At 37.7% G+C, this 144,179-nt stretch overlaps 6 protein-coding genes and 1 long non-coding RNA gene across 11 annotated transcripts; 5 read left to right on the forward strand and 2 right to left on the reverse strand.

Annotated features, from left to right (window-relative positions):
* Positions 1–7,127: 7,127 nt before the first annotated feature.
* LOC119783291 (Kv channel-interacting protein 2-like) lies at positions 7,128–21,917 on the forward strand. 2 transcript variants are annotated; one of them, XM_038284729.1, is made up of 9 exons: positions 7,128–7,571; positions 18,915–19,013; positions 19,126–19,253; positions 19,417–19,486; positions 19,782–19,852; positions 20,043–20,150; positions 20,237–20,341; positions 21,646–21,708; positions 21,800–21,917. In XM_038284729.1, the coding sequence occupies exons 1-9, from the start codon at positions 7,499–7,501 to the stop codon at positions 21,845–21,847; spliced, it is 765 nt and encodes a 254-aa protein (XP_038140657.1). In that variant the 5' UTR covers positions 7,128–7,498; the 3' UTR covers positions 21,848–21,917. The 2 variants fall into 2 exon arrangements, with proteins under 2 accessions (XP_038140657.1, XP_038140659.1); XM_038284731.1 differs by having other exon boundaries at positions 7,133–7,571; positions 19,129–19,253; positions 21,800–21,872.
* A 4,400-nt stretch (positions 21,918–26,317) lies between these two features.
* Positions 26,318–50,984, reverse strand: jupa (junction plakoglobin a). The gene is made up of 16 exons (XM_038284704.1): positions 50,832–50,984; positions 39,364–39,416; positions 38,318–38,485; positions 37,979–38,232; positions 37,547–37,785; positions 36,124–36,325; positions 35,663–35,807; positions 35,403–35,506; positions 34,974–35,312; positions 34,460–34,612; positions 34,252–34,371; positions 33,625–33,775; positions 30,359–30,480; positions 30,208–30,244; positions 28,833–28,962; positions 26,318–27,193 (listed from the first exon to the last, which is right to left on the reverse strand). Exons 2-15 carry the CDS (start codon positions 39,374–39,376, stop codon positions 28,835–28,837), a joined length of 2,175 nt encoding a protein of 724 aa, XP_038140632.1. The 5' UTR covers positions 39,377–39,416; positions 50,832–50,984; the 3' UTR covers positions 26,318–27,193; positions 28,833–28,834.
* Positions 50,985–59,325: 8,341 nt separating this feature from the next.
* Positions 59,326–80,914, forward strand: LOC119783289. Its single transcript, XR_005280770.1, has 3 exons — positions 59,326–59,474; positions 62,537–62,679; positions 80,743–80,914. It is a non-coding gene; the product is annotated as an uncharacterized LOC119783289 (long non-coding RNA).
* A 13,978-nt stretch (positions 80,915–94,892) lies between these two features.
* si:dkey-28e7.3 (trafficking kinesin-binding protein 1) lies at positions 94,893–110,746 on the forward strand. 2 transcript variants are annotated; one of them, XM_038284721.1, is made up of 15 exons: positions 94,894–95,306; positions 99,484–99,560; positions 99,710–99,826; positions 99,907–100,001; positions 101,921–102,029; positions 102,169–102,247; positions 102,325–102,455; positions 102,639–102,713; positions 102,871–103,082; positions 104,421–104,639; positions 104,727–105,064; positions 106,536–106,724; positions 106,887–106,983; positions 107,187–107,238; positions 109,421–109,560. In XM_038284721.1, the coding sequence occupies exons 1-14, from the start codon at positions 95,111–95,113 to the stop codon at positions 107,218–107,220; spliced, it is 1,968 nt and encodes a 655-aa protein (XP_038140649.1). In that variant the 5' UTR covers positions 94,894–95,110; the 3' UTR covers positions 107,221–107,238; positions 109,421–109,560. The 2 variants fall into 2 exon arrangements, with proteins under 2 accessions (XP_038140648.1, XP_038140649.1); XM_038284720.1 differs by lacking the exon at positions 107,187–107,238 and having other exon boundaries at positions 94,893–95,306; positions 109,421–110,746.
* A 59-nt stretch (positions 110,747–110,805) lies between these two features.
* LOC119783287 (gastrin/cholecystokinin-like peptide) lies at positions 110,806–118,760 on the reverse strand. Of its 3 annotated transcripts, none has more exons than XM_038284727.1 (4): positions 118,341–118,760; positions 111,429–111,535; positions 111,098–111,338; positions 110,806–110,987 (listed from the first exon to the last, which is right to left on the reverse strand). In XM_038284727.1, the coding sequence occupies exons 3-4, from the start codon at positions 111,327–111,329 to the stop codon at positions 110,908–110,910; spliced, it is 312 nt and encodes a 103-aa protein (XP_038140655.1). In that variant the 5' UTR covers positions 111,330–111,338; positions 111,429–111,535; positions 118,341–118,760; the 3' UTR covers positions 110,806–110,907. The 3 variants fall into 3 exon arrangements, with proteins under 3 accessions (XP_038140655.1, XP_038140654.1, XP_038140653.1); XM_038284726.1 differs by having other exon boundaries at positions 111,098–111,331; positions 111,429–111,500; positions 118,341–118,756; XM_038284725.1 differs by having other exon boundaries at positions 111,098–111,331; positions 118,341–118,756.
* LOC119783284 (keratin, type I cytoskeletal 19-like) lies at positions 118,399–124,834 on the forward strand. The gene is made up of 9 exons (XM_038284722.1): positions 118,399–118,747; positions 120,646–120,771; positions 121,589–121,671; positions 121,836–121,992; positions 122,082–122,243; positions 122,324–122,449; positions 124,013–124,242; positions 124,328–124,365; positions 124,465–124,834. Exons 1-9 carry the CDS (start codon positions 118,469–118,471, stop codon positions 124,569–124,571), a joined length of 1,308 nt encoding a protein of 435 aa, XP_038140650.1. The 5' UTR covers positions 118,399–118,468; the 3' UTR covers positions 124,572–124,834.
* A 12,289-nt stretch (positions 124,835–137,123) lies between these two features.
* On the forward strand, positions 137,124–139,098 carry LOC119783285 (keratin, type I cytoskeletal 13-like). The gene is made up of 7 exons (XM_038284723.1): positions 137,124–137,599; positions 137,687–137,769; positions 137,851–138,007; positions 138,109–138,270; positions 138,354–138,479; positions 138,575–138,792; positions 138,883–139,098. Exons 1-7 carry the CDS (start codon positions 137,171–137,173, stop codon positions 138,980–138,982), a joined length of 1,275 nt encoding a protein of 424 aa, XP_038140651.1. The 5' UTR covers positions 137,124–137,170; the 3' UTR covers positions 138,983–139,098.
* The last annotated feature ends 5,081 nt before the right edge of the window (positions 139,099–144,179 follow it).

Here is a 144,179-nt window from a genome sequence, read left to right on the forward strand (position 1 = left end):
TTTATTTTGTTTAATTTTGATGATTACAAATGACAACAAATGAAAATCTCAAATTCATCATATCAGAAAATTAGAATATTACTGAAGACCAATAAAAACAAAGGATTTATAGAAATGTTGGCCAACTGAAAAGTATGAACATGAAAAGTATGAGCATGTACAGCACTCAGTATTTAGTTGGGCCTCCTTTGGCCTGTATTACTGCAGCAATGCGGCGTGGCATGGAGTCGATCAGTCTGTGGCACTGCTCAGGTGTTATGATAGCCCAGGTTGCTCTAATAGTGGCTTTTAGCTCTTCTAAATTGTTGGGTCTGGTGTATTGCATCTTCTTCTTCACAATACCCCATAGATTTTCTATGGGGTTAAGGTCAGGAGAGTTTGCTGGCCAATTAAGAACAGGGATACCATGGTCCTTCAACCAGGTACTGGTAGCTTTGGCACTGTGTGCAGGTGCCAAGTCCTGTTGGAAAATGAAATCTGCATCTCCAAAAAGTTGGTCAGTTGCAGGAAGCATGAAGTGCTCTAAAACTTCCTGATATGTGGCTGCGTTGACCCTGGACCTCAGAAAACACAATGGACCAACACCAGCAGATGACATGGCACCCCAAACCATCACTGACTGTGGAAACTTTACACTGGACTTCAAGCAACGTGGATGAAGTGCCTCTCTTCTTTTCCTCCAGACTCTGGGACTTTGATTTCCAAAGGAAATGCAAAATTTACTTTCATCAGAGAACATGACTTTGGACCACTCACCAGCAGTCCAGTCCTGTTTCTCTTTAGCCCAGGCAAGACGCTTCTGACGCTGTCTGTGGTTCAAGAGTGGCTTGACACAAGGAATGCGACAGCAGAAACCCATGTCTTTCATACGTCTGTGTGTGGTGGTTCTTGAAGCACTCACTCCAGCTGCAGTCCACTCTTTGTGAATCTCCCCCACATTTTTGAATGGGTTTTGTTTCACAATCCTCTCCAGGGTGCGGTTATCTCTCTTGCTTGTACACTTTTTTCGACCACATCTTTTCCTTCCCTTCGCCTCTCTATTAATGTGCTTGGACACTGAGCTCTGTGAACAGCCAGCCTCTTTAGCAATGACCTTTTGTGTCTTGCCCTCCTTGTGCAAGGTGTCGATGGTCGTCTTTTGGACAACTGTCAAGTCAGCAGTCTTCCCCATGATTGTGTAGCCTATAGAACTAGACTGAAAGACCATTTAAAGGCTTTTGCAGGTGGTTTGAGTTAATTAGCTGATTAGAGTGTGGCACCAGGGGCCATCAATTTTGAACCTTTTCACAATATTCTAATTTTCTGATATGATGAATTTGAGATTTTCATTTGTTGTCATTTGTAATCATCAAAATTAAACAAAATAAACATCTGAAATATATGAGTTTGTATGTAATGTATGAATATAATATACAAGTTTCACTTTTTAAATGGAATTACTGAAATCAATCTACTTTTTCATGATATTCTAATTTTATGACCAGCACCTGTATAAGTTGACATGCTGCTTGAACCAGAGACTCTGAATCATGCATTGATGACTGAAAGACACCTTCTGCCTCCATTTATTTGTTTACTAAAGTGTGTTGAATTGATGTTAATGTGGATTTAAAGACATTTCAATTAGTGGAAAGAATGGCAGGGAGGAATATATATATATATATATATATATATATATATATATATATATATATATATATATATATATATATATATATATATATATATATATATAAAAAAGTCTAATCAACCAAAACTTTCTTGACCCCCATGCAGTACTGTACCTCTGTGGACCCCTGAGGAATCACGGACCCCATGTTGAAGACCTCTGTTCTGGACTATAACATCACTTATTACAGCAGTGTATCTTATGTAAAAATGTGAAAGCTCTAAGTTCAGATGTTTTTGGCGATGACGGCAGACAGCCAGGCCTGAGCGTGTTAACCTGCCTCCACATTAACACTGCTGTGTATTCATGATGTTTCATTGGAGCATATCAGCCTTCTCATCAAATATTCATTTAGTGTGAGATTACTTCCTTTGTCTCAACCCAGTCTCTACATCAAACTTCATTCGTTTTTTGTCTCTGTGTTGCAGCATGGAAGGAACAAACTTTACCTGTTTTTGAAACACAGGTTTATGATGTTTACTGCTGTTCACATGTGCAGTCGTACTCAGTTGATCTGTCAGAGGATTATTTTCCAGTGTTTTGTCAGTAGCCTTTCTCGGCTTTGTGTGCAACTTTGAGCATCAGTCAGAGCTCGTTATTGGTTATCTGTCAGCACTGCTTTCCAGTGGTGCTAAACTTCACAGTAAACCCCCTCAGGAGACAAACACCATTAATACTGGTAGATTTACTAATGCTGAGAGCGAGACACATAATGCCTTCAAAAACCTACCTACTGCCTTCTTTTAATTCTTTTCTACCTTTAGCTTCCCTTCTTTTTAATACTTCATATTACAGGCCTTATTTTTCTGCTGTTCCCTTCTCAACATTTCCACTTTATCTGGGTCTTTCTTCTGCAGTTTGTGGATTATTTCTCTCTCCACCATTGGCCCTCTGATAAAGGATAGTAATCCCTCACTCGCCTGTCTGTCCTTAAAAAAGCCCTCTGTTCATCCCGAACAAGCATTCGTTTTTTTTATGTTTTTCCCAGAAAAGGGATTTCTTTTTTTGTTGTTGTTGCATAGTTTTGTTAAACAGATATTTTCAGGCACCTGCAGATTAAATAGTTTAAGAGGTTCACTGCTGGGAGTTGAGGAAAGGATTCTTCAGAAAGCAGGATTTTAAAAACTATAACATTTCTTTTTGTTGCTGTTTTCTTAAAGAAAATTACCTTTTGCATGTTTCTTTTTTAAATTCTTTCTTATTTTGCCTTTACATTTTTAACAACAAATAATCCATGAGGGTTAATAACTCTTGGTGCCCTTCAGTCCAGGTGGCAGTTTGCATAGATATATACATATTTTAAATTACTTTAGTGCACCAATGTCCTGGATTCGATGAAGATAGGAAATCTATTTTTGTTTAATCTTAGATCAAAAGACCTCTTTGCAATAATATATATTTACTCTTTACAGTCATTCTTATGTTCCAAACTCGATTAGTTTAAATTAGAACATGTTTTTTCATTGCACAGTTATAGTGTTCAGAAATTGCAGATAAAGTAGTCGGTAATCATTTCCTAAGAAAAATAACTAGATAAAGCAAAATGTATTAAACAATGAAAGATTTCAACAAACTACCGGTAAGAGATAAATAACTATTTAGGATGACATATCTGTTTATTACAACTGGTCAGTATCTAAAACAAAACATTTGCATTAATGAGGCTTTAGTGCTGCTCTGCTGGAAAATCCTGACATTGTTTAATTTCTAGATTTTTTTCTTCCCCTTCATGAAGTCAGATCTGACTAGAAGGACTAGATGCCTTGGGTTCAGTGTGAAGTGTAACAAGCACACATAAAAAGCACAATAGCATCTGCAGTTATGAACTTATCATTTGATCACAGGTTTCTCAAATTCATTGTTTTCATTTTATAAATGTTCTGTTCCCCAGGGAAATCTACTGATCAAGTATAAACTAAAGAAATTAACATCTAAAGAATAAAACACCTGAAGATCTAAGTTAAAAGATAAGAGGATTGGAATAGTTTGGTGACAACAAAGGAATAAGGAAAGACTTAAAACTGCGTATTTAAATTTCACTGGATTGTGAAGCTAGTAAAGAAACGCTTTATATAAGATTAGATCACATATTACAGGTTTTCAAACTGACGTATAAACTTGTACGTCACATGTTTGCAAATCTGTGCAGCTTGTCAAAAAAAAAAACTTTTTAGAAAGACTTGTAGAGTTTCTGAATTAGGTAAAAACATTACTTTTTAAAGAGACAGACATCTATGTACAAATAATAATAAAAAAAGTTTTTGTTTTAAAACATTCAAATTTACAAAATATTTAAACAAATACTATGTTCAAAATGATTTCTAATCTTTATTGGCTTGGTTAAACGAGTGTTTATCAAAATCCATCCTTTGCAATGAGCTTTGAGGTTGGAAACTTCATTGCTAGGAAAACTAAAACTTTCTCCAGTATGAATAATTTTGAGATTACCTGCATATCATCTCCTACAAACTAACAGTGGCAAGCAACATCTAAGTTAGCAAATCAGACTAGTTCCTAGATTGAAGCTCCAATTTTCGAGACGACCTGAAGGCAGCATAAAGATAACGGAGAAACCAGCAGGAGCTAATGATTGTGGTGCCAACTGCTGCTACCAGTACAGGAAAATATTGGGTTTCTGTCTATTGTATTGATCAAAGAGTAAATGAACATATTTCCAAATACAGTGGAACAGTTCTCTGTGCCGCTTCATTACTGAGAAAAAAAACACCAGAAGTGCTGATAAAAAGTTCATACAGGTGACTCTCACTGCATCTCATTGATGTGGCAGCCATGAAGGACCCTGAGCTCTGAGCTTCTCCACCTCCTTCAGCTTTCCAAGTCAGAATTACTCTTTAATGCTGTCCCTCTGATGGATGCTGAGGCTTATACTAAAGGAGACAAAGGCTGTTCAGAGAACAAAAAAACAGTTAGGGAATTTTCTAGAAACATGAATCCATTCCATCCAGCTTCCTCTGGGAGGATTTTCCTTTAAAGGTTTTCTGAGAATTACTGCAGAATAATACATTTCCCTCCGCAGGAACAGTTTTGTGATTGCACATATATGTAATCCATCCATCTGTTTTCCGTCATGCTTATCCCAAGCGGGGTCAGGAGGGGTGCTGGTGCCTATCTCCAGCTGTCATTGGGCGAAAGGCGGGGTACACCCTGTACAGGTCGCCAGTCTATTGCAGCATATATATGCAATCAAATAAAGAAATAAACTGGAGCTGCTGACAGGCTCATGGTAATCACATAAGAGGATTAACAAAGGTTTATCTTTAGGAAAAAAAGCAGGTGAAATGTTTTAACATGTACCACATGATCTAGTTTGAAAGCTTCATTAGGTCTGTCTGTGGTGATTTCCAAAATTATTTTGCTCTTTTCACTCACCTTATCAACCACCTTAAAAAGAGCTGTTTTCACAAAAGCTTTTAAGCATATAACCGCTAAAGTACGATCGTTCATGGGTTTTGATACATAACTGTAATGATATTACAGTTTAATTATATTATAGGTGGGTTTCAAAATGTTCACACAACAGAATATGAAAAATTGTAAAGTGCATTTTATTCAACACTCCTTGCGTTGATACTGATATATTAAATCCCATTAGTGAGTCCATATATGTATCATTAAATTTAAAATACTATTCATTTTCTATTTAACAAACCAGAAAGAGGACTTCACCTGCCACCACTTTACAGTACATAAGATACTTAAATCTGATAGGAGAGATTTAAGTCATCTTAAATCTCTCTTTTATTTTTTTTTACCATCCACTGTATATATGTGGTTACACTGTATATACATAATGCACTTCATCCTCCATTGTGCACCTTCTGTTTGTTTATAAGAGCCAATCACACAAGTAAATTTCTCCATTATGAGATTAATAAAGTTCTATTTATTAATTCATTTATTTATTAATTCATTCAAATGGCTTTGTGGAGGCCCTATAGCCTTTATTAATAACAAATGTCATGTTTAGGGTTAGTGGACCTTAATGTAAGCAAGGGGAAATAGTCTAGGTTTAAAAGGTACCGGTAAACTACTGAAATAAAAACAATGGAGGTGTTTATTTCTTATAGTTTAACACTGGCTTTGTTAGAACAGGACCTAATGGTAGGAACTGGAAAGAATTGATTGTAGAGAGGCTTAAATCATGGAGAGGTAAATACTGGGACCTGTCAGGGTTTGGTTGAGGTTTTGAGGACCCAAACGCAAAGGCAGGGAGGCAGAGGTGAGTTCTTTATTTAATTGAATATTCACAAGGAACTGAGGCAGGAGTCCAAACGTCCAACATAAAAAAATAAAACAATCCAGAAACATGGAGACATCAGGGAAAACAAGCACAAGGAGCCAGAGAAAGACAGGGAAGGAGGAGGAACCAGCACTAAAGAACTGCACAGGGAGAGTATTTATGGCTGACTGAACAAAGAGAGGACTAACGAGCTGATTGGGAGCAGGTGTGAACAGAGGCTTCTAGAAAGAAGCTAGGGAAAAGGGGAACACAAGAGGGCAACAAAGAAAAATCGAAGAACTCAAGTACATCCAGAAAAACACAACAAAATAGGAATTAAATCAATAAAACTAGAAAATAAAGAAAAACATGAATAAACATGAAACTGAAAACTCAAAGAAAACTTAACTGAACCAAGACTGTGACAGGAGGATGTAGTCTAATATACACACTGCACTGCAGTGGAGTCAAGGCATAGAGACAAGGTTAATAAAACAGCCTTAGAATAGGACTCAGTTACACAACAGGCATGTCAAAGACTAGAATACTGCAGAAAACCAGAGGTGAAAAACAAAGAGAAAATTCAACATATCATGTTTTTTTTTGGTGAAAATCTAGCAGAGAAGCAGCCAAGAAGCACAGTCTAATTAGGAAGAGTAGCAGAGATTAAGAGCTCTGTTTGGAGAATTTGATGATTTAGTTGACCACTTCAGAAATCTAGACGGTATGGAAAAGTGACAAAAAAAAATTAATAAGACATTTCAGTTAATTTGCTGCAAACTATGAGAGGGACAAAAAAGGCTCTGCTCTGGTGATAACTGAACTTAACAGAAGTAATACTGTAAACCAACCTGAACCTACAACCTTCATGGTAATATTTGGTAGTGGCAGCGTCATGCTGAGGGGATGCAGAAAACCTGTTACATGGTTACAGGTTGAATCTTAGAGGAACCTCCAAACTGTTGTTAGAACCCCAATAAAAGAGTTAAATCAAAACACTCCAATGAATAGTCCAGACAAAGCTTAGATATTAGCCAAATTAAGAATTATTATATTCACAGTGGAAGTGAAAAAAAAAAAGATTTAAAACTTTTCAAGATGTGCATCCCAGGTAGACCATCTGACCACTTAACGTAAATTGATTGTATTGTGAATTTAAGGTCGACACTCTTGTAAAATGTCTTTTTAAAGTTTGATTCATTATTTTTGCAGGAGCTCAGTTATTGATCCATACTCTCCTCCTCTCCCTCTTCACCCCTCCTCCTCCTCCCTCCCACTCCGAGTTTCTGGACCAAAGTGAGCACACCACCAGCTCAGAGTCTGCACCGCCTCAACTGTTGTGCTTCGACTCTCAGCAAAGTATCAACTAAAAATCTCTACACAATCCATTCAAGCGTGGAGGAGAGGGCAGACTTGGAGGAAAAAAAAGGTTCACATTTTAAAAGCCATTACTAAGGGAGCGCAGAGCTTTGCGTGAACTTTATGGTCGCCTCCCTGAGTGGCGCGCACAGGCTGATGCTTGGGGACCAGTGATGTCTGCAGAAGCTGCAGCTCCAGCGCGGTGGCTCGGTGAAAAATAAGAGAAAACGATGAAATCCAGGAGTCAGGATCAGAGTCTGTCTGACTCCAGAGAGCTGGACAGATCCTACGACGCGCTGACAGGTGAGGCTACTCTTCATCATCATCTGTTTGCTTCCCTGCCTCCATTAACACCCTTTGAATTAATTTACTAATTTTACTAATTGATTGAACATAAGCACAGCGACCAGGGAGTTGAGTTATATACAGGAAAGACACACTATCTGCTCAAACGATTTAATCTGGGTTCTGCTTAATGTTTCCATCTACAACAAAATATAACTAAATAACTGAATAGAGCATTGATTGATTAATGCAACCCTTAGAGGAGAGCGGATGGGAAGTTTACTGAAAAATATGGCCTCTATCTAATATTATGATACAAAAAAAAACAAAAACAAAAAAAAAAAAAACAAAAACAAGAATTTATTTATTTTTCTTTATCAGGAATTAACTTCCCTCCATATGTTACCACTACTGTATTTTTATCTTACAGAATGAAAAAAAGGTCATGAATATTATTTGAAAAAATAATGACATATATTCCATTTCACATTACCTGAAATAAAAAACATTTCCATGGTTGATCTGCTCTGATTAATTGCCCTGTTTATGCCTAGTCCCTCTGGACAAAGGTTGTATTTAGTCAGTTAGATGTACTTGAGTCACTTTTTAATGAAATTTTTCTTTTATAAGTTGTTGAACTTTACTTTTTTTTATTTACTTAATTTTTTTTGCTGCTAGAGTAAATTCTTTGGCTACTCTGCACTGTGAGTAACTTCACTAAATGAGGAAAAGACTAAAGAAATATGCTCCAGACAGAGAGTTAAAGTTGATTTAATACTGTGTTCATTGTTGTTTGTACTCAGGCTTTGATGCAGTGTTCCATATATAGTCTCTGCTGTGACATTGGAGGTATATAAATATACAGTAAGCTGGGAATACTGTCAACGTAGCTCTGTGTGTGTTTGTTTTTCTTTCATTTGTTTATTTGCAGTTACATTATTTATCTGAATTATTTAGGATTTAAAATACCAGGATTCGTAAGTAACTTTAAATTCTTCTTTCCCTGATAATATCATTTTAAAATCCTTAATCAGATGTTATAATCAGTTGCTCAGCCTCTGAGTATTTTTTTTTTGCCAAATACTTGTTTAAAATTACTTGAGTAATTTTTTGATTGACTAGTTTTTACTATTAAATAGAATATGCTGAGGCATTGCTTATCTTACATGAGTACAGTTTTAGGGGAGTCTACCCACCACTGAATCTGGATATAAGTGTTATTGAAATGTCAGAGTGAAGGGTTATGCTCTGAAGGCTTCAAAGACTAAAATACTTCATGCGGTTGTTTTATCTTTAAACATTAACAGAGTGAGCAGTATAATAAGTTTAAAAATATTAACACCCCCACAACTTTTGACATCTTTCATATCAAAAGCACAATCTTCGTTGTTTTTAATTATGGTTTTATGTGAGAAAAATTCCACATAAGAATCCAAAAAGTTTTCAAAATAAAATCTACTGAGCTTTTATTTTTGCCATTTGTTTATGTTTAATACTGCATAGTCAAAATTTTGTAGAATGACCACTTTGCTTATTTTATAAGAACTCTGACCGGATTCCTTTTTGCTGGAGGGGGAAAAAAAGCCTTTCCACAGTATGATGCTGCCACCACTATGTTTTTACCTTAATAATGAGATGTCCAACACCACAAATATCCCATTGTATAATATAGACTAGAAGGTTCAGCTTTAGTTTTATTTCACCAGAGCACACAGTTCAAGATCCCTGCTGTGTCCCGTTTACAGGCATCCAGTTTACAGACTCCTCTGGAGCTATGAATCTCTTCAGCTCCTCCAGAGTCTGTTTTCTGTTGGTCCATCGCATCAAACCCAGATTAAACATATTAATCTAAGGCATATGATAACATGCTTATATTTTATTGTTATGAGAAGGCTAACAATCCCCCCTTTAGAACTAATAAATGATTTAGGAAAGCTGATACTGATGATGGCCAATACATTCATAGATCTTGAAAGTTGATTAATTCTGTTATTCTTTGATCAATCTAAGAGGACAAATGAAGTCTCAATGTTTGACCTGCTTTATTTTTCTCTCTACATCCTTTAAATGCATCACCAGGTTGAAAGATGCGTTTAATAAGCCACAGAAATACTTCATTTAAATATTTTAATTTTGCCGTAATGTGTACTGCATCCTTGGCAAATGAACGAAACAGATGTTTAAAAAAAAGACGACACCATCTGAAGTAGCTGTCAGCAGGAGACTTTGTAGCCTGAGGAGATTGCTGTGCTTCCTTTTTCTGAGTCCTTGTTTTCTACTGTTTTATTCTCTCCTCTGTGGAGATCACACACAGATTTGTCTATGCTTTGTATAGACCATTTGTCTTTCTTTTGACAGCTCCCAGAAATAGATTTTTCTTCATTTTCATCTGTGAAACAAGCTAAAGTAGCATATAAAAATAACTAAGAAGGCAGCTTTGGTATTAAAACCCTTTAAAGTTTTAGGATCTTTAGAAGCTACTTTAATGAAGGACGATGCTGCATTATCATAGGCAGGGTGGTACATCCATCCAGCTGCAAGTTAACCAAACAGTGAGCAGGTGTGAGGCCTGAGCAGCATTCAGGAAATATAAACAAACATTGTCAAAACAAATTAAGCCTGAGGGTTAAAATATATTCCTGCTAAAACCAAAGCTCAGCTCTTATAGAAAAGTTCATATAAAAGATTTATGATCTGCCCTAAAGTGAGGTTGCTGAAAACCTCCTGTTGTTTAACACAAAACAGACTTTAATTGGACTTTTGCTCAGTTTTTAAAGATGTTTCTATACCTATCCAGGAGTCATTGCCAGTTATGTTGACTCACACCAGAGTCATATTTTAGTTGGAGTGCTGATGTACTGCTGATGTATTTAAGTAGCATGGAGTATCTTCCTCCTAAGCACAAATTGCCTTCCAATTGAAGCCTGTTATGTCGTTGCTGTGACCCGGATGACTGAGAATGTAGACAGAAATACACTAGATACATTAGATATTCTTCAACTCATCAATTCTCTGAATCCAGTCACACATCACAGTGAGTGTGGGTAAAAGGGATGACATGGAAATATGATTTCTATGGATTTGCTTTGATAGGAAATAAGTAATAAATGCTTCTATAGCAAAATCAAGTCTCAAAATCACAAATATTTATCTTCTGTTTCACACTTAAAACATATCCACATTACTATTTAAAGGATATCTAAAAAAAAAAAGACATGTCCCATTGACCATCTACATGTAGAGACAGAGCAGACTGTGCTTCTCAAGCAAGCTTTTTAAGATGCAGCATATCTTCTATAAGTCAGTTGCGTAGGGTGTGATCTCTTCTACCATCGCCTGCTCCAGTAACAGCATCAGAGAATATGTCTTAAAAAAAGCCCCATAAGCAGATGAAGAAGGTCGGCTCTGTTCTAGGATCTCCTCTAGAACCTCTGGAGAGGATTCTTAAAAACACATTCTTGATGAAATGCATACCAATATGCAGGACAGTGAGCATCCTATTCATCAGACTGTTAAACAACATCAACGAGGTGTCTACAGTCAAAGGCTAAGAAACCTCAATTATATTTGTTACAAAAACATCAAATTTCCCTTTGGGATTAATAAAGCATCTTGAATGTAATAGAAAAGTTTTTTTTTTTTTTTTTTTCACCATGGTTTAAACATAAAAATATTTTTTTCCCCCCCAAAAGTGTCGAAATTCAAACAATTAAAGCGAATATTGTTTTGTGAGTTTGGAACTTTCTTCTTTCATCTAATTATCTATTAGAGTTATCAATTTAAGAAGGGTTTATTTCATGGGCATACGCAGAGGTGTTAAAATGTTTATATCAGTATACATTAAACTTTTAATGTTATCATTCCATTTAGAAAGAGCACAATGCTCTGGTGTCATAACTTAAATCCTATTTATTTAAAAGTGTCAGGCTTTGCACACTTTAAAAGAACATATGTCTCTATTTTATGACACAGCTTGCCTTGTTTGGCTCTTGAGGCATGGATACATTATGGCCGAAGGCTGAATTCTCGAATGCCATAGATCAGTGGTTCCCATTACTGGTCTTCAAGCTTCACTGCTCTGTGTGTTTTAGATCTCTCCTCGCTGTCAGACACCTGGCTTATATAAAAGAATGATGAGCAGTCTTCTGCAGCACTTGATAGCTGCTGAGGAGGTCATGTAATCATTTGAATAAGGTGTGCTGCAAAAAAAGAGATTGGTATAGGGGTACTTGAGGAGCAGCTTTGGGATTTACTGCCATAGACCTTTTCATATTATCTCTCTTATATTCCTATTAGAACTACCCAGTCATAATGGGGAATGAACTACAACAGGGGAGTTTTTATGCAAGACAACCAGGTTTTTACATAAACATACCAGCTGTCAGGATCATATATTTATGGTGAGTTAAAGGGACAAATCAGACATCAGGGTCTCTATATGAGCCACACTGAGCTTGTTTGGACAAGTTGACATTTTAAATGATTTCATGGTGCATCTGTTGCACAGACACCACAAAACAAATAGATACAAATAAAAAGAAATACATGTTTTTTATTGCATAGATTTAAAGTCATTAAATTGTTGAATATTATCTTTTAAAAGTTATATACAATTACTCTGCGGCACATTAGTTAATTGTACATTTCATGATGATATTGTACATTTAGCAGTTTAGTGATATAAAGAAATGGTAATATTTTTTTATTTTCTATTTATTAACTTTCAGATATATGAATCTCATTTCTGTATTTCATTTTTTGTCATTTTAACCCTCCATACATGTGGACAGAGAACCCAAAGATGGTACTTATGTAAAATTAGCACTACTCCATCATAGTTTTAGTTAATTAAAAGTAAAAAGTAGCCTTTAAAATACTGAGTAATTGTCCTACTCTCTATCCATGATCATAACAACTGTTTTAATATTCTTTTAGTTATAAAACGTACAAAATCAATAGTTACAGTATGTAAAAATAGGTTAACTTACAGTAAACTGCTCACCTCATTTACACTCAACCTCCAAAAGAAATGGCAGACTCAGAAGATGGAAAATAGCATTTAACCAATAAACCTTGAGAATAAAAAGAAGAAAGTGTGTTTATTAAGTGAAGTTACAGTGGATGGAGTAGCGACAAATTTAACTCAAGTAAGAGTAATGATACTTTATCATATTTTAATCAAGGAAAAGTAAAAATTAGATGTAACTGAGTAAATTTAACTAGTTTTTAGCAGGTTTTGTCTCTTAGTGTTTGTTTTAGCAACCTTCTTTATTTTTGCTGTGTTTCAAAGGTTTAGTAAATAACAATTTTCCTCAGTTGCCCTTGAATCCCTGCTTCACACGCGTTTTATTCCAGTAATCACTAACATATAAGCCTCTTATTCCAGTTGTCCTTATTCTGAAACTCTTACAGTGGGATGTTGCTGCAGAGCATCTGTTAGTCTTTGAGAATATAGTTAGAACTTTGCAGATTGTTCTTCCCTTGTTAGGTGATGATGAAGCAGGTAAACAGCTGCTTTAAATAACAAAAAAAAAACAATCTGCTTAATTTGCAGTGACTACTGAAAGGTGAGAAAATTTTAAATGTGAAGTTTAAATGTAATAAAATCCCTAAATATTCAAAACAGCACTAGAAAACACAGCGTGAATTTGAAAGATGTTCTAAACATTACAAATTTTGTTAAAATACCCATGTGCACTCAAAAAAAGATCTAGAAATAAGTAAAAAATATCTTAAATTAAGTGTATTTACCCTTAATTTGAGTAGGTAAATGAGATAGTTTGCCAATGGAATTGATGTTTTTACTCTAAAAATAAGATAATTATATAATATACACTTGATATAGGACAATGCAATTGTGTTTTCTCATTTTAAGTGTAAATTTTCTTGTTCCATTGGCAAAAGGTCTCCTTTACCTCCTTAATCCAAGAACAAATGCACTTATTTTAAGAAAAAATAACTTACCTAGATTTTGATTTTTTTCTACTGTGCTCCTCAAATGCATTTTTTTTGTAAACCAAAACAATGTTGAAGTGTTCTTTATTTTTTAAGTCTTTTATGAATATCATAGCATCAGTGGAAACACTGTGTTTCCAAAAACACATCAGCTGTGCTGCTTCCATCAACACCCTTGTTTATAGATGTTGGAGATCGGCCTGTTTTCCAGTGTGGTCCCGTTTCTCTGACCGTGACTGGCTGGATGTGCTCTCTTCGTCCTCTGGCATGGGAGCTGCCTTGGAGCTTGTCTGCCTGGCTGTGTGTTTCCTGGACGGGGCCGCCTTTTACAGCTGCTTTTTGTATCTCTGCTTCTGTCTCCTTGAACCCCAGTCGGCCTCGGCAGATGGCCGCTCACACTGAGCCTGGTTCTGCTGGAGGTTTCTTCCTGTTAAAAGGGAGTTTTTCCTCTCCACTGTCGCTACAAGCATGCTTAGTGTGAGGGATTGTATTTGAGTCGATGCAATCAACTGGTTTTCCTTAGATAGAAAACTTTGTATCAATTTGACTGTATGATCTGGTTGAACTGTAAAGTGCCTTGAGATGACATGTGTTGTGAATTTGGCGCTATATAAATAAACTGAATTGAATTGAATTGTTGGATTCTCTCCAGGTACTCCTGCTTTCATCAACTTTCCAAAAACATGACTGCTAGGTTCATTTATCACTAAGTTTCCATGTTATAGACCGGCTAGCTGTCCAGGGTTATCTCTTTCTCAATGACACGTGGAGATAGGTACAAGGCCTCACAAAAGGAGTCTAGACAATATGGATGGAGAAAGGTTGGTACAAAATATTCTGATCTGTTTTAGCTACATTATTTAAAATGGCTGAAAAATTCTTATGCAAAAGAATATGAATGTATGCGAGTTTAAATTTTAGGATCTGGTCATCAGACTATTGAGTGATGTATTAGTGGTATACATACATGGTTAATGTGTGGGATGTATAATATTCCACAAATGATATAAAGTTTGTTGAATTCATTTTTTGTTAAATCAGAAAAAATAGAGGCAGAAATAGCTGCTGTAGATTAATTACTCTGGTAAAATTACAGATAGTGGGAACTGGATAATTATGATGTTCATAAGCATATCATAGGAAAAAAAAATCTCTGAATATTGTATATATGAATAAAGATGAAAGGAGGGTTTATTATACTTCATTTAAATTTTACAACTAAATAGGCTTCAAAAGTCAGTGTGACAAACCATTTGTTAGTATAGGAGATGTAGTGGAGAAATATCTTATAATTTCAGATGCATCCCAATGATTTCAATTTAAAGGGAGTTTGTTTTAGGTGAGGGTGAGTCTGTTTCTGTTTTTTATGCTTCCTCTTCTTGAAAGTCTGTTTATCTTCATTTAATTAAACCATGTTTGTAAGGGAAATGCTTATGCAGACTACACATAAAGTTTTAGATTGCTCTTACAGAAAATACTCCCAAATTCTCCCTGTTAATACCAATCCTCCCTAAAAACCCTTTAAAATTGTGCTAATTACCCATTGATTCATTCATGGGGCTGGACAATTCAAGTGTAAAGAAACAAGAGATATTGGCAACTTAATGATTTATCTATTTGACAGCAGCGTAAGACACATTGTCAGTTTGGTAACTAAATGACAGCAAACTATAATCAGTCGGTAATAAAAATGTAAGGCTAAAACATAGCAACTTTCAATTTAATGTTAAACCACTGTTCAAACATGTAACTCTTCTGTTGGGGCTAAAGGTTTAGGGAAGAAAAATAGATTGTTAGTGGAGTATGCTTAAGAATCTAAATTTAAATACTTTAAAGGATGCCCATTTAAGGTAATGCTAATAAAATCTCTAAGTAGGATAATATCTCTGTATACTTTTACTTACCACTTACCCTTATGTTTTCTTCCATCATCAGTTTGCTGTTTAAAATTTGATGTTTTCTTCCAGATGGCTATACAGCTGCCAAGTTTTATTTTTTCAAAGGAGACATGTTGCCATTTACTGTCAGTGATAACAGGGATAATATAACTTAAAGGTTTCTCTCAGCCTGGGAACTGTTACTGGTTTTACACTAAAGTGTCTCTTTGTTGATGGAAACCAGCTCATTCCAATCAGAGGGACATCAGAAACGGGGAGGTAAACAAAGAAAATGTAGTTTGAGATTTCTAACTAAGATCAGTCACGAACATAATCAATTCGTGCAAAGTTTCTAAAGGTGGGACTTCCTGCTGTTCAGGCCTGTATCACATTATCCCTCTACTGTCAGAGAACTAATTGAAGTTTGCTATTTAAGAAGCCAGTTGTCTTTTATAATACTTGTTTATTAGACATTGATTAATGTGTTTTATTACTAATGAGGTTTGCTGTTGCTGCAATGGAGCTAAACCCTCTCAGCAGTGAAATCCTTTTACAGCCAGAAGCAGATTGATTAACTCAACACCGCCCTCTAGTGACTTAAAACATTTATACATATTTCTAAAGTTTTTTGCTTTTTATTATTTTTTTCAGACTTGTTTTCATATTATTAAATACATGTTTTTATTAAACGCTGTTGGTCTGAGTATAGATTGTTCACATAGGTTAATTTATTATGTATAAAAAGCTATCCAAATCAGCCTGAAACCTCTAGTATTTCCTCCGCTAAATCACAGAGTGACTCGGACATGCCAGGCGACTGCCTTACCCAGAGAATTGAGAAATCCTTTAAACAACATTTCTAAAACCAGAAAAAGAAGGGTCTTTGAGAGTATATATCATGCTCCAATTTAAGAACCCTCAAAGAAAATATATTTTCATTAGGGCAGTGGACCATAATGGTGTATCTCTCTGGTTTACTACATCCACTAACATTATTTAATGTTTTAAAAGGAAAAAAAATCATATAGAGTAATAACTTCTTCCATGACGCTCTTTACTGTACATTACATTGTCAGGTCACAGTTCATATATTTTAGTTCAGAGATTTGTCTAATATGTTGATTGCTAATTAGGGTGGGACAGTTTGTATCACTGTTGCTTTGTAGCAAAGAAACTACTTGGATCGATTCCTGGCCCAGAGTCTTTCTGCAGGGAGTTTGCATGTTCTCCCCATGCATGCGTTTGTTCTCTCCGGGTACTCCGGCATCTTCCCACACTCGAAAAACATGGCTGTTAGGTTAAGTTTTAGCCCTTAGGTGTAGGTATGCATGGTTGTCCCAAAGTTTAGAAAATGGATGGATGTATGGATGTACTGTCAATTGACTTCTCTAATTTGTCTTGAGGGTTGAGTATGTGTTTGTATTTCTCTGTGTTGTCCTGCAATGGACTGATAACCTGTTTAGGATGTATCCCGCCTTTCACCCATTGACAGCTAGAGATAGGCACCAGTCCCAGACAGATGGATGTTCTTAATAAAACCTTTGTTCAGTCTGATTTAAGCTAGAAGATACTGACATGCTATCAACAAACACATGCTGGGATGGTGCCAAAGTTAGTGGTTGAACTAACAAAAACGGCAGAATTGGAGAACAGAGAAGCAGAATAATAAAAGATTGCCCTTATGTCCTCCAGCAGCCCAAGCCTATGACAGCAGAACTATAAAGAAAGCTCAGGATAACCACTCTAAATATAAGCTTTATCTGAAAGGAAAGTTTTAAGCCTAGACTTAAGCTACCTGGGGCCACACATTATTTACACTGTAAAAATTAATAAATAAATACAGAATATATCAGGGGGCAATTTTCTATCCAAAGTAAATAGGGCAGGTAGTCTAACAACACCAAAAGCTTAAAACACTGCCATTATCTTGTCCAGTAAAACATGCCCTGATACACTATATTGCCAAAAGTATTTGCTCACCTGCCTTGACTCACATATGAGCTTAAGTGACATCCCGTTCCTAATCCATAGGGTTCAATATGACGTCGGTCCACCCTTTGCAGCTAGAACAGCTTCAACTCTTCTGGGAAGGCTGTCCACAAGGTTTAGGAGTGTGTTTATGGGAATTTTTGACCATTCTTCCAGAAGCGCATTTGTGAGGTCGCACACTGATGTTGGACGAGAAGGCCTGGCTCTCAGTCTCCGCTCTAATTCATCCCAAAGGTGTTCTATCGGGTTGAGGTCAGGACTCTGTGCAGGCCAGTCAAGTTCATCCACACCAGACTCTGTCATCCATGTCTTTATGGACCTTGCTTTGTGCACTGGTGCACAGTCATGTTGGAAGAGGAAGGGGCCAGCTCCAAACTGTTCCCACAAAGTTGGGAGCATGGAATTGTCCAAAATGTCTTGGTATGCTGAAGCATTCAGAGTTCCTTTCACTGGAACTAAGGGGCCAAGCCCAGCTCCTGAAAAACAACCCCACACCATAATCCCCCCTCCACCAAACTTTACACTTGGCACAATGCAGTCAGACAAGTACCGTTCTCCTGGCAACCGCCAAACCCAGACCCGTCCATCAGATTGCCAGATGGAGAAGCGCGATTCGTCACTCCAGAGAACGCGTCTCCACTGCTCTAGAGTCCAGTGGCGGCGTGCTTTACACCACCGCATCCGACGCTTTGCATTGCACTTGGTGATGTATGGCTTGGATGCAGCTGCTCGACCATGGAAACCCATTCCATGAAGTTCTCTGCGCACTGTTCTTGAGCTAATCTGAAGGCCACATGAAGTTTGGAGGTCTGTAGTGATTGACTCTGCAGAAAGTTGGCGACCTCTTCGCACTATGCGCGTCAGCATCCGCTGACCCCGCTCCGTCAGTTTACGTGGCCTACCACTTCGTGGCTGAGTTGCTGTCGTTCCCAAACACTTCCATTTTCTTATAATACAGCTGACAGTTGACTGTGGAATATTTAGGAGCGAGGAAATTTCACGACTGGATTTGTTGCACAGGTGGCATCCTATCACAGTTCCACGCTGGAATTCACTGAGCTCCTGAGAGCGACCCATTCTTTCACAAATGTTTGTAAAAACAGTCTGCATGCCTAGGTGCTTGAATTTATACACCTGTGGCCATGGAAGTGATTGGAACACCTGATTCCAATAATTTGGATGGGTGAGCAAATACTTTTGGCAATATAGTGTATTTACACAAGAGGAGCATAATCATTCGGCTATATGCAATATATATAAAAAAAATGTCCCCCCTCTGGTCTTGGAAATGATTAATTAAGCTGATACACAACAAGGATTCATTAACTGAATTGTTGAAATAATGAAACTAAATGTCAACAAATCTGCTCGAACTTCAATGTCTTAACATCCCACAATCTACTGCACTGTCCATGTTGGTTGATGCTACACTCATCTTAAAGCTCAGACTCCTGTCACATACCAGTGTACCTAAACGTCCAATCATAGAAGTTCTCCTTTAAACTTGATCATGCTGTGTGTTTCCCTTTGCTGTTTCCAGGTAACCATCTTTCCAAACCCAACAAAAAGACAATCAAGCAACGCTTCCTAAAACTGCTGCCCTGCTATCATTCCAGCTCCACTGCTTCAATCAATCAAAGCAAGTTACACACTCACGTTCTACCTATCAGCTGATTTTTACCCTTTTAAAATTGAGTGATTTCAGTGTTGCTCTCTGTGGAAAACATGTCACCGTGTTTCTGCTCTTTAAGCAGGAAGCATAACTGATGAAGGGGAGCTGTCCACTGTGTGCTACAGACCAGAGGGGCTAGACAGTCTTGTTCAACAGACTAAATTCAGCAAAAAGGAGCTGCAGGTTCTCTACAGAGGATTCAAAAATGTCAGTTTGAAAACACCAGGGAATTATCAATATTTAAAAATGTATCAACAGCAAGTATCCCATTAATACTGCAGTATAGCTGCAGCATTGATTCTCCTATGAACTGTACATGTATGAGCAGATTATAGTGATGTATTACTGACTTATATTTTCCTATCTACAGGAATGCCCCAGTGGTGTTGTTAACGAGGACACATTTAAAAGCATCTACTCCCAGTTCTTCCCACAGGGAGGTCAGCGAGTGTCAACCCTTCATACATTTTTTTTTACTATAACTTTTATGTATTCAGCGTATAAAGAGCCCTCTGTGTAAAGAGAATGGAATAAGAATTTTTTTTTATTTTTGCAGTTTTGAATTAGCGTCATAAGTACTCCTCTGTAGGTGTATGTATGTACACTGACAGACATTATTAGAAGTTTAAATTGAAAATCAAATTAAAAGTGTACTTATGTAGACAGCATGGGATTGTCTTGTAGGTGCAGAAACAAGAGAAATTCAGATTTTTTTTCTTAAATTTTTTTTTCTAGATTCCAGTATGTATGCGCATTTCCTGTTTGAAGCCTTTGACACCCACAACAACGGACTGGTTAGCTTTGAAGTGAGGCATTTATCTTTACTCTCATTCATTTCTGTTTAAATTGACTCCTTAATATATAATCAGTTTTAAAAGAAACATTTGCATCAGATCTTTGACCAATTTTCTCTGTTTCCTGTTTTAATATGATAGACCAGTAAACTGACTTTTAGTCAACTAATTCAAGTTATAAATGTCTGCTTCCTGGATGTAGGATTTTGCAGTAAGTTTGTCCATCATTTTAAGAGGATCAATCACTGACAAACTCAACTGGGCCTTCAATCTGTATGATCTGAACAAGGATGGCTGCATCACCAGAGAAGTACTTGAACACCTCACTTTGCGTGTCACAGATTTAACCCGTTTCAATATGATTTTTTTATTGCTTTCATTCTCCCGTATGTTCAGGAGATGACAGATATAATGCACTCCATCTATAACATGATGGGGAAGAGTACATATCCCAGCATGAGGGACAGCGCTCCAAAGGAGCATGTCGACAGCTTCTTTCAGGTAAAATACTGAAACTATCAAACATACGGTTAAACTAAACATAATACAACCAGCAAAACATCTGTTTAAACAGATTTTTTCCCCTTTTTTAAATCTATATTTACTGCAAAAATGTTGCTGTTCTCAAAGGTTTGATAAGAAAATCCAAACTGACAAACAGTGATACCATAAAACTAGTTATATAACTGAGAGCCCAAATAAATGTGTTTATATTTTATTTTTTTTATTTTGCTTCGTTTAGAATTACTAATTTGTTTGTTTTTGTTTGTTTCATTTTTAGAAAGACATTGTCCTGTTTTGGGTTTCAGTTTTGGGTTTGTTGGATCACATATAATGAGTAGGCTGATCCAATGAAGAGAAAGTGTAGATTTTGTATAGTTGGACTAAAACTGCCATTATGAGTTTAAATCAGGAAGGACTTACAATAACAACACAGGTTAGCTTCAAGGCTCAGAGCGAAGCCATTATTGCACATTCACGAAGCGAGTGGGAAATAACAAGGGAAGAAGCCCTGATTAAAACCTTCCAACTCTTTGGGATAAGAGAGTTGTTCGGGAGAGTCAGGATTTATACCATTTGTGGTGGTAAAATAGTTTAAAATATATAAGGAAAGGTTATATTTTTATGCTAAAACTGAAAATTACATTAAAAAAAATCACGTAATTTCATTAACACTGTAGTGACTATTTCACTGTAGGTTACATACACTGGTGATAGAAATGTATTTAACGGGAAGATAAAAGAAGGAGTGTTAAGCCAATATAAAACATATTTACACAGTTAACATTTTTTTGTCTAATAAATAAATTCTGGTGTAGTGGTTTACATTTTTTATTGAGTATTCTACTCCTCTGGCTGTTGCTAAGGGATAAATACATAAAAATCTTATCTGTTTTGATGACTCCAATGGGCTCATATATTTATTAAGTACTTTCATTACTATCTATCATTAACAAAGGTGTGGTCGAGGGATAATTTTATTAAGGGTGTTTCTAATATGAGTTTGTTTGTAAATGTTTGAACTTTTCTACATAGCAGTAGAGTGGATAAAGGTGTATGTTTTTTTATTTATTTGTACTTTTTATCTCAAACAGTGACAAGGATATCGAAGATAAATATATGTATTTTTCTTTCGGTTGTGGAAGTCCAAAAAACAAAAAAACACATCAGGTCTAGACTATGATATACATTTTAGCAGTAAAGTGAAAAATAAATCTACATATATATTTTTTATATATATTGTGATCATGCTTATTAGAATGACAGAGCTCCTCTTTTTGTGTCTATACATCGTGTTTTCCCAGAAAATGGACAAGAATAAAGATGGAGTGGTCACCATTGAGGAGTTCGTGACTACATGCCAAAAGGTTTGATGTTTACTAACCTTTTTTTTTAACAGAGTCATGGCTGTAGCTAATAAAATAATTCAAACTTGGTCTTTTACTTTCTTCTATCCAGGATGAGAACATCATGCACTCAATGCACTTATTTGATCATGTGATCTGAATACTGAAGGACAGCAGATCAGAGATACCCTTCCTGCTTCAAGCTTCACTGTTAGTAAACCTAACATCACTAAAGTGGAGGTGATGTTTATGAGGGACTCATTCCAAACCTACAATTAAAAAAAAAGAATCAACTGAGCAAAATAATACAAACTCTACCTGTTTTAAATCTGAAAATTATACATTTAATTTATAAGACCCCTTAATATTTTAGCTCTGTTGTTGACTGAACTGTCTACATTGTTTACATTATGCCCCTGCTATAATCCCAGATTTAATCCCTAACCAACTCTAGTTTCAACATATTTACTCTCAGAAATAATAAGAACAAATTTCTGTTGGCACACATTCACATTAGTAAATAACTGAATGTACATACAAACCACTGAACAAAATGTAAATAGTTGCAAATGTTCTCCATGCAGTATTTACGGTGGCTGACAGGTGCACAGACTCAGTAAATTATGAAACGAGCAGCAAAAACTTGTGGGACGCAAACTCCAAGAGAAGCAAACAAAACGAAAAGAGCTGCAAACACAAAGACTGTATAACACAAAGTCTAGAAAACCCCAACTCAAGAAAAAACTAATTCAAGAGAAAACAAACGAAAAATGATACAATCGCTAAAATAGAAGGGAAAAAATGCAATCAACAAAATGCAGAAAACACAAGCAAAAGTGAAATGATTCAATCACAGAAAGAAAATTATGCAATTAACAAAACAGCTGCAAACTTGTTCTAAAAGGAAACCAGAAGTGCTCCAAACCACTAGAGAGAGTTGAACAAGGAACAAACCTTATCGGACCAGACTGTTAGTTAATTTACTTTACATAACTATGCTGTTATTCTCTAATACTGTAAGACTGTGTGTTTGACAATGAAATTAAAGATAACTAACCTCTCTTTTCTTATTCCACTTTTTTTAATGCTGCGTTAAAGCTTAACTTCCTGTTTATACGGAAGGTTTAGACCAATTTGGCTTCTGCTTGCAGCATTTTTCTGTTGCATTTGCTTGTTTTGTGTTTGTGTGACTTTGCACCATACGCGGGTTTGCAGCTCATTTAAATTTTTGTTTCATGTTTTCACCTGTTTAAATTTTTTTTTTGCATTGTTTTTCTTTTGCATGGTTTTTCTTTTGCATTTGTTTTTTGTACTTATGTGTTTTGCAGTCACCATCACGCACATTTTGGCAGCCCGTTTAGTCTATTATTGCGCGTTTGCACCTGTCGGCCACTGTAGTTGTCTGATTGGAGACATCTGTAAGCATGAAATGAAGCAATAATCTCACAGTAATATAATTAACCTCTAACTGTAGATCGTATCTGCATGATGTATATCATCAGCGGCTGAAATGTTCACTGAAACTGTATGTTTTTTAAATCGAGGTGGTTACGTTAACAATGAGGTTGTAGAATAAAACAGAATCTATTCCAAAGTGTATATTTTATTTTCTAAGGTTCTTTGCATTGATTACTTGGTCTTTATAGGCCTGTTTGAGTACCCTTGGTAAATTATTTAAGAGGAACTTAGTTCATGGAAATTGTATTGGGAAATGTGTATGCGTTTCAGAACGAAGGATTGATGTTTGAGACTTACATAATGGCCCTGCAATCCAAGATAGATTTTTTCTACTACATTTTAGTTAAGTTCTTTCTGATTAGCCAAACATCACATTCTAAAGGTTGAGTCTGCCCTCAGAGAGCAGCCTAAAGACGTTAGGATATCAGACCAAGAAAGTCAAACAAGTTGGATATCCATAATTCTAGGTCGGTGTGACGACTCCAATGGATCAAATCCCTCTTAACAAACCACATAGTGGGATTATCTCATCAGAATTTTTGAAGAGCCATCACAATAATCGAGCCGTCTCAGCAGGGGAAGACCGGGGCAAAAATCATCATTACTGTCTTGCTGTATAAACCAGGCCTCAATTTTGTTAAAGGACAATACTTTGGCTTTAAATGTTCGACTTTGAGCTCTCTCCAACTTTCTGGATAAAAGTCTTGCCTTAATCATTTAAATTTTTACAGTAAGAGATTTCATTATATTAAATATTTTTTCAGATATTTTTATGCAATGGTTGTTTCACCAGAAACAACTTCAAGCTGAACATAAACATTCAAGCTATTGGACAAAAATCCCCTGGTGTTCTAATGGCTACCTGTAGCATCCAGCCACCAAACTCCATACCTGCTTTAAAATGCATGTCAGAGAATTCTACGTTGAAGGGAGGGAATATAATCAACAAAATGTATAGATTATTGTATTCCCCATTATAGAAACTATTTATGTTACCATTCTCAAGTGGATTATATTTTTGTTTAATGTATTTATCAACAGTAAAATGTTTAATTCTGCTGCAAGATTTTCAACAAGTAAAATACATTTTTTCCTTAATGGAATTGTCAGACAAGTGTCTTCTTTTTTCTAAATATTTTTCGGAACGCATCGTTGCATGTTCAACTGATTTGATTCGTGCATAAAAGTCACATCTACCTGAAATATATTTTCCTACAATGTATACAAAAAATAAAGGGAATGCTCAAACAATGGATCATAGATCAGAATTAATGAAATATACTAAAGGAATAATTTGTTCTGTACAAATTTGAATGTTCTGACAACAAAATAACACAAAAAGTATCAGTGTAAATAAATTGACTAACTATTGGATGCCTGAATTTGGGGTCACACAAGAAATTAAAGTCGAAAAATACTATAGGCTGAGCCAACTTTGATGTAATGTCCTTAAAACAAGTCAAAATGAGGCTCAGTATTGTGTGTGGCCTCCATGTGCCTGTATGACCTCCCTACAGCACTTGGGAATCCTCCTGATGAGATGATGGATGTTCTGAGGGATCTCTTCCCAGACCTGGACTGAGAGGCTGTTAAGGCTGATTTATACTCAGAAACCAGGTCGACAGACACCGCAGACACTCTGCTGCACCTCTCCGAAACTGTAGGTGACCGCAGACCGGATCACGGACGTTGTTTTAGCAAACTCGCGCACCAAAGCAACACTAATCTTAGTGACCTCCGATCGGCGTAACCGGGTGTCATTACCACCAACGTTAATAAAAATCTTACTGTATTTAACATGATCCTTAATTAGCCAGAAATTTCATATACAATGTGAAGTCAGTCATTATGTTCCCCGGTAAACATTTGACAGTGGTACCTGGTGTCTCTGTGGGTGCATCACTGAGCAGGGAAAATTGGTTAGGAACTTGGATGGGTTGGTGGTGACCAGGGGTCAGAGATCCATGACTACCCCAATCGCCCGGCTGCAACAAGAAGTCACTGCGACACACTGGGCATCCACCAGCTATTGGACAGTCTGTGGTGCAACATGATGTTCCAGATGTACTCAGCTGGATTCAGGTCAGGCCCGTCCATCGCTTCAATGCCCTCAGCTTGGAGGAACTGCTGACACAGTCCAGCCTCATGAGGTCTACCATTGTCCTGCATTAGGAGGAAGCCAGGGCCAACTGCACCAGCATATGGCCGCACCAAGGATCTCATCTCTGTACCTTCTGGCAGTCTCTATTAAAAATGGCACCCCAATTCTTTTAATTTCTTTCTTAATTACATTTACCTACATGTCACTGCCTTATCTGCAATGATATCTCCATTCATCTCTAATTGAAATGGTATCCACAGAAATGTAACAGTAAAACCTTTCATTTAATTTGGTATACTACCTTTGGGATTGCACACTATTCATGGCAAAGCTACCAACATTGGTAGCATTTTGTCTATTATATACATGCAGATCATCATTAAGGCCTCCCATAATAAAGCAAGAAGCATAGGATGCCATTGGGAAGTTGAATACCTCTAGTAACAAACTTTTTGTGCTACATATCCACGTAAAAATGCTGTTTCTTTTCATATTAGTTCTGAGTACAAGTCTTATGTCTAGCCTTAGTCACAGCTGAATTTCCCCATCTATGGGAACATTTATGCATTACTCATGTTGTTGCAAACTTTACACTTTATAAAGAAGCCACATTTTGCAGACAAAACTGAAAAAAACATGCATTTTCTTTTATTACTACCCCAAACGATTAATTATGGATCTAGTGAGAGCATCACACATCATGTTATGGGGAACATGGGCTGGAGAATAATATTAATGGCAATATAATTTTATTCAATAACTTTTTTTACTTTTAAACATATTATTTTCATTTACACTGCAGTATATGATTACAGCATTTTTCACTAACTGATGCTACAGGTTTTGTGTGTTTATTTTTAAATAGAAATACTTCTAAACCATTCTATTAGAGGAATTATAAACACCTGTAATGGTTATGCAAGTTTGTGCAGGGAATTCTTGTGGGTTTCTGAGGCTTTTAATGTGTTTATATTGACATTGTAAATAATATTGTATTTGACCAAATTAAGAAAGATTAAAATGTAAATTTTAGTCATATCTTGGGAAAAAAACAAAAACAAAACATGGAAATTACAGAAGTTTTGATATATTCTTTATTTTTATTAAACAAAATCTCAGTAAAAACTCTTTATGAAATAGAAAGATTTCCCTGTCAGTAGTACGCTGGCAGCTGCGATGCCATCCGGACTCCATCTTCTCTCCAAAAACCCCCGTTGTTGTGATTTTAACCACAGGCTGTGGTCCACAGCTACACATCAGTTTCCTTTTAAACTTCACTTGCAAAACATTAAAGACTGCTAAATTACTGGAGGGTATATGGTGAAGTTATCAAAGTGAACAACTTATAAAAAACATCAGAAAAATAAAAGAAAAATATCTCCAATTCTAGTAAAATCACAACAGCTGATTACATGATGGGCAACGGCTCTGCCTGATTGAATTCTCACCTAAAGAACATGTTAATGTAATCAATATCTGGCTCACAGTGGGAGAATGATGACAGTACAGACTGTGTACCAAGAGAGAAAAAAAAAGAAAGGCCTAAAGCAGTAGTGAGTAGGTGCACTATGCAGGTTTCTCAAATATTCTCTAGTTAATTTTTTAAAATAAAAATAAAGAGGCTACATGATTATGATCACAAAATTAAAATCTCTTTGGCATAGAACACCCACCCAGAAGCATAAACACACGCACTCGCATGCACACATTTCTATAAGGTTTTTAACAAAAACTTAAAAGCTTCCATTATAAAAAAAAAAAAAAAATCATACTTTTTCATATAAAACACAAAGTTGAGCCCTGTTAAAGTTGTGAGTCCCAAACTCTCATTGCATATTTTACAGAAGGTGGAGAGCAGAGGGAGTTATCTCTACCGGTGAATGCAATCTGCCTCGCCACTAAATCCCACTGTAGGTCGTCTGCCTCCACCTCTTCTCGTTCCTCATCCTGTTGGGCAGCAGAAAGAGAAGATGAAGGAGGGTTGATGAACAGTTTCGACACTTTGCACCAATCTGCTCCAGACAGAAGTTTCTTAAAATAAATCTGTTGTATATATCAGTGAGTTCCAACATTTCCATAGAAAGTGAAGGGAACACGGTTAGGATGAGAAAGAGGTCAGCACATTCGACATTGGAATCTCATTCTATACACTGATATTTTACCAACATTGTGAGGCCCTTGTAGATACTACAACACATTAACGAAAATAACCCCAAAACATACCAGTACCCAATACAGGCAATTCAAACTATTTTAATAATTGTCATGACAACATATTTGCCTAGGCCTCAGCTTATAGAAAAAATTGTTTTATCATAATTCAAATTTAAAGCATCACAGCAACCTAGCATTGGGATCAAATTATTTTGTATTGCTCATGCAAAAAGCAGATAAAATATTGGGAAACCAAGCAACTCTAATCAGAAAACCTTTTTGTATTAAATATAATTGTTTCAATTGTATTTAGGTTAGGGCTGCAACTAACATTTTGCAAATCGACTAATCTGTCAATAATTTTTTTGATTCATTGATTAATGATCTGTTTTTTCAAAGGTTCCTAAAAGAAGACTTTTTACGCCAGGCAAAGTTAAAACTTTTCTATATGTTCTGGATAGAACATTAACAGATGAAAAAGTTTTTTTAAACTTAAATGCAAAATGTTTACTAATTTTACAATTTTTATATAATTACTGATCTAAGTGGGTTGGTCTGTCAGCTAAAGGCATGTTTTAGAGTCTCTATGCTCCAGTTAACGATTAATCAATTACTAAATTATTTGACGATTATTTCAATAATCGATTAATGACGACTAATCTGATTAATTGTTTTAGCCTTATTATATTTTTAATCTACTTTAATAAGTCAAAATAAAATCTTATTCCAAAATCTGATAAATTGGGAATCATCCCCATGTAACAGTTTATATGGGGATGATTCTCCATCCCCCATATAAACATTGTTGAATCAGAACTTTGTTAAAAAAGTAGGCCTACTTCATAATAAGCAATACATTTTCAGAACCATTGGTTACAGGCCGTTTCCCAGATTACATCTGATAAACATTGTAGTTTTAATCCAGAAGTTAGAAGCTCTAATGTAAATTAAATTAATCTCAATGACAGATAGCTACTTTCTAGTCAATGAGTCAATGCAATCAGCTGTTCTTTCTTAGAAAACTTTAAACCAATCTGACTGTATGATCTAGTTGAATTGTCTCTGTAAAGCACGAGTGTAAGAAAGCAATTATAAACTAGCGGACTTGATTTAAATCCTTTCATCACAGCTCTGGCTGTAAAAAAATAGGGTGTGTGATCTTTTACCACAGTCTACATTTTCAGTTTTTATTATTTGAAAAATAAAATCTAATGATCAATCCTCCCAAAGCAGATCTAGGTCATAATTTACATAAAGCTTTTTGTATACATATGCCAGAAAAGTACATTTTAGTCATTTTAATCAGAGCACCCTGTTCCACGTTTGTCTCCTTCACTGCTTGCAGCAAACTGCAAAGGGAACTTCTTCTGCCCCTAAACTCAAAAACGTCAGAATCTTTGACTCTTTCTTAAGAGGTCATCACAATACTAACCGTTAATAATGATCAGGGTATCTGTCATATGCCGCGCCACCCTGAAAATCCTCCGACATCATATGTCCATTCATGCTGTCCATTGGCATTTCAGCTGGGTATCCATAGCCCTGGAAACCACCATCTATTTCTGCAGGGGATTACCACATTGAATTTGTTAGTTGTCACAGGCACACTGTTAATCTCATCTCTAAATCAATTTATAGTAGATATAATTTGTTTAGGAAAGAGACTAAAGCAATGGAAAGAAAAGTGTAAGAAGGAGCAGAGTTCAAGAGAAACATGTAGAGTTGTGTCTATTAAATCAGAACTTTGTCTGAATGAACTTGAAAAGTTGTAAGTCTAATGCTACGTTCAGACCGCACTCGATAGAGGCAGCAGAAGCTGCTAGTTTACATGCAAAAAGTAAATTGTTGATATGCATCAAGGCACATTAAATGGTCCTTCAGCATGTTTCGAGCATCAGGAAAGTCTTGACGCATGCATCTTGACGCATCAAAGCAGCACCCCATGAGATTCTGAACACCTGAGGCGAAAGATTTTACTTTTGCCGCTCAATGTGCAACATCAACCAATCATTTGGGAGCTGGCAGGGAGACAGAAACAGCGCTGATGATGTAAGTCATTATGATCACTCCTCTGAAACAGTTTAACATCTAAACTAACTTAAAATGTCAAAACCTGCCGGCAAAATGTCCTTTTATTATTTGGGCGCCTGTAGTTTGGATTATGTCCATGAAAAAAAGCCTTCCAGCCACCACGAACAGTAGCGGAGACCCCAAGACGCGAGCCGACGAGAGGCTGCTGTTGAAGGGAATTTTCAGCGACAGAGCACTGCCAAGGGGGTTTCGTGCTGGTCCGACAGCCAAATAATATTTTAAGGCAGAATTGTAATCTTGATGAACTGACTGCACAAATTATGTTTTGAGGTGGACTTTCTCACTTAAAAACATGTTAAAACTACTTTTTACCCACTGATCAGAGTAAATATATAGCAAAGCCGCTCTCTGCCATTGAACTAGGGAGGAGCAGATGCATCATACGTATCTTTACACACTTTACTGGAGACGCTTCAGGTGCTTCAAAGATGCACCTGAGGCGCGTTGGACCTTAATGTGTTCAAGCATAAAAAATGAAGCAGCAGAAGCTTTTTGCTGCTTCTATCGCATGCGGTTTGAACGTAGGAAAGTCAGAGCCCAGAGAACCTTTGTGCACTTCTATACACAAAGGAAACATTAAGGGGAACAAAAGTTTGAGTGTTTTAGATATCTAGAGAAATAAAAGTGTCCCCTGCCCTAATCACTACAGCAAATTTCCATCAGTGGGCTGACAGGTGCAGTGTTTGTATAGTGCTAACATGTTAGTGAAAACTCACCATCTTGAAAGTTTCCTTCAACGATTGTGTTGTGAGCCTGCCACATCAAAGGCAATGGTCAGTTACAATTTTTTAAGCACAATAAAAAGACAGCTCTCAATATAATAAGGTCTTGGATTGTGAAATTCAGACAGGAGAGGGCGCCACCTACCGTCTCCCAGGCTTCTGGGTCATGTTTGAACAAGGAATGCGTGAGCTCCACAGAGACTCGCTTCTTGTAATCAGGGGTCTTATCCTCAGAGATGCGGAAGAGAACAGCAGCAGCGTAGGTAGCTGGAGAGGAAAGAAAAAAGTTAATGGCCGATGATCCATAAATATAACACTGGAACAAACATCAAGAATGCCTTTGCAAAAGTTTAGAGGGCACCTCATGTCTTAAAGGAACCACTTTGTGGGTGTAATCCACTGATCTATATTTATGCACTGGATTGCTGATTGCCTGAAAAAAGTGAAGTCACTTGCCGCCATCTAGGTACTCCGCACTTTTACAGAGACAAGTCAGAAAATGATCTGTGTGTGAAGCATTTGACTGCAAAAACAAGCAGTTTGCTAGCTGTGGGAAGACTTTTCAAAGGTAATTTCCTAGTTAGTGGATGTACTAACCAAGAGAATCCATATAGACGCCAATGTATCTCATAGTATAGTAAGTAGAGTAACATTAGTCTGGCTATCTCGCACTGACTCAACAATATTGACCGAGTTAGCTATTGACATTTTGTCTAACGTTACAAATAGAAAGAGTAAATGGAAAGTAAAAGTGGATGACGCTGCTGTTTTTGTAGCCTTTGTTGTATTTCTTATTTGAAAAAGCCATGTGCTGAAATATATTGCATGTTATATTAACAAAAGAAAAAAAAAAATCAAAAAATTTTAAAGGCTAATGCACAGACAGCATAAAAGTATATGCCATCATGCATGCATAATTTGCAAATAGGAAAAGACTAAAGCATTAGCAGACATGTAACTGTCTTGATGTAAAATCTTGAAATCATATGTAATATGATGATGTAATATGTATATTACTTGTACATCAATTTAGTACTTTTGGCACATCTGTATTATTATGCTCCATTAACACATTCATTTTGTTGTGATGTCTTCGAATAATAGGTTATATTAAATGATTTTATTGACTTCACAATTACTATGCAATGTGATGTGCCTATTTCTTTAATTATAAGTTCAGTAATCTACTTATGCTTTGAAACAGCAAGTGTGTGTCAAAGTGATGAATTTATCATAAATAAGAACATAATCATTGTTCGATGCTGTAGTACAAATATTGTTTACATTGCGACCGGTCAAACTAGGGATTACCAATATGGCGGCCGGTGGCTTCACTTCTACCCTGTACTACCAACAGGCTATCAGCAATCCAGTGAATAAATAGAGATCAGTGGAGTAATCTCCCTAAATGAAAAGAATAGGCCTGTTAAAACTGAAGCTTGGTTTTTGTATGAAATATAAAAATTAAGGAAATAAAGTTTAAAAGTAAAAGGGGTGGCAAGGCATTAAAGTTGTCAGGCTCTTTATCTTGGTATACTTTGTTCCGTTTTAGTTGCGCCCTTATCTGAGGTTAGCATCTGGAGGTAATTGGTCTGACTTGCAGTAATAGTCTCTAGTCTGGTTAATTTCTCCTCCATCCTGACCACCACCTCTGACTTACTGTGTGGTAATTCAGAGGTCATAACTTCGCCTTTTACCCCACATGGAACTTTCCCAAATGATAAACTTTTAGAGTTGATTAAAATTGAAGTGGTTCTTTATTGCCCCACTATAAAAGATGACCTGCATATAATGCTAAAAAGAAAAATATACCGGTATCTTAAAAGACAAAAAAGAAAAACTATTCTTACTTTACTAGCCCTTTTCATACAAAATAAATGATCAAAGTTCTGCTTCACAGGACATGTAACTTTTGGTTTGATGGGGGGAAAACCCCCAGATAGCCCTTAATGTTTTGAGGGATGTGGACGTAATTAGAGTTTTGAATGAGCTCAGTCACTGCAGTGCCGCAGGGGGACATAATTTGGACATGAGTCATCAACAGAATTTCTGCTCTCCAACAAAAACAGGAATATGAGCGGTTTATCTGATACACAATGCATGTAAACAATCTGGTTTGAATTTAGCCCATTTTAGGATAAGTTCAACAGCATAAATGCTGCTGTGCGAGTAAACAGTCTGCTAAGGAAAGGAAAAACAAAAGTTTAGATTTATATAAAATGATAGATCATTTAACCAGTGCTACAGATTGATAACACTTTCCAGCATTGAATGGAATGTATTTTTATTTAGTGACTAGGCTACCATTATTAATACATCCTGGTAAAGTCTAAGGGCTGAAGTAGAAAATCTCCACACAAGTAGATTTCACTGTATCTGCAGCTGGTTTAGGAACCAATGTTTTTAAAATAAGTTTTCTGTTCATTTCGTATACAGGAGGCAGTCATATTAAGATTCTTGTAAAGGTGCTCTGAACTTTTTAAGTCGGAACCTCAAATTATCATGTTTTTTATTGCACCGTGTTGGGTACCCGTATAAAACGTACGGTACATCTACGGGTAGAAAAAAACCCAAACATATTATGTCACAGGTGCGGTCACAGGTATAAAAGAAAAAAATATGGGTATCAGAGTTAGAGCATGAATGAAACTTATTTATATTTTCTTATTTATTAACTCTACGTCTTAAAAAAAAATCAACTGATTCAAAAATATCCAGATAAAAGTATTTTTTTAAAGCAATAAGGCAAACCTTCTGTGAATTTATAGCTGGATTAGAGTGTGAGGCAATGCTCTTCAATGCCCCTGTTATTATAAATGGCTGTGTACAATTTGTGATCACAGAGACGGGTCACACTTTATTATTTAGGGGTCCATGCGGTCCGGGCCGGGATATATATATATATATATATATATAAATTATTTACAAATAGCATGAATTTAGCTGTTGGAAAGTTATACAAATTAGCTTTGTGAAGAGCAGGTGTAAAGATTCCCCTCAGACCACCAGCTACTAACCTCATGTCTTAGTTTAGCATCTCAACTAGGAAAAGATTAAATGAGCTGAAAACTTACAAGACTCAAAAAAATAAGAAAAAATATTTTTAGACTTATTTCTCAGCAAGTAAATGTTTTTGTATAGTTGAGCAAATAATTACTAACAGTTATGCAAAATCTCTAAAAACAAAAATATCTTAAAGAATAAACTAGAATAACACTAATGGTAGCTTTCTATGTGTCAGTGAAATGTTCAGGAGAAGTAATGCTGGAAATACTAAGTTGAAGCCAGATACCGGGAAACTGCTCTCACAGTAAGTTCTGCACTTCCATAAATTGATTTCCTTTCTCTCCAATTATGATTCATAGCAACATGATGATGGGCTAATTGGACCGGGATATCTAGGCAGCCTACCGATGCCCTCATTGTTGGAGTGAAGTAGCTCCATCAGGGGAGCTGATGCTCCCTCTGCGTCGATCAACTCGGCTGAATTTTTGTCCTGGGACATTTCACACAGAACACCTGCCGCCACACGCTTTATATTGTCCACTGGAGAGTAGAGGAGCTGCAGGAAGAGAGGAGAAATTTAGAGGAGAAGATAAGAGATGGCCATCTATTACATAAGTAAAATAAACAGTAGTCATCTGCCAATATTACCAATATTGGCAGACTGACCCCAAACACTTTAAAAAGTTTCTGCATCTCAATAAAGGCTATTTTGATATGCAGGGTTGAAGAGTAGGGCTGGATCATCCCCTTTAAATGTGTTGCTGTACACTGCCTGTCAGCTAGCCCAATAAATGTCAAAGATAACTAATAATTATAACTACTAATCAATTTGCAACAGGAGAGGAATTATTGCTTTTATATTTGATAAAAACATCAGAATTCTTACTGAGCTATAAAACAGAAATGTAGGAAAACGTGTGCAGCATACAGGTTAAATTAAATTCATTTGTGCAAGAACTACGGTAATGTTTTAACATTAGATGATCATACTGCTAGAATGAGACGTGACCTTGATTATTATTATTTTTTTACCTGAACAAAGAGGGGAATGGTATCTAAGTGAGCAATTTCATCTCTGTTGATGGGATCTCTTGCTAGGATGTGCAAAGCTCCTGTGCAACCCTCCACAATCTCCTCCATCCTCACACCGTCCTGCCATTTAAAACCAAAACATTATTCGTGGAAAAACAAGATTTGGTACATTACATGATAGTGAAAGCCAGAAGCGGCCATTAGGTACCTGGTATGTCTGCTGGTTGGAGGAATCGTGTTTCTGAGCATCCTGGTGGGCCTTAAGCAGCAGGTTAACCAGACGAGGGATGCCTCCTGCATCTCTGATGGGGGCCTGGTTCTCTGGGCACAAGGCCAGGTTACGGATTAAGCCAGCAGAAGCCTGTAGATGGGGGGATTAAAAATCAACTACTGGAAAGACATTTTTAGCAGAAGATATCCATAATTGGTGTGAAAATAAAAGTTAAAAATAGCACTTTTTGGTTCTGTTTTTAATTGAAACATTTCCTTCAGATATGCTCCTTCAGGCTGAGCAGCACTTTGACCTTCTGGATACTCTTGGTTCATCTATTCCAGCATTTACCTTGGAGTTCCTTTACTCCCGTTTTCCTTTCTTTTTTTTTTTCTTTAAACCACTCCACATTAAATCATTTTCTATTTTCCTGGTGGCACCTTCCCTTAACCAACACACTTTGCACCAATTTGAATTTCAGCCTTCTGTCCTTTTAAATCCATATCTCTACCTTGATGATGGGCCAGTAGTAGGGCTGGTTGAGCAGCTTGACGATAGCCGGGATGCCGTAGCTATTCCTCACAGCGTGCTGCGCCAGCTCGGCATGCTGGTGTCGCGAAGTCAGATGCCGCAGAGCGCAAACTGCCGGCTCAGTCACATCCTCCTTCTCTGGAGCACGCAGTATGGCATGGATCAGCGCCTCTACTCCGTTGCTCTGGGTGACCAGAGATTTGTTGTTGCTGTTGTTGCATGTGAGGTTGGACAGGATGCCGGTGGCACAGGTGAGCATGTTGAGGTCCTGTGAGGAGAGGAGCCCCACCAGAAGTTGCAGCAGGTTATCAACTCCTTCCTGGAGAGAAAAAGAAAAATCCACTTCAGATTAGTTGTGTGCCAGATAAAAAAAAAAAAAAAATTGGTTGTTTGAGAAAGGAATTCAGACCTGCTTAGTTGCAGCGTCTGACAGGTTCCTGAGAGTCCACAGGCAGTTCTGTACCAAACGCTGGCTGCCGCCCTGCAGGTGTTTTCCCAAAGCCTGCATTCCACCTGAGGAGACAGAAGAAAACCCCTCAGCTCCCAACAACATCTTATAAACTGAGGCCCTGTGTGTTGGGGCCTCAGTACAGCAAAAAATAAAAATGCACCCCATAACTCCTCTGCTCAGACAGGTGTGTTCTCTCACATACAAAACAAATTACATACCAGCTTCTACAATGGCTGGTTTGTTGCTGGGGCACACAGAGAGGACTTTGAGGACACGGCTGGTGGTCCACAGCAGCTTCTCATAGCTGTTGTTTTTCATGATATCAACAAGACCCTCTGGACCACCATTGGCGAGGATTATTAGCTGTTAATCACAGACACAATGTTAATAATAAATAGACTACCCTAAATTCATTTAATCTTCACCCAGAGGGTATTAACTCAGACATCACAAAGCCATAGCTTCTCCGGGCAGATTACCAATATTTCCGACAGTTTCCCCATTACTCTAATCGTTAACAATATAACTGCACCCATAACATCACCATGCCAGCACCTAAACAGCTCGGTTCACATGCCACACCCAACAAAAACACATCTTCCCACTGCAGTATTTGGCAGCACTCCAAGTATGTGTCTCATCTGCAAGAACACAGAATGTCCCAAAAACAGACACACACCTTGCTCTCCTGGTTGCCGTAGGACAGCAGCTGCAGGCAGTCCGTGGTGATGGCCAGGAACTTGGGGTTCCTCTTCTTTAGCAGTGGGATCATCCTCTGCAGTCCATCAGCCAGACGCACAGCCATTTTGGCTCCCTCCTGGTGCAGCAGCAGGTTGTGAAGTGTGGTGATGGCATAGAAGAGCACAGACTCCATAGGAGAGCTGAACAAGACAAGGAAAAAAAAAAGTGTATGATTACAGAAAAAATTGGCATTATGACTATATCTTTCTAAGTTCTAGTTGACCAAATGTCCTGTAACTATATAATCACAAAGGAATGTCTGTTTAAGTCCTATTAAGACATAATGGAGACAAATTCATTAGCATCACGAGGGAAATTTATCATAGAATTAAGTTCTAGTTCAACCTTTTTACAGGACTTAAATTAGAGCCACCCATATTTTCATCTACATAAAATGTTTATTCATTCATAAAATGAATAAAAAAATATAAGAAAATTGCTTCCACTTATTAATCAGAACAATAATGTGATAGTCTGTTACTGAAATCTGCATGGGACCCAGCAATTCATGGCCTTTTCTGCCCTGGTGCACAAGAGTGAAACTAAAGTTGGTACAGAAAGTTTCTCCCATGATCATTTTTTTTTTTTTATTCTCTATTATCTTAAAAGCATGTATGGTACTGTATAATTCTAGAGAAGTTTTGACATGCAACACTGCTGTGTCATTTACAAAGTTTTAAACATCTGACTCATTGTCTGTGAACAAACGACAACCGATTTTTGTTGGGTCACCGGCTCTGCCAGTTGTCCTTACATAACCTCAGGGTGTGGGAGACTTGTAAAACAAACAACCATCGTCATTCGAGTTGACAACATTGAGAGAACTGAACTACGTTTATTGAAGGGCAGAATAATTTTACTGTAAAGGTTAATCGTGTATGATTCACTTTTAACACCACGTACTGTGAGCCAAACAATCAATGAGACTCATTTAATCGTAGCAAGGTCAGCCAGGCACATCGGGGAAAATACATTATGAAGAGCAAGACATGATATAAAACAAGAAATACTACAGCTGCATGTGTTGAGATGGATATATCCATAGAAAAATTATAAAGCTCTGATTATTCAGGTGATGTGCCGTCAAATTGTTATGGCAGCTTAACCTATGTTAGTGCAGCAGAAAGGGGTTAAAAATCTATTGTTGGAACAAAACATCGTTGGCTTTAACAAAACTTAACAAAATGGAGCACACGAAAGGCTATAGGTGAGTAAATTAAGAAGGTAGCAAATCTTATTTAAAAGTATATTTGCATAAAATCTAGAATATGGCAAACTTTTCATCGTTCCAGAACCAATGACTTAAATACCCAGTGACAGAGCAATAAATTAAGCAGAAGGCGACATTGAGGAGGCGGTACCTGAGCATACGGACAAGAGCGGGGATCCCTCCTGACTTGAAGATGCCCAGCAGACCCTCCCTCTGGTGGGACAGGTTGTGGAGGATACTGGCTGTGGCCTTGGTCGTCTCCATGTCGTTTGTGTTCTGCATGGCCCGGACCACCGCCGCCACAATCTGAGGGGACTGCATGAGGGCACGCCGCGAGGCCTCCTGACGGGTGAGCTGGTTCACAATCTGTGCCGCCTTGCCGACCACCACCTGTCCAAAGGATTGACAGTTAGGGAGGGGGGCGTTTGTATTTTATTATTGAAATGATAGCTAAAATACTTTCATGATAAAAAAAAATGTTATTAAAAAATTCATAATTTCTGCAATTCTTGTGCAACTATATTTTAGCCTAGCTAGTTTGATTTTGCATAAACGTAAGGGTGCATGTCTTCATGTTCATTACCTGATCTTCATCATTGAGAAGTTTAGTAAGCTCTGGGATGGCCCTTGTGGCCAACTCGGCATCATCTTGGTAGTTGATCAGGTGGATGATGGCCTGTTTGAGCATCTGTGATGGCTCGGCCAGCCGCTGCACATTGGTCATCTGGGCTGGGTCTGTCTGGGTCGACAGGATGGTGGTGCCTTCCTCCAGTGTTTCCGGGAACATTGCAGCCCGAACCCGCTGTGTTCTGCTCAGCGTCAACTGGCTTTCCAGGTCTGGAAAGAAGGAAAATGGTGATCAATATAATCATAAAGAGAGACTCATTTACAGAAAACTGGTAAGTTAAATTATTTGCCTCACCAGGCTCCTCCCTGGAGATGGTGGTGGTTTTGACATAGCGTGTGGAAGTTGTGTACTCGCCATCGTCGTCTCTATAGGTGGTGGCTCCAGACTGGATGCCAGAGTCCAGCCCGTACATCGTCTCCTGCCACTCTTGAACCTTTACCCTGCCCCGATCCATCTCACCCACTGACAAGACAAAAAACATAAATGAAGGTCAGAAACAATGACAGTGCATTTCCACATTTTAAGAACCATCTGGTGAAAAATGTGTGTAAAAAATGTACATTTTCTTTCTATTCAAAACTATTATTATAGGCATTAAAGAAATAATCCTTTTTGGACCACAGGATTTTAATCTAAGTGAGTCATTCTGAAATCTTTAGTTTATTCTTTTTAACCTTTTTTTAGCCAGTTAACTTAAGACCAAAAACATAAAATCTGTCAAACTAGCATGTTGGATATTCTTTATTGTCGAAAATATCCACAGTTTATCCTTTTATTGCATTAACCTATATTGAAGTTTAACAAACCTTCCCTTGCAAAATAGATTGTCATTAGTACATACAGCACATTAGAGATAAAGGGTATAAATATTACATCAAGTTATCAAGTTAATTAACTCAATTCTATTGATAAACCGTTTTTTTATCCCATTTACATTTAGTTCTGTGTTGAAATTATTTCTGGCAATGATCCCATTTAATCATCTAGGACCTGGAAATATCGTACATACTGGCATGAGATCAAATATTGACTATAAAATGCTCAGCATTTATATTTTAATCAGCTTTAAATTGGTGAAAGTGATAAATCTCTAAGAGCTGCAGCATGTTGTTGGGCTGTGATGTTGAAAGGTGCTAATTAATTTTGCATATGGAAAAAAAAAAAGGATTAAACACTTCATGTATTGTTAAATAGATGTACAAGTGAGCGAAGGGGGGCGAAATAAAATTCAACATTATGCTTAATTACAGAAACATGCATTGAAAATATAAACATGATCATAACAGTACAAAATGGGATCATTGCAGAGAAATGAATAAAATAGGAGCTGCATCACTTACTTTGCATCGCCATCCTTGTCTCTTGTTATCAAAGGAGCAACGATGGAACAAACCTGAAATATGTAGAGAAATACAGCAATGATTTCCCAGGAATATCCTTAATCCAAATGATAAAACATCTGACTGCGCGCTGATCTTTCACCAATTACTAAACATTCTGGCACGCTCTCTGCCTCCTTGCACAAGCCCTGTCATTTTGCTTTCTCATCTGCCAGCGTGACAGATCCTGAGCTGGACCCTCCTACCCTGCAGCCAGGCACTCTGACCTGAAAACGACAACACAAAGCAGCAGCAGCAGCAGCAGCGAAAGCAGCAGCAGCAGCAGCGGCAGCGTGGTTTCAGGAGGAGGGAGGGCAAAATGGGCGGAGAGACAGCTGCACGTCAGAAATTCTTCATGCCGACCTTTAACCCCAGGTCCCCACCCAAACAGCATGAGAGCAGCCTCCTGGTGAAGTATGACAATCATCAACTCGCTGGTCAAGTTTAGGTTCTGGTGAACCCTGGAGCATTTGCATATACAGTGCGCCATCGCCTCAGCCCACAAAAAACAAAGCACTTAATATCCCATATGTTTGGCTTTAAAATATCTTCATATAATCAACAGCTTGAGTTGTGTAATTTTATGTTTGCATCTCTCCAGGCTGCAAGTTTATGTTGTTTGTTTGCTCTAAACCTCAGAACATCATCTTACTTCCCTGATAATCAACCACCAAACTGCATTAGCAATCATTACTTAAACAAGATACAGCATCTATAGACATGTATGCATTTTGTAATAACATCAATGCACCTGTTTGTAACACATTGCATTAGAATATAGCTTGAGCCCACGATTTATTGATCAATTTTAATATTTTCACTTTGTGCACTAGAATCTCTAGTGCAATGTCTTTATTTTCCAGAGTAAACAGAGACTATTGGGACGTGCATGGAAATGTTTTAGCCACATTTCTGCAGCTCGGATGACATTCACCACAGAAACTCCCTTAAAAACAAATCTGCATTTACAATAGCTGCCTGCCATTGCCTGTGACACATGACTAAAAGGCACAATGCGTACACTGTGCTGCTTTCAAGTGCTTTCAGATGTTTAGCTGTTACAGGACGCTTTGTTAGGCAAATTGCTGGGCCACATTGTGTGCATGTTTCACAAGCACTAAAGATGGACTTGAAGTATACAAAGATTTCAAAGAACAAGACAATAGCTTAAAAAAAATAAAAAGATCCATCCCTGAAGCTGCAGTGGGACCTGCGGTTTTACTGCAGCAATAGGCATTCATGTGAATCATCCATTATTATAACAAATAAAAGAAGCCCTGGCAAAAGTACATAATGTAGAGCTGCTACGTTAGTAGAAAGTGAGCCATCAAAACAAGATCAGGGCAGCAGTGAGTAAAGTACAGGGAATAAAGCCTTTCTTTTTAGCCGAAAATGCACTTTTACCTTCGTCATTGTGATTTTAAATTCAAAATAAATTTGTTCTCTGAATTTAACTAATCAATTAAGTAGCAATGAGCAGCTTTTTGCACCTGGGGTTCTGTTTCTGATGGAACCAGAGTAGTAGTCTTTTTTTTAAACAGGGGATTTTGAAGGTCCAACTCTTAAAACCAATAGACCACCATTGCCCCTTTCTATAGCGCTGTGCCATCATACCATTTAGCAGACTCATTTCTGATATTTTTAACTGGAATTAGAGGGAAAAAAACATCCTATTGTAAACTAAAAGGACGATAAAACCATCTGAAAATATTCTATGCTGTGTGTGTATCAGAGTTAAGCCCCACCTGAGAAAATACTTCATAAAACTACCTATAGATGCAACTATAAATATTTAGAAAGGCTGGACAATTAATTGCTTTTGCACCATAAACGCAATAAAAAAACAACAACTCAATTTTCAAATAGCAGATTTGCAATTTTGGTCTAATTACATTTAACAGAGCAACTACAGACTTTTTCACTCCAGCTCTTCAGGTGGAGGTACAGTTCAAGTTGGTTTGCTGCCACACAAAATAAAAGAGAGAGTTGTAGTTAGCAGATCCATGCATACGAGTGGAAATAAGCAATTTTCCACGCAAAAGTAAAGCCTTGTACTATTGACTCTGGACAAGAAAGCCTTCAAGGCCATGAAAACAATAAATCGACATAATTGTGGTAAATAAAAGGAAAAATCTAAATAATTTTTTGGGGTTTGGAAAAAAAATTTTTTTTGGGAAAATCAATGAGCCCTAATATTTTGGGTGTTTGTCTCTTCCATCAAGAGACTGTATTCATTGCCCTTTCTCATTACTGTAAAATATTAATATTGTAAAGTAGGCCAAGCTCAGTCAAGTCTACAACAGATATCTGCAATCTTTGGTCCCACTAACAGTTTTCCCACCTGTCTTGTGGATCACAGCAGCTTCTCCAGTTTAACCACAGATCTGTTGGCTGCTTCTTTGATCAACGCTTTCCTGGCCGAACCTCTCAGCAAAGCTGGACGGCCATGTTTTGGAAATTGTGTCTTTGTAATTTCAAATGATGAGCTGAAATGCACTTTATTGAATGTACAGAGTTATAAAGCCGCTTTAAACAGCATCTTTCTTGCTGCCCGTCTAGTATTACTGCTGGCTTTGGTTTAAAACTCTTCAACAAACCTTGCATGTATAATTAGATTACATTACACACAGGTGGACAATGTTTCCTAATTAAAAGACCTCACGAAGCAGCTAGCTGCACTGGATTTTATTGAGGGGTAGCGCTGTAGAGGGGATGCACACAAGCATTAAAAATTTTTAACTGCCTTTGACCCTGTGTATCATTTTCCTATCACCCTAATCAGGCCCAATAAAACCGACTGACGTATGTGGTTGTAACTTGAGAAAATAAGTTGGAATTATCTTTTAAGTGCAGCTTATTAACATGAGTCTGAAGTGACTCCAATATATATAACCCCAGCTTATTTATCTCTGTTAACTCCAATATGTTTGCATGTTTCTTTCATTGGTTTTTAAATTGCATTGAACGCGTTTCTCCCAGCTTTAGAAGAAAAATACTTTTACATAAACCTGATAGTCTCGTAATGTCTCAACATGTTTCTTTATCTCCGTTCACCTTCACATGAGCAGCTCTACGAGTTTCAGCTGCAGTGAATCTGGCACTGCCCCTGAGGACTGTCTCTACTTGCAGCTACATGATGCACTGACTCACCAGGTATCTACATACAACTGCTTTTACAGTCAACATCCACCTTCACCTTTCTAACTAATAGGCGCGGCTTTTCGTCGGATATATAAAAAAATAATCATACACCCGTCATCTTCCCTGCATTTTTCAGAGCTGTGTTTAACATCTGAATGTTAAACACCGTTTTGGACAGCGTCTTTTTTTTTTCTTTCCTGAAAAATCAGAGACAGCATTTGTGCTGCTTTGTTGCTCCTGAGGCAGCGGGTTCAGTCAACTGTTACAGTCTAGTGACACGCCCTGCCGATAATCTTGCCAACATACAGGGCTCTGTTTTGTTTTATCTCCTGGCCAATCTCATGTCTCTCGTCTAGGACATTTTGTTTGTTTTTTTCGATAAGAGCTACTCCCTGTATGGTAACCCAATTTCTTTCTTTTTTAATTCCTAAACCATTATGAAAGGTGATAAGACACTTCTATATTAAAATTGTATCAGTTTAAATTAAAAATAATTGTAAAACTGGATGTAAAATCTGTCTATGTCCTCATGCTGCCAAGTTTCGAGTCTTATCAGGCAGTTTCTGGTTAAATGCTTAGTCGTATCTTGAACTTCAGACTGGACTTTACCCTCCTCTGGTTAATAAGTGATGCCTTCATTGTCCTCGCAGTGTATTGCTCTTTACTACTGTCCACCCACACTGACACAGTAACAGTAACACAGGGGCCCAGCTCTGGGAGAAACCAGCATTTCACACCAGGCGCCTCCCACCCATCTTGTTGGGCAACAAGATGACTTCAGGAGGCTTCTTCCACAGAAAGCATTCACAGTAAAACCAGGAATGTGCATCAGTGAAAAGCTGCCAGAGAGCAAGTTGCAACAGACAAAGCAGGCGTGGACACTTTCCAACTGAAACACTAGTGTGACATTCCACGCTAACACCACATACTCGATATGTCAGACTGCAAAGCTTCCACTGCAAACCCTCCTTTATGCTTTTTCCACTGTTTTTCATTTATCCACTTCTGACTAACCAGTCATGTCAAAAAACTGCTGAAACTATCAGATAAGGGGAGGACGTCTCTGGTGTGACAAAAGGGATGAGTAAGGCTGCTGTCATTGGTGACAGTGATGTGAACATACAGTCCTGCCCACATCCACAGGCATCTGAAACAGGGTGTGTCACACAGCAAAAACAGGTTCTCAATAAGGGTGTGGTGGAGGACTGTGTGGGTGAAGGTGAACAAGGAACAGCTACATTTCCTAAATCTCCCACTTGTTTAGGTTCGAAGTTGCTAAACAAGGATGTTTGGAAATGAAAACCATCCCGGCAGATTGTAACTTTGCTGGCTTGAGCTCCTCTTTGTATAAAAGCAGAAATAAATCAGGTCAGGGGAAAAAAGACTCACGGGGCCCTGGGATAAACTCTGCTCATATTCCAATCATATCCAGAGGTTTCAAACAAGCTGCACAGAGTTTGTACTGATCTCCTGTTTAGGTTTAATCCTTTTTGGCAGGCAGGGTGGTAAATAAAACATCTCAGAGATGTTGCTCCTCTCTGGTAGGCTTTAAACACCTGCTTAAGAGCATTAAGAGACCACAAATCTAATAGAGTCAAAGTTTTCGGAAATATGCTTATTCATATTTAGGCCAACAGCCAGATAAGAAAACTGAATTTCATTTGGCTTACTCACAGGCCAGCGGCCAAATAGGCTACCAGAGATCAGCATGTTCATAAAGGAGGAAACAACCTCTTAACAACTCTTTATTACCGCTCCTGTTTTTTTTGGAATTGAGCAGAAGAAATTCAATACATAGTGAAACATGTTTCTTGACAGTTTATATGAACAAACATGACAGTGGGCATTTCCACTATGCTCAACAACATAAAAATATATTTACAAATACCTGACATGGGGTATGTTGTCACTTATCACCCAACATATCCTATAAGATAAGATCAGGCATTTGTTGTTTAAAAAACAAAAATTTGATCCCATCTGGTATTATGTTTGGGTTGACGGGCTAATACAGCAGATTATTCCAGCACACATCTGTAAAGCTTCTTGTACTATCTGAGTCATTGAACTATGCAGCACAGCCCCCCCCCCCCCCCCCCCCCCACACATCATGAAAACCACCTTTGAAGGAAACACATTCTAATACTGTTTTTTTTGTCTCCGTGCCTTAATGCCTACATCCCACAGGGGTTTAAGAGACATCCAGTAACAGCCTCAAATCCTCCTTACTTTTCAATGTAGGTTGTGTCCAATGTAGGGTGTCATTTTCATACGTTAATCCTGGCCATCATTGGAGTCAATTTCAAACACACTATAGGAAGGGTTAAAAGTTCAACATTCTGTTTAAACCATTTTAGTGCCTATTAGAATGGACATGCTTCCTCTGCTTTGGTTATATTTGGTTAGATTTATTAATGTGAAGCCCTTGTTCTGCTACTTTAACCAGATAATGAGCATCTAATGCATATGATTGCAGACACATTGCTGCTATAAACACCAGTTTCCTCATTGTGGGACAATTACGGGATTTTCTATGCTGTTCTATTCTATTCAATATCTGTATTACTTGTTTTTTTTTTTTTTGCTTCAGTGCATTTCTAATTACTTTATAATTTACTGCATCTTTTAAACACACACACACACATACTGATTTTTTTGTTTTACTCCACGATGATACAGCAAGAATAATTCATTCAAATCTTAAAGTGATTAGTAAATGATGAAATATGGTGGAAACTTTAATGATTTTCCCTGCCTTGATCAATTCATGGAGAACCAACTATACCAATTTTGAATTGCTTATAACTCATGGCATCTTTTCTTTATAGATTTGGAAATTAGCTACCTCTTTTGAATAAAACCTAACTCAAGTCCTCAGACCATGAGAGTCCCCCCAGATGGACAACAATAAATGTTCAGGCACTACAAAGGTTGCAAGGGTAAACTAGGTTGCAACATGCTATGACTCAATAAGTGCGGATGTGAGAACAGCTAATGGATTAAATGTAGTGAGCGACAGGAAGTAGCGGTCAACCTTATCTGTTTCACTAAAGCTGGGAGACAGTCTAATCTGAGAAAGGAAGTTTGTTTAGAGAAGCTGGGTTGCTTCTAATTACCATGAAACAGCTGAGAATTTTTGGTAGCTTCTATAAACCCAGATAAAGAGGAAGACAGTTTTGAGGGCATATTTTTTGTATTTTATTGAGTGTCCGTAATATTTAGGGCATAGAAACCAGCCGCTTGCAACATCAGGCTCAACCCCATATAAAGCCTAAAGAGAAAGAATAGGAAACATATGACCGTTTCCTTCTGCAACATGCAAACTGACATGCATTCATCCTAATATGGCGTAAACTGCCCTTCTTCACGTTATCTGGAAATAGGCTAAAAAAAAAAAACTAAAAAAAAAACAGTTGACTGCTGCCAGAGAATAAAAATAAGCAGAACTGCTGAAGGCCCTTGTTCTGTCAGTCCATTCACTGCTGCTACTTTAATGAGTCGAATTAGGCCAGTGGATATAGTACGGTGGCTGTAAACTGGAGCGTAGCTGTTTACTCCCTCTGGGATCTCACTGTGAATCAAAGGAAATGTGAGAGGTCTCGGAGGAGGTGGCTGAGCGCAGGCCAGATTCACATTACACAGACCTAATAACAGAAGAGGGAAAAAGTAAAAAGCAGCATTAAGTGCACATTCTGCACTGGAATAAAGTTGACTAAAAGGAGCAGCGTAGGCAGTTAAAGAAAAAAAAAAAAGTGTCTTCTGCATCAGACAAGGAGAATACCTAAACACTGAATTCATAGCTGATATTTGATTAGATTAGCGTTTTCCAGGCCACTGTTTGATGTTAAAGGAAGGATAGGCCGTCTCATCCCGTGGTGTTTGGCCAATGCTAGGAGGGGAGAAGATGAACTGACAGCACAGAGAGTGTCTGTGTTACTGTGTTTGGGACTGAGAGGAAAAGAGTGGCTACATTGTCACACTGACTCCTGATGTAGTGAAAAGGAAATTACTCAAGAGTTCCCCACTGGGTGCAAACAAAAAGGAGCGAAACACATCACAACTCTGTGTTCACAAGCCAAATTTAGAGGCCAAAGCTCTGTATGGAGAGTTTAATCTTAAACTGAAATACTACGCATCAATGTGTGCCTGAAAGCTGAGGCAATGTGACAGATGATTAATTTTTCAAGTAGGTTCGAGGCACAAGGAAAGAGGAGAGTGCTGTTAAGGACACACAGGCAGAGGCATATAGTGAGCCCAAAAAACAACATCAAGTTATAACAAGCTCAAATACTGAAGAGTGTTCACTCAGTAATTACTTTTGCACTATAAAATCTTTACTAAATAGATGATCAAGTAATGATTAAGAAGTGTTTTACATTTTCAGTGGTACCTTAATAATTAAATGTCTACTTAAATGAGCCTTGTTTACATATATATAAAAATCTATATCCTGTGGCAAAAAAAAAAAAAAAAAATCCCAAACAGAACAAGGCAAGAGTGGGTAAGTAAGTTTATATATATATATATATATATATATATAGGCAAGACATTTATTTTACATCTACAATAATTTACAGATCAATTTGACTGCATGATTGGTTTATGGAGCAAACAATTGTTATTAGTAATTTGATAAAGTAGAAATCAAAACATTTACTCCTCTTCCTCCCCAAGTGTTTAAGTTTAAACATCACTAACTGAGAGGATAGACTTCTGTGTTTTCACACATTATAACTGAGCTTGCCTAAGTTCTGTTATCATTTGCTTTATGTATAATGATGCAAACCAAACCTTATGCTTCCCGTTTTCTCCAACAATAAAAAAAGCAGTGAAAGCAGTATTTTTTTTATGTCTATCTACTAAATGAAGCTTGCTAGTTTATGTCCTTCTTTCAGCCACACCCTAGCTGTCCACACTTTCCTCAGTATGTCACAGAACTGTAATTAAGCGACAGGGATGACGTCTAGGAGCAAAAAAAGACACAGCCTGTCCCTACTAGATCATCCATCTTTGAAAAATCTCTCTTAGAGTTGGAAAGTAAAAGCCTTTCTTCACAGCAGGGTAATGAACAGATCAGCAGCAGTAATGTATCCAGAAGAATAACAGCAGGACTCAGCTATGCTTTCGGTAAGCTGCTGGATTCATACAAGATTGATAGATGGACATTTGGTGAGACCTGAATATAAAAAGACCAAATTGAAAGACTAGGCAAATATTTATACTGCCAGACATATACAAAAGAAAAATTGTTATAGGTTATGTCGTGCAGGCAAACCTTCCAATTACCTTCTCTAATCCAAAGCTACCTAAATTACACTTTATCTGCTAAATACAACTAATAAAACGGTATGAATGAAATAAATCTCTATGAATTTAATTTCATTGGCAAACACGTTTATTTGTTTATTGATCATGATAAATATAAAATATAGTTTGTCATTTTAAAAGCAAATGCTGCCAGCCTATTAAACAATAAAGAATAGGAAAGAAAAAGTATGAGAGTTTTAAATAACAGTAAACTTGAACTGAAAGCTCCACATTTTGGGGAACTTTATGGACATTTTGATATAGTTTAATGAATTTTACATGAAGAAAGTTCAACGTTAAGCACCACTGGATAAAGACAGAGGCAAATCTAAAGAGAGGACAGAAAAAAAAACATAAACCAAAAGGTCGGGATATATGTCATATAGTAATCCCCTTTAAAAAGTATAATGATTGCTAAACTGAGGGACCTCCTGTCCTTTTGCTCTAATGTAGGACAGTATCAGGGTATTAGATGAGGGGGTGGGGGGTGGGATTAGCACCAAGCATCCACAGATTTAGCAGCACAATCTACCACAAGTCACCCACTGTGGGTCTGCTGCCTCTACCCTTTCACCCTCTACCCTGGGGGAGGTCGGGAACAGCTTTCCAAACACGCTGCTGTCTGCTGCTGGACTGTGAGCCAGATTGGTATCAAGCATGAGGACCCTGCCCTATTCAATCTTTGGCACATTAAGCAGCCTATGCAGGAAACGTTCGTTCAAACGCAGCAGGATATCACACAGTCTACTGGCTCTGATCCAGATGCGTTGTAATAATTGCCAACGATTCACACTAGAAATGGGAGAAGTTTAAACCATAAGACAGAATGAAAATGGTAACAAAATTATAAATAGCTTTGTCAGATAAACGGTTGGGAAACATTGGGCTGTGGAATTAAATTGTTTAGTGGATTGATCCTAAAACCTTTTACATCGATATGGGAATTGGTGCTACACAAAGGGTAAAAATAAAAGCATCACTAGCAAGTCTTGGAGATTTTGTATATAGCCTGTATCAATAGTGATGATATCTTAAAATCTTCAAATTTCAATGGCGTAATCCGGCAATGATCTAACTTTCTAACACCACCGCTACTGGCGTCAGCTGTAAGACATGGACTTCCAATTCTGAGGTTGTTGGTTCGAGACCCAACTTAGACTTTAAGGGAGTGGCGGCCTAGTAGTTCAGGCATAGAGCTTTGAATCCTGAGGTTCTGGGTTTGAGACAGACTGCCGCAGACTGCAACTCTGGGTCTCTATGCAAGACCCTTAACCTCACACTGCTCCCCGGGCGCTGCACAATGGCAGCCCACTGTTCCCAAAGGGGATGGGTTAAATGCAGAGGTAATTCTTTTCAGAAGTAAGATCAATAAAGCGCATGATACAAATCCTTTTAAAATAAATTACAATGAGTCATATCTGTAATGTACATACAAAACAAACCAATACAAACCGCTATGTAATAGTTAGGTTTGAAGTGGAAGTAGGTTATTGATGTAACAGGAATGCACAACTGCCTAAAATATGCTTTCTGTTTATTCTACAGAACCCATAATTTATCATCTTCAGCTGAGAATCAGAACGCCAAGGTCCCCGCCCTCGACTGCAACCCATCACACATTGCACCCGACCCCTTTGGCCCCTCCTACAGGTGGTGAGCCCATTGGAAGGGGCATCCATGTTTCCTCTTAGGGTTGTGCCCGGCTTGGCTCCATGGTTAAAAGCCCGATCACTAGGTGCTTGCCCAAGCATGGCTCCAGAGTGGGGCCCCAGGTTAACCGCATCCGGGTGAGGGAACGCTACATCCATTTATTTTGCTCGTCATAAGGGGTCTTTAAGCTGCTCTTTGTCTGGCCCCTCACCTAGGACCTGTCTGCCTTGGGTGATCCTGCTTGGGGGCTTAAAGCCCCCAGACAGAGTAGCTCCTAGGGTCATTGGGACACTCAAACCCCTCCACCATGATAAGGTGGAACCCCAGGGAGGGCCTGGCCCAAGTGGCTGGGGAGAGAGTCATCTGGGCCTCCCTACTGAAACGACCCGACCCCGGACAAGCGGAAAAAGATGGATGGATAATTTTTCCATCTTCTTACACGGATAAAAAAGGTGTTAAAATATAATCTGAAACAACACTGATCAAAATCCCCTTTAAAACGACACATTAAGTCTGTCATTGGAAACCAAAAAAGGCAGTGATAGATGAAGAGGTGGGTTTAGTGTGGTGTCTTCTTTCAAACGTTGTCTAATCCAATAAACTCTCAGCTAGAGGGCCGAGAAGATTACACAATAACGCTCTTGATATCGAACTAGACTTCCTTAAGTTTGACTTTGGAGAAAAAAAGCATTAAAAAAAATCAACTGAACTTTTTCCTACCACCTATCTAACATACCCAGTTATGTTCATCATAACTGACCCTCTGAACTATATTTCCTTACCAGATTATTGCAAGAAAACAAATGAAGCAAATGAACTTCTGCCCCCCCCCCGCAGGGGTAGGGCAGACTGACTCTCACCTGCCACTTATGGACGCGAACAAACAAAAGCGCATGAATTAAGGGACATAGAGATTTAGACGGATGAGGACAAATAAAATGTATATATTCAGTTTTTAGAATCAGCTCTTGGGTATCCAAGGAACTAAAAAAGAAATAAACTACTATCAGCGTCGTTAAATAACCTGTGGTCTAAGTGAGCTCCACAGGACTGGATCGCAGTACTTTGAGGTATGCGGAAATGAACTTCAACTATATAGAAGCTATATTTCTGACCAACAGAGACAGAGTTGTGGTATTACGGTTCAAAAATACACAAAAAATTTTTTTTTGTAAACTAAACCACGGACACACACACAGAAAAAACAGAATGAAGGCTGAATTAAATGCGCACACGCACAAACAAAGAGTGAGACGGAAAAAGACGCACGCTGGGAGCCGCTTGGAGAAAAGAAAACGCGTAAGAAAAAACATATAATTAGTTAGTCTTACCTTTAGGAAACAGAAAAAAAATAAGCTTTTCAGATAATCCCAGCCCGGTGTCCTTCTGCAAATGTTGCTTGACGACAGAGCTCTGAACAAAAAAGTGAGTGAAAGGAGCGTCACCTCAGCCAGGCTCCGCCCTGCTTGGCGCGACCCCACCCAGCGTGGGGTCTGCTTCATGCCCCACCACCACTATGTTATTATTGACAGGGACCATACTCTGTTTCCCAAATAAGCTTTTTACAAGCTGTTTTCTATTCATAGACTTCCAGTAGAAAGACAAGAATAATTTTCCTTTTATTTATTCCACATATATGTTCAGAAAATTATTATTTAGGAGAATTTAACATTTTAAGAGGAAAATATAACCAAGAACAGGTGTAAAACTACGATGTAGCCTATTTATTGTGTCAGAGACCATGAAGACTGAAGACCCTGTCTTTGTTGGGTTTATTCTTCTTTCACCTGCGTGACGCTCGGCCACACCTTGATTACATCACGAAACCAGACAGTTGGATGAGTCACTGCTGCTGCCGGGAACTAACCCCTCACTAACAAACACACACCACCATGCAGCTTCTCCTGATTGTTTTTCTTTATTTTTCAGAAATCACTTTAGGTTTCAGTCTTCATTTGACTAAAAATGACAGAACTGTTTAGAGAAATAAGAGTTCTCATCGTGTTTCTTTCCTGACATGGTGAGGTCTATTGTTTGTGTTAAACAACAAACAAACAACAAAAAGCAAAACTGTTTTCCACACTGGTAAAACCACGTGTTGTCATGTATTCTATTTGTGCAATATATTTTGGTGCTTGTTAAAATAAACAAATGTAAACAGTCAAAGGTCCATGCATCAACCACAGAAAAAACAAAAAGCTTTATTGTCATTTTGTATATACAGAGTGCATTCAAAATGAAATTTCCATGCATATAGCAGTGAAATGAACATTTACATTTATAAAATGCAGCATTGATGTAAATCTAAACAATGTAGGAGAAAAGGAAAACCAGACCAGACACCAAGACCTGGTGCAAAAGTCATTGATATGCATGCATTGATATTGATTTTTGCAAAATGCGGTAGTATATTGAGTTGTGTTCTGTTTAAAAGGATTGAAGTAAATGTATTTAATGGAGGGAAGAGGAGCCCCAATGATCCTTTCTGCTGTTCTCACCACTCTTCACACGTTCCAGGTCTCCAGATCATCCCATATTGTCTGGATACCTAGGTTAAAAATGTGAAAATAGCCTTAAAAGTATTTGTATATTCTTTATTCAAAGCTGTTCACTAAAAGTAGGTCTTATCCATTTATTTTTTATTTTTTGTTACTGTTCCAGTTGTTATAACCGGTTTATTTTTGCTCTATAAATACATGTATTTCACATGATCAAACCAATTTTCATTTCAGGCACAGATAACCAGAGGAAAATGTCATTTTCAAACAGTTCATTTTACTATGCAAGAAGCTTTCCAGGACAACCTGGCCCATTGTCTTGAGTTTCTATTTGTATCTAGGAAAATTGAGTTAGGTTCTATTAACCTCTTTTAGGTCTGATTATCTGGAGAAACAAAAAAATTAATAAAATGATGGCTAAAGCACGGAATGTCCGACAGTATGAGCTACACTAAAGTTTTTAAAGAGCAACAAATTATGCTCTGCTCTAAAAACATTTAAAAGTACAGTAGATGACATGCAGAGTTAGTATCATCTGTCAGTATGAAAAGGGCTTCAAAGCAATTTTGGAAGTTTTTTTAAAACTTTTTTAATCCAAGTGAGACTGATTCAAGGAAACATCAACCTTCGCAGGAGGGATTTACCATTCAAAATTACACCAAGAGCACATCATTAGTCCTCCAACAAGTCACAAAATATTTAATTGGAACATCAAAGCATCCCTTGCCTCATCTTGCTGCATACCTGGTCCATTTGAATGATTCAGCAGAAGAAATAGACAGTGAAAAAAATGCATCAATAAAAGAGGTTTGAGTCCAAAACCCTAACTGACCAAAATAAAAAACGCCCACCATCTGCCTGCTTGACAGCTCACCTGAATTGATTTATCACTCAATTTTGCTATCTAGAAGATAATCCTGAAGGTGAATGTCAAAAGTTTTTAATTTTTAGCTCAACTGCATCAGTGTTATGCAGCCAAACAATGATCAAAAGCACAGTAAGTCCACCTACGTATTGCTCTGAAATAATCAAAGGTTTGACTGGGCCAAATATAAGCCTGGACTTAAATCAAATACAGCTGTGGCATGACATTAAAAAGTATTAAAAATTAAAACCCTGGTGTGCATGGATATAGGAAAGGATTACTTTTTCCTTCCAGTACAATATTAAGTTAGACAATTTTTATAACAAATAAACGTTTAATTTGAATCAGCTCTTTGTAATTATTCAAGTTAACTTTGTTTTATTTTAAAAAATGTCATAAGTTCTGAAACAATGAAGGCAAAAACAAAAGAATCAAACATATACATGGAGACAAAAAAAAAAATAAAAATCACGTACAAGAAGAAATAAATGAAAGCATCACCTCACCAAACACAAGGTCTTAGGAACCAAAATTTAAAGTAATCTAAACCTCCAAATAAATCCAACTTTCTTTTTCAACAATAAGCAAAACACTTTTCAAACTCTCTGAGCTCGTTGTAGCTTATAGACCTTGAGTGCTGTGCTATTTAACAAAATAAATGAAGAGTTTCACTTTAAATGTATGTATTAAAACAAATAAATGCTTTATTCGGTTCCTTGACTTAACTAAAATAAAAATAAGCAAACGGATTTGTTAGAGCTTTCTCCTCCTGCTCCTTGTCCCTCTAAGGTTATTTAGCAGCTGTACCTCCAACAGCCAGTAACAACCTTTTGATGCCTCAGCATTAATAATATAACAAGGCATTTTATAAAAATGCATCAATGAGATCAAACCCTAATTCTAGTTCCCGTTAGATGGCTCTCTTTTTATGCAGGACTGTTGTGTCTTTTGCATTGCTCCACTGGCTCTGTTCATTGATCAGCTGTATAACCAATAGGGGTAGTGATGCACGAATAAGTGGAAGACCTGTTTATTTCAGTTCTAATATTTTTCCAGTGGCATTCCTGCCAAAGGTTAGGAGCTTGTGTTCTACCCTGTCATGTGCAGCTGAATAAAATTCAAGCCGGCTGTTTTTGCACTCTGTTGCATGTATCCGTATGCTCGACATCAAACAGCAAAGGTCAGAATGAGATTAATGCCCTAATTACCCACTGTCTTACAGAGAGGAACTGCATTTATTTGACAGTAATGCGCAGACAAAAGTGCATTATTCAGATGTAGTGTTCATACATATTTTAAAAAAGCAATAACCAGGGAGAGGAGTTTTTAATTGAACGCAGAGGAGGTAAAATACATCAGTGGAGTGTGCAGAGAAGCTTCTCTAACTGCCTGCATGATACACTCATGCTGGATGATAGACGCAGATAGGTCAGGCTGTTCTCTGTGTCCCGCCTCGGGCTGTATCATCCGCGTTCTCTCCTGTGCAGCCATTGTGACAGTCGTCATCTGCGGCTCACCGAATGAAAGGGACAGAGGCAGAGCAGGGACGGGCCAGGCCGGGTCACCACTGGTTATATAGGCCATTATATCTGTCAGAGCGAATGGGTGGACTCTTAAAAATAGCCCCGGGTCTAATTGACACTCTAGTGTTTTGATGTGTTGCTCTGAGGGGTCAGAAGAGTGTAAAGGGAGGTTGAATGATTATTAGACTGTTCACTGAACGGAACAATGGGTTCATGTTGCCATACCGGACCATTTGAATCTATAATTTGTTGGCTTTGACTTTTTGCTTCATCAGATAACTCTGAGTGGTGGACAAAGGGGATACTCCAGCTTGAATGGGACCATTGTTTGAACACAGGCAGCTTCTTTATTTTGAAAATTTGCCAGGAGTTGAAAGAATGGTTACTCTGCTTATAAACTTTGATAAGTGAAGTACTTTTCTACATTTGATGTCAGTAAAGGGGTTATGTCCATACAGCACTTTGTTAATGTCCCTTTTATTTTGCCACGTTTTGTCACATCACAACCAAAACAAAAATTAATATTGGACAGTTTTTAAGTGGAACAAAAATAATGCGTAACTTTCTAGATGTTTTTCTTACAAAGAAAAATCGGACAGTGTAGTATGGCTGTCTCCATCCATCTTCTACCACTTGATGATCAGGGTCATGAGGTGCTGGTGAAATCCTCCCGCAGTCTATGAGTAAAAGGCAGGATACATCATGGACCTGTCACCAGTCCATCACAGGGCAACATATACAATAGAATAAAATACAATAGAAAATCCCTTTATTAAGGTTATTGGGAACAGTGATGGTTATAAAGTCTTACAGCTGCTGGGAGGAAGGATCTGTGATAACACTCCTTGGTGCATTTAGGGTGCAGCAGTCTTTCAGTTAAGGAGCTTTTGAGTTCACCAACAGCCTCATGCATGGGGTGGGAAACATTATCCAAGAGAGATGTTAATTTAGTTAGGATCCTTTTGTTTCCTATCTCCTGCTCTGAGTCCAGAGGGCATCCAATCAGAGATGGCCTCCCTGATCATCTCCTCAGCCACTTTCTCTCAGCTAAAGATTAGCCACTGCTCCAACACACAGCTCTATAGAAGGAGCTGAGACGTACAACCATCCATACAAACACATACAGACACAATCACAACTAAGGGCAATTTAGAGACAGCAGTTAGCCTAATAGTCGTGTTTTTGGACAGTTGGAGGAACCCAGAGTATCTGGTGAACTGAGAGATGGTGCACTGAGAGAGCATGCAAAATCTATGCAGAAAGACCCTACAGTATGTCAAGGATTCAGCCCGGGACTTTCTTTATGCAAGACAGCAGTGCTAGAATCTGTACTGCTGTGCAGCATGGATATTTGTATTTAAAGGGATAGTTCGGTATTTTTGACATGAATCTGTATGGCTTCCCCATCACCAGCCCTCCGCGGCGGAGGGAGACATGGCTGTTGTTGGGCTCGCTGTCTGAATGACGGCGCGCACTGATACGAACAGAGAGAAAATAGGACCAATTGATAACGACGTGTGACTTTTTCCACTACAATGTTTTTGGGATGCGAAAATATCACTCTTTTGAACACATAATGTTTTGGGAAGAGAAAAGTTTTATTTCGCTGTACCTAAAAACCTGCAGGACTACTTTCGGCTTGACCAAAACTGGACGATAACTCTGCTCACAGGACGCTGCCAGGGGTAAGTCAGTGTGATTGCATGCCGCTGGTGATGGGGAAGCCATACAGATTCATGTCAAAAATACCGAACTATCCCTTTAAATACAATCTAGTGTCACTAATTATCATCAGAAATCCTCTAACTTGTGATTAGATTTGACCTATGTTCAGTTTAATCCTACTAAGACTCTAGCTGTTTAGTGAAGGCCTCTGCGTTTTGCTTGAAAACACAAAGAGATGGAAAGACTGCAAATAGGTCAGGGTCTAGAAAACAAACATTCCGCCCCCTCACCAGTTCACAGAAGAAAATCAGCATAATTTATCTTACAGTTCATAATTTCTTCATAATTTCTCAGAATTGTGTCAATATATATATAAAAAACTAAAATGTAAAATTAGTTAGAACATCCTATTTGAGGGTATTACCGCTACCACTCTGTTTTTAGAGGAAAACTGCTTGACCATGGCCCCCCTGGTCCCCCATCTACATCCGCCTCTGCTCTAAAATGATATGCGTGGTTGAAAACTAACATCCTGGGCATAACAACCTGAAGGTGAAACATGGTGGTGGCAGCTCTATGCTGTGGAGATGCTTTCTTCAGGTGGAATAGGAAAATAGAAAGAGGTACTGAACCTCAGTTGAACCTTAATCCTATAAAAAAATATATTACAGGCCACAAAAGACTGAATACCAGGGAGAATGTGGATAAACAATCCTAAATATTCAACTAGAGAATGGTTTGGATCAAAGTACATTCATTTGTCAGAATAGCATAAACCAAAACTCAGCTGAGAACTCCTTAACATCCTACAGGAAGATTTGAATTATCCTCTCTAACCCATCTAACAAAGTTTGAGCTGTGTATTGGCCACTATGGCTCAGTGGGTTTCTGTCCTGTAGTCTGAAAATTGTGGGTTTGATTCCAGTTTCCTTCTCCTAAATGTTGGTGTCGGCTGGTCACTTAATTACAAATCTCAGTCCAATCTGTGTATGGGAGAAGGGTCCGATCCAATTTGGGGACTGTGACACTGGTCAGTTACAAATAATATGCATGTGTAGACAATAAAGGTGTGTTTGCATTCTTTTCCTTCTCCTTTATTTTTGTATTTTTGTCAAATATCACAGTGGTTTGCATGTGTTGCTCCAGGACAGCATGTGGCTTTTCCAGGACCTCCAAAGTGGCTCTCAATACTCAATACTTTGTTCAATTAAACTTTGTTCCCAATTTTCAATGCAGTGAATAAGTAATTTCATTTTTTAAGGTGACAAACATACTCTTCTTCCGTTTTCTACTCAACAAATATTTGTTTTTCTTTTTTATGCATTTTCTTTTTCCAACACAATAAAAATAATGTCTTCTGATCTACTATACAAAACACCGTCCAAAGAACCAGATGAGTTTTGGTCTTTGGAATGGCCATGAAGGTGTTGAAGTTTATTCACTAAAAGCAGAACAAGGGTAAAATGGCTCTTTGGGTTGTAAAAGTGATGAATCCTGCTGTGATAAAAAAAAAAAAAGTAAATTAGGCAGATTGATGGTTGTGTATATAAAGCAACAACATGTGAAAGCTCTAATCACTGGGGACTTTTTTTTGCAAGGCTGTCTGTAGTAAAAAAAAAAGAAACAAAAATATTAAATACTCTCTTTATTAGGGGCTGCTTGTCTTTTCTTGTCTCTATTCATGTCTAGAAAAAAAAACAAAATCATGAATCTCTGTCTCTTTCACTATCGGACAAGATACAGTGATACTATGTCTCTGCTTTACAATGCTGGTCTGTTTCTGCCAGCTCTCTGGTGCTTAGTTTCTTGCCCCACAGGAAATGGCCCCATTGTCCCTGAGAGAGGAAATAGTCCAGAGCAGTCCAGTGGCCCACTGGATGGAGACTGCAGTAAATTATTTATCATGACCAACAAAGAGAAAAGACACACATACACACAGTTTGGAGGTGGATGTCTTCACTAGAACATTTTGACAACAATAAACAGTGGAGCTGTGCTCAAAGACCTGTTTGAGCAAAGGGGTATAAAGAAACAAGTATAACAGGTTTAGGTAACTGCATGTCTGACATGTTAACAAAGAATTAGTTTGTTTCAACACTAGTTTTTAAACACCAACAAAAAAGCTAAATATAGGCTCAGAGTGTTTAAAGCCCACTGTTAAGCACTGAGTCTGCATGTCAGACACTTCACAATTGCTGGCACTTCTGAAAATTATGTTTTAAAAGCATTCAAATAATCTATCTGTCTTGACTTTCCTAATCTCATATTATAAATATTGTTGCAAATGTAAAGCTTTGGAAAGGACTTTAACCTCTCTTATAACCCTCATTGTTGCGGTGTCTAGTCCTCCACCCTTTTTTTTTGTCACATTATGATTTGTTTTAAAATTGTTATTTAGTGTTCTAAACTATAGCTATTTAGGTTTAGGGTGAAATAACTTACGAAAAGCAAAAAAAAAAAAAAAAATAAATAAAAAAAAATTGTTACTTAGAATTTTTTAAATCCTGTACTGTCGTATTATGTGGCAACAAATATAGACATTTTTGCTTTAAATTTTTTACCATAGGTGCCAATAGCTTCAAATACAGATGCTTTTAAATGAGCTTTCCCTATTCAGTATTAAAGTCTTCATTATCTAATGTTAGTCTACATATTAAACACAATGAAGAGCCAATTTTATTTAACAATAATATGCAAAGAATATTTCAGCTCAATCTTTTCAGCTAAAGATGACGCTGTTTTACCAGTAGTTGGCCACTAGAGGGAGACATAGTTCAACACACTGCACTGTAGATGTCCTGCAGGAGGAATTTTTTGTTCGGTCATATCCCGCGTGTTGGCTGTCAAGTAGGTTAAAATAGCGCAGAACATTTGCTGGTGGGACTTTTTATAGCTTGATGCTGATAAAGACAGGGAAGAAGCTAAAATTAACACCCACTCCAGATAATGATTTTAAGCCCATGCAAACGATGTTTTGTATATACATTGTTTTAATAGTTCAACTCCACCACAGAGTCATCTTTTGTTTAATAACTTGTCGAGCAATATTACAATGTTTGTGAATCTGCCTGTAATTTAACTAGCGAGGATGTAGTCTATTCTCAATTTATACCTTCCATGAAACATGTTGAGACCTTAGGTGACAAGACATGTTTATTTTTAAATGTAAATCCTGCAGGGTTAAATGTCTTATTTTGGAAAACGACAATCTGGAAACTTTTATCTTTATCTTTTTTTCCAGAAACCAAGATGAGGGTGGTTTTGAAAAGAAAGGACTTCATTACCCATGATGCTTTTCTTCAGAGGTGACCAAACGGGACGCGGAGCGGACCAAGCTGTGACAGCTGACTGAGCTCCAACAAGTTTACGGTGCAAACTTCATAGGAGAGCGCGACCTTGGACGACAGAAAACCAGGTTATCGCGTGAGTTTTGCATTTTTCTTTTCTTTAGGTGCACAAAACTCTTCAGACACCTCTGCGGTGGAGCAGGTCTGTTTGCATCTAAATCGACCAAACTTAGCCAGCATTGAGAAGAGGAAGGTAGGATGATGATAAGACTGATAAATAGATGAGGCAAATCAAGCTGTCATCTCTCCTTATAGTTTGTGTAAAGACCCTATTTTCAGGGGCGGAGCTAGATGGGGGGCCAGGGATGGCCATGGCCACCCTTAGCCAATCATTTGCCACCCCTACCATTTCCCCCCTCTAATACAGATGGTGGCAGCAGTAATACTCTAAAGTGGAATATTCAAAACATTTTATTTTTTCTTATATTATCTATGCTCATCAAAATCCTAACATTATAGAAGATAAATATGGACTTAATCCACTCTTCAGAACTAGATTTTGTTTTATATGGGGTAAAGAGAAAAGGATGTCTCTGCAAGTCATCTAGTCATCCACAGTCAAGTCGTAGATAATAAAAACGTATTACATAATCAATTAATGTAGATATTAGTACTTGTAAATATCAATTTTATGCAGAATGATTATTGATAAAAGTAGGTAACCTAGAACTCGGACCTGAAAGATTTTTATCCATTATACCTTTTATCTAGAAAGCACGGATGTTTTAATTTTTTTTTATTAGCAAAAGGTTGTAGGAAAGTATAGTTTGTCTTTATTTAGAAAATATGGATGTGCTCATTAATTTTCCTGTTGGAACAGAGTAGATTGACCCTGAGGTTCTGGTACTGATCCACTTTTGGCCACCTCTCAGTGTACATTAGTTATTGCCTGGCCACACTTATAAAAATTTTCTTTCATTGAACGCTACAAAAAAAAAAAAAAAAAAGAGACAGACAAAGCTGGCTTGTTATATTCTAGTTTGCTGCCACTTAAGGCTTGATTTTTATTCCCATCTCTTTAAAATAGTAAAACCTGATGAATATTTTACTAAAAAAAAATAAACACAACACTGTCACGCATTCAGACATGGCGAACTAAACAGAGAGGAGTGGTCGGCATTCAATAAAGTGCTGATAAATTGCACCACTTCAGCAATTCATAACCCTTTTCCCTTACCATGTGATGACATTTAGTCCTCAGTAGACTTATATTTTGTTAATGTATCAAGCTTTAGCAAGTTATTGAAATGACAGAAATAGACAACATGGATCTTTGGGGGTAGAAATGGTTAAATATGCCCCCCAATGATACAGAGTGGCAGTATATGTTGTGGAAAGTTATTTTCAATTTAAACAATGGAAACAACATTTGAAGTTCAACACATTGTGTTTGAGGTTAATTTAATTTTTTATGAATTGTTCAGTTTAATTCATGTTGTTCAAATAAAACCATTTTTTTTCTTAAAGAAAGGAATCCCCCTTCCAACAATTACTGCAGACAATGTTTGCATGGATTTACACCTGATTTTCACACATGCTTAATAAAGTCACCCTCAATATACCTAGAGTACCTAGACTGTGTCATCTTTGATACATCACTTTTTCACTTAATTTTGTTAGTAGTTGAAAATCGTGGGATCATGTGAACTGTTTTTGATTAAAGAACCAATTACTATTGAAATCTACAATGTGTCTGTTAATTGTTTGCATTTTTTTCCCCAAGATGGTGCCAAATAAATAGTTTAGTTTTCAAAAAGCAATGTTTACTTTCACTAGATCAGTTGCACACATCTGATTTTAGCTTCAGTGTCTGCGTGACTCAAGAAGCTCCAAATGCTTCTATGGACACAACCCGCTGAGATCTGAATAGCACCTTTGTGTGGTATCCTCTTTTTAATACCTTATGTATTCAACAGTGTTGACTGAGTTGTCAAATGGAGGTATTGTCAAGAGGCAGAATAGAATGAAATGCTGCGTTTCCAAGTCCAGGTGTGGTTGCTGAATAAAGCTCAAGGTTAAACAGGGCAACGCTCAGAAAGAACACCTAATCAGTTTTAGTCTCTTTTCAGTTTTTTGTTTGCTTGTTATAATCCTCTAGCAGCTTTTCAAATAGACAGTCATCATTTTAAAAGAATATAGTAAAAAAAGAATACTGAAACTGTTAAAATACATTAGGTATAGTAACTTTACTACTTATTTTAGGCATTATGGTGTTGGAAACATTAGAGTAGGTCTATGTAGCAAATAATTAACCAAACTATTGTTGTAATTTCAGACAGGTCAGGAAGGAGACTGATGGTTCAGGGAACAACCACTTCCTACATGTGGATGTCTCTTTATTGGAGGGCTCTCTAGCCACCTATCTATAGATAGATAGATAGATAGATAGATAGATAGATAGATAGATAGATAGATAGATAGAAGAAAGGAGATTAAATAAAGCAAACCAAGATCATAAACGTCATTTTGCTTGCACTTATACATGTTTAGCCACATATAAGCAAACAGCAATGGCATCTATAAGCTCAGATAATTACTGGGCCTTCATAGCAGTGCTATTTTTTTATTTTCTTTTGTTAAATTAGAGTCCAACCAACTCAAAAAACAAAGAAAGTAGATTTCCTTACCCCCTTTTAAATTAATTTATTGCTTTATTCTATAAAGAAAAGATGAACAGCACAAGCTAACGGAGACTGATTCCTCAGCTAAATGCAACTGGTCTGTTTCAGGATAGTGCGTGATTAATCACTGATAACTCTCTGTCAATCAGTGACCAACACTACAGCAGTAATTGGAAACTGACTTGGGCCTTGGCACGGTGATAAAGGTTAAACTACTGGATCGTGTCTAATTTGAATAATGCAGCTTAGGGCAGAGTCTGCCTTTTGCATGAATGCAAATAAAACGTGCACCTGGGGAAGTGGGAAGCTTTGACTTGTTGTATCCTAGTCTCTGACCAGACCCCCGGTCTGCACTTTTTATAAGACGGTTCACTTTGGCCGCTGTGTCTCCGCCTCAAGGCGGGACAAAGCTGCACGCCTTTCCAACACCCTCAGATGTACTTTCTTCTCCTGTGAGGTTCCCATGTCAGCCCCCGCCTCCACCCTCCCTCACTGTTGCTTCCTCTCTTTCTGGCAGGATACACTTGGTGCAGGGAAGGAGCCGGCCGGTAAAGCTACACTCTCTGTAGAAGGTCTTTGTTTTGATGGGAATACGCTGAAAGAGGCTAGATCACTCCAAAACAGCACAGAAAATACAAATATAACTACTTTGGGAGCAGAGTAAGTCATTTTTGTTACTACTGTGTGATCGGCACAAGCAGGTCCAGTGTATACACTTGTCCTCTCTTGTGCCAACACTACAATCACTATGTACTTATTGCACTTAGCAGCAAAAACATTTACCTTATAGCTTTCCTAATCTTAGCAGTTCTAGACTTTAGGGTGTTAAAAACAAATGATTACATGTTACCTATTTTTTTCTCAAATAATTATGGCCTTATGAGGGATTCCACTAGTTGTATGATCAGCACTGTGAGTAATTTTTAAATATTTTAAAATCTGATTACGAAAAACAGGACATGAGAAAAGAAGTATCACATTTCTGTGGTATGATCACCTTAATCTAACGCAGTGTTTTAAGCTAAAGGAAGCTATAGGCATCTTATAACTCTTGTGCTCTGATTTAACAATACGCACATTGTATACTAGTGGATAAATGTAATATTGCATTTTTGTGCTTTAAGTTGCACATTCCGTGTTATTTAGTCAATTTATAGTAGGTCAGCTGTACAGACCAGGATATGTAAGCAAACAGTAAGAATCTAATCACAGCTCAAACTAAAGAAGAATGTTGTGAGTAGAAAGATGAAACTGCCATGTTTTAAACATTGAGAGAACAGCCCTTTGTTAGCAACATAACACTATTTAAATCCTAAATCCTGCTTGCTTTTTCAGCATGAACTTTGGACAGCTGTGATGAAAATTCAGGAGTGAGAAATAAAAGAATATTTAGCCGGTACCTATTGATCTGGCAGTTTGATATGCTCTTTAAAGGTCGGTAACTTTGCTAAGATAAGTTTTATTTTCTTTGCCCTGATCTCATCGATCAGCATTAGGATCCTGTTGATTTCTGATGCGTTAGATAGATAGAAGTTAAATGACCAGATTGTTCGGCCCAAAAACTGAATTGGCTTCATCCTGGTTCGAGTGAACTTTACTTTCAAGAAGTGAACGTCTGGTATTTGGATTTTTAAGACCACTTTCTTTTCACGTGGTGCTGCTGTCCAGAATTAGCTCTGCCAGTTGTCACGGTGACATTCTTGCTCTCAGTAAACTCTTCTGTTGTCTCCTATGCTGTTTTACCTCCGTTAAATGTCTGTTCTTGTTGATATGATTGCTTTTAAGCTAATCATGAAGTCATTAATGTTAAAGCCCCTAAATATTGACAACTGCTAGTGCACATTCTTTTAGAATACACTGTTTTTTATTATTTAATTTCTAAACCTTACGTTTTATGTACAGTGCATCTGTAAAGTTTTCACACATACCTTTCCTCAAAATACTAGTCACAGTACCTCATTATGACAGTATGAAATAAAAATAGTAGATTATTGCAAATTTATTACAAATAAAAGCTGAAGAAATAACATTTACGTAAGTTTTCCCAACCTTTAATTAAAGCTTAATTGATCCATCTTTGGCAGCCCCAGATCTTTTTCAGTATTAGGGCTGTGACCTTTGCACACCTATCTTCAGGGAGTTTCTTTTTTGCTGTGTGTCTCAAGCTTCATTAGGTTGGATAAGCTGCGTTTGTGCACAGCCATTTTCAGAGCTTTCTAGATATCCTAAATCAGATTGAAGTCTTAACTTACAGAGTGGTTCTGGAGCTACTCCTTTAACATCCAGGCTTTGTGATTTAGATCATTGCCCCAAACTGAGGTCCAGTAAACTCTGGAGTAAGTTTACCTCCAGGATGTCTCTATACATAGCTGCATTCATCTCTCTATCCTGAATAGTCTGTCAGTTTCTAAGAAGCATCCCCCTCGCATGATACTGTCACAACGTGTTTCACAGTAGGGATCATATTGGCCTGGTGATGCATGGTGGCTGTTTTCCTTCAAACATGTTGCTGAAATTCACTCTACTTAGTTAAAGCTTTGTCTCATCCATGACTTACCGGTAGACCTTTCTCCACTGATCGTTCAGTTCAATCTGTCGGCCCACTCTAGCAAGAGTGCTACTGTTTCTACACTTCTTCCCTTTATGATGTGATGGAGACATGTAAGCTCATGAGACCTACAGATTAGCAGAAATGTTTATGGATCCCTCTCCAAATTTGTGCCTGAGGATATTCCTGTTTCAGATGTTTAAAGACACTATATGCTTGGTGTTTGGGCTCTGACTTCCCATGTAAACAGTAGGGGGTAATACAGACAAATTAGTGCCTTTTCTATTCATGTCCAATCAACTGAATCTGGACCAAATTTAGCTGTAGAAAAAAAAAAGTTTGTAATTAGAAGAAACAGTCAGCACCTCAGCTCAATTTTAAAAATAAAGGTACCATATCATGCATTATAAGCCTTTCAAACTCACCTGTTGGCAAATATATGTTAAAATATAATACATTTAGAACTACATGGGTATTCATTTGATTTAAACATTTTTTTACGCAGAAAAAAAATGTTCTTCTGTCTCCTTGAACCCCAGTCGGCCTCTGCAGATGGCTGCTCATACTGAGCCTGGTTCTGCTGGATGTTTCTCCCGGTTAAAAGGGAGTTTTCCCTCTCCACTGTCGCTACAAGTATGCTTGGTGTGAGGGATTGCCTACTGATCAACGAGTCAATGCAATCAGCTGGTTTTCATTGGATGGGAAACTTTGAATCAATTTGACTGTATGATCTGGCTGAAATGTAAAGTGCCTTGAGATGACATGTGTTGTGTATTGGCACTCTATAAATGAAATGAATTGAATTAAATTAGATGAAACTACTTAACTGAAATGGGCGGCTACCCCTCTGAGCGACGCCCATTTCATGACCATGCCATATCACAGCAGCCTTGAAGGCAGAACAAAGTCTCAGACCTCTTTTGGCCAGAAAAAGGATTTTTAAAACATACAGATTGGATAAAATAGAAAAGTTGCAGTCAGGTGCAGGAAAGCTGCTTTAAGAGCCTTTTTGTTGTAAATTTTGATTTATGCTCAATATTGAAGCGTGGTCTGCGCTTTGTTGTATTCCATGCCACAACGCAAGAGGGACAATCAGGAACTAGCTGTCTAGATACGGTAGAGGAGGTGAGGAAGTGGTGGCAACTTTGTCCGACAACGGGGGAACATGAGGGTGAAAAAGAGTAGGATCCAGGTGGAAAAAGGGTCCCAGCGTTCTCGCACACCTCGCTCTTCTAGCTGGTCCCACTTCACGAGTTGTTTTCCGCAATTGCAGTCATACAAAAACAAGCCGGCAAGCGGATGTAGATTTGACCAATCAGAGGCCTCTGTCTGCGGTCACCTACAATTTGGGAGAGGTGCAGCAGAATGTCGGCAGAGGGGACGGGGACATCTTTCCGTTCACTGCGACAACTAAGCAGAGGACCTAGTTTCGAAGTATAAATCAGCCTTAAGTATGCTTGTAGCGACAGTGGAGAGGAAAAACTCCCTTTTAACAGGAAGAAACCTCCAGCAGAACTAGGCTCAGTGTGAGCAGCCATCTGGGGTTCAAGGAGACAGAAGCAGAGATACAAAAGGCTGCTGTAAAAAGGCAGCCTCATCCAGGAAACACACAGCCAGGAAGATGACCTCAGAGCCAACTCCCATGCCAGAGGACGAAGAAAGCACATCCAGCCAGTCACAGCCAGAGAAACAGGACTACACCGAAAAACAGTCAGATCTCGAACATTATAAACAAAGGTGTTGATGACAGCAGCACAGCTGATATTTCTCTCTAGGATGGCGTCACAGCCAAACAGGAGCAGATGAGGGAAAGCTACTATGAGAAAAAGCAGAGAGAACATAACGTTAGAGATTTAACTAGCATATTCTGCAGAGAGGAAGAATAGAGATAGAATGATGAAATAGGGGTCCCTATGTCCTCCAGCAGTCTAAGCCTATAGCAGCATAACTATAGAGATAGCTCAGGATAACCTGAGCCACTCTAACTATAAGCTTTATCAAAAAGGAAAGTTTTAAGCCTACCCTTAAAAATAGACAAGGTGTCTGCCTCACAGACTAACACTGGTAGTTGGTTCCACAGGAGAGGAGTCTGCATTACTCAGAGATGCATGAATCACCAAATGATTTTTATTAGAAGTTCAAAGCTCAAACAAGTTGATTTTGCATTATATAGGCCAAAGGCTGTTGACATTATGTAAATGTGATTTCTTAGTTTCGATTTGTTAAGATTATAGTAAGCTTTTTCAAATTTTCATACTGGGGTATCATAGAATCTTGAAGCAACAAATGTATTTACCGGTACTACAGAATAAAGCTGTAAAACTAAATATTTAAAATTTTGCTACACTGAATGCCCTTTGAATGCACTGTAGGCCTTTTTATTATGAAGTTGGCTTTTTGTTTGCAATGCGTTGACAGCCGTGTCTCATTTTAACCAAACATATTTTGTATAATGCAAAAGTCTTCAGAAGGGTGGAAAGGTCTTTAGAAAAACTGAGAAAAGGTCAGTTACCTTTGATTTCAACCTTTTTTGTGGTTGCCATGACCTTGATGACTGAGAATTTACACAGGCAGAATGCTAGAGATCATTCTGTGTATCATTTGAAAAACTTTGTGTTATTGACCTGATGACATCATGGCTATCTTTATTTCCTCTTCCTGTGAGGCTGAAAAAGGCACCAAATCTTAGCTCACACTGCAATATTGTTTATGAGGAAGTCAGTGTGACTGCCAAATGTTTCCTTCTGGAAAACTCATAGGAGGTCTACGCAACTAATGATTAACTAAACGGTTCTCATAATATAAAGGAGGTCACAGAGGATACGGATGTCACAACGGTTTTTTTTCCTAATTGATGATTCCAAATTACTGGCCAGAGTATGCCAGTTTAATTCTGAAACATATTTAAATTAGGCTGGTGTTTATTTTTTATATTTTGAATAGGACACCCATATTTAATAGTAACTGATAAAGGTACAAAATCATTAAACATTTAATAACAGCTTAAAATTTTGCAGCTCAGTTTGAGCTTAGTTTTAATTTTCTTCAACATTTTTTTTTAATAAGTTCAACTAACTATTGTGAAATGAGCTCTTCATCTGTGTGACGTTTACTCTGAGTGTTGAAGGCTTCTTGGCAACACATTGTGTCTCTTGTCAAACAGTATTCTGCACTTTATTGCACTATAAATGTCTTGTGATCAGTCTAATCAGGCTGCAGTGTGGTGATTTTTTTTTGTGGACTTGATACAGCGCTATAGTCGTGACCTAATGCACGTCACCTTATCGGTTTAGTACAACATGTAGCAGCGGAGCTGTTGGCTCTTTTTGTGCTACCAACTGATAAGAGACAAATATTTATTTCAGGATGATGTGAGCTTCTTGGATCATTCATTTAAGTCAAATCAGCATAATGAAATCAGAAAAAACTAAAAAAAAAAAAAAAAAAAATTGATCTTTTGGAAAAGGTGTTATTTTGTGCCTGGTGGAGTTTCTTATCACACCTTTCAGACTTCTATGACAGTGAAACACCCTTAGGTCAACAGAACTCGTTTGGTCAAGGCAAACTGGGTGGAAAGTTGGACATGGTGGAAGTTTTTTTGGATCCCATAGGATTTAAAATAGCCCAAGTTTTAATGCTATAGTTAATTCTGCAAAAGTTTTTATCCTTTTAAAAAAGGAAAAAATACGAAAAACACTAAATGGATAAAAGAGAGACAGATTTTTGTTTGGTATTATTCATTTGTCTGATTTCTAAAAATTACAGTACCGTTAAGAACCATTTACCCCCTTATATTATTTTCTTCTGCTGTTTTGTGCATTATTTCACATTTCCCTAAAGAAATATCCTTTCAGGAAAAGTACATCATATTGAAAATGAAGAATGATGGTCTGGTGCTTCTTTAGGACAAAAATAACTTCCTTTAGATTTAGATACCGTGGGTTTTGCCTTCCACCAAATAATTGTGAAGAAATATCTCGGGCTATGTTTGGGTTAGGCAGCAGGAAAGTGATTCTGAACGCTGTGTTCATGTTTTAGTGTTCGAATGCAAGATGCATTTTTTTATTAAGCAATGAGCTTGTAGTTTTCTGACCTCTGACCACCCTCAGTAGGCAATGTGGGAGAAATGTCTTGCCATAGAACACACCTACTGAGACAGACAAAGCTGGGTTCGAACCGGCGACCCTCCGATTAGAGGATGGACTTCTGCATCCTGCATCGCTGTTGCCCAAATATGTACAAAAATTAAGAATTGTTGCAGATAAATCTGTAATAGAGTAAAATATTATTTGCAAGAGTGATAATAATGTGAAACCAAGAGGGTCCAATATTTAACTCTTCTACAATATCATTTTCTTTGAGTCATACTCATTAACAATTTACAGGAAAACAATGCCTTGAAATACCGTAAAAATTCAAAAAATATCCACTGGACTTGGTTTTCAAGATTTGAAGACGTTTCGCCACCTCTCCAGGAAGCTTTCCCAATTCAAATGTCTGGATCCGCAGTGAGTTTGAGTCTTATATAGACAACGCCTTGTATCGCTTGGAAACATGCAATGGTAACCGATGAATGGGTCGTTAGTTCCATCGTTAGCCTGTAATATCTGAAACTGCCTATGATGATATGATGCCTATGATATCATAGGCAGTTTCAGATATTACAGGCTAACGATGGAACTAACGACCCATTCATCGGTTACCATTTGCATGTTTCCAAGCGATACAAGGCGTTGTCTATATAAGACTCAAACTCACTGCGGATCCAGACATTTGAATTGGGAAAGCTTCCTGGAGAGGTGGCGAAACGTCTTCAAATCTTGAAAACCAAGTCCAGTGGATATTTTTTGAATATTTACGGAATGACTATGACCTGGATGACTGAGAACCTTCATCAGCACAATGCCTTGAAATATTTTTACTGTATATGTTCTAGATCTATATAATATTCTTTATACTTTTCAACATGAATGACATAAAATACTGAACTTTTTCCACAATATTCATATTTTTCTAGATGTACCTGTGTACCTTCCATGAATGCTTCAACCTTTAGATGTGTTAATTTTTCACCACCTCAATCAGATGAGTGGCTCTTTTCCAATCCCCTGCTCAGCTGAGTTAAAAACTGAGGGAATTATCCATTAGATGCAGATGTGTTCAAGGAGAGATATACCTAAAAGTTGCATGAAGGTAGCTCCTGTTCTGGACCAGGACAGTTCTGTCTTCTTGAACTTTTCTGGTGGACCTTTATGGATTGACCTTGAATTTGAAAGCCTAAAAAGATAATTTTCATTTATGAGTTTTTTTGGCACCAGTGGCTCGTTTTTCTGACAGTAGGCTGACAGGAAAGGGGGTATGAGAGAGAGGGAGAGACATGCTGCAAAGGACCACAGGCTGGATTTGAACCCGGGTCGGCCGCATCGAGGACTAAGACCTCCGTACATGGGTTGTGCTCACTAACCACTGCACCACCTGCAAGCCCGTTCTGTTATTTCTTATCTTAAAAAAGGTTTTCCCAGATTACAGCCAAATATTCAGATCTTTGCTCCAACTGAACAGTTTGCATGCCATTAGTTATCTCGGTTCCCGTGTGTGGACCGCTCTCAGCATGGTTTCAAAAGGGTAGTGTACATGGGGCTAAAGTGTATACCTAAGAAGCAGGTGATAAGATCACTTTTTCCTTTTGTTTTTTATTGAAGGCCCCTCTTTCTTTGGGTGTTTTGTAAACCTTCTGTATGCTTTTTACTGACATGACATAAGACTAAGCTTATACGATTAAGCTGGGGCACATCTTAATGTGCCCCATCTTAATCTTTAAGTATTGCATTCAAAGAACATACTAACTAATATGAAAATCTGGAAATATATGATTGGATTTTCTACACTATTTTCTCTAGGTTCACATTCTGTTTGTTTATTGCAAAGCCAAAGAAATACACTAGTTTAGAACTTGGGTCACTTGGACTAATTATTAGCAGTTAACAATTGACCTTTATTAGGCAGCAATGGTGTGAATCCAGGAGGGTTCCTGGAGAGAAGTTTTTTTGGGCTTGTTATGCTGAGATATGCAATTTACGTTAAGTGTAGTGAGCTTCAGTCTGTCAATCTTCTCCCATTTGTGAAGAAAAAAAAAGACCTTTGTTTTAGACATGTTGAGTTGATTTATTAGGTTATGTGAATAAAAGACATGATAAATCTCTTCACTGCTAATGTTAGGATAAATGTTAGCTAACAGTTTCTATATAATACATACATTGGAAGAATTTGTGCTTGAATATATCCGGTGACAATTGTTATTTAATTCAGCATAAGAGTGCTTTGATATGTAAGGAGATGGTAAAATGGCGGGAGGAAACTGCAAGTTCAACTACAGGCCTAAAGCAAATGTTTAATAAAGCCTTGTTATTCAGATGGAAACCTTGCTGCAGCTTTACAACCGCATTTATTTATTTTATGGTAGTTTTTGGAAAAGCACCTCTGATAGGAAGGAAAGATGCTCCTTTGAAAACACTTCATTTGTTCCCTGTACTGTATGATGAATCTGTAAACTGGCTGACTGGAATAACTGTGTGGAGCTTACAGAGATAGACATGCACATCTGTTTAAATACAGCCACTTACATTTGACTTTTTTCTTTTAGTAAAGTGTGGTGTTGTTTGGTTACAGGGTGAAATAAGAGCTAATTCTCTGTCTTGGTTAATGAATAAAAGACTAAAATGTGTCCTTTTTTTCCCAAAAGCTGATTGAAACCCCGTTAAACATTAAATTAATTAAACTTGTCTAGCTTGTGACCCTTTGCAAACAGAGCAATATGTGGCTGTAGCCATTAGTCTGCATTAGCAAAGGAAGGACCATGCACTAGTACATTAAAGACGTGCTTCTTAATTGGCCAAGTTATATAGAGTTTTTCCAAATATAAAGGTTTCAAACTAATTAAACAAAGAGTATGTTGTAGCAGATGTCCCTTTTAATTTTTAACATTCTGCTCTTAAAAAGAGCTTTCATAAAAAGGCTTGCAAGACACTTTTATGTTGGGGAAGAAAAGCAACATTTAAAAGTAACATCTGGACAAACCACTTCTGATACTTCACACTCTGATCTGATTTTATTTTCGGCATAGCAGCTGAAAGGAGGGTCCTTCTATGGAGCACTGACTGGTAGAGGGAGCAGGCCGGGGAGTAAAGCTGTGGGGTTAAGGGTATTTTGCTCAGTGACCCAGAGTGACAGTCTGTGGGAGTGGGTTTTTAACTCACAACCTCAGGATTCCAAGCTCTATGCTCTACCACTACTTTTTTTGGGACTATACTGTCCAGAAACTGTGTATAGAATACCCTGAAGTTCAGAGGTTTTACAATATATGTTCACTAAAGAGGACATGTTTTACTTACTGTGTCTCCTTGATTGACTTTCCTATCAAACCGCGCAGGAGTTCCACCTTGGTCACACCTGCACAGACAGTAGTGGAGTTATCTGCCCAACCTCTTTAACCAGATATAATTGCTATGACCTGTATTTTGATCGGATGCCAAATCAGCGTTAGTTTATCTTTGACTTAAAACGAATGATTCTTTTGGAATCGTTGATTAAAAACTTATTTCCTAGGTTACCTAATAAATAGATTATTTTATTAATTTTAAACATAATAAATTCAAGGATTTGTCAGGAAACTGTGAACATGTTTTGAGTCACCATAGCAACATATCGGCAGTAGCGATTAAAGGTCAAGTGAGTGTGAACATATTTAAAAGAAGAGAAGCTACAGAGAAAATGAAAAAAATGATGGGGCTGGTTGAGAAATTCATATGAAGCCTAATGTAATATTAAAATCAGCTGTACATTTTTACCACTTTCCAATCCACTGGAAATGATTTTTAGATTTAAGATGAATCACCATTTATAGATTTAAGGTGGGACTGGTTGACCTTTCTGTTTCTAAGAGATCCAAGTAAATTGCTTTCCTAGCATGCAGCCTGTGTGTACATTTTCTATGAGAGCAGTGAATAAAAAGTGGTAAAGTAATCTTTTTATCCCTGCCTATTAAAACCACCCCTCCTCAAAATCCTTGAATTCATGCGTCCTCTTTTCCCTCCCCCTCCCGGCTGTGTCTCTTTCCGTGGCCTGTGTGCCTAGTCTCACGTACACACCCTCCTGGAAGGCCATTGTTTGCAGTACCAGTGGAAAGCTCTTTACCTCTGCTGCTCCAGTCCACACTCCAAGGTCAACTGCGAGGTTTTTTTCCTTGCAAATAATGGGTTCTGATCAAATGTGTCTTCAAGCATTGAAACACCATTAGTTGTTGCAACCCTTAATTTTTACTATCATTTTGCAAATAAATAAATGTCACACTAAGCCTCGTTGCGGAATAAACTTTAAAAGTTTCACTGATGGCATTTTAAGTCTGTTTTCTGTTGCCATTTTTTAAGGTTACTTTTTCTTCTCTGCTGCTCCATTATGTTCTGCTTGAAAGATGTCGTAGAGCCGATTACTCCGCTGACTTTTTCTTCTGGCGTCCTGCCTAGAAGGGTTATAAGGCAGATGTTCGGGCACATTTAGTCCTTCCCCTTACCTTAAGACTGACAGTTGAACACATATTTAGCTCTATGTTTATTTAATCATGTAAGTATTTTCTTTATCCATCAATGAAAGCTATCATTGTATTGATGTGAAAAGATCAGAAATTTTCTGTCTTTCAAATTCTGTGGTTCGATTTTGATTAGGATATTTCCTTCTCATGGTCTTTGTGCATTTTCCTAAAAGATTTTGAGAAACCATGCATTCATTTCTAACTACTATGCAGTTACCTACATAAAAATCGGACTAGCTTGGGTTAAATACAAGAGTCTAAATCTATGTGTGGTTTCAGTTGCCAGACCTTTCCTGCGACAGTATTAATGGTGAAGTGTTGGCCTCAAACCAGAACACTCAGCTGATTAAAAAGTATGTACTGAGGAGACCAAGCGTAACAAGCAAAAAGAGACTGCAGGAAAGGCTAATGAGTTAGATTCTACTAAATAAAGCAAATATGCACACAACAAAATTACACCTGTCATGCTGACTTGCATCTGTCTGTGCTAGCACTGTACTGTATGTACCCTGGTAGTCTTGTGGTAGGTGCTTTAATTAGGCCTTTACCCTCGTGCCAGCATGTTTTATTGAGTGCAATAACTGGGTCGAGCTATCAAGTGTCCTTTTGTTACCAGCCTGGGCAGAGCTTCAAGTCTTTATGCAACTTCAGTTAATAAAAGGCATCGTTTTAATAATCACTGAGTTCCCAGCTGTTTAAACTTGGTGAGAACACAGTATTTATCTTTCCAAAAGGTGATCACAGTTTATACATAGGCTATTATGACATATTTACCCCGCATTACAGTTTTGATGTATTATTAGATTTGTAGATATCCAGTTTTAAAAACTGTTACTAAAATAATGTGATAGTGGTAATTATTTTATTTATATTTTATATATATTTATACTTAGATGTATGGGGATTCCAGAAAGTCCCTTAAGGAAATCCTTTCTTAGGTCAGACATGGATGTTGATTAGATGACCTGGCTCAATGTGTCTGCTATAATTCATCCCAAAGGTATTTTGCTTGATTATGACTCAACAATAATCCAGAATCAATATATATCACAATATAATTTTATTCAATAACCCTGAAATGACTTTTAAACACTTTTTTCGTGTTTAAAAGACTATTGATCAGTCTATAGTTACAGCATTTGTCACTAAGTGACGTCCAGGGCACAGATGTTTCAAGCCAACCAGAAAGACCCACTGCACATTGGTTGCTATGTGATAATCTACACTACAGACACCAAGCCTGTGTGCTTAGCAGTGTGTTTACAGAGTTTGAGATACAAAATTGGTGACCTCAAATCGTTTCAGATTTTTAGCATCTGATGAATAGCTGGTGGATGTCATGCAGGTCATAGTCTAGTTTAAAAACAAACCACTGGACTTTGTTTTCCAAGTTTCAAACTTGAAAATCTAGTCCAGTGGTTTGTTTTGGAACTTTTTGGAACATCTGATGAATTAGAAAAAGATTGTTGTCTAAATTTTGTTCCATCTTTACTGCAGTAAAGATAGACTGCTGGAGGTAAGCACTAGCCCCACTTCAAGCCTGAAAGCAGGCACTCATAACTAATGCTCATATTCAAAACGTATTCCTTCTCCTTTAAATATTTTTTTCTGGTCTCAGATCTAATGCTTCTTAAAGAGATATATTCTCCTCTCATTTACCTTGTTCTATTGTGCACAAACCAGCCTCTGCTTGAGTCAGAGATACACTCAGAAACCCGTTGGCTTTGTTTGTGGATTTCTTTCGCTCTCTCTCAGAATGGAGTCGGATCGTTACCTACACAGCTAAAAAATCAAGCAAAAAAGGCTAAGAAGAAAATATTGGATTATTGTGGAGTGTCTCTCTATGAGCCCTGGCCTAAAGTCTTTCCTTAAAAAGCACTGTCTATCCTGTCCCCTATTGTAGACTACATGCTTCACAGTTGAATCTCTAAGTTTTTTGTCCAGATGAACACAAGGTATTTATACACAAACTCCTCTTATTCTCCCATGATGTTTATAAGATTCAAATTGTTAATACTTTTTCTGAAATCTGGAATCATCTCCCTTGTTTTGCTCACAATCTGGATCAGATGATGGTTTTCATACTATTTTACAAAGCAGTTCACAAGCTCTCTGTAACCAATTTCTCACCCAGTGACTGCAGAGTCATCCAAATATTTCTGCAGATGGAAGGTCTTGGCTTGGGCTGCCAAAAGTAGAGGGTATAAATAAATTGTAAGATTACCGCCGATTATGGCGTCCCTGTGCTTGAGTAGACAGTTTCACAAACATCTGTTTGTCAGGTAGTCTTTGATCCAGGCAGATTTTGATGGCTCTACCTGAGTCTTCTGAATTTTATGACAAAGTAAGTCAGGCTGAATCTTGTTAAATGCACTGAAGAAATCAAATAACACGATTCTCACAGTTTTATTAGCCTACTAAATGACAGAGGCTTTGTTGAAGTAGGTGGATGATTGCATCTTCAAATACAACTCAACGGCAATGAGGAAACTCTACGATAGCCTTTAACCTGCTTGTTTGTTTGCTGAGGTGGACCAACAGGAGTTTCTCAAGGACCTTGTTGATATGGAATGTTGGGGCAACAGGTATATTGTCATTGAATTTCATTTGGTACCAGAACGAGGCAAAAAGTTTTTTAAGTCGTGAAATAGTCTCCTGGGTCAGGCTAAGGCTAAAGGATCCCACAGAGCTGATCTTAACAGGCCTTTGGGACTATAGGGCTGACACCATCAGGAACAGGATAACTGTGATTCAGTGTCTCCAATTTCCTCTTTACTTGACTTCTAGAGGCAGACAGGTGAAAGATAGAAGGAGCAGCACCCTCTTCTGATGTGGCTGAGAACAAACTCATAGAAGCAGGAAGGTCCATGGCAGAGGTGGAAGAGAAATGTTTGAGACATATCAAATTCGGAATTATATTCTATCAACCAAAATAGGATAATATGTTGTAATATAGGTTTTGGTCATATGATCCAGCCCAGTGGTTCACAATCCTGGTCCTCAAGCACCTCTGCCCTGCATGTTTTAGATTTCTCCTCACTTCCACAAACCTTACTTACATAAATGACTGAGTAACAGGCTTCTCCAGCAGTTCGAGACTGCTAAGGAGGTCATACAATTAAGCGAATCAGGAGTGCTGCAACAGAGAGACATCTAAAACATGCAGGGCAGTGATACTTGAGGATCAGGGGTCTGTTTCACGAAGCAGGTTTAACAAACTCTAGCCTAATATTGGGAACTCTGAGTTTTCATTTCCACAATGGCTGCTATAAATTAGTTCAATCACCTCTAAGTAGAACCACTCAGAGTTTAGCACATCCGAAACAAGTATGAAAAGACATTATCAGTGGAGCACCGATTCGATGAGTCACCATGACAACAGGAAGTGCCTATTTCACCCCACTGGAAGTAGAGATTTTAATGCAGAAACATGAATAAAGTAAAATATAAAAGGAAAATGTGTTAAAAAGACAGAAACACCACTACAGTTACATCAGAGAGCAATATGGCGAAGGAAAAGATTGTTGCTTGAGTTAATGCGTACATTTATATGAAGTGGACAACGGCAGGCCGTTTTTACATTTATTAAAAGAACTCTCCTCTCTGTTCCATTTTTAGATCACTAAAATAAGAATCTTCCTGATAAAAATCACACTCCTAGACCTAACCATTATAATATATTTTCTAAATTACATTTTTGTAGCAGAAACTGAATTTTAGAAAGTAAGAGAACAAAATTGTACTAGTAAGAATTTTTTTTATATAAGTTTTATATATCTACAAAATATGTCCATTCTGAAATATATCAGCTTGGCTGAGTATGTATTTCTGATATCTGAAACACATTTCTTTATATTTAAAACAGTACAAATGCTGACCATTTATATTATTAGGAATATGGAGATCTGAAATTGGTTTATTGACATCCAGAATGTTTATTCTTGGTGTGGAGAATGTAATTTTTTTAGATTGTCATTTAGACAAAGAATATATATATTTTTTCCAGATATCACAAATACATATTGAATAAAACTAGTACATATCAAAACGGCTTGCCATAGCCTGTTGTGAATAGATCAGTGTATCTATTTAGGTGAAATCTTCTAGCAGCAGGTGAAAACGAAGTCTAAAAACATTGTTCTAATATATAGAACTTGTGCACCATCTCATGAGTCCGTCATGAGCCTATCAGGATCATAGAATGGCTTCAGATTTGGCCAGTAGCCTCATTAGGTTGTTATCATCGAGTGAATCCTAATACTAACCCTAACGTAATTCCTTTTATGCAGTGGAATTATGAATCTATTTATGGGTAATCTGAAAGTGATTTCAGTTGCTCTTCGTGTACTGTAAATATAACTAAATAAAAATAAAATTAGCCGCAATTCACTCGTATTGAACAAATAAAAAACAAGTAATCTCATGCCCTGTCAACTGAGTTGTAGAATTCTCTCCCTATAAATATTAAATTCTCTGTGAAAAAGTGCTGATCATTATTTAATAAGATCCTTGTCAAATGGACATCCAATGTTTGTTTTTAAAATCTAATGTGTCTAGGTACATAGTGAATAATATATATATATATATATATATATATATATATATATATATATATATATATATATATATATATATATATATATATATATATATATATATATATATATATATATATATATATATATATATATATATATATGTATGTGTGTATGCACAAAACTACAACAAACATACTAAATCAGAAAATAAAACGGCGTGATTGGCTGTAAGGAGACTGCCTGGAGACAGAGGACACTGGGTTTACTGAAGAAAACCTGCTATCGACCAGCTTAGCTCTGGGGAAAATGTTACTACGGTGACTGAAACAGAGGTTGAATAAACTCTCTTTGTGAAAAGTCAGAGTTCCCCTGTTTTCAGGTTTAGAAAACTTAACGTTTTTGGTAAACCTGCTTCGTGAAACGTAGCCCAGGTTTGAGAACTGCTCGTCTTAGACCTATTTTTGGTTGAGGTCTTTAAAGACTTCCACACCAAACATGCATTCATTTCTTCATGAACCTTGCTTTGTGCACTGGTTTACAGTTGTGCTGTAACAGGAAGGGGCCTAAATTGTTCCCACAGAGTTGGAAGTTCTGAAAACCTCTCCACAGCATAATTCCTGTCTTCACAGACCTTCACCACCTTCAACTTTTTCTTGTGCTAATCAGAACCCAACATTAACGTTGGGGGTCTGCCGTTAAAGACTCTGCAGAAAACCGTTTACCTACATATTTTTGGTATAATTACTGTTACTTCTAGTCACCTCCATTTTGTTGTATTACCAGTAAAATCTGGCCGTGGAATATTTTGGCAAAGTAATGTAATGACTGGTTAGGTCTGGATTTCATTACATGTAAGGCAAAAGAACACCTGATAATAGTGAATATACTCTAGGAAACATTTATTTTTAAAAAGCTAAAATGACTGTCTTGGCCTTGTTCTTTTATCCTTCAGCCTGGGAGGGCAGATCACTGTGTAAGAAAGGATAGACTCATTCAAAGCCCTGCACAACTAAGGAAAACACCTTCAGTCAGTTCAGCAATATCTTTGGCACCTTATCAAAACGACTTTAAACCTTTTAATTGGGTACATACTGTATTTTTATTCTACTGTATTAAAAAATAAATAAAAAGATCCAAACTCTGCTAAAAACCATACTTAAATGACATAATCCTTTTGAAATGTTTAAGAAAGCAAACATTTGTGTTAAGAACAATCCCTGTTTGCAGAATGATGTTAAAGCCTTGTTTTCAAAGGTATCACTATCTAGGACTCTCAGATGAGATCCTGACTTTGTATTGCCAGCCATAGCTTGAGGGCAGGGATGTGCTTTGTGTGTGATTCACACAGCCAACCACTACTTCTAGCTTTACATTGTGTTTATAGTAATAAAATGCTTTGATGAAAAACCTGATCTCTGTTGCTCCAAGCTGTTGTAACTATGTTTTTGTTACCCTAAAACCCAGACCTCAATGGAGGCATCTCTGTAATAGCAAATCACTGTTTAGTCTAACAAAAAGTTTTAATGTCAGCAGAGGATTGGATCTTTATCTTGATAAAAATCCTTTTTTATATCTCTTGGAAAGATTTAATACCTTATAAAAATTGGATCACATTAGAAATATAGCAGATAAATATTTTTTTTATAGAAAAGAAAGATAACAAATCAATAAATTAATCAATCATCTTAATTTGTCAACTCAACATTAGTTAGAACATACATATAAATCTAAATATCATATTTCTCCTTAGATAACCTGGATAATGAAATGAAAACAGGAGAAAGTGAATATGCCAGGTTATCCACACAAGAAAGACACCAGAGTTCCATAAACTGATGTTTACTGTGGTCTTGTATCTATATATAGAGCATAAACGCAATATTACTTTACTTGCAGCAACTTATACAAAATATACTTTTTTTTTAACCTATAATTTAAGTAACTAAAATAATAAACATACCACTTTGGCCTGCTACTGGACGAACCATAAGCTTGAAAACCATTGTCTTTCTTCTCTGTTGCTCTTGTAGAGTCTGTTTGCATCACTTATTGCCTATCTTGACGAAGAACTGGAAGGGACGTCACCGTATTCTGAAACTTAACTTATCAACTGTTCACCATCATAAGTTACTCAAAACATAAATCTGCTCTTCTTTGATTTCATAGCTAATAAAAACCATAAAATAAAAAGAAAACACAGCACTTAAAAATAAAAGCTTTAAAATGAACTTATTTATGGCATCAAAGGTGCCACAGCTACCTCTAGTGGTGAAAACATGAACTAAAATGACTGCCACTACTGTTACAGTGAATTTAACAATTAAAGCAATACTAGTGGTGGAATAAAGGGGTAGGAATCAGTCAGAAGATAGTGGACAGAGTTCAGCTTCCTGACAACCTGGTCAATAATGCTGCTTAGGAGTGTTTTTGGAGGCTCTGGTACCCTCTCCCTGAGGGTAAGGGGATAATGTAAGGATGGGAGGTCTCACCAGCAATGCTGAAAGATCTGCAGAAGAGGCAGCTGTCAGAAATATACATTATGGAGACCAGAATGGAGCTACTGATCTGTCGTTTTCATTGTAGGGTCATTCAGCAGGTGGCATTGCAAACTCTGTACCACTCAAAGACTGCCCTGTCATTCTCCTTCCCTCTTTATTACAAACTAGTTATTAATTTTTTTCTATCTTTAAACGTGTGACTTATTTTCTATAAACACTAAAGTGAGAAAAAAATATTGTTTCCTACTATTTCATGTGCATCTTCAATATTTGCGGAAATAAAAGTATTTGCTGTTTGTATTGTCCTTGAATAAAAAGAAATGTTAATGTAGAAAGAGAAAAAACTGAATAATTAACTAAGCCATTGTTCTGACTACAGATGTGAAACATACTTTTCCTCTCTTTTGACGAGCTTATTATATGCTGTAAACTAAAGATGCTGTTTATTTTTTCTAAGATAAAGGCTTAGATCTGTATGTATAAAGTGACCCCTAAATCTTTCTAATCATGTGTTCTGTTTTTTTCTCTCTTCTCTTGTACTTTCCTATACAGGTTTTACCTGTAAATTCCCTGAGGCTCAAATGACTTAAATATTTTTATTTGGTCCCTAAGACCCAACGAGTGCCCAGCTGTACGCTCCTGTTCAACCTGAGCCTTCCATACCGAGGCAAGCTGTCCCACCCTGCATCCTCTCCTTCCTCCTCTCCTTCGGCTTGTCATTCTCCTTCCTCCTGGCATCCACAGGTCCATCTGGACTCCCAGTCAGCGCTCTACCCCAATGAGGGGCAGAAGGAGGCACCGGGGGCCCTGGATGAGGACCCCCAGCCTCTCCAGCAGTCTACACCAAAGAATGGTCGAAACTCAGGGCAGCAATCCTATAATGATGCTTCTACTATAACAGGTAGAAAATTACATTTCTAAAAGCTTAACTATTGTACATAAAACAAACAGCATAAAACATTTAAATAAATGAAACTAATGAAAGCAAACAATGAATATCAATCATAAAACCTGGAAAGATGTCTTTGTCTGACAGACTTTGCTCATAAAGCAGCAGTCAGCAGTGCGCCATGAATTTTGGGCCTCATGAAAGACATTGATATTGTTTAAATTTGTACATACATAAAAAAGTTTCATTTAAATTTTTTGAAATGGTAAATAGATGGTTAGTTGAGCATTATGGAGGATCAACTAAGTAGTATTACTAAGTAGTAGTTTACTCAACAATATATGGTATAGTGTTCTTGGAATGCAACTCAGCATTCTTCTTTCTCACAAAGAGTTGAGTTTTTGCCAAAAAATTATATTTAGTTTTTTTATCTGACCACATAATCTTCTTCTAATACTCTTCTGGATCATCCATATGCTCTCTGGCAAACTCCAGACGAGCCGGGCCATGTACCTACATGAGAGGTGGGACACCATTTGGCACCGCAGAAATGGACCCTTGTTACTTTTGTCTCCAGCTCTCTGCAGGTCATTCCTCAGGTCCGTCCATGTAGTTATGGGATTGTGCTCACCGTTCTCATGATTATTTTAATCCCATGGGATGAGCTTGAGGGAGGGAGATTATTAGTCTTACATTATATGTCTTCCCTGTTCTTACAATGTTCCCACAATTGATTTATTCACACCACCCTGCTTGGCTATTGTAGATTAACTCTTCCCAGCATTGTGCAGGTCTACAGATTTATTCCTGGTGTTTTTCACCATCCCTTCGGTCTTTGCCATGGTTAAGTTTGGAGTCTGACTATCTAAGCCCTTGGACAGGTGTCTTTTATACAGAGGATGAGTTTAAACAAGTGCCATTAATACAGGTAGTGAGTATAAGATAGAATAAATTCCTAAAGAAGTTACACAGGTGTGAGGGACAGACATGTTATATACTTATTTTTCACTGTACTTTACAAACCAATTATTTAAAAATCCTACAATGTTAATTCTATAATTGAAGTGTACCTATCATGACAATAAATGACCTCTCTTATCATTTGAAGTAGGACAACTTCCACAATTGTTGGTCGAATAAATACTTTTTTGCCCCAATGCACATGACTCATTCCTAAACCTAAAACAAATCTAAGGTGAAATACATGTAGCGAATGAGTATAGAAAACATCAGAGTACCTAAACATTTAAGCCATATCTTAAGAAACTGAGCATATATTTTGGCTTTATAGTGTTATATTCTTGCCTAAAAAAAAATCTAAAATGTAGTTTTTTGTCTAAGAAAGGATTTTTAAAATTTTTACAACTTTTCTTTTTTCCCTCTTTTTTTGGCAATCACTGCTCTCCGAGTCAGTGAGTCTTGTGACAAGGTGGTCTTTTGAACCGACGCCACACTGCTACCAGCAGCTGCCTTCGTGAAATGCATCCAATTTAAACCATACACAGAGAATTGGCAATTATTGTATTATGGCAATTTGTATAAAAAATCTGTCTATTCAGTAGGGCTATCAGCTGTGTATCCATCTGACTTCTGCACAACACAACTGATGGTCCAAACCCCATTTATAAGGCAAGAAATCCCACTTATTAAACCTGACAGGGGACACCTGTAAAGTGAAAACCATTTCAGGGGACTACCTCCTGAAGCTCATCAAGAGAATACCAAGAGCTTGCAAAGCAGTGATCAAAGCAAAAGGTGGCTACTTTGAATAAGACATATTTTCACTTGTTTCACACTTTTTGGTTAAGTATATAATTCCACATGCGTTTATTCATAGTTTTTATGCCTCAGTGTGAATCTACAATTTTCATAGTCATAAAAATAAGAAAACTCTTTGAATGAGACAGTGTGTCCAAACTTTTGGTCTGTACAGTATGTAATTGAGAAATGTGTGTCAACTATTTTCATGATGGATGTTGTTGACTACGTCAACTAATCATTGCAGCACTACCCATATTCTGGATAGTATCTTTGCGGCCAAATCCTTACTGTTGGTGTACCATTTAATGCTTTCATCACAAATCCTTGGCTTGTTCTTTACCTACTTTTTAAGAACCGATGACATGTTTTGGGGGGGTTGAGTGTCCTAATGTCCAATATATCCATGTGTTAATCATTGAGACACTTTTAATTACCTTTTGCCTTGTGGCATGGTGCTCTGCCATGTTGTAAAATACATAGACTTTAATTAGATTATATCTGGGTCATTGGGAATTACTTTTTGAGGATGTTTTAATTCAGTTCTAATTATGTTTGTTCTTTTGGCTGAACTGTGATTAAGTCTTCTCTGGGATGAGAAGAACATTTCTCTGTCCACACATTGATTGTATCTGTATCTGGACACAGTAAGGAAAAATTGTTGTTAAAGCAGAGGCAAAAGGTTGTAGTGAAAGTGGTCACAATGTGGACCGTAAAAAATGTATAAAAATAACAATAAACTAATAAAATACTGTACTGTACAGTTTTTTTTTAAATATAAAAACTGTGTATCTGGAGATGCATAATCACTATAAAGCTGTGGACATGTTTACATCAGTGGATATGTGAAAATAGCAGCAACACCAGAGATGTACAAACAATGACAGCAGCATGTTATTTAAGTGATTAAGACTTAAAACTGTGCAAAAAATCAGCATGAATGTAACAACTTATTGAGTTTGTTGGGAACAGTGATGGTTATCAAGTCTTACAGCTGCTGGGAGGAAGGATCTGTGATAACGCTCCCTGGTGCATTTAAGGTGCAGCTGTCTGTCACTGAAGGAGCTTTCCAGTTCAGCAACAGCTTCATGTATGGGGTGGGAAACATCCAACAGAGATGTTGTTTTAGTTAGAGTACTTTCATATCTGGACAAAAGATTTTTCCTGAGGTCCCAAAAAGTTAGAAGAAACATTCATCAGAGAAAATCACCATTGAAAAGCACCTGGTCTGCTTTTTAGTGTTTCATCTATATTTGTTAATGATGCTGAAATTAAATTGCAGTAGTGGTCTTTTAAGACCAGTACCGGGGACAGTTATTTTGACATTATTCCAACCGATCTCTGACATTTGCCACCAAGTGATTTATTTATGTAATAATTTTTTAATTGATTCTTAAGGCCGATTTGACTTAAAGCTACAGTGTGTAATAATTACAGGGATATAAAGTCAGAAATGTAATATATTATACATAACTATGTTATTTATCATCATCTACGAGCTCAGCCTCTTAACCTTAATATTTGCGTTGCCTTAGAATTCGTTATTTATAATTACATAGGAGCGGGTCTAGCAGCCATGGAGGCAGACATCTTTGCGCTACGGCAGCGCAGAGCCAACAAACTAGCGATTGCGAGATCGCCCATTACGCTCGAAAGTAACTACGGCAAGTTGAGAGAGATGAACTGAGACGGTACTGAACAATAGATGGCAGTATTATGCCTGAGAATACTATCTGTAAAATGATCTATGTAAACAAACCTCATCACTTGAGAAGGTAGGTGATGCGGACGTCGTGGAAGACATTTTGTCCCATAATGCTCGCCGTACTGTTGGGGGGGAGAAGCGGTGGGGGGGAGATGTTCATGTTGCTGCGGTCTGCAGTCTGACCGCTAGATGTCGCTAAAAATTACACACTGTAGCTTTAAACCACAACTGGAGTGAGTGGTAATGCATGTGCCTTATTGATCCCAAGGCATGGCTGCTGAAGGCATTTATGTAATCACTGAAAATATCTACCTATTTAACAAAAAAACACTCACATTGGACAAGAATATCTTGAGGCCAATGTGTTGGTGTATCTTTAAATTAAACTTAAATGTGGTTTTGGTCATATTTTATGCAGCTATTTTAAGCTCATTGCAATGAAAAAAATATATGCACCTCATCATTCTGCAAATTGATCTAACAAAACATGTGGATTATCAGCACAAAAGTATGCAACACCTACACAACAACAAACTTTAGGCCATGAGTTTACAAAAGATCATTGGATCATTTTAAATACATAGTTTTACCACTAGAAGTCAGTATAACATTGTGAGTGACTACTGTTTGTTTAAATGTTTTTTTGTTCTTTTCTTTCCTCTTCCCACTATTCTCAAACCTGTCCATTCATGAACCTCACAAACTATTGGAACGCTCAGACCTTTGCTCAGACCTGCCGGAGCTGGAGATAGTAAGTCTGCTGTCAGAAGGTCAGCCCAAGTACACCCTTCGAGCAGATACAGTGTTTGGATATGACAATGACGACTGGCTGCACACCCCTCTGGTGCCACAAGATGTCGTACTGGGACTCACATATGAACAGATTGAAGAGACGTTCAAATATTTCTGTGAGTAAAACCCATTTGTATTTAATAACACAAAGTCCTCCTATATTCTCATCTAAAAATCCAATCAATTTCAAATCCAATTAATCTTTTTATTTTCACCTCTTTTTTTCCTCCCAAAGCATTTTTGCTGCTGAGATGGAATATCAAGTTTATTTCATTTAGTAAAGGCTTTTGGCCAGGTTGTCTGTAGTAATCTTGAGGATTCAATATCCCAAATAACTTATTTTGGGATGTGTTAAAAATGCTGCATTTTGCTCGTGCTGCTTTTTTTAAATGGCTTTTGTGCCCATTTTTAATTTGATTTAAATCAACATAATGCAGTGGTAAAGGGATAAAAGTTTGGATAGCTGATTTTTTTTCTCTCCATTCAGTGATGACCCATAAGGACACAATTTGGTTTTCATTTGTTAAGAGGTAAAAAGCTATTCACTTAGCTGACCTTATGAAAAAATAACTTCCCCCAGCATGTTAAACCATTACTTTTTATTTAGATTTTGAAAAGCTGAATTTAGATTTCTCTAGTCAGGATTGATTCTTGCTTTGATAAATCATTTAAATAGTACATGTGTGACAACACTAAATAGGCTAAAATATATTTAAAAGCAACACATAATGTTATAAAATAATGATATTTACATACAGATTAATAGCAAAACTATATATATCTATTAGTCTGGAACTGTTTACAAATCAATTTTCTTCAGGACTTTTTCTTGAATGACAATGACACCCATTACTCAAAAAAATAAATAAAACATGAGTGCTGGAGCTTCCCAGGAATTCAATGACTGCCAAACTTGCCTAAAGAGTAATGTGGCAAAAAGAACAGAACCCGGGCATGCTTGGGTTAAACAGGGGAAAAATATCTCTAATAAACATCAAGTTTACATCTGGATTGGTTAAAACAAAGAGATTTTGTAATGTTTTAATGAAACTGAAGATTTAAATTAAATTGAAATTCTGTTCTGTGACCTTAAATAACCTTTTACTCTCATAAGCCATTCTTGGTGGCGTAATCAAAACAATCCTAGCTCAGTGATGGTAAAGGATCATCATCCAGTCATCACAAATGATTGATGATCTGTATGGCAAGCTTTGTGCTCTTAATTTATTATTAAGTCATTATTTGTAAAAAAAAAGAAAAGAAAAAAAAAATCGATATATTTTTAGTTATTTGTCAGGCTGTCTTTGTATGATATTTAAATATTCAGTTACAAGTTATCACAGATAATAACTCACTTTAGATTGTTATTTGGGCTCTAAATGCAGCTTGTCAGGTGTGAGGAAAACAAGCACTCTCTGATGAAGCTTATCATTAACAGGCAGACTTTAATACAAACACCCTGTAACACTTAGGGTTGGGTTTCAGGAAGGAGAGGGCAGACAAAAACTCACAGCCACACTGGTACAGGGAATTCCAGTGTTGGCCTTTAATAAAACACACTCTTCACCAACTTTACAAAGCCCTGTTGAACGGCTGCTATATTCTCACACTGGTTTGATTAAAGTATTGAGGTTGTCTCTGTAAAGTGCCTTGAGATGACATGTGTTGTGAATTGGCGTTATATACAGTAAATTAACTGAATTTAATTGAATTGAACACAGTTTCTTTCATAAACAGATCTCAAACAGATCTCAAACTCTTTTTCTCTCCTGTTTGCAGTTTCATTGTTGATTTTTTACTTTTTTTTTTTTAGAGATTTGGATAGAGAGGCCTATAGCTTGCTATTAAGACACTTTACTACTAGAAGTAGTGTTTTTTAAGTGTTTTTTAAAGTCCTAATTAACTTAGTCTGAATAATAAAAACAACTCTGTTGTTTTGCTGTCAGGGCTCCACAAGCCTCCACGAGTCTCTTATTTTCCGATCACAAAAATATCCAGGTTAAGTGCTTCATTTTGAAGTCATTGATGTCAAATACCATTAAGCCAATTACAGTATTGTGCCATGCCACCCTAAACAGTTTATGCTGAAGACTGTGTATCCTCTGACATCATGATGACAGGGTTGGCATGCTGGCTGCTCCTGCAGCCCAGAGACGGTTTATTTTTAGACGAACAGGTTGTCTAGACTATGTAGGGTGATGACCGGATGTGCTGTGAGGTTGAGATATTCTGCTTTCTATGAGCTTTTTAACAACTCAATATCCATTTACCTTTTTTATTCTTTAAGTGAAAGATATTTGCTTTAAAATATAGATGCTTCATTTATGCATTAGATATAGTTTTACAGTTAACCCTATTTATTTTTCAAACTGTTCAATGTAATCTATCCATAATTTTCTACATCATTCCCAATTACCTGTTCCCTTTAGAGTCTTTTTATTTAGACATTGGGGTCATATAAGTAAATATTAAGAGCTTTCTAAAGTTTCAATCTGCCTCAGTTTTATATAGGCTTTCTGGTAACATCTGTTAATCTTTATAGACCAAACTGTATAAGGTTTGGTAAAAAAAAAACAGAACTGGCTTACACCAAGGATTTAATGAGATTGTACAGGTATGTCCTTTTAATGCCAAATAGTGACCCCGGCTGATGCCAAACCACATGTTATCAGGAACAGGACAGACTAATCTGATTGATGGAAATTGTGCCACAACGTGCCACTGCTTGAAATGTTTTAGGAAGTGACATGTGGTGGCGTTTCTCAGTGCTACAGATTATTTTGGTATTCTCTCTCTCTGTTGTTTGTTATCTCTTTTGTATATTTACTATCATGGACTCAAATGCATTTGGTCTCATTTTTCTTAACTAAAACACTGACAAATAGAAACCGTACATCAGATGATTATTAAGAGAAAACAAAACGGGAAAAAGCTGTTTTATATATCAGTTTTTGTTTCTTTTAATCTTTTAATTTGATCCTTGGAAGTTAACCGATATTTCATTTTCAAAAAGCAAATAAAACCCAGAGACACGTTAAGAGACAAGATGTCGACTCAAAAATAATGATACAGCTGCACAATATGCAATATATTAATTTTCTTCCAAATACCAGCTTGTGCAATATTCATATTGCAAAGGAATGTTCAGAGTGTGATCATTTTTGCGTGATATAAAACAAGTTTTCCAAATGTGAACCTGCATTTCACAGGCTAGCTTCAAGTTAGCAGAGGCTTCCACATTATACAAATGACTTTCCCATAAAACTAAAGATCACAGAGTGATGAAAGCATGGACAATGAAAAAATAAAAAGATTATATATATATATATATATTATAGCTAATAATGGTTATCGCAGTTTTAATCTTTAATGTTGTTATTGCAACATCTTCAAATATCATACAGCACTAACATTACGTGTAATCACCTTACTGGTCTGGCTGCTGCTAGACCTGCCTCTTGTTGCACTGATATCAAGTGCGTTTTGTCTGTCTCCTTCAACATTTAATTACTGGTACAAAAAGTGTTTTGAATGGAGAGTTTGTTTTTGGTGGTTGAAAATAAATAATTTCTATTCAGCTTTATAAATTTTACCTACTTTTTCTGCAGAGAGAATCACTGGAAGAGAACCATCTCTAAACATTTGTGTAGCAGCAATCTGGCATCCTGAAATTAGAACAGCTATCTTTGTCAAGACTGCAATTAATCAGTGCTTATAATAGTAGTTGTATAAATGACAGTAGACTGTCATTAATACAACTACTGTTGTTTATAAAAGGCCACACCATTGTCTTTTTGTTGTATTTTATTTCCCTTTTAGAAGTGGAATGACTATGGAGATTGTTTTTGCACAAAAAAAATGTAGTTTTTTTTTTTTGTTTTTGCTTTGAAAGATGTTGGAAATGACTGTTGTGATTTGTACTTCATACGTTTAAGAATGTATAAGTTTCTATAGTGACCAGAAGGTGTAAGACGCTTCAAATGCATGAATGAGATGGAAGCACAAAAAGTATTAGAAACAACAAAATGATAAAAACATGAAAAGAAGAGAAACATGAAGAGAAATGCTGCAATCCCAGCAAATATGGAGAACTTAAGGAAGCGATATGAAATATCCTTTGTTTTGGAGCAGTGTAGTGAAAATAGTCCAGCCTTCTAGTTAGATCACAATCTTTATTATGGTTGGTATTTTGCTTGTTTAGTTTGAAGTTTACTGAGGGTGAAGCTCCTGATCTTAATCACGTATCCACAGATTATATATTAAGTTTATTAAAGGCACGTCGCTGCTCAGGGTGTTTTTTCTTTCGATTTTATGGACAAGGAAGCAAATCACCTTCCTTGTTTCCTCCAACAAAGAAATATTTTTTATATCAGCTTTGCTGTTTGAACATGTAACAGAGTAGGAGACCCTGGTTAATATTTGAAAATTTAGATAAATTAATTTGTAAGCCTGTGTGACAATGTTTTGAGTGATTGCTTGATAATAATAATGTTCTTCGTATATAGTCTTGTTATTGTGTCTTTGTTTGGCTTTCTAAAGTTGAAAAGAAAGTGAAGAGTAAAGGGCTTTCTGCATATCTACCTTTAATTTATGATTTATTCTTTAAAGGGATTTTATTGATGCACCAACACAATGAGCAGATATCTGTAAAGTATATTGAGCCTGTGTTTTTAAATTGTTTATAGGTCTGAGGGATTCGCTTCTCATTTTTATTCAGTTTTTGTTATGCTGGAAAGAGATTCCTCATTTCTTCTCAAAGTCTTAGGTTTTCTCTAAGAATTACCCTGGATGTACTTTATAATTATGTGTAAGTTTAATATTGTGTGAAGGACAAGCATTTTTTTTTAAATACATTGAGTCAGTTAGCACAGCCAAGAAATGCAACTTTATTTGTATAGCACAATTCAGTATAAGGACAATCAAATTGCTTTAAATGAATTAAACAATAAAATAGAAGAAAATAAAAGCAGAAAAATAGCAAATAATGATTAAAAAGGGGATTAAAACAGATGCTGAAACAAAAACAAAAAACAGTTAGAGGACACAACTAATGATACATCAGCTAACAGTTTAGCTCCAACAGTCAAAGACAACTTAAAAGAATTCTGGTTTTCAGCACTTTTACAGTCTTTTGAAAGTTTGTTCCAGTTAAGTGGAGAATATGAACTAAATGCTGCTTCCTCATGTTTGGTTCTAGTTCTGGGTGTACAGAGCAGACTTAGAAGAACTTAGTGGTTGATACACTGGCAACAAATCTGCTATTTTTTTAGGTGCTGATCCATTCAGTGATTTATAGACTAACAGAAGGATTTTAAAGTCTGTTCTCTGAGCTACAGGAACCAGTGCAAGGACTTCAGAACTGGGCTGATGTGCTCCAGTTTCTTAGCTCTAACAACACGGCTAGCAGAGATCAGCTGCAGCTGTCAGATAAACTTTCTATGCCAAACCCTAGAAGACTCGATTGCAGTAATCAATTCTACTAAAGATAAATGGATGAGTGAGTTTCACTAGATCCTGCTTGGACATTAGTCCTTTAATCCTGAAGATGTTCTTCAGGTGATAAAAAGCAGACTTTGTAACTGCCTTTATGTGGCTCTGAAGGTTCATGTCTGAGTCCATAATGACATCAAGATTTCGGTCAGAATCAGTTGTTTCTAGCTGTAGTAAAACCTCAGTTTTGTTTTATTCAGTTGGAAAAAATTGTGGCGCATCCACATATTAATCTCTTCTAGGCATCTAACCAACGCTCTGATGGGTTCATAGTCACCTGGTGACATTATGTAAAACTGTGTGTCTGATGTTGTTGTCTGCTATACTGTAGGCTGAACAACACATTGTTAAATATAAAGATGTGCTACTTTTTTCAGGCAGTTGTAAAAAATGAAAAAATATTTGTATTGTTATGGAAGAATCTTCTTGCTCCAAATTAATCATTACTCAATCGATAAGATCAGCTGACTTTTAGTTAACTCATGAACTGTTCTGACATGGTATTTTTGGCTTGACTGTAGCTCTCACCACCTTCCCTGTCCCTAATAAAGATGATTTCATGTTGGATGTGTGGTGTTAATTTTGGACAGAAAATGTATTTATTAGTCATCAGCCAGGGAATATTAATTAACAATTTAGAGCCATTTTATGGCTTCCTTTCCTTAATTGTTTCCTTCTTACCGCCCTTCCATAATGGCCAGTGAGGGACTAATGGTTGAGAGATTCTCCTACCTGTCTCCATTCCTAGTCTTTCAGTTGGTGCAGTTGAGGAGCAAGGTAACATCTTAGGTGGGTTTGCCATCCCCTTTGTATTTGCAGATGCAGTTTGCAATGCTTAGGAAACCTTTTATCACCTAATCCTACTCTAAACCTCTTAGTAGCCTCCTCCGTCACCTATCTGCTGTGATCCTTGCTGTCTTGATGTAGTTTGTTGACTAATGGCTCTTGTAAACCTCTAAGACGTTATTCTACATGTATACTGGGATTAGATTACACACAGGACTTAATAATTGGGTGAGTTTTAAAGGAATTTTATTTAGAGGTCAGAACAAAGGCTGTATGAAAATGAAAAGGACCCTTTTCAAATGTTTATTTTGACGATGATGTACTCCTTGTCCGGAGTTTCTGGCCATCATGTAGAGCAGTGATTCTTAACCATGCTGTGCAGTTCCCACTGTTCTTAATGTTTAGCTACATCTCTACTCAAGCACACCTGATTCAAATGATTGCATTACATCCTAGGCAGCCATAAAATACTGAAAAGGCTGTTAGTCACTGTTTCATGCAGGCCAGGTGTGTGGAGGCAGGGGAAAACCTAAAACATGTAGGACAGTTGGCCCTGAGGACCTGGGTTAAAAAACCCTGTTTTAGAGGAACCTCATTTCGGTTGCTTGTATCTGGGATCTGCCTCTTTCTGTCATGACTCAAATGTCATTATCATTGGTGAGGGTAGGAATTTAGACAGACTGGTAAATGAAAGCTTTTGCCATTTGGCTCAGCTCTCTCCTCATCCCAATGAAGTGCTGTGGCTTTTTAATTATGACAACAGCTGAACCAATCCATCTGTAAACCTCCCACTTCATTCTACCCTCACTCAAGAACAGTAACTTGATGATCTCAGAGGTTATGTTTCTGGCGTTTTCCAATGCAAACAGGCTCTGGGTGATGGTCAGACAAAACCTTTACGATGACTAAGGAATCAAGGCCAGTGAGATTTGAGATTAGATTTGGGGTGTTTCAGTGAGTATCTGCATGTCCAATTAACCCTTGCAGGATCCCGCCAGGCTAAGCCTGAACTAGTGCCATGAAGCCATCCACTAAGGAACCATGAGGAGACCAGTGAAAAGAGAGTTGAGTTGAAGTCAGAGGCGGCGGCGTCTGTCACCTGATCCACGGACACTTATACACTGGAAAAACGAGCTAGAAATAATTAAAAATTTATTAAATTAAGTGCATTTAGCCTAGATTTGAATAGGTAAATTAGATAACTTGCCAATGGAATGAGTCTTTCTACTCTTAAAATAAGATAATTAGATAATATGCACTTGAAATAAGACAATGGAATTCTGTTTTCTTATTTAAAATCTAAATTGTCTGTTTGCATTGGCAAAATGTCTATTTTATCTACTCAAATCAAGAAAAAATTCACTTAATTTTTTTACGGCTCGTTTTTATGTACAGTAGGATGACAGGAAAGGGGGTATGAGAGATATGAGACAAAGGAACACAGGCCAGATTTAAACCCAAGTCACCTGGTCGAGGACTAAAGCCTGGGTCGTGTGCGCTAACCTCTGCGCCACCCAAATGCACTTATTTTAAGAAAAGAAAATGACAATTATAAACTAATATGTGATAAGATCCAAATATGACACGCTGTATTTGGTTCATGACATGGTATTCTTTAAGTGGCATAACTTTTAATGTATTTTTTTAGGTTTTTAATGAAAAGTAGTTTTAATGCATGAATTTGAATAACCGATAATTAAAATAATTGTTAACTAATTCAATAATGAATTGTTCTTTAACTGGAGTATAGAGTTCTAAGACATGCCTTTAGCTAACAGAGCAAATCGCTTAGAGCAGTAACTATACCCCCATTGTGAAAAAATATATAAATATTTAGCATTTAAGATAAAAAAAAAAAAGTTTTCTCCTGTTAATATGATCTATTTAGAACTCCACAAGTCAAAAAGTTTAGGTTCACCTGGTTTGATTCTATAAAAAAATCTTCTTTAAGGAAGCTTTCACTAGAATAATAGACAGAATAATTGATTATGAAAATAATCATTAATTGTAGCCCTTATATAGAGTTAAAGGCATACTTCTTCCCAAATAAACAGATACAGAAAGATAGACTTGGAAGTTTGTGGTTGTTACGTGAAAAACGTGAGACACTTGGAAGGCACTGTAGATTTCAATATTTAACTAGCAGATGGTGTTTAAGTGAGGCACGTGACTTTTGTTTGTTTGATTTTAGGATCAGAGTCCTTAGTCCCTTCCTTCCTTTAACCTGTTTTTCTTCGAGTCTTGCTATAATAAAACGTTTTATGCTTGTAGATATAAGTAGCTATTCAGGAATGTATAATCTAGCAGAAACATGTTTACTGGTAATAAAGACGAGATACACCACCAGTGATGGAGAAAGTTGTGTGTGTTACTGTTCAGGTGATACACTTCATGGTCACTGAATTTTTAATGAGGTTAATATGTGATTGTTAGAAACTCCCATGTCTGGTTCACAGTTGTTTTGGCTGACTGGACAGGGAAATATGTTCGCAGGCAGCAAACTCCATAAGATTCACAAAGTTTTTGTTTTTTATTCTTTATGAAAAACTATGAAATATGAACATACAGTATAGTTTATAACAATAGAAGAACTCCTTTAGTAAACATTCTGGTAGCTTTTCCTGGGTTTATTTCAATATCAGTTTGTAAAATTGTTGTAAAATTAATTTCCGCATCTTTCAATATTTAGCTTTTTTTGTATTTTGACACACTACCTAGGTTTTATTTACCAATTTTCTTAATGGGGTCAGAAGATGAATTGCTTTAAGAAGGCTCTTAGGTGTTCTGCAAAGTAAGACATGATTTGTGCTTACTGTGTGTTTTTTATATTTTGCTTACAGAACTTTGATCAACCTTATTATAAAAGTTCTTTTTAGTAAACTGGGATTAGCAGGTCATTATTGGCCTGATATTGAAATTTCTATGCAGGTTGCAGGCTTTATCAGGACCCCGTGGGTGTGGCTCTCTCTGCAGCAGAGTTATGCTCAGCCTCCTCTCTGTCTGTTACGTATGAGAGGAGAAAAGAGCAGCTGCTTGGATTCTGGGAGCATACCATCTCAATCAAATCATGGGGGGCTTTGTGCAGCATCCTTTTTAACTGCGTCATCCTCTGAATTATCTCTTCACCTTTATTCGCATCTCAATGATCTTCCTGTGGATGTTTTCAAGTCAGAATGATTAATTTGAATAATTAATTAATTGATCCTTCTTTTCCTCCTAAGCTTCAGCTCTTGTTCACTCCTTCACCTCCTCCTTAGCATCTCCCTCTTTCTTTCCAACCCGGTAGTCCAACGTGGCCAGGTGAATGGAGACAGGCATGACGACAGATGGCGTGCACAGTCAGGGATTATATATTAACTCCCAGCAGCCCAGATTCTCTCACACACAGCCAGCCTCACACAGACTCACAGAGAAGCCAGCAGAACCATGCAGCAGAGACAGGCAGCGCATCACAGCACAGCCAGCAAACAGTAAACTTAGATGAACAGAGGATTTAACTTATGGACAAAGTAACAGAGGCCAGTTTTTCTGCTGTCACCATGGAGGTATGGAGTTCCTCAGCTTCTGAGGGGGAAGAAGACGACAAGAGCATGACCAGTTGTGTGGAGGAAATAGTTGAAGAAGATATAATCTGCAACAACAGCAATAATAACAACAACAATACAAACAACAGCCTTTGCAAGGAGGTAACACAAGGTGAGCTATGGCAGTGAATATTGTGATTGAGGTATGCAGAGGATGCAGAGTGATGTGCAGAGATTATATCATTACAGGAAAGGAGATTCTTAACGTTCAGGATTATAAAAGGCAGCATAACACGTAGAAGCAGCACTGTGTCAAATTATGTTGTTTACAGATGGTGAGCTGCAGCATGGAGATTTGATTTGTTAATTGTGAGTATAGTTTAGACTGCAGAGGCGTCATTTGGAGTCCTTCATGCATTATGATATAAATGCTAAAAACAACATGCTGATCCCAGGTTTGAGTATGTTAGCTCTTAAAAAAATTGCTAGCATGAAAAAAGAAATACAGCTTTAGGTCATTTCCATTTATTCTGTTGAAGGTCACTGAGATAAATACTGTATGTGTGTGTGTACAGTCTGCAGCTGTGAAGGGAAAGCCTTAACTGTGTGCGTCATCACTTATTATCATTGTTGTAAAGCTTCTCTTCTCAAATGGCATTTGCAAATTTGGCACTTTTTTTTTTCTATTGCAGCAACTATGACACCAAAATCTTAAATTAGTTAATACTGTCTAGACTGAAGAAAGAGGTAAAAACCTACCTGTCTTTATTATTTTTGCTTCAGTAATTGTTGTTTAAAAAGACAAATACTGAAGATTCATGTTATTTTAAGCAGCTTTCATTCCAATAGTGAAAAAAAGTTTTGGTGTAATTGTATTGTTTAATAGGCTTAAACAGCACACTCCTAACCTGTAAAGCCTGGACCATGAAGTAATTGACAAAAAAATCTAAATAATATTAGAGTTGTCATTAAACCTTCTAACAAATGAAATAGATAAACAAACAGTTTGCATAAGTTAAATTTGATAATTTATTTGCATCAATTTTAAAACAATGGGCATTTCTGTATAACCTTTTATACGTTTTCTGTTCACTACATGTCTCTGATTGTGTGAGGGTTTTGAAGAACAAATCAAAACAATCAGAACAATCAAATATGATACACTTGACTTTAAAGGGATGAAATAAGAATCTACTTAATGAACATCTTCTAAAATTGTAACCAGCTGGTATTGACTGCCTCTAAGATTGTTAATGCACTTGTTATAATTGGCTCTTCCTGTAATATGGCGAGTCTTTGTCTGAATGGACATGTGAAGGGTAAAAACACTGCAATATGCTGGCACCCCTCCAGAGAGCAGGACAGGATGAACATCTCCAGCAATGATTTGTTCAGGTGATCATACGTGTTTTAATTTTATGAAAGGGAGGTTTTGATTGTTCTAAAACAAAACTCCCTTTGATGCTCTGGATTACAGCTGAAGTTTTACACTACGCTGCAATTCACTACATATGTACACTACACTACTTTCCTGCGAAGAAGGTTTTATTTCTAGAAAAAAGGATCAATTTTGCTCAAGCAAGGCTGCTCTTTGTACAACAAAGCTAATCCTCACCTGTCTGATTCACTCAACATAACAGATGTCATAAGAACATCTAAGTCAACGAGACTTATCTGCTCGAACAGTATAAGTCACAGTCACAGTTCAAACCACCTGCTTGGGTTTAGCTTCATCCACTATGTCAAACCTGTTGATTTATCTCCTTTCTGCGGCGGCCTGGTCAGCAGGTTCAGGTCAAGGATTTTACTCAGATCAGCCTGAATGGATGTTCAGTCTGCATCAGTCTAATTAGAAACATTCAACCAGAACCAAACAAAATACATCCAGCAGAGTTTTGCTTGTAAAATGTAAACCAATCTGGAATAAGGAACATTTTATTTAAAGTATTTTCTATTGTGATTTGCTAGATAAAGGGCCTTGTTAAGAGCTGATGAGTTTACTTAGTGTCCCTTGGTGAGTTGTCTTTTCAGCACAGGAAATGCTCCAATCTGCTTTGAGAACAATAGGATTTGTGGAACGGTTATCTCATTAAGCTTTGTTAATTTATAGACTCTGTCTCAGATAGTAGTTTAGGGCTCAGAGAGACTTCTGTGTGAGTGATCTTAAGCCTGCATTATTTAGAAAAAGGATTTATATTATTGTACATTAGGCCTGTTGTTGGTGTACCCTTAAGCAGGTGGCTGCTTCTTTTAAAACATATTTTTTATGGAAGAATACATTTTTGCTCGTCAGGTTTGTTTTTCTTAAAGTTAAAATAACTTTATTGCAGAAATCTGACAATACATATGATCACACATTTAAAAAAGCGATGAACGAACCTAATGTTGGATAATATATTCAATATTTTTAAACTGAATTGCCATTTATCTTGAGATGTTGATCTTTTAATAAATTACCTGTAAACAGGCACTTCAGAGTAAAGGTCTGTTTAAATGTTGTAGAGTTATAGAAAAACAGGTTAAATTACTGGAAAATAACCTACTGGCATGTGTAAAAGTATAATTATTATGCAACGTAGATGAACGTAATTGCCTAAGTTCTGCTTTATTTTCTGAGGATTAGGGTCACTAACAGATACAGAGTTTTCAGTTTGTTTTAAACGAATGTATTTTTTATGACCAAATCTGGTATTTAAAGGGTTTATGCTATTTATTCAAATTATTTCAAGTTGTTTTTAAAGAATAATATACCATTGTTATTTTTTTTACTTCATTTTAGAAAACAGTTAGAGCAAGTTTAAACTGAAGACAGAATTTGGTTAAATAAAAATAAAATGCATTAATTAGTGTGATGATTAAACACTAAAGCTTTTTTGTCTTTTACTTAGATGTAAATGCATGAATTAGTTTTGTCTTAGTAAATTTCATAAAAGTAAAATAAAATTTTACATACATTTTTAATACTTGTTTTTATATATATAATCATAAAAAACTAAAGAAATTATAAAAATCTGCTCTATATAATTAGGTTTAATAGTGGGACTGCAGTGGGAAAGCTTATTATTTAAAGAAAAGATCAGGACAGCTCTGTAAACAACAGAACGCTTGGACACCAAGCGTCCTATGCCCCTGAACAAGCATACAAAAATGACGTTTAAATTCAGATTTTTTTTTTTTAGCTTGTCAAAAATGTTTTTCATCTGGATTACAGGTTTTTATTTTGCTGTCAAGAAAGATATGTAACAAACTCAAGACGGATATTTTCTCTGGAGTCAGAAGCTAAACAGCCAAGCAAAAGAAGGAAAATAACTCGTACAGCAAATGAAATATTTTTAACCATGTTAGAGTTAAGAATCACCTTTTCTAAAACGCATCAATATAAACACCTACCTCATTTTATGGAAATTATTTTATTATCTTCAATTAACCTACTTATTTTGCTCAATACTTAAGTTTAAACTTAAGTTTAAATTTGTAATAACTGGTTTATTCTTTTTAAAAATAAATAAATAAATAAAAACAGTTGTAAGCTGATTTTAAAAACTTTCTTCAGATTAAACAGTTTTGGTTCTTATAAATAAAAATACCTTAAACTAAATAAAGATAGTTCAGAGATTTTTGTTAAAAAAAAAAAAAAACTAAACAAAAACAACAAAAAAGTCAACATATATTAAAAATTTTAATTATTTAGTCTATTTTAAAAATTGCCAAATGAGCTTTTTTTTTTTTTTTTTGGAATGTTAGTAGGATTATGGAAATACAGCACCGTTTTAATTTAGTAATACGGAATCACTATTAGGACCAGTGACAATGATGGGGACATAAATGGCTGTGCTCCAAACTCTGAGCACGTCAATGCTAAATCTCTTCAAACTGACTAATGAATTAATCCTTTGTTCTTGTTCTGCCTTAATGACTTTTAAGTGAAGGAAAACAAACCATTGTTCAGGATGTAAACAGATTTTCTCATCAGTACTGTCCCTCCTTAAGTCTCCAGGTGATACAGACACCATCAGGTTAATTCTGCAGGCTGCTGTGCGAAGCTATTTTGGTGTCTCAGGGGAGCAGTGCCTTCATTGGCATCTTAACTGGGCTAAAAGGGATCAGGCTAAGAGGATCAGTTAATGGTGAACCACATGGGGATGTTTTGGTCTGGCTCCTAAAACTTCAATGGAAGGACACTAAGTAAATACTCTTCAACTAAGTAAATGCATATAGTCAGTAATGATGTGTAATAAAGATATAAGATATTCATTTTTAGTTTTTTTTTTTTTTAACTTGCTACCTTCTCCAACAATTAAAAAGATATCACCCTCCTCATCTCATTAAAATGTATTTTTGTTTCTTAGTGTTGTGCTCAGATAGAGTGGGCCAAATCACCAAGACGTACCACGACATCAAGGCGGTCACCCACCTGCTGGAGGAGGTAAGAGGGAAACACACAGCAGATGCGCTGGATTACAGAGGATTAGACATATGTTCCTCCCCCTTCAGCTCTGTTTTTCCACGGTTTAAGCACACGTGTTCGGGACATCTTCATAACTATTAATTTTTCATTGATTTATCCCTGCGTAGAAAGAGCGGGATCTGGAGTTAGCGGCTCGAATTGGTCAGTCCCTTCTAAAGCAGAACCAAGAGCTTACAGCTCGCAATGAAACCCTGGACGAACAGCTGGAGTTTGCAAAAGAAGAGGTAAGTGATCCTCATTATTTACGTGTGTAGAGCAGAAACTGCTGAGCTCCATTGATCAATGATATATGATTTTTTTCTAGATCTCTCAACTTCGCCATGAGCTATCGATGCGAGATGACCTGCTGCAGTTTTACGCCAGCACAGAGGAGACGGAGAACGCACAGAGCCTGTCGCCGTGAGTAATTCAAAACACAAAAACACACACATCACCTCATTTGCTGCTTTACACACAGGCTGATATTTAGCCTGAAATTAAGCAAGTATTGCATCAGCAGAGGTACTCACAAAAGTATTATTTGCTTTTGACAAGATAATGAGGCCTGCAGAGGTATTCACCAGCCTCAAAAGGTATTATTTTATTTTAAAAAGCAAGTTAAATGTAATGTTTATTTTTCTCAAATGATCAACAATAAAAAACATTCGAAGTTTTCTGACAAAAAAAATTAAGTAATTTTATCAGGGCATCTGTAAATCACTGAGAATTTTAAATTTCTTTTCTCATTTAAAATAAATGTCTTTCCTTATCAACGGTTTACAGGTAGATTTTCTCTGAACATTTGTCTATTTAGCAACACATGATGAATGACGGTGCCAAAGTCTGCTTTGACCTAGAACTATTTAATTGTTTTTGGACCTTTTTATAATTGGCCTACTTGAGCAAACAGCATGGTTAATACAAAAACCCAGCCCTTCCTTTACACCAACATTTTCTAAATTATTAAAGATTTTGTTGCGCTAGTATCATTTGTCATCAGAAAGGAAACGGGAGGGAAAGAGAATGGAGGAAAGACATCAATTAAGGTCCACAGGTGGGAAATAAAACCCCAGGAACATTTAGAACTCATAGTTTCTGTATATAAAGGGGCCTGCTCTACCTCTGCGGCATTGCTGACCTCAAATTTACAATTTCATCCTTGAAATTAGAGAAGACAGCAACTTCCCCTCTCCTGGTAGGTCAGGCTGAACCATTTTTGTGTCAAGTGATGACATGTCAAGGACTGCAAATGGTCTTTCAAAAAGTCCTATCACTAAACACGTCTGAGCAGCACTTCTGATCTGTTTAATGATCCCAGCTTAGCTTTCTAGAAATTGCCTTCATGTTAGCTGCTCTTCAAATCTGCTTATGTGGAGAAATGTATGTAAAATATTGTGATTTTTAATTCAAAATACTTTTTGGAGATAATAAATCTGATAAATTCCTGCTGTGGTCCAAACAAAGTTTGCATGCATACACTAACAGTCTAAGAGCAGCCTATTAGGGCAGCTGGGGCTCAATATAGTCGTACTGTAGTCCTTCTGCAACTTGAAAGTTTAATTTCAGCCTCCTCCTGCCACATACTAAATGCCCAAGGCACTTAACCCGGATTCACCTTCCGATCTGCTTTTTTAAGTCATAAATTGTGGCCACAATGCTTTAGTGTGTTAGAACCCTGCCGAACCTGCAGGGGGCCAAATTATCACAGTAGGTAAAAGTGTTTATTTTGTCCTTTCATTTGAGGAAACCGTGCAGATGAACAAATCTCAGACTCTGTGACAATCAGGTGTTTGTTTTTACTTTTAAAGCAAAACTTAGATGGTTTATCAGAACAAGGTAGCAAAGGTCAACAGTGCTGGGAAAGTGAAGCAAAGGCTAAGGGACCTTCTATGGATTGCCTGTAAGATTTGGTAACTGCAGTAATGACTAGGTTAGATATCTATGAATCTGTTTTGATATTTGAGGATCTTTCTTTTTGTGTTGATTGTTTGGTTCTTCTGCATTCATATCTAATGTATTCAAAATGAAATTTAACAGCAGGAGCAGCAGTGTAGCGTTTGCCACAGTCTTTAGAAGCCCATTGAGTCAGTTTCCAATTGGAACCCGTCAAACAGTAATAAACCAAACATTGAAAAAGTTTTATTTAGCTGTATTTCCCTAAAACTGCTTTTTTGCCTCAAACCAAACAGGCATTTTATTTAACAAATTAACTCTTATTAGAGTCCAAAATGTCTTTAATCTTATCTATTGTATATTTAAAGTAACAAATTTGTATGATAGGGTGTAAAACGATTTTTTTGTTTATAGGATAATTGTGTGAATACTTTTGCTTTCTGCAGAATTAAGAGAAATGAATCCAGCAGTTCTCTCAGCAACTTCGTCCATTATGACTTTCTGCATCAAAAGCTGAAGGGTTTGGAGGAGGAGAACCGCAAACTGAGAATAGAGGTATGTAAAAGGAACCGCATGGTCTGAAATTCAAAAACCCAATTTAAGAGAGATGGAATTAACTAAAAAAAAAAAGTATTTGTCTTCTACATTATGTAAACATTGTGCTGTTTCGGTTAACATGAAGCTGTCTCCTCAGGCCAATGAGCTCTCATCAGAGACGACCAACTATGAGGAGCAGGAACAGGAGCTGATGATGGTGTGTGTGGAGGAGCTCTGTAAGTTTTTCTCCAATTTATGGCAAAATGGTTTAAGCCTTCTATGCCATTTTGTTCATGACTTCTATGTGTTTTAGCGTCTGCAAATAAACAGGTGGTGGACCTGTCTGAGGAGCTGGCTCGAAAGGTAGAGGACACTCTCCGGCAGCAGGAAGAGATCAGCTCACTGCTCGCTCAGATTGTTGACCTGCAGGCCCGCTGCAAAGGGGTGAGAAGCTAAAACAAAGTTATGCTGACGTTTGGCTTAAATATTGCTTAGAAAAAGAAATGTCCTGAATGTTGCTGGCAGTTCTAAAGGTTCCAGGTTTTCAAATGTCCTTTTAGTTAAATAATTGTTTTCCTATTTGTTATGTTATTGTAATTTCTATGAAATCTTTGTGCTGTTCCTCAGCTTGGACATGAGAACGAGGCGCTGAACCAGCAACTGAGTGCCTCCAGAGAAAACGAGTCAAAACTGAAATCAGAGGTAATTGACTCCAGCATCATTTCTTAAATTGTTTTCCATGTAGTTAAAATTTGTATCTTAGTGTTTTAATCCATCAACAGTTTTATGGTTGCTGTGATGTATTTCTAAAAGCTTATCTTAATTATTCAATGGGTCGCTTTTTCTCTTTATTTTGCAGCTCAAGGACTTGCAGGACAAGTACTCTGAGTGTGAGGACATGCTCCATGAGGCCCAGAAGGACATTAAAAACCTGCGAAACAAAAGTCTGCCTAACAGTACGGTGCAGCGGTACACCGCCCTGGCCTCCGTCCTCCCCATGGACTCTCTGGCTGCGGAGATAGAGGGCACCTTTAGGAAAGGTCTGGACTCTCCCACCCCGTCAGAGTACAAGTAAGTTTGTCTTCACAAACAATAACCATCTTTGATATCTGTATTCCTTTTAGGAATCCAAAAGGAGACTAATCTTTTTGAGATGATATTTTATTAAAATTCGATTATTGGAATCATAAAAGGTGTTGTTGAGGATTTTTGCAAAGTTTTTTACAAGACCCACCCTGTCAATTTGAAAGAAATTGGCGTGCGTGAGCATGCAGAGCCCATTTCTTCTCGTGCAGACTCTCTTTAAAGGTTGCCATTCTCATAGCTAACACAAGCTTATTGTGCCTAAACATCCGCCCTAATCCCTAAATCGCTAAGTCACTATATAGAGCCGGGGCTATATAGTGGACTTTATAGTGAACTTAATTAACTGACATCCGCTGTTATATTTTTTATATTTATGTTTTTAAAACAAAGCAGAGTGTGTATGACATCTTCCGCACGCCGGCTACCGTTCATTCATCCTGTCCGCTGAACTGCTGCCTGTTTTACTGACATTCCTGGAAGATGTCTAGTGCTACTACCACAGATGATCTCCCTCTCCAAATGAAATTAAACGATTCAGATTAGCTAGCCTAACAAATAGAAGAGGTAGAGCGTAGCCGCCTGTAGCCCGGGCTGCCTGTCACAACTCCAGTCCGGCGCACGGATGACGTAATACACACTCCGCTTTGTTTTTAAAAGATATAAATACAAAAAATATAACCGTGGATGTCTGGGGGACAGTGATTCACCTACATGTCATGAATGCTGGCGTACCATAAAGAATAAATTATAAGCAGTTTGTTTGTGCCTTCAACTCGTTGCCCATAGGAAGACGTTACTTGTGTATAACAAAGCCGAATATTTTCAGAACAGCTCCAAATGACACACAACTCATATGGGTGAGTAGAACATGATGTAATAACGTAAAATCAAGGGGCCAATGTAAGAAAACCGGTGTTCTCCTTTAAAGCATATCTGTGTGTTAGAAATGGTCCAGTCCAAGTCCAGAACTAAATCTAGTGAAGAATATGAGGCAGGATATGAAACTCACTACTGTAACTGAGTGACCTTGAAATGCTTTAGAAAGAATAATGGGTGACAAATTTAGCCATCCCACTTAGACCATCAAAATACTCTCAGAGAAAATATGTATATCTGAAAGCAAATAAGGAAAAAAGAATATAACTGATTTGAACAACCTTTAAAATAGACAGAAGTTGTGCTTTTTAATCCATGTTAAAAAATAATAAGCTTGTATTATTCAGATTATTTTCATAAATTTCTGGAATCTGTGTTCCAGGTTTCAGTGTTCCACTATCAGAGGTTTGCAGCTTTTTTTCTGACATTACGGTCCTCTCCTGGCAGGAACCATCCATGGCGTGTGTTTGAAACAGTGAAGGTGGTAAACAAAGCGGTGAGAATGCGGTCCCAGTGTCTCTCACCAGGGCTGCCGGGATCCAGCCCGGTGTCCGCACCCTCCAGTTGCACCAGCACCCCTCGAACCAGCTACTACGGCTCTGACAATGCCAGCTTCATTCTGGAGGACAAGCCGAGCTCCAGTTCGGCTCAGAAAGAGGATAACAGGTGAGCTTCCAAAGCATAATAAAGGAGCTGATCTTCACTTTTAATTGGTCAATGCCAATCACCATTTTTTTCCCTTTCTTTCCACAGTGTCAGTGGGCCGAAACGGCTGGGTCAGCCAGGCACACCAGGAGGTCAGGACCTGGAAGCTGCTCTACGCAACCTCTCTGCTCGGCAGCAGAGCCACTCCTCTGACCGGCCCTTCTTTGACGTGGAGAGAGAACGGAAACTCCGCGCCCTGGCGGCAAACTGTGAGGAGGGCGACGGCTCCAGTGGCTTTCTGACACCTAATGACAGCCTGCCGTCTAGCTCAGCTGCATCAACAAGCACCAACTACTCAAACGGAAGCTCACGGCACTCTTGCGGCTCCTCGGGTGGATCCAGGTCCTACCTGCCAGACCGCCTGCAGATCGTTAAGCCTCTAGAAGGTAAAAGGAGGTCTAAGTTTCAAGCATGATTAAAAGCACACCAATTAAAACAAAATAGAAATGATTGGAAAATCATTTCATCTCTGAATCCATAGATGACTAAATGGAGGGTTTAAAAATCAACTCAATCAAATTAACTCATATATGATTTTTCTTCACCATCCAAATCTACGTTACGAACACATTATTTTAAAAAAATCTCGGTGTTGATGTGTTACCCTTTTGTGAGCTCATGGGCCGCATTTTTTAAATGTTTAAAGACACATTTTTGTCTGAGAATTCGAACTATTTTACTGTTGTCATTGAAAAGAAAAGAAAGAACTCTAAAGTGGTCTTTGAAACAAAACTGTATGTGCAAAAATGAATGTCAATTCTCTCGTTTGGTACAAGTACTGGATGCACCCCACAGTTTTTATTCAACACGTACATCACTGAAAATGACCAAACAACTTAAAGTGTTGGGTTTTTAAAAAAATAACTTATGTAGGTTTATTTGTCCTTATGACTTTACATTTCTTAGATGGGCAAAAATTTATTTTTTATTCTGTTTTTGGATAAGCAGTTTGACGGAGCACTTTTGCTTTTGTTTTATTTTTCTAGCAGTGTTGCCTTCTTAAAAATTTGTTTGACTTCAACTGAGATCTAGTAATCAAATATGGTTAATGATTTAGTATTCAGCACCTTTTTAAATGTTTTAATAACAATAACTATTAAGGAATTTATTTTTATAATTCTGAGTTTTATGTGAATTTCCAGATTCAACTCATTAAAAATGTGATCATATTATAAACTTTTCATAAATGCAAGAGTGTGTTGATCACAAAAAACTCTGGTTATGAGGGGGTTTATCAAGGCATCCATTGCATACTCAGCATCCAGCTGACTAGAACAAGTCACATTTTTAGGAAACAAAAGATCTCCTAAACAGGAGTAAAAAAATAACATTTTAGAAATCAAATCCTTTTTTTAAAGGAACAGAATTTCTTTTTAGATCAACTATAAATTAATCTCACATTGCAGGCTTTATGCTATTTTATTCTGAGGTGGAAAAACTAGATTTTCTACAGAGAAAATATTGAAGTTACCAATTACATGTCAACTTTAGCACTTTTAGCAGCTAATGGTTAGACAGTCTCAGTGTTTTACAGTGTTTACAAATCATTTGTGTGTTTTCTCTCAATCTGTCAATGTTTCTGTTTAGCTACATAAAATGCTGACAGATGATCAGTTTAAAAGTTTGTTTATCTATTCAGGCGAGTAGGCAACACAACTAAAGAACTACTACCTGCATCACTTTAAAATAAAAGTCTTAGAAATAAACAGCACAGGTGTTAAGTTGAAAGCTCCCTGCTGCATATTGCAGCCCACGGTAATATTGTTAACTAGGAAAAAATCATGTTCAGCAGAGATATTTGTTGTGTTTCTGTGTGAGAAGAATCAGGGTTTTTTATCCTGTGTGTTTTCCTGTCAGGCTCTGTGACTCTGCACCACTGGCAGCAGCTGGCTAAGCCAAACCTGGGGGGCATCCTCCACCCTCGCCCTGGAGTCCTGACCAAAGACTTCAAAGAACTAGAGGTGGACACTCAGCACGTCTACAGCCTGAACGACCTGGAGGAGGATGAGCCTGACCTGTCGCAGCTTTCTGCAGCTCATGGTTTGGGTAAGAGTTACGCTGTTTGAAATTAATATTTCTGTATTCCCTTTTAAATGTTTTCAAGGTCTAGTATCTTCTGAATCAGTCCTCCTTTAAAAGCCTATTAAGATGTAAGGATTTTCCTCTACATGAGGTTTAATATGTGTGTCTCTTCCCATAAACTGACAGCCTCCTCATCGGGTCCCAACCTCCCTCAGACCTTCCCCACACATCCCACCTGCAAAGTCCTCCAACCCTCCCCTCTCATCCCCTCCTTCTCCAATCGGTAAGAACTCTGTAGAAATCTCAATTCTACCGCTGCTGCCTGTTGATTTTCACAACTTTGAGTTCATCTGAGTTAATCTCAGTTTATAAAATGAAAAGCAGCTGATCAACCCTTTCCTTCAATCAAACTTTTCCCTGGTGTCTGTCTTTTTTCCTGCTGCTTTCCCCCTCTTGACTTTTCCCCCTTTGCACCTTCCCTGGTAGAAAGCGTCTATCGAGGGTCGTTCTGAAACTTTAGAGGCAGCCTTCAGGAAAAGTAAGAGCATGATTTAATGGACACCTGCAAAACAACTAATTCTCTTCAATGTTGGCTCGGCATTTCAATTATTAATAACAGAGACAAAGTAGCATGTTTTATTTATCTGTGTTATAGTTTAATAAAATGTAACTGCTGCAGGAAAACTGTTACGTTTCTGATATCTACCGGTACATCTCAACTGCTGGAAAAACCAGCTAGCAAAATTTTATACTCTCAAGGACACAAGATTAAATTTAGCGCCATGAATAAAGTTAATCGTTAAAAAAACTTGCTGGAATGTCGAACAATTTTTTTAAACAATAATATTGGGAGTTACTCATCAGACCTCCATAATTCCTGAAACAGCATCTGAACGTGGTGACAGTCCAGACAGCTGGACCTTTTTTTCCAAAACCACTTTAGGTTGGGTTCTGTTCTTTTGGGTCGCTATCTCTGACTTTCATCCTAATACTTTATTGGGAAATAATCCAAGACATATTTCAAGATTAGCTGGATTTCTTTAGATAGAAAACTTTTTATTCTGTAGTATTTGATTGAATCGTCTCAGTAAAGTACCTTAAAATTATATGGGTTGTGTATTGCTGAATAAATAAAAAGAATAATCACTATTTGGAGGGGAGGGGTTTCCTTCTAGAAAGCAGACATAGTTTTACAAACAGCTGCAGTCTCTAATAGCTACTTTTTCTATACAGAAGAACAGCAGTTCTGAATTTCCTGACTTTGTCTACATTTAGATTTATTTTTCGCAGCTCTGATCACTTTTTTAATACACTGCAAAAACTGAAATGTCCATCCATTTTCTGTCACGCTTATCCCAAGGTCGGGAGGTTTGCTGGAGCCTATCTCCAGCTGTCTACAGGCGTGAGTCGGGGTACACCCTGGATAGGTCGCCAGTCCATCGCAGGGCAACACAGAGACAAATGGGACAAACAACCATTCACGCACACACTCACACCTAAGGAGAATGTAGAGAAGTCAATTAATGCAACAGTCATGTTTTTGGACTGTGGAATTAAACCGGAGTACCCTGAGATAACCCACTCATGCTCAGGGAGAACATGCAGACTCCATGCAGAAAGACCCCGGGCCGGGAATCAAACCTGGAACCTTCTTCCTGCAAGGCAAGAAGGTTCCTGCAGACAGCTGGAGATAGGCACCAGCAAACCTCACGACCCCTGCTTCAAAAGATAAGATAAAAAGAAATGAAATATAAGTAAGTCACTTTGCAAATGGAATAAGACAATTTATATTTAAAATAAAACAGCAGAAAAAACTGCATTGTCTTGTTTCAAGTGCATAGTATCTAATTATCCTATTTAAAGGTTAGCAATACTCATTCCATTGGCCGATTGTCTTATTTACCTGCTTAAATTAAGGGTAAATTCACTTATTTTAAGAAATTTGTACTTTGTGATAGTCTTTGCAGTGTAGTACTTTGTGCAACTATTAATCTTACATCCTGCTATGCTAAAATGTTTGTAAGCAGTCAGGCTTTCATGATAAAAAAAATAACACTGTGTCACTCATTTGAGTTTTTATGCTATATTATTTAACAAAGTTTAGTGTTGTAACTCACTTTTCAATCATTATGTTACCACAAGTTGGGTTTTTATGATCACAGAGATTCAGCTCCCCATTTTCAGCTGAACTGTGGACAACATTTAAACATAAAAAAAACTTAAACTCTAGTGACTCTAACATAAATGAACCCATGTTCTCTGTCTCTGTATACAACAGCTTGTACTAACGTTATATTACATTTAAAACCCTCTCTAAGTTGGTTGGACTTTCTACTGTCATTTTAAGTTAAATCTCTGCCTCTTTTTAAGGTCTCCATTAAACAATCAGATGCTGTCTTATTGCTGTGAACTAACTGATATGCTTCTCCACCTTAAGAGATAATCCACCCAACTAACCAAAGCTTGTTTTACACACAAAGGTTTCATCTCTCAGTTCATGTTTTCCTTTGAAGGAGCCACACTTTGTTTTTTTGCATTTTGAAAAATCATATCAGTGAATGTCAATGAATGTTCTTTTTTATTAGGACTGCTTAGACAGCTTAAATAGCAGCAAACATTTTGGATGGAAAGCACTGTTTGTAGATGGTTGCATGTATCTAAAGCTGATCAAATATTTGCTTTTATTAATATGAACCGTGTTTTTATATTTTGGTATGCAGCCTTCGCTCTTTCAGCCTGCCACCTCATCGGGACGGTGAGCACGTGAACGCCTCGTCATCCTCCCAACTCAAGCACTTTCACCGCAGAAGCCTCAACTCCACCCCCGGCAGCACCTTCTCCTTGGGACTCCTGCAGCTGCTGCAGCAGCACGGCATCTCTGCCTCCACTGACCCCTACAGCAACCTGCACTATGCCCAGACTGTGGCGCATCCTCTGTCCTCTGATGTGAAACAGGGAGGAGGATCTGGATTGTCCTCAGACAGAAACCAAGGGAGGGGCGTCTTTAGTCTGAACTTAGTGGAGAAGCTTCAGAGCCTCGGGCTGCACAGAGTGGCAGCCTGGGGAATGATGGGCCGGGGTGGGCATGAGAGACACCACAAAACCTTCACATGCTCCCCCAACTCCTCTTCTTCACCATCGTGACTTTGCATTAAGCCATGAGATTCCAAAATGTGCAATCCATGACCCACCACAGCACCCGTGTCTTGAAAAAGAGAACGCCACAGAATGTGTTGAAGCCACGCTGGAGATGTTATCTCTTTAGAAGGATGGACTTATGTTCATTCAACCAGTCTTCATCTCAGGAGCTGATTACTTCAGCTTGTTATCACACACACACTACACCACTAACAGAATCTTTTTATGTGTTTGTGAATGTCCTTTTACTATTTTCTGCATCGCTTGTTTTATTAATGTAATCACTTGTGTATTTTTTTTTAGTTTAAAAAGTGTAAATAGTAGTATTCCTCTTTGATATTTAAGTTAAAAAAAAGTCAACATGCAGTATAAACTGAGGCTGTGATACTTAAAAAACCAAAAGCTCTGGTTTTCGTGTATTTCTGAACTCCTGCAGTGAGGAAACAAAGCTCTGATTAAAAACGTGCTGTTGTGGTTTCCTTCATCCATCTCTCTCCGGCTCTCACGCCATGCAGACCTCCTCATCTCTAATTATTTGGTAAATCTAAATACATCAGAAAGAACTGGACAGACTTTCAGCTTCAACATATCGTTGTCAACTTTTCTGTTTCACCATTGAAGGAATCTGTCTAAATGCTGGGATCCGTATCTGATCATGTATTTCTGGGCATTACGAGTTATTTTCCAATCTTTTAATGTTTGAACAATGTGTTGCATACAGAACAATCAAATCTAGCTTCATAGAATACTGTGGATTTAAAAGGGAATAAATCTTAAAAGCTGAATGTCTAGTTTTTGACCTAAGCTCGCTGATTCCTGTTTCTCTCCTCTGCTCTTCACTGTAGTCTGCCAACTATGTGGGAGTGTTCCTTTTACCAACCGAGAATAAAATATGCATCACCATCAAACTTGTCTCCAAATGTATTTCAGCACTCTTAGTAAACAGTAATCAGTCCAGAATGCTGTGTTCATTCTGCAAAGTAGTTTATTCAAACATTTTCAGTGGTTAAATTCAACTTTTCTGTACAGTCTGAACAAAAAAAAAGCACGCCGAGCAGGTTGGCCTCTCTCACTCTGCTGCTTCCCTGCGTCCGAAGTCCACCCAGCCCTGGTAGTCCCGATCCGACATGCAGTCAGAATTCATCACCTCTGTGAACAAACCATTCCTACATTGAACCACAGACAGAATGGATCACTTTCTGCACGTTCACCCACCTGATCTGATAATCAGCGGGAACATCAGCACTTGAACTGCATACCTGAGATGGCTTGCATGATCTGTTTGGTCATTATCTCCCGCTCGTCCTCAGACAGGTGCGCCCGTCTCTCCGCCCGAGCTGACTCCCGCACTTTCTCCCTCTTGGCCAGAAGCTGCTGGAGGACGTTTCTTTCCTTTGTCTCCACGGCTGCAGAGCTTTCAGGGGAGGATGCACAGTTGGAAACCAGCAGGGCCGCCAACAGTGCAAAGACCAAAACTATTTTCCCAGCCATATCTGGAGCCAGAACAGAAAAGAATAGAAACCTTCCTTTTAGAAATGCATAAAAAAACTAACAAAAAAAAACATGTATATATAAAAAGATAAAACATACCTGTGAGGATTAGATGTGATGTTCACCCTGAAGAAGAGAGGTGCTTCTGCAGATCTGCCAGGTGGGTAAACCCTTTTATAGCAAAGAGGGAATGAAAGCAGCACTGCCTAAAATCAAAGATTGATAACTTTCAGCAGAGAACATTTGATGGATTGGCGGATACTTGGGAAGGAAGTGCGTAAAGGAAACGACACGTCTAAAACCTGTTATAATGCTTTTCACCTCAATGGAAAGACCTTTTCCTGCTGCAATAAAAGTAAAGTCAATGTGTTTAAAGAAGAAACTCAATAAGGTTTTAGAGCTGCTTGGACTCAAAACAAAGCTTCTAGTGTAACTATGGATTCAGCTTTAAAGGAGATTCAAACACAAACAAACATAAACCAAAGCAGTGAAACAGAAAAATTGCAAGGCAAACTTTTTACACTATTTCATATGAGAATATTTATGAAATCAGATAATGCTCACTACAGCAATTCATAAAGTTTTAGTTAATTTTCTTTTTATGAGGTAGAAATTCTTGTTGTATTTTTTTTTGGCCATTTGGGTCCATACTAATTTCAACCCAATAAATTACTCTAAATTTGACTTTCATGTTTCTTTTCACTGAAACTAATAACATTTCAGAGTGACTCAACAAGAATATATATGAATCTGATGGAGAATCAGTGGAAGGAGCTACAGATTAGAATGATGGCAAGGAGGCCTTCCAACCCAGATGATGTGGAGCTCATCCAATCCAATCTACTTTATTTATATAGCACGTTTTCAATAAACACAAGGTTTCCAAAGTGCTGCACAAAAAGATCAAATAAATAAAATAAAACTAAATAAAATGAAAGCACTGCCCGCACAGGATAAAAATATGCATGTAAATACATAAAATCAACACTCTACATGGTGTCAAACGCCAAAGAAAAGAGGTGGGTTTTAAGAAGGGTTTTAAAATGAAACAGAGGTGGCCTGTCTAAAATTCAGCTCCAAAGTTTTGGAACGGAAAACGCTCGATCCCATCTGAGCTTAAGCCTTGCTTTCGGCACTGTCAGGAGCAGCTGGTCAGCTGACCTGAGAGATCGGCTGGGGGTTTAGGGGTGCAGCAGCTCAAAGAGTTAAAATGGGGCAAGGCCATTCAAGACTTTAAAAGTGAATCCCCAAAGACAAACCCTCAAAATACCTTTTCGAAAAGCACTTATAAGAATGGTATAATTGCTATAATGCCTATAAAGTATAGAAATTGACATGAGAGTTAAAATTTGTTTAATATATATTTACTTTCTTCCTTTTAGTACTTAGTCTTAGTTTCCTTTGGCTTATTTCTATTGAGAAACAAAGATTTTGGATTATAGAAATTTACTTTAAATCAAACTCTACTATGAATAATTTGACGTTTTATAACACCCAAAAATTGTGGTTGTTTGCACCTGGTTTAAATGGACTCATCTGTAGAGGGATGATTTCTATCTATTTCTGAAATAAATTCAAAGGGAAGGAAATGTGTGGACGTAATTGTCTTCAGGGGTCCTAATATGTTCCATTGGGAGCAACTGGTTCAAACAGGGATCATCTATGGAGTCGGTGCAAAGAAATTTATATACAAAGTATTGTACTCATTTGTTAAATAGTTTAACTTATCGCTATAACTGATCAAAATGTTAATGGTTAGAAATTAGCGAAGGGTAATTGACCCAAACACTCTGTTGCTTTGAACGTCTGTGACTTTAAAGCAGCTGCTTTTGTTTGAGAGTAAAAAGGGCGACAATTGCCCCCACATCGTCTTTATCTTTACGACAGCAGCTGTAGGGTAAAGAAAACTCTCTAAAACGATCGGCTGCAGGAGAGCTGCTGCTCTCTGTGCTTCCCCTCCTTTCTAGTGACTTCATCTCAGGCGTTAAAGGCATTAATCCTGTGTTTATTGGGTATAGATTTTCCTTTCTGAAGAGGTTGAGCCCCTGTGTGGTTCGATGTGATTTATATTCTCATAAAGTAGCAGGATCACTGGATTTAGAAAGAGTGAAACATCAGCAGAGTTGTGTCCTGTCACCTGCCCTTCACTCAGTGCCCCGTTTCACATTTGTACTAAAGTAATTTTACATGCATCAACATCTCTCCTCCCAAAAGTTATTAAAACTTATTTTTCTCACAGATTGTGGTGGTTCTGACCTTTGTGAACTTTCCCGAAGGATTTTCTCATACTGCAGGTTTTTGTTATGCTGTTTCGGGTCCACCCGACCTGCCCACGCCCCACTGTTTACTGTTGCTGCTGCCCTTTTAACATCCTGCCATCACTAACAGGTCTGAGCAGTCAGACGGCCTTCTAACATCTTGTTCCTCTCATTCCCAAATGTCCCTTTTGAAATGACCTTGTCTTAATAAAGATTCTAGATTCTTTAAAGTTCTGTATAAAATAAAACTAAGATCAACCCAACCTTTATCTACAGAAAGTAGATTAAGACATCAACTTTTTATTTCTTAATTCTGTTTTGTGGTAGTAATCACCAATATTTGTCCTACATTGCACATGAGTCTTATCTGATAAAGGGCCACAGACAGAGACAGCTTTCTGACACGACTAGTTTCCCAGATCAGACTCCCACATTCAGACATGCACACACACCCTCTTAATCTGTAGAAGGCAGCAGATAATTGTCTCTGTTGCTTTTAGATTGTTTTTACAGATAAAAACAGACAGATTTCTCTTGGAATTGTTTAAACCAAGGTAATGTCTGGTGGTAAGCAGGTTGGTGACCTCGATACAAAAAACAGTTGGGATGAGTAGGTGTTTCATCATGTGTCCATCCACCCTTCTCTTTTCAGTCTTCACCAAGAACAAAAGATTGTAGTAAAAATATCCGACTGGCCTTATTTTGGGAGGAATCTGACTTCCCACATAAATGAATTATAGTAAAATCCTACCCTGAGAATAAGGATTTAAATTTTGGTTGATATGAACATTGAATGTGTTATTTTGTGATTAAATGTTATTTTGTCTTTAGTTGTCAGCTGTTATTATTTCCCTCATCTCAGTCTTAGCTTCAGCTCTCCCACAGCTACTGTTCATTAGCACCAATCCAACGCCTCCTTTAATGTGAAATTTGATAAATAAAATAAGTTATGCAATGTTTAGGAATAAATACAATTAGGGAGAGCTTTAAAGGTCCTGGAGGTTCTTTCCTTAGTGCAAGGTAGCAGTTTAATTTCACATTGTGCATACTATCCAGTTAAGCCCATTCAGAATATAATGGATTCCCTAAAATCTATTGACATTGATGCCACCTATAACAATTAAAATAAAAACTGATACCTAAGTCTTCAGGGTACACATGGGGGATTGCTCTTGTTATAATAGTATCATTCTTTTTTAGAAATTAACCCACTATTTATTCACTGATTCATTGAGACCTTGCAAAAACATCCCAAAAACAGTTGGTTTTATTCCATGTTACTGAGGTAGGATTTTATCATTATATACTTCTTACACCATAACATAACATTAGGCTGTTAGGGTGAGAATAGTGTGTAATAACCAGTTTATTATCTAGATATTATTTTTGTTTCACGCCGATGTTTTCCAAACATATTTGAAATAAAGGTATGTTCCATGCTTGGCTCTGTGTCGAGGCTCTTTGTGGAGATTCTGTTGAGTTTCAGGTTCTTTACCAACAGCTTGTCTGTCAGGACGCTCCTGGTAGGCTGCATTTCTCCATAATGAAGAAGTCATTTAGGATAATTAGTCTCACATTTAAATGTTTTTAATTTCCAACCAGTTTCTAATTTCTTTATGGTCGAAACCCATTATTTACTGAACAGTGCAGAGTGTAGCTTTTGTTTGTACTTAGAAAATAAAAATACCAAAACGTTGCAATAATAACAGAGACTTCCCAGAACCGTTGCCAGTTAGGGCTACATCTCTTGAGTTTTCCCACTGAGAGAAAGTTGCAGCTGCTATGAAAGTGTCCTTCTGTTCCCTCAGGTCTGCACTTTCAAGTTTTAACGACAACTGACAGATTTTCCAAGAAGTCTGTGGGAATTTAAGGAGAAATCATAAAATTGTATTTGTAACATAACAACTATAGTTCTGACACATTTTATTGGGATTACAACAAACAAAACTGTCCCTGTAAAACTGTGATGTAGAAGGACAATGAAAGATTTTCTTTTTTTCAGCTAATGAAACATCAACAGTGTTGTGTACATTATTATTAAAATTGACGTCTTGGTCAATAATTTGAAGAACCCCCTTTTGCTGCAGTTGCGGATGCAGGTTTTTTGGGGTACATCTAAAATTTAGGGGACTAAAATTTCTAACAAAGTCTATACATAGAGGACATCAAACATTTACACACCTTTCCTCTATATGTCAGCACAGCTCAGATAATATGGTCATTTGAATGTCTGTTTAAAACTCATCTTTATTCCTCTGCCTTGGACTGATGTTAACCGTCTGTTAAATGGATGAATCAGACACAGTCTGTAATATAACTCTTTACTCTTCTGTGCTTTTTTTTTGTTTGTGAAACACTTTTGACAACTAGTTTGCTTTTAAATGATTCAGAAAATGTGATTACAATTGTTAACATCCATCCATCCATCCATCCATCCATCCATCCATCCATCCATCCATCCATCCATCCATCCATCCATCCATCCATCCATCCATCCATCCATCCATCCATCCATCCATCCATCCATCTTCGCAAGTCTGTTGCAAACTATTTTTACCCATTCCTTTTAATTAAAATAGCTCTCTGAACCTTTTTCTGCTGTTGTTGTTTGGCCATTTTTTAAACTGAACCTTAACATCTGGATCTGACTGGATATTAATGTTTCTCATTATATATAGTCTTTGTTTGCATCTTCACATACAGTAACATACTGTAGGTTTAGGTTTGGTTTTATCTGATCACAGCACTTTTTTCATTCATTTGCTGTTTTTCCTACATGACTTTATTCTTGCTGTTTGCATAAAAACCAAAGAGTGCATGGGGATAAATGCACTGATCTTTCTTTATTCTCTGGATATCCGATAGGCCGTTGGTATTACACAATGCTATGAGTTCACCAGTCACCATATTGATACTGCCTAGTTACCACCAGCCAGAATGTAAACAATATGTGAGCTGTAGAATCAAACAATGATGATATCCTCAATTTCAGAGGGACTTTCAGAGGGACTTTTACAATAAAGATCATTTCATCACCTTGACACACACTTGCTATTTTATAGCATTAGTAGATTACTGTCAGTCATGGTAAAAAATGGGTACATCATATTGCATATCAAGTATAAAGTCTATAAATCCTGTAATATAACATTGTATTCAAATCTATATATATATATATATATATATATATATATATATATATATATATATATATATATATATATATATATATACATACATACATACATACATACATACATACATACATACATACATACATACATACATACATACATACATACATACATACATACATACATACATACATATGTATATATATATATAGTTGCTTTTTTGTTATTTTAATATAATATTTTAAGTACATCATCCACTGATTGTACAATTACCTATGAAACATCTTCTCAGAGCCAGAAAACTGCTTGTTGTTGCAACCAAATTCTACACACGTTGGCATGTTTATGCCGTGACTCTGTGAGAGTAGGAAGTATCAAGATGGTGGCTTCAGGTTTTTGACCAATTGGATATTCTGAGAATAAACAGAGATCAGTGGATAAATGTCCTATGAACAGATTCCCCCCTGCGGATCTCGGCAGCTCCTCCAGAGTCAGCATTGATCCGTTCGCTGCACCTCAAATCTATGGTCTTCTTGTCAGGCCTTTGGTCAGCCATCTTTTGGTTGTAGTGGATGCATTTTTTTGAATGATAAGTTAAGCAGTGTCTCTGTGAGAGGTATGAATTTTGGGATATTGTTCTAAAACCACTTTAGACACACTTCACAACTTTCTTCTTGTTACTTCTGCTTTATTATTTGGTCCATTGCTTTCTTACAAACCTCTGACGTTTTCACAGAAAAGCTGTATTTAAACAGATTGACATATACAGACTGATCCTTCCCACTTTCCCAACAATTTACTATGTTGGTTTGGTTTATGGCACAATTCCAGTGAAAAAAATTTGGTTTGTTTTTGTGCTCAGAAGTAAAACATTTATAAGGGTTACTTAATGATGTTATAAAAGCTATGGCAATGGAACAACCTCAGTTGAATTAGGCAATGTCCATGCTTGAAACTGTTTGGGAAAAGGCTCAAACATGTTTTTTCTTAAAAAGATATGAGATGGAAGAATGGTGATGAACATCTATAGGCTCTGTTAATGACTGTAGATGGCTGTATAAGTATTTTTGCAATGGTTGTGGTAATAAATGTATCATTAAAGACCTGTGTAGACACATGAATGTGCATGTTTATATGTAAATAATTTTGATTAAAGAGTTTGTTCTCTTAATGGACTGCATGGACTCATAAATAGGTTTTCGAGAAAATAATTGGTGATCAGGACTATTGGGAGAGGTATGATAATAATCTTTTCAGACATAACCACTAAATTACACATAATTTCCATAATGTTTGCATGTGTTTCCTTCTTAATTGTATTGGATTGTCTAAAATTATAGTTGTTATTTAATCCATTTAAGTTATTTATTCATGCTTTTTTCTTGGGATATCTGCCCTCCTTTTAAGATCCTGTCTTCAAAGATATTTCAGTAATTACAGCATTTCAACCTCAGCAGTGTTTAAAGCCATAGAGGCAAGTCTCATGCTCTAGTATCTTATCAGTCTAATTGTCAGTTTCAAGCTGTAGAACGAGATCATTTAACCTGTTTGGTAAAAAGGGGCCCCCACACACCCATTCAGCTATTTGCAAATATCTGTTATCCACATGCAAGGCATACCTGTGATTGTTATGCTGCAGGCCCTGATGTTGTCTCCCCTTTTATAAAGCATCCAGCTGTCCACAGCAGTGTCAGAGCAGTCTCCTGTTGCAGGCCCTCATCTCCTCCTCCTGCAGCTTAGTAACATCATGTCTGTGTCTGTCAGCCAGCAGAGCTTCAGCTCCAGTTCATCTGCCATAGGATGGATGCAGCAGCGCGCACCCAGCGGGCCTTTTCAAAAACGCGCACCCAGCGTGTATGGAGGAGCGGGCGGCTACGGGACGCGCATCTCCAATGGGTCCTCTTCTATCTCCTCTGTCTTCAGCTCCAATGGCTCTCTAAGCACCGGGGCAGACTTAACTGGGATCAACGGTGGGAAGATCACAATGCAGAACCTCAATGACCGTCTGGCCTCTTACCTGGAGAAGGTAAGACAATCTCCTCATCTTTGATCAGAGAATCTCTCATCTGCAATCATAAGGATATTTGATTTTCTCTAAGAATTAAATTATATTAAATTGATGCACGCATCATTTTTGGGTGATCAACAATAGATGAGAAGATATGATAGAGAAACATCACAAACCAGAAACTCTTCTTTTTTTTTTTATAATCTTCTGGTAAGTTCCCTCTAAGCTCTTTGCCAAATAAAATGTTGCAAAAAAGAGATGTCATCAGTGATACCACACAGTAGAATTTGTACTCATGTATTTGTTCCCCTAATGAAAACAGCTTGTATTTCAATTAACTCTGTGTGTCTTTTTTCACTGCAGTTTTTTGTTCGAAACATATTAGGCTAATTAATGCAAGATTCAGCAAAAAAAAAAAAAAAAAAAAAAAGAGAGATAAAAAAAACAGCTTCAATAAAATTCCTAAAATAACTTTCTGCGGATTATTAATATCTGTGTATAAGATTTTATTGCTAAGATTTCCTCATTAGAAACTAGTAATGGAAAATGAGTATATTCCATTTTGCTGTTTGATTAAAAAAACTCCATAAAAATACATGAGTGGTCAAAATCGATTAAAAGAAACTTACATTTCTTTTGATTTAATTTTCACATAAAAAGGTCACCCATTCCTGCTTCTTCTTTTTTTTTATATATATATTAACTTTTTATATAAATATCTAATGTTGCCATCTCTACATCATTTTGACAATCTTCTGCATTTTTCATTAAAATCCTGCTTTTGTGTCGGAAAGCGTCTGTTTAGCGCCATCTGCTGGTTTAAAACGGGATTACTTAATCTGATATTTTAGTGCCCATTCACACAGAACTGATGCAACCATGTGCACCATGAAACAAATCATTATTTGTTTCCAATTAACTAGTTGATGAATATTTGTTCATTATTATTATTATTATTATTATTATTATTATTTAATATTTTATTCCCATAAATCTCATCTGGGCTCCGCCCAGTAAAATCTCTGCCCAACTGTGGGGACTATCAACAAAACGACCTCTTATTCTCACTCATAAATTTCATTATTTTATAATTTGCGGTGAAAATTGGATTTCAGGGGAAACAGCGACCCCTATTGTTCTACTGGTTCCCGTGTCATGGAATAATTATTTTAAACCTGCAAAGAAAATTAAACCAAGGGCTACAATCTCTACTCATCATGATTTGATCAGTAGAATAAGAAATTATTCGTGTTATTTCATGGTTTATATATTTTAATAAAAAAACATGCAAAGATTTCTTTGCTACCTGTTAAACAACTAAACAGAAAAAATGTATTTTAAAAATGTATTTTAAAGGAAAAATATAACTTCCAGCAACAATAAAATCTGGAAGAACCATCATTATATTCAGATTATATTTGTTCCCGGACAGTCCAATAGTTTTAAGTTTATATAAAAAAAAAAAAACTGCTACTTTTTTATAGGATTTAGAAGTTTTTGAAGTTTGTAGAAAACATAGAGACCACTGAGAAAAGATGCTGTTTTAGTTATCTGTAATAGACTCTTTAGTTTTAATCTACAGGCTACTGAAATTTAATTTCCAAACAAAGTTAATTTTTATTCAAAATGTGTTTTTCACCTATGTTTTCCCTCAGAAAGTGTCAGGAACTCCATATTTTTACTCACACGTAACAAAATCAGTGATGAACAGAATATAGCTGAACGTGTCTCCTAGTTTGTTTTCCATATAGCTTGTCTTTCATCTCTAACATATTGTATGTCAATATAGATCAGACTAAACAAGATTAAATATTTTCAAAGAATTAATATTTAAGAATTTAAGATAAGACTCTGGGTTTCTTTAACCGAAGCATCTCAATAAACTGGCTGAACCCGGTTCATATGTGTTTCTGTAGGTTCGCTCTTTGGAGGAGAGGAACAGGAGGCTGCAGCTAAACATCGAGGAGTTCTGTGTGAAGAACACATATATAACCAAAGACTACAAGTCCTACTTTTCCACCATTACTGACCTGAAAGCAGAGGTATCCCTCACATTTTGCATCACATCATAGATGAATGAGAAAAAAGAGGGTAGTCCTGCAAAGATAGAAAGGAATGCTTCTTGATTTCACTTAAGCTCCATAAATATTTCATTCATTTCGAAGTACTAAAAAATAGTGAAGAGAAATAGCTCAGTATGTCAATAACATACTATATGTGCTCAAACAAAAACAAACAATCATTTATTTTTTGATTAAATCGGTCTGTTGCTCAACAGATGATTGTAATCGAGCAGAAGAAAACAGCTCATACTGTAATACTTAATAATATACTGTATCTTTCTAAGGAAACACTGGAACAAGAGGAGATAAGGTTTCACAAATCATTTTGAGGGACACAGGAATGTATTTTCAGAAATAAAGGTTTTACTTTTAAACAACCTGTTTATGTCTGACTACCTCATATATTATAGGTTTCCTGCTTTTCTTAATCTTTTTTTAAATCTTTATCTATAGTGGTGCTAATAGCTACACAACCCAGGAAAATACTAAAAGCAGCATAGCTGACTTGATACCCTTTGTTAAAAAAAAAGAAAAAAAGAAGAAGAATGTCAACATCAGACGTTTGGTAAAGATTCACTGTTTTGATAAATAAAAAATCTCTAAGGTTGATTTGAATCACTGTGGAGCGTTATGTGGGGAACTAGTCCTAAACTCTCAACAGTAAGTAGATTTTCTGCAGGTCAGTGACCTCGCTAACTAATCACTTCCTACTGAGTCATTTTACAGCTCTAAAAGACGATACAGATCAATCCTGTATAGATGGTGGAAGATAAATGTCATGTTTCCTTCCTTTCAGATCGCAAGAACAATTTCAGAGAACCATGGATTGCGTCTGCATATTGACAACTCCCGATTTGCATCAGAGGACTTTAAAATGAAGTAAGTTAGCTCTTAAATACCTTTAGGCCCCTAAAGCTTAACAATCAGATACCAGAAGTGTTTATTTTTTAGACGATCAGGAGGTCTTAAAATAGGATTTTATTATTCTTTGATTGCACTTTAACATAATGATGATATAATGAATGAATAAATGTGACGTGTAGGTATGAGATGGAGGTTAACTTGCAGAAGACAGTGGAGGCTGATGTGTTTCGCCTCCGAGGGATCCGGGACAGCCTGACTCTCAGCATCAGCAACCTGGAGATGAGCGTGGAGGGGCTGAAGGAGGAGTTAATCTGCTTGGCCAACAGCCACAAGGAGGTCGGATTTTCTGAAAATAAAACACAATAGTCTCTAGAAAATGAGGAGGGGAAGGTGGAATAAAACAATTCATGTGTGGCCTTCTGCAGGAGATGGAGAAGCTGAAACTCCAGGGCTCTGGGAAAGTTAACGTGGAGGTGGACAACGCAGGGTCCTCTGACCTGATGAGGGTCTTGCAGGAGATGAGGGAGCGCTATGAAACCGTGATGAAAGACAACAAGCTGGAGGTCGAGAAGTGGTACCAGTCCAAGGTGAGGCTATCCCAGACCTTACCCTAAATATAAATAAATAAATAAACCTGTTGTTAATATTTCTTCTCCTCTGCTTGAAGATGGAAACTCTCCAAAACCAAATCATCACCTGCAAGACAGAGGTGAAGACGTATCATTCTGAGATTTCAGAGCTGAAGAGGACCTACCAGTCTCTAGTGATAAGCCGACAGTCTCTGTACACTGAGGTGAGGCACATAGCTAAGTGCTCCTGGTTTTAAAGATTCAACCTCTAAATTCATCATAAATCTAAGGATACATGCATTAATAGAGCGTGTGACAAAACAATTATAATTTCCCTTGATTGAACAAAGTATTAGAATCATTCTTAATGTCCCTTTTAAATAAAAGATCGACATGAAATCCTCTCCACTGCTGTCAGGGTCTGCAGTGGGCCCCCAATGGGAGAGTCTTAATGTGAACAAGTTCTTATTTTTATTGAGATTAATCCGTCAATTATAATTCAAACTTCCATTGTTTATTTAAATAAAAAAGAATAAGAACGAAGCTTCAGACTTCAGTTCTTTAAAGCTGTAACAGTTTTAATCAATGTAATGATGACATGTCCTCAAATCAAAAACATGTATTTTGTCATGCTAGCCAGCATGAACAGCTTATTTACAAGATTACATCCACTGACTATCAGTATAAATGTCTTGTTCATTTTAGGGTTGTTTTCAGTTATGCTGAGCCAATTTTTTATCTTGTGGCTCAAACCCATAAAATTACACAAAATATACACAATTGTTCTGCAGCAAGTAGCTAAGAAACCACACACTTTTAAAAATAATTAGCAAGGTCCTGGTATTCACCAATCTTTTTAACTGAAGAGAAAATTATTTTTTTTAGATGTGTTTGGTGTAGTTTTAGCATAGTTTATATGTTTGTTATTGAGGTTGAACTCTTGGCCATTCTTAAAACGGATCTATTCCAAAAACAGTTTTAAGGTGTGGTAGGGTACATCTTCCAGATGGAATAGCCAGAAGCGGCAAGTTTAAAAAAATCCAGCTGCCAATTCTTGAAGTTAGAGAATGTGAAGGCAGGACTGATTTTATTATTCCTTCCGCTTGGTGCAAATCACCACTCCCATAGGCAGGGAAACAATAATTAAATTAAACCACCACAATGGCTGCCTGAAGGTATAATATTCCTTGGCTTTAAAGCCAAAGCATACTAAATGGTTTAAACCAGCCCTGTCAGTAAGGAAGCTCATCTATTCAGCCTGAATTATAAGTTTAAATTGTGATGTTTGGAGGCTGTGATGTGCAACCGTTTATTTTTATCAGGTAGAGCTCAAATGCATTCATTAAAAATCTGAAATTCTATATGAGAATTACCTGCATGATGGGTTGATGTAAATCAAAATTGAACTTACGGTAATCAAAAGCTTGCAAACTACCAAACAGTAGTCCCTAATGAAAAAAATGTGCATTAGAAATTCTCAAAAGAAAACTCATGTCCAAGTCCACAAACATATTTCTGTTATCCAGTTGTCAATAATTTGATGCCCTCTGGTGACGGAAAACATATATAGTCAAATGAGCAAATATACTTTAAGAAAGGGAGAGTTAGCTTGTAAATATTACAGAACATATGTCTCTAGAGTTAAGGCAAAAACAGACAAAAAGCATATAAACGTCTTTTCAAATCTGCAAAGCAGATGACTGCAAAGCCTCCTTAAAATCTATATTTGATCAAATAATCAGGTTGAAATGACGCCCTTCCTCATATTTCCCCTGTCTGTCCTTTAGGTTGAGTGCCTGCAGCAGAATGTCTCTGAGGTCAACACGCAGTACTCTGTTCAGCTCAGCCAGTACCAGTCGATCATCACCACTCTGGAGACAGAGATGCAGAACATGAAGGCCTCTCTGCAGCAGCTGCAGAACAACTACAGCGTGCTGCTGGAGCTTAAGCCAAGGCTGGAGAAGGAGATTGATGAGTACAGAAGGCTGCTGGAAGGAGAGGCATATGAGCAAAAGAAGTGAGTCATTTCTACCTAGAAATAAACAGCATCTATTCACAGCAGTTAAAGTTAAACTTTATTATGAATTCCATCTCTTCTAAAGGGTTGTTATCATCAAACAAGTGAGGGAGGAAGTTGAAGGTAAGAACCTTTTAACCTTTAATCCTGGTGTTTTAGTGATAAAATCTTGGAAAAGTCCCCTTCTTGTTGCATCAGACTGACTTTGTGTTCCCTCTGCAGAGCAAAAACCTCACATTGAGAAGAGAGTGAAAACCATCATAGAGCAAATTATTGATGGAAAGGTTGTGTCCCACTCTGTGGACACCCAAGTGCACACCATTCAGTGACCTATCTGCCTCTTCTAAAGCCTGTTAAGTTAGTAATTTGTGTGTGCTTTTGTCAGAATTTTTGGTATTTTCTTTTGAGTTGAAATAAGTAAAACACTGGATTTATCTGAGAGTCTTTGTGTCATAAATGTGTATAGATTTCACCCCCAATCATTAAAGATGTCAAACATAATAAAAGTAAGTGTTTTAACTGTCTTCCCTTTAAATAGTGATCCTGACATAATAAAAAGTAAATTTAATAAATACTTGCGTTCTGACCACCAGAGGTCTCTATTGTCTTTCTGTGAACATGCTCTGGCACAGCCTCAAATTGCATAACCCTAGTTTGCTAAAATGGAAACAGATTTTTGCTCTAAGAAGAGAACTTTCCAAATCAGTAAGGTGCTGGGTATGTAAAAGTGAGGCTCAAATACCAGTGGCATTTTAAAAGTCTCAGAGGAAAAGGAGCCAAACCTGGAAGTGGTTTACTGTAGCAGAGGGACCAGCAGAGAGGAAAAACTTGTGTAAGTGCATGGATGAGAGGTTCAAAATGTTCAAGAATAAAAAAATGATGCCTTCCCACTCTTTCCAAAAACATCAAAGATTTATTTTGTTAAAGTGTAATTAATTCAAGCAGAGGTTAAGGATTAGTTTTTGATTCACTTGGTAAAAGTGACTCACTTGTTTTGGACCGCCCTCTTTGGAATGCTTTTGTGCTATAACATTCTTCAAAAGGCTAAAGTTGTTTAGATTCAGCACTGCAATTTGTAATCCTCTGACAAAAAGCTTTTCACACAGTTTCAACTGTGTTGAGGAAAAAAGGTTGAGGCTTATCAATCTAATCAATTCACATATTAAACCAGTAGTGTTAAACCATGGCAACTGTGTGTTTAACTTGAAAAAATTATGTTTCAAAGTAAAATTTTTGTTGTCAGATTTGCCCTGATGATCTCTGGTGAAGGTATGTTTGGGCTACTGGTCTTGCAGGCTTAAGGGCTGTGTATACTCCCGTGTCTCGGTTATCTTGTTGCAGGTAAGATGCAGATATTTTTGATTTATACCCAATTATGTTATTCCATGCCACAATGCAAGAGGGACAATCACGAACTAGCTAGGATTGTGGGTGTCCGTGTAACGGTTTGACGAGCTCATATGACAAGCTCATATCTGCGTTAACTTTGACACACTCACAGATGACCTGGTTTCTGAGCATAAACCAGGCTTTGCCTCTTGTATGATAAATAACACTGCTCAGAAAAATAGAGGGAACACATAAACAACACACTTCAATCAATTCAAACATCCACTTAGGAGGCCACACTGATTGATAATCAATTTCACATGCTGCTGTGCAAGTGGAATAGACAACACATGGACATTTTTGGCAATTAGCAAGACACAATCAATAAAGCAGTGGTTCTGCAGGTAGGGACCACAGACCACTTCTCAGTACCAATGCTTTATGGCTTATGTTTTGGTTACTTTTGAATGTTGATGCTGCTTTCACACTGGAGGTGGCATTAGACGGACTCTACAACACACACAAATTGGCCAGGTAGTGCAGCAAATCAACGGAAGCTCTGGCAAGAAAGTTTTCCTGTGTCCGTCAGCATATTGGCCAGAGCCAGGAGGTGCTACCAGGAGAAAGGCCACCAAGAGAACACCAGGAGACATGATGGAGGCCTTAGGAGGATAACAACCCAGCAGCAGGACCGCTAACTCCACCTTTGTGCAAGGAGAAACAGGAAGAGCACTGCCAGAGCCCTGCAAAAGGACCTCCATCAGGCCACACATGTGCATGTGTCTGTGCAAATGGTCAGAAGCCAACTCCATGAGGATGGTATGAGGGTCCTCACAGATAGAGGTTGTGCTCACACCCCAACAGCAGGGTGCTTGGCATTTGCCAGAAAACATTAGGATTAGCAAATTCGCCACTGGTGCCCTGTGCTCTACACAGATGAGTTTCATACTGAGCACATGTGACAGACATGACAAAATCTGGAGACAGCTGGAGACACCTTGCTGAGTGATCTGCTGTCTGTGACATCCTTCAGCATGACCAGTTATGTGGGTCAGTAATGGTGTAGGGTGCCATTTTTTTGGAGGGCCGCACAGCCCCGCATGTGCTCACCAGAGGTAGCCGGACTGTCATTAGGTACCAAGTGGAGATCCTTACACCCCTTGCGAGACCATATGCTGGTGTGGTTGGTCCTGAGTTCCTCCTAATGCAGGACAATGCTAACTAATGTGGCTCGATTGTGTTAGCAGTTCCTGCAAGATGAAGGCATTGAAGCTATGGACTGGCCAGCCTGATCTCCAGACCTGAATCCCATTGAACAAATCTGGGACATCATGTCTCAATCCATTAACCACTGTCAAGTTTCACCACAGACTGTCCAGGAGTTTGTGAATACTTTAGTCCAAGTCAGGCAGGAGATCCCACAGGAGACCATCCACCACATTATCAGGAGCATACCAAGGCGTTATAAGGAGGTCATGCAGAGATGTGGAGGCCACACACAATACTGGGCCTCATTTAAGGACCTGTTTAAAGGAGTTTACATTTTTTCCCCACTTTTATTTTGTGTGTGACTCCAATTCCAGGCCTCCATTAGTTAATAAATGTGATTTCCATTTCTGTTTTTTGTGTGATTCATTTGTTCGCACATTCACATTCATGTACAAAACAAAGTATTCAATGATATTTCATTCATTCAGATCTATGATGATATTGAGTATTCCCTTTATTTGTTTTGAGTAGAGAACACTGCAACTAAACTACACTGAAATTTAACACAAAGATATGTATTTTAATAGAAAAATTAGTTTGTGCTGCGACAGGAGGGCCCCCGGTTTAAACCCCAACTCCATCTGTCCCAGTCATTGTTTCCTTGGGCAAGACACCTAATCTACATTGCTGATGGTGGTCAGATGACAGTACAATGTAGTTTGTCACCATCAAAGTGTGAATGTAGAGTAAAGCTCTTTTAAGTATCTTGCCTCAAATGGGTGTTCTATAAGTCCATGCCATTTATCATGTACCTATCCTTTGTTTGTTCTTAACCCAGCCCTTAGACCAAAGGTTCAAGAGAGTTAAATGCAGGGAAACCACATTTACACAATCTTTTAAGTTAGGAGAAAATTACCACAGAAGGATCTGTCTTTGATAGCTGTCATAAAAGCTGACAGGGAATCAGCACCAGAGATTGGTATTTGGCTAAGGTCTGGAAGATTGATGTACCTCTCATTCCTCATCAAGAACAAAAAGCAGCTTAAATCTAAACATAAAGTCATAGCATATTTTTTAATCTGCATACTAATTTTTCCATGCTGAAGCCATTTTGACAGATTGTTTCCATTGTACCAGAATTGATTGCCATGAGGCCTACTAGAAGTCTTTCTTCAGGAACTCTTCCAATAGCTCTCTGGCCTGAGTTTTTGTCTCTGCAGCCCCCCCAGAGGGACACACCTCATGAGTCTCACTAACCAAAAGGGCTAAATAAAACATCTTCTCTAGCTTGACAGTTTTTCTTACTGCCAGTGTCCACCACCAGGTTTGGGGGTTGTTTCCATTAACGATACTACAGAGCGTACGGCCACAAGAGGCAGCTGTTTGCCAATAGAGGCAGAAAACGTGGTCAAATCAAACTCTATTACCGCAGCCCCCGGTGAAATCTCAGAGAAGCTCTCAGAGAGGTGGGAGTTTAATATGTCCCTGACCGAGGTCTCAGTGAGCAGCATTCCAGCACACCCTAACTACTTGTTTGCGCTTGCTGAGGCTGTCCAGCATCCTCCCCTTCCAGCATGTTCAACTATTCACCAGGTGGTAATTGGTGGAGAGCTCCACCCTTCTCTTGGTCTAGAAGCCCCAGATATTTATAAGACTTTATAAGCGATCATCCATGCCTGTCCTATGGTGTCCTGGTGCCAAGTGTACTGTTGGAAATCCTTATGCCTGAACATCATGTTCAATTCATGACTTACACAGAATTCCAATAATGAAACTACACTCGGACTCACAGCTGGGGTGGAAGGATTACTTTGAGTATTTCCTTAACCCAGCTTACCTGAGCAGGTCTGGTTTGGGGACCATTGGATTTCATCCCTACTTTTTGTGGATGACATGGATCTGCTGGCTCCCTCCAGCCAAGACCTACAGATGGTGGTGGGATGGTCTGTAGCTGAGAGTGAAGCAGCTGGGATGAGGTTCAGCTCCTCCAAGTCTAATGGCCATGGTTCCTGACAAGAAAAGGTGGCTCTCAGAGGAGAATTATTGCCTCAATGGGAAGAGTTCAAGTATCATGTGGTTCTGTTCATGAGTGAGGGGAGAAGGCAGTGAGAGATCAATAAATATAATTGGACTGGCTGTTTTAAGTAGTAAAAATGCTAAGTCCTAATAGAAGGTGCTAAATTTAGGTCCATTTTTAGGTCCAAAGGTTAACCCCCAGGTACAACCTTGTTCCATGTCTGCTCCACCGTCAATCACTAATTAGGTGGTGTGGTAATCCACATTGGATACATTTTCCTCTTACCTTGTCTGAATTTCTATTTGGTCTTTAGAAATAGACAGTGTTTGCTACATGATCCACCAAAAATAGACTTTATGCCTATCTCTACAACAGCACCAACAGGTTAATGAGAATTTGAAAATAATATCCTCTATTTGCGACAGAGAATAAAATGGATCGATGTTGGAGTCTTTATAAACCCTCGGTAAATCCTTATTCCTGCTCTCTCACAGCTGGCTTGGCCTCTCCCCGTCTCCTGATATAAGTAATGCTATTAAGGGCACTAAGACAAGTAAAGATATATCTTGAATAATATACTTTTATGGTCTTATGTAATTGTTCTTTTAGATAGGTTGGAATTGTCCTCATAAATTACATTCCTTTGCCTCAAGTTTGTCTGCTTTTGTCAGCTACAGTTGATGAGTTTAACCTGTACTTTCCAGTGGTTCAGTTTCTTTTCACACAGATTTAGGGGAAAATAAACACCTGTAACAACAAACCACTTGAGAACATGGTTTGTAGTTTCCTGTGTCAATGTACTTGTCAGATGAGTTTGGAACCAGATGTAAATGATTGAATAAAATGCCATTTTTGGAACTATTGCAGTAGACAATATTGAGAATGTACTTTTGTTGTTAGGATTTTCCTGGACACAATTTCAGGTATAGTTACCTATGACTTATTTTGAGAAAACTTAAAGACATTCAACTTCTGCTTAGTTTGCTGACTCTACTGTGTCCTATATTGCAACACAAATTTGCTACAGAAATGTGCTATGGCTTAAATGGTACACCTTGTAGGTGACTCAGTTTGTGGTGCAATAACTCTTACAACACAAGGCAAGGCAGGGCAGGGCAAATTTATTTATATAGCACATTTCAGTAGCATGACAATTCAAAGTGCTGTATATGGGAAGAAAAAAAAACAGCATTATACAAGTAGGTCAAGAGAATAGAAATTAATACTTAAATTAAGTTGATTATATTAAAAGACTAAATGATTAATAAAACATGGAATGGAAAATTGGACAGAAAATGTAATAATATATTTTTTAGATAGCACAGTCAAATGGTACTCTTGTCAAATCAATTTTTAATCTTGATTTACAGCAACTGATGGCTCCAGGAGTTTGTTTCAGATTAGAGGAGCATAAAATTGAAGAGCTGCTTCTCAATATTTAGTGCTGGTTCTTAGTAGGCAGCATAGACCTGAACCAAATACCTGAGAGGTCAGGGTGGTCTTTAGACTGACAGTATGTCTGTAATGCATTTTAGAACTAAGCCATTCAGTGATTCATAGACTAACAAGTTACAAAGAGCCACTTTAATGATTTTAGAACTGAGGTTATGTGCTTCCCTTTCTTGGTTTTAGTGAGGATGTGGATAGCAACATTCTGGATCAACTGCTGCTGTCTGAGCAACTTCTTAGACAGCTGTGATGACACCATTGCAGTAATCAATTCTACTACAGATGCATACAGGAGTTATCAAAGTGATAGAAGACCAAATTTGCTACTGTCTTTATGGGCCTCTGACAGGCCTGAGTCTATCAATACACCAAGATTTCAAGCCTGATTGAGGATTTAGCTATGAAATGAATGTATGTACAGACATCCCCCCCACCCCATCCCCTGTCCTTCATGGAGAATTAAACAGTTCCTCCAGCGCACATGACTTTTGCCCAGGAGTCTGGGTATTGAATCCTGCCTGGGTCCTCTGTTGTGCACCTTGCCGCATTCTGGCATTGCTGGCAGGACCCATGTTCAAAACTGTTCAAATGTGCACAGCTTCTTAAATGGGTGTGGCAGCCTTAGTGGAGCACAAGCATGTGCTTGTGAAAAGAGGGGGAGAGCTGTGACAGTGTGGTCCTGTAACTATGCCTCTGGCTGATCATGCCCTGGCTACTTAGCCTGGGGAATATCCGTTTGGCTGATTTGCCCTCTGTTGTGTACCTTGCATTACGAATATGTTGTACTGTTGAAACACAGATCTTTCAAGATCGAGGTTTGGGATGAGCCTGTAGTTCTGCAGAAGCAGCTTGTTTAGACAAACCGCTTTGAGACCCTCTTGAAGAGTTGAGTTTAACATTTTAGTTTTGGTCCACAACCTAAAGTGATTGTTTGCATCAACAAAAATAAACTGTCCCAAAGTGGACATGAACCAGAATTTTAGTTTAACTAGCTAAACATGTCCAAATTCAAAGTGCTTCCTCCTTGTCTAACAGTGTTGGAAGAGCCATTATAGAGGGAAGCACAATGGGAGTACAGTATTTTGTTTTGGGTTTTGGGTGAAGGTCTTCAAGAAACAAAATTTTTCCACTGCTTGATGGGGGTTATCTCTTTTCTTACCACAACACCACACAATTAAAGAGTTTAAAGGGGTCATAGAACGATTATATACTGTATTTGGTGCTGGTCCTTAAGGTCTCTGAATAGTGTGTGTAACATTGGTTGGGCTGAATATGGCATTTTTGCTGTTCTATGAGCCCTAATGGAAGCCTGGTTAAGAGCCTAAGAATGAAACAGGTTTTCTTCCTTTTATGGTAAGCTCATGAATATTTAGATGAGCTGTGCGCTGATTGGTTGATTTACAATGCGCTACTGAGCAAAGACACATCATAGTAACAAGCACTCACTCACTGAAACATGGAAATTGTTGATACGGTAGGGTGACCCGACGTCCTCCTTTTCTGCAGTATGTCTGGGATTTTGGTCGACTACAGTGCAGCACATTGTCCAAACACACCAGCCATTCGACCCTAGCAGTCAGCTTCAGGCTTGACCCGGGAACCCCGGTGGATGGGGGCAGGGAGCCAGTGCGAGACGGAGCAACTGAACCCTACCCGGCGACGGTAGCCTTGACACAGGCGGCCCCGTGCTTTACCCCCCTTGCTTACCGGTCCCCTGTCCCCCTCCTCCGGCTGAGGAAGGGTGGCTCATGGCTTTTTGCTCCGGTCCAACATGCCCTAGTTTATGTCAACTCGGAGCTTAGTTTGGATTCGCCCGTTTTATGGTGAAAGTAGAATTGTGAGATTTGCAGAGAAAGGAGATGTCGATGGGGTTTGAACTTCTCTGTACGTTCATTTCACCCACTGAACTATCATTTTTCATCTATGGCAATGTAAACTCGGTTTTGCATCCTATGACCCCTTTACGGGTGCCTCATGGGCTTTTGGTTTAAATAACAAACTTAATTGCTAATTGAGGCCAAAATAAGTTCTGTCAGATAGCTGGAACTTTCCAGATCTTTTAAATAAATGCAGCCTTTGCATGCAAGTGTGGCTAAGGTGTGGTCAGTCCCTACAGGGTATTGGAAGAAACTACTACAGGAAACAGGGCATCTAACAAAACACAAAGACAAGGGAGGACTTCAAAAAAATTACCTGACTGAGCTGTGAGTCATCTTGGCACTTGGTCCTTCCTTTTCAACAGATTTGAATGCTTTTTATATTTGGCATACACAGAGTGGATCCACACCCAGAGAAAAGCATGCTGGGAATATCTATCACGTTTCTGCACATTGCAGACATACTGTTCTTCTCTACAGTTTATTGAATGTGGGTTGTTTTGATAAACTAAGAAAGCCTTCTCAACTAATTTTGCATCATCCTTAGAGTTTGCAAGGCCGGAAATGTGTTAGAAGGAATTATGCATATTTTTTAACCGCAGCTGCATCTCTAACTTATGTGCGGTAATAACCCACTTAGCAAGTCAAAGATATATTATAACCTGTGGTGAGGTTTGGATTGTCTTAGCAAACGAAATGCTCATTACTGAATTCATTAAAAGGAGCGTGCAAATACCAAGCCTTTTAAAGTCTGTTCACACAGAAACCACAACCACACCTTGGTTTATCACCACACATACCATCGATCACTCGGCACTCAGAAAAATACAATACCTTCACAATGACTTTATAAAAGGTGAGTGTGCGCAGGATTCAACAGCATTAAAGTGAGAAAAATCTCTTACATAAAAGCAAAATAAACAAAACAGAAAGCAGGTGAATGAATGTATTAAGTTTTATATACGTGAGTATTTTCACCTGTTTGCTCTTGTGTAGTTCCACAAATCTAAGGGATTTAAAGGGTCCAAAAGAGTTCATGTTGTGTTGTGGGAAAGATTTGTACACTTTGTACCACTCTGGTGGTTTTTTTGGGTTGCAGTAATAATGTATTTTGATGATTAATTTTGTTACTTGTCTGAATGAATCTTTGATTAAAGAAGAAGATTGGACAAGATTTGAGAGGTAAATTGAATAATAACAAAGCTCAGCAGTCAATGGTTGGACATCAGGTCAGTTTGTTTATCTCTGTCTGGGGCATGAAACTACAGAAACATGTCTGTACATTGCATGCTAAAAATTCAATTTGTTTTTGTAACATTTTCTTTCCTACTGGCTGTTGATGTTTAAGTACTGGAATTTTGTACAGAGATGATGTCATTTCATCGATTTATAATGCCGTTTACTTACCTGAGGCAAAACCACAAACTGCAAAGGTTTTTAGAACAACAGAGCCATGAGCTATCCTCTTTCATTCGTTTGTGCAGGTTACATCATGCAAAAAAATGTCTTAAAGAGTGAATGTACTGTCCTGAAATGACATGTCAACAATTTCTGTTTCTGAAAGTAGGCTTGGCTTTTTGAAACTATTCAGGATCATTTCAATTACAGACATTAAATGGATTAAAGATAGTGCTCTTGAACATGCATTTTATATGAGAATGTATTTATGTGGAATTGATATGTTGTTGGTCTTGGTCAAACTTTATGTTTTTTTTTAGTTATAAGTTTATAAAATTGTTTTTCATGTAGCTTTAATACTTTTAACTGGGTTGTATTACATTTGAAATCCTTCTCCTATTGGGCACAGATTTAGCTTTATCACAAACCTAGTATCCTTGCAAAGAGATGCCAATATAAATAGGAAAGCATGTTATGAATATTCTAGAACTACAGACAGTTTACAGTGAACAGGCAGGGATGGCCTGCAGACATGCTTGTTTCCAAATGGCTGCTGCAGGGGACCTTCAGTTGCTTAAAATTGAGTAACAAGATAGTTCTTCTTCTTCTCATCAATGCCAAACACTAAAGCCTGTCTTTGCATGTCTTATAGCTGCTCTAAAACATTTCTTGTATGTCTTAAATGTGCAACACAGTGAAAGATACATTGGGTGATAATTCACTGCCTGAGGAGAAACAACCTTTGAAACATCTCAGTCAGGCCAGATCAACACTGAATTTTACTATGCACATTTTACTACTTACTCATTCATGTTTTTATCATATAAATTGATATGAATTATACTATTGCTGTCTATTTTCAGAAGACTAGAAGTTTTCCATCCTGTGACTGGTTTGGGGTGTGCTGAGATGAACTGCTGGATACTTGCACCAGCTCCCCTAAAAGGAATATAGGGGAACAGAAAATTAATATAAATTTACTTTCTAAATTAAGAATATGCACAAAACAACTAAGAGGCACAGGTAAATATTGCTTAAAAAGGTAATGATATTACATCAGGTTGGAAATAAAATTGGATATCAATCTAGAACTACACAAGACAGAAAAAAGTAATACTAAAGTCTGAAGTTAAAATGTCATTTAAAAACATGCATTTATGTAAGGATTTAGCTTGTGAGGAGGAGAAGTTTGGAGACGTACTGTCTAAGAAACGTAACTTGGAAGGCTTAATACATTTGCACCCCATTGATGGATTTAAAAGCTAATGTTTCCACCGTAGTAGGAAATTAAACCTATATGTATGTTGTATTATTGTTGCCGTTCTGAAAACCGCTGATACTTGGATTTTTCCACCCGAATTTTGATGAATAATCCTGGCAATTAACTTACACTCTCAGAGAGGAAAGGCCTTCTTGTCATCACCTTAACTCTAAGCTCCCCCACATATTTTCTATCAATATAAGTCAGGATTCTGTCTCAGTCTCTAAAATACCTTAATATTACTTCCACTTAGGAGAAACATCTATACACCCATCGTTTGGGATGACTTTCTATGTCCACCAGGAGGCTGGGCAATACTCAGACTATTGCCCTCCTACATCTGTAATTTAATCACACAGAGATATGTTGACGCCTACTCTTTATTTGTTGCTTTCTGTTCCATTTGCTCAAACAGAACTTGGAAAAATGGCTTTTATTTATTCTGCTCCATCAAATGAAAAACTCTTCAAAAAAGACTGGAAATTAATATGATTTATTACACTGAACACTTTTAAGACAAGGCAAACAGCACTTGAGATGACCTCCTTAAACTGCAAATGTTATGGTTGTGATATAACTTTTGCTGCCTTTGGCCCAGGGCCTCCTTAAAAACAGATCTCACAGAGCCACAAAAGACAAACCACCACACTTGCTCAAAAATAATGCCTAAAGTGCAATATAGAAAGATTGCTAAACCATCCATTTTTTTAAACTGGGGTAGGAAGCTGAGAAAACCAATGCACGGGCAGACAATAGAAACTGTGCAGAATAACACCTTGATGGAATTCAAACTCAGAACATCTTTGCTGCAAGGCATTAGTGCTACCAATGGCTGCAGCCCTAGGAGACAATTGATGGTATATTAAAAACATAACATGAAAGATTTATCTGGCCAATATATGAATAATTCTGAGCCTTTCTGTATTTCCAGCTAATGTTTGAAAACAGTTTTAAATCTATCAAGAGCCACATTATATCACTTGGTGAAATATTGTAGTGCTGTTAAGTTGTTGTTTAAGGACATCTGTGTGGTGATGTCACTATTTCTCCTCTCTGGTGTCTTTATTAGACCAGAGTTTTATATGTGTAATTATTTACAGGTTATACCAAAGTGGCTTTAAGGGGCTTAACTTTACTTTTGCCAAAGCATTTATGTTGTTGCAAAATATACCGCGATGCAGGACAATTTGCTGTGCAGGAATGTATATATAAGTATGCCATGCTTTATTGGTCTGAAATCCTGTTGTGTCTTCCCTGCAATATAACTGCACACTCGTACTGCTCAGTGTCCCTGACATCTGTTTCCTGTTTAGCAGAGAGGAGTCGAGTGTGGAACCTTAAAATCAGAAGCAGCAGCTAAAAAGAAAGTGTGTGTATGCACATTTAGCAACAGACATCTGTTAAATGGAGGCAATGAAAAATATAAAACATAAAAACAAAAACATATATTGGTGACAAACCTGTTACCTTTTCTGTCATTAATTCCGAACTAGAGTGAAATAGTTATTGGTGATACCTTTTCAAACTCTTACCTTTTTGAAACTTGAATAATCATTTCCAAAGGTTTTATGTGACACGCTTAAGCCAACACTTCTGGAGGGGGCATTCTGAAAGAGCGCAGGATGGAAAGAAGCAAACAGGCAAGAGCTTGTTCTCTTTCAGCTTATGTACATGCCAGGATTTAACTCTGCAGTCGGCTCTGTGCTAAGCCAAGTGGTTAATGGAGCCAAAAAGAGATGTAAGAAGAAAAAATGACTTCAGGCTGTTGCTAAACAAAAGGACTGAAAAATAAGATTTGCACAAGATTTTGAAGGAAAGTTTCTTTTTTAGCAGTTGGAAAATCTGTCATATAAAGTCCACCTCATCCATCTTTGTGTTTGTTCTGATTGTTGTCTTGGTAACGAAACAGGTTAGGTTGGCTATGGGTGACCCGCATAACTATGGCAGTAAATCAAAAGAGGTGACTTAACCTGAGATAATCTTGGCAGGATTTAAAGCCTGTCCGAGGTGAAACTGAACAAACAGTAATGGGTGCGGCTGTTCTACTCAGCCTGTTTCAGATACAATAAGGTTTTCACAGAAACATTGTTTTTTTTTTAGAAAAACAGCACAAGTTTATGTTGTGTGCTTGTTTGCAATTTTACCACAGGGATTGAAGAAAATATAATTTTTGCTCTCCTACGAAGTTACTTAAAGAGACTGAAGTCAGTGTTTTTGAAGGGTGGGACTCTGCACCCATTTTAGATCATGTTCACCTCAGGCATTCTGCATCGCTCCGCCCACACTGGTAGCAGCTGTGTGCAGCATAAAAAGAGGGGGGCAGCAGAGCTGTACATCTCAGCCATCTCTTCACTCCAAAGCAGGCAGACCTACTGAGCAGCTCCAACAATGAGCAACCTATCAAGAATCAGCATGTCCAGCTCTTACTCAGGGAGAAACCTTGGTGGTGGAAGCCTGGGCGGAGGCCGGGCACAAAGGCAGTATGCCTCTAGTGTTTATGGTGGTGCAGGTGGAAGCGGATCAAGGATCTCTGTTTCCACCTCTGGGTTTGGTGCTGGAGGTGGAAGTTATGGAATGGGAGGGGGTGCAGGTTTTGGGGCTGGTGGAGGAGTGGACCTCCACGTTGGAGCGAACGAGAAAGCCACCATGCAGAACTTGAACGATCGTCTGGCCTCTTATCTTGAGAAGGTGCGCAAACTGGAGAGTGCCAATGCTGAGCTGGAGCTGAAGATCCGACAGTACTTGGAAAGCAAAACCGGCCCTTCTGCCCGGGACTACTCAGCATACTACGCTACCATTGCCGACCTCCAGGGAAAGGTGAGTTGCTATTTTCCATGCATGCATTGGAAAAACACTGTGTGATTCCTTGCAGTCAATGTTGAGAGCTGCATCTTCTTCCTACAGATCCAGGATGCTATTTCTGTTAATGGAGGCATCTTCTTGGCCCAGGAGAATGCAAAGTTGGCAGCAGATGACTTTAAAACCAAGTAAGAGGGGTTTAATACTTGATATGCTCATTCACTTGGAAGTAGCAAATCAATGATGAAACACTTTTTACTGCCCTACAGGTATGAAAATGAGCTTGGCATGCGCACATCAGTGGAGGCAGACATTGCGGAGTTGAAGAGAGTTCTGGATCAGCTGACATTATCCAGATCTGACTTGGAGATGCAGATAGAGGGTCTCAGGGAAGAACTGGTCTTCCTTAAGAAGAATCATTTAGAGGTGGGGAGAGAACAGTAAAGTTTAGATCCACAAGCTGTCTCAAATGTTTCATAAAATACAGAAAAACACAACTAAACAAATCATGCCCTATTATTGTACAGGAAATGGAAGCTATGAGGAACCAGATGAGTGGTCAGATCAATGTAGAGGTGGATGCAAAACCGCAAGTAGACCTGTCCAAAATTATGGCTGAGATCCGTGAGCAGTATGAAGGTGTGACCGCAAAGAACCAGAGAGAACTCCAGTCCTGGTTCGACTCAAAGGTGAGACTTGGCTTTTTGTTGAAAAAGTTGTGTAAAAGTTTGATATGTTTTTCGTCTATGACATTTCAACACATCTGCTGCAGACGGAGGAACTTAACAAAGAGGTGGTCCAGCACACAGAAGTTCTGCAGACGTCTAAGTCAGAGATCTCTGAGCTCCGTCGCACATTACAAGGCCTGGAAATCGAGTTACAGTCACAACACAGCATGGTAAGTCATTTCATCTGGGCTGCACTTCTGTTCCCATACACAGAATGTTATTCTGCTGCATTTATGCATCCACCCCTTATCCCTCCTCTCCTCAGAAAGCGGGTCTGGAAGGCACTTTGGCTGAAACAGAGGCCCGGTACTCTATGAAACTCCAAGGGCTTCAGATGCAGGTGACATCTCTTGAGCAACAGCTAACCAATCTGCGTGCCAATATAGAATCACAAAGCCACGAGTATAAGATGCTGCTAGACATCAAGACACGATTGGAGATGGAGATTGCAGAATACAGGAGGCTGCTGGATGGAGAGGCCAGGTAATTTAACAAAGAAAAATACCTTTTCATCAATAAATATCTGATCATAGTGATATTCATTATTAACTCTGTATTTTTCTGTCTTTGCAGCATCGGGGGCTCAGAAAGCACCACAGTGAAAAAGGTCATTGTGGTCACAGAGGAGATTAAAGATGGCAAAGTGGTCTCCTCCTCCAAAACCTCCTCATAACTTGGGGCTTGCAGAAAACAAAAGGAGCAACTCCTGAAGAATATAAGTTACCATCTAGATCAACTTAACTCCCTTCATGTACCACTGCCCATGCAATAAACGCCTCTACGCCTTTATCTGTGTCTTCATAATGCTTGGTATTGTCATGTCAGAAGAAAAATATGCTTTCAGGAAACTGATGTTTAACTGGGGGTGCTGGTGTTTTAATAAATGAAAAAGAGAATAGAAAATAGAGAAGCAAAGAGAATAAAAAAAGTTTTAGGATCTGAGACAAAAAGAATAACGTATATAATGATTATGACAACCACCTCACAATATCACTCTCATGAGTTGATTCTGTCCTTCGTGTGAATTATTTTTGATCAATATAGGAAAATAATCATTTGACTCACAGTAAAGCTTGGAGTTTTAGTAAAAGTGAATGCTGTAACATAAACAAAAAATACTACTATTATTAAATAGTAATACTACTAAAAGTAAAAAATTATAACACAGTCATCCCTCTCATAATTCATAAAACTGATAATTAGTAATCTTTGTTCCTTTAGCGTGCATTTTCATCTTTTTATGACTCTAGGATTAAAGGAATATTAAAAGTAATATAAATATCTGTCTATCTATTGAAAATGAAATAAAAACAGTTCTTGTCTTTAGTTTTCAGTAATAAGTTATAAGAGACCATCAACTTTTTCAAAGTTATGCATGAACAAAAATTCAACTAGATATTCGTTAAAAAGAAAATAAATAAAATAATATAGGGCTAGGTCAAGCTTCTATAAGGCCTTAAGAACAATTAGATTTTCGGCTCCTCTTCCTCTTAGGTTCTCTGCACTACTATAAGTGTGTCGCCATAGATTTAGTGGAATGTGGGAGAGGAGGCAAATTTGAAGTTGTAAAACTCGTCTGCTTAAAGGTGCAGTGGGAGATCTTGCAAAAAAGCTACACAACCATGCCTCTCCCTTTGGACCCCTCGAAACCACACCTTTATAACACATGAATGTGCATGCTGTCTGCTGCACATCTACAGCAACAGGAGCAGCTGCTGGCAGGGAGACGGGAACCACTGTTGATGCAGAGCGCTATGATTACTCCTCTGAAATAGTTTATTAACGCCTAAATTAGGTTAAAATGCAGAAATCTTCTGGCAAAACATGTTTGCTTTTATTATACTGGTGCCTGCAGTTTGGATTATGGACATGGCCTTTCAGCCACTGCGGCAAACTGCAAAGAGGAATGTGATTTATAGGTGTACGGGGGTCTGATCGGCTCCGACAGAAATAGTATTTGAAGGCAGGATGGTATTCTGGATGAACTGACTGCACTGACAATGTTTTCAGGTCGACTTTCTCCCTTCAAAATAGATTCAAACTACTTTTTACCCACTGATCACAGCAAATATAGCTGCTATCGTTACAGGCAAAGAAAGGATAGGGTAACTCCGCCTGACCAGCCAGAGCAACAAATATGCTTCAGCCTCACGTCAGACTAAACTTGTACAATTTTCTAAAATGAAGCAGCACGCTCTTGCTACTTTAGGTGCGATGACCAGACGTCCTCTTTTTCCTGGGGACCGAGCGACCGAACCTGCTTGGGGGCACCGGTGTCGAGGCTACCGTCACCGGATCGGGTTTGGTCGCTCTGTCCCCAGCTCTGGAGCTGACGGCTCGGTTCTGCTGCACTGTAGTCAACCAAAATCCCTGACGATTTTGAAATCCCCTCGGACCGAACCCGAACCGGTGAAGGTCGGGTTCGGTCCGACCTTCCCCCGCTTGCCTTACCTGGCAGACGGTGGAAGGTCTACCGTCACCAGGTCGGGTTGGTCACTCTATCCCCTGCCACCGGTGTTCCCGGTCCGGGCCAGTCAGCAGCCCCAGCTGCCTCCTTTTCAGAAACCCAAATCTGGTCACCATAGGTGTGAATGTTGCATAACAATGGCTAGCTTTCAGCCATGGCATCCTGCCAAAGCATTGGCGGGTTGATTCATTCCTGTGTCGGTGTACGCGCACAGGGGGGAGGGACAAGCAGATGAGCATGACTGACGTGTCAGGAACCAATCGTGTACAACGGACCGGCTCTTGTTATTGGTTCAGGTTATTAATTGATTTCTCTCTGTAGCTTTTCATTTAGTTTCACTTCCAGACCTTCTATTTCACTGCTTATTAAGCGGCTGTGGGGAGATCTTTAAAACACATGGTAAAAAATGTGTTTATTTTCCTACTGCCCCTTTAACTTCTTTCCTTAACCGAGCCACTTGTGGTGCTAGCTTACCTTTACCTTTTCTACATAGAAACTTTTATGGACTGCTCCTATCAGTGTCAGCAACTCTTCTCTGGAACAGGGGAGACTGAACGGTAGTAGTCGAATCTAAACATTACGCATTCTATTTTCAAATGTCGAAACACAAGAAATTACTCCAACAGACTGAAAATAGCTGTAGTGAGCACTCTAAAATAATAGACCCTGAACCCTTTTTTTATAGAACCATGGTGATAAAGGTCAGCTTCAATGACTGTCTGAAAACTTAGCTCACCACAGATATATGCCTGAGAGTGCACATGCGCAGAAAAAGATAGCTACCTGGAGGAGCACGTGGGATGGCCTTCTATACGTTTAAGTTTAACCTGCCCTCTGCATTGAGCAGACAGCTTTATGATCCACCCCTCCTTCCAATAAGGCTTAGAGACTTAGCCTTATTGGAAGGGATGTAGTTTTGCATGTTATTCACTTAGCACTCTACTTTATCACTGCTTGCTCCAATACACGGATGCTCAAGCCTCAATAATGATTTTCTCAAAAAGACTGACAGGTAGCGTTCTGCTGCTCCAGAGCTGAGTGGAGACTATGTCCTGATTAAAGCACAAAATACTAATGAAAATAATTGCATTTTAGTGCATAGTGCATATTTGATAGATTATTTTACAAAATTTACAGCAGAGGTTTAGCCTTCTGGGTATTCAATAAGAAATCGCCACTGACTTCTATGTTCATTCTGTTTCTCTGCTTCTTTCTCCAGGTGGCCTAGTGGTTAGGGCATAGAGCTTGAAATCGTGAGGTTCAGAGATCAAGCGCCACTCCCACAGACTGACTCTCACTCTCAACTGTGGCTGCATGCATGCTTGGTGTGAGGAATTGCCATAGAGTCAACAACAAAATGCAAGCAATTGTTAGAGATAGATGTAGGAAATGTTAACTGTGTACCCTGTTAGATTCTCTGCTTATTTCTGTTTCCTTTATATGAATACCATGTGGTCCGGGGAGGTCACAGTGATGCTGGAGGTTTGACAGGACCCAAATGCAGACTGAAGCTAAAGGGGTTTTCTTAAAGTTTAGTTCATCAGAAGCAAAAATCTAAAACATAAATCCACAAAAATAAAAAAAAATACTGAAGGCCAGGAATACTCAAAACAAGGTGGCAAAGAAAGACTTGAATGGAATCTAAGAAGGCATGGTTTTAGAATTAATAGAAGGAGATTACTTCCTCATAAACTTTTTTAACAATCTGACTGGATGATCTGATTGAACTGTCTCTGTAAAGTGTATTGAGATGACAAACTGAACTGAATTAAATTTAATTACACAGCTTTGCAATTGATCAATGAATTACTAACAAGTCTTTATGGGGCTACATCAATTGAATAATTAATTGCTTTTCCATTTCGATTTAAAACTAGAAAATATGCTTTCAATATTCAGAGTCTGAGTCAAACCTACTCTGGTGTGGTTGTTTGCAGAAACAATGTTTCATGTGCTGTCTCGCCCGTAGACAGCTTGAGATAGGCACCTGCAAGCTTTGCGACCTCGCATGGGAGAAGCGTGACAGAAAATGGATAGATGGATGGATGGATGGATGGATGTTTCATGTGCTGTCCTTTAAAAACGACTCTGCTTCTTGTTTAACTTGTCTGCTATTGTTTTTTCATACTGTGTGAAGAACTGCAGCCTTTGCTTGGCTTCATTCAGTGTATTAAGTCACAAAATCCCTCACTATCAATCATGCATATTGACATCATGTCTTTCTCTGTCATGTTACAATACTTTATGTAATGTCCTCCACTTAACTGGTGTCAAATACAAATTTCTTTGTTAAACAGTGGAAACATACAGTGCGCCTGAATAAACGCTTTTAAGATGGTAATTTAAGGAGCTTGTTCAGTGTTTACATTTCAAAACAGAGACCCATAATGTGCATTTTGCATATTTTTTCCTATTACAGTAAACAAAGAAAACAATGCATTCAATTTCTGTGAAACCTTTACCAATAGAGACACCTGCTGCACAAACATCAACTGGCTGCAGTTAAGGATGAGCAGCTGCTTCCTTTTCTGAATATCAACCATACTAAAGTAGACATTATCAGTTAATCAGATGAACCAAATTCTAATATCAGAATTAACTATAAAATTTGCATTCCTCCTTCTGAACAAATCATCTTTGCAGACACCTTCAGTCAGCAGTTATCTCCTTCAACTGAAGTGCCCCCTTTACCCAATTTTAACATGTTTTCTGAAACCTTGTTTATGTTTACTTTTTCAATTAGGCAAGTCAGCCAGACTGATACTGAGCATGTCATTGAGGGTCTCTCTTTGTGCTCGGCTGTTCCTAAGGATATTTATGTAAAATATATCAAGTATCATGTTCTCTAATTTCCATTCCTTTAAACCTTTTTTTTTCTCTACGTGTGCCTTATCAGTGCTAGTATGCTGCACACCTCCTATACATTAACAAAGGTGTTTGAGATTTATGACACCAACAATATGGAACAACATCAGCTACTAACGGCACTGTCAGTCATTAAAAATATCATCTTTAGTCAATTATTTAATCATTTGTCTAATATTGATAATCTCGTCTCTCAGTTTCAATTGGGATTTTGAAAAAAAAAAAATCAAGAAGCTCTTCACTACCAAAATTCACTAATGATATATTAATAAATTACTTACTGGAGCTTTATTCATTAACCCTACAAAGGCATTTGACATGGTTATTTGTTCTCCCCTGTTGGATAAAATACAACTGATTAATCTTGACAGGTCCTTCTTTTTTTGGTTTAATTTATATCTTTATCACTCAGATTTTAGTATTATAGATAGAAAGTGCCACAGGGTAATTCACTTGGTCACCGTCTTTCTTTATTGTTTTCCATCAACCTGACTCTTGCTTGCCCTGACGGTAATATTCAGTATTTGTAGTATTTGTG

This window comes from Cyprinodon tularosa, unplaced genomic scaffold (genome assembly GCF_016077235.1).
Source record: "Cyprinodon tularosa strain WSP-4 unplaced genomic scaffold, ASM1607723v1 ctg201, whole genome shotgun sequence".
In the NCBI taxonomy this organism is placed as follows: Eukaryota; Metazoa; Chordata; class Actinopteri; order Cyprinodontiformes; family Cyprinodontidae; genus Cyprinodon; species Cyprinodon tularosa.

Bases quoted from the DNA above. Each gene is read 5' to 3' on its own strand.
- LOC119783291 (XM_038284729.1), top strand. From the start codon at position 7,499: ATGAAATCCAGGAGTCAGGATCAGAGTCTGTCTGACTCCAGAGAGCTG. The intron at 7,572-18,914 runs GTGAGGCTACTC...TGCTGTTTCCAG, and splicing joins ATCCTACGACGCGCTGACAG to GTAACCATCTTTCCAAACCC. The intron at 19,853-20,042 runs GTGAGGCATTTA...TCCTGGATGTAG, and splicing joins ACGGACTGGTTAGCTTTGAA to GATTTTGCAGTAAGTTTGTC.
- jupa (XM_038284704.1), bottom strand. The intron at 35,808-36,123 runs GTGTGTGTCTGT...TGTGATTAACAG, and splicing joins ACGGCAACCAGGAGAGCAAG to CTAATAATCCTCGCCAATGG. The intron at 30,481-33,624 runs GTAGGCTGCCTA...TTTCCTCTCCAG, and splicing joins CTCCAACAATGAGGGCATCG to CTACCTACGCTGCTGCTGTT.
- si:dkey-28e7.3 (XM_038284720.1), top strand. From the start codon at position 95,111: ATGGACAAAGTAACAGAGGCCAGTTTTTCTGCTGTCACCATGGAGGTA. The intron at 95,307-99,483 runs GTGAGCTATGGC...TTTGTTTCTTAG, and splicing joins TTGCAAGGAGGTAACACAAG to TGTTGTGCTCAGATAGAGTG. The intron at 100,002-101,920 runs GTGAGTAATTCA...TGCTTTCTGCAG, and splicing joins AACGCACAGAGCCTGTCGCC to AATTAAGAGAAATGAATCCA.
- LOC119783287 (XM_038284727.1), bottom strand. From the start codon at position 111,329: ATGGCTGGGAAAATAGTTTTGGTCTTTGCACTGTTGGCGGCCCTGCTG. The intron at 110,988-111,097 runs GTATGCAGTTCA...GTTTGTTCACAG, and splicing joins GATCATGCAAGCCATCTCAG to AGGTGATGAATTCTGACTGC.
- LOC119783284 (XM_038284722.1), top strand. From the start codon at position 118,469: ATGTCTGTGTCTGTCAGCCAGCAGAGCTTCAGCTCCAGTTCATCTGCC. The intron at 118,748-120,645 runs GTAAGACAATCT...GTGTTTCTGTAG, and splicing joins TGGCCTCTTACCTGGAGAAG to GTTCGCTCTTTGGAGGAGAG. The intron at 122,244-122,323 runs GTGAGGCTATCC...CTCTGCTTGAAG, and splicing joins AGAAGTGGTACCAGTCCAAG to ATGGAAACTCTCCAAAACCA.
- LOC119783285 (XM_038284723.1), top strand. From the start codon at position 137,171: ATGAGCAACCTATCAAGAATCAGCATGTCCAGCTCTTACTCAGGGAGA. The intron at 138,271-138,353 runs GTGAGACTTGGC...CATCTGCTGCAG, and splicing joins AGTCCTGGTTCGACTCAAAG to ACGGAGGAACTTAACAAAGA. The intron at 138,480-138,574 runs GTAAGTCATTTC...TCCTCTCCTCAG, and splicing joins TACAGTCACAACACAGCATG to AAAGCGGGTCTGGAAGGCAC.